General features: G+C 37.1%; 14 protein-coding genes across 26 annotated transcripts in view; 7 read left to right on the forward strand and 7 right to left on the reverse strand.

The window, feature by feature from the left end:
• The window catches only part of rab11al (RAB11a, member RAS oncogene family, like), an 18,830-nt gene extending 4,084 nt beyond the window's left edge, over nucleotides 1-14,746 (reverse strand). The window contains exons 1-4 of the mRNA XM_042490564.1: nucleotides 14,458-14,746; nucleotides 7,496-7,691; nucleotides 5,391-5,584; nucleotides 1,425-1,505 (exon numbers count right to left, since the gene is read on the reverse strand). Coding sequence (XP_042346498.1) covers nucleotides 1,425-1,505; nucleotides 5,391-5,584; nucleotides 7,496-7,691; nucleotides 14,458-14,497 — 511 coding nt within the window. The 5' untranslated portion in view covers nucleotides 14,498-14,746. The remainder of the gene's footprint in view (nucleotides 1-1,424; nucleotides 1,506-5,390; nucleotides 5,585-7,495; nucleotides 7,692-14,457) is intronic.
• Nucleotides 14,747-17,392: 2,646 nt separating this feature from the next.
• rab25b (RAB25, member RAS oncogene family b) lies at nucleotides 17,393-32,017 on the reverse strand. Its single transcript, XM_042490120.1, has 5 exons — nucleotides 31,750-32,017; nucleotides 23,077-23,272; nucleotides 19,669-19,862; nucleotides 18,875-18,955; nucleotides 17,393-17,993 (listed from the first exon to the last, which is right to left on the reverse strand). The coding sequence occupies exons 1-5, from the start codon at nucleotides 31,784-31,786 to the stop codon at nucleotides 17,875-17,877; spliced, it is 627 nt and encodes a 208-aa protein (XP_042346054.1). The 5' UTR covers nucleotides 31,787-32,017; the 3' UTR covers nucleotides 17,393-17,874.
• A 57-nt stretch (nucleotides 32,018-32,074) lies between these two features.
• On the reverse strand, nucleotides 32,075-36,976 carry lamtor2 (late endosomal/lysosomal adaptor, MAPK and MTOR activator 2). Of its 2 annotated transcripts, XR_006105973.1 has the most exons (5): nucleotides 36,779-36,976; nucleotides 35,410-35,572; nucleotides 35,196-35,288; nucleotides 34,057-34,174; nucleotides 32,075-32,259 (listed from the first exon to the last, which is right to left on the reverse strand). XR_006105973.1 is itself a non-coding variant. In XM_042490121.1 (4 exons), exons 1-4 carry the CDS (start codon nucleotides 36,844-36,846, stop codon nucleotides 34,118-34,120), a joined length of 381 nt encoding a protein of 126 aa, XP_042346055.1. In that variant the 5' UTR covers nucleotides 36,847-36,976; the 3' UTR covers nucleotides 33,606-34,117. The 2 variants fall into 2 exon arrangements, 1 of the variants encoding a protein (XP_042346055.1); XM_042490121.1 differs by lacking the exon at nucleotides 32,075-32,259 and having other exon boundaries at nucleotides 33,606-34,174.
• Nucleotides 36,977-38,775: 1,799 nt separating this feature from the next.
• Nucleotides 38,776-46,428, reverse strand: LOC121946303 (ubiquilin-1-like). Its single transcript, XM_042490814.1, has 7 exons — nucleotides 46,260-46,428; nucleotides 45,175-45,326; nucleotides 44,931-45,085; nucleotides 43,531-43,793; nucleotides 42,724-42,839; nucleotides 41,820-41,991; nucleotides 38,776-40,911 (listed from the first exon to the last, which is right to left on the reverse strand). The coding sequence occupies exons 1-7, from the start codon at nucleotides 46,404-46,406 to the stop codon at nucleotides 40,771-40,773; spliced, it is 1,146 nt and encodes a 381-aa protein (XP_042346748.1). The 5' UTR covers nucleotides 46,407-46,428; the 3' UTR covers nucleotides 38,776-40,770.
• A 1,945-nt stretch (nucleotides 46,429-48,373) lies between these two features.
• Nucleotides 48,374-49,964, forward strand: si:dkey-152b24.7 (1-phosphatidylinositol phosphodiesterase-like). Its single transcript, XM_042489275.1, has 2 exons — nucleotides 48,374-48,426; nucleotides 49,118-49,964. The coding sequence occupies exons 1-2, from the start codon at nucleotides 48,374-48,376 to the stop codon at nucleotides 49,962-49,964; spliced, it is 900 nt and encodes a 299-aa protein (XP_042345209.1).
• A 4,875-nt stretch (nucleotides 49,965-54,839) lies between these two features.
• LOC121946315 lies at nucleotides 54,840-63,830 on the forward strand. 3 transcript variants are annotated; one of them, XM_042490833.1, is made up of 7 exons: nucleotides 54,840-55,014; nucleotides 57,768-57,962; nucleotides 59,215-59,334; nucleotides 60,194-60,250; nucleotides 61,102-61,314; nucleotides 62,244-62,366; nucleotides 63,205-63,830. In XM_042490833.1, the coding sequence occupies exons 2-7, from the start codon at nucleotides 57,786-57,788 to the stop codon at nucleotides 63,265-63,267; spliced, it is 753 nt and encodes a 250-aa protein (XP_042346767.1). In that variant the 5' UTR covers nucleotides 54,840-55,014; nucleotides 57,768-57,785; the 3' UTR covers nucleotides 63,268-63,830. The 3 variants fall into 3 exon arrangements, with proteins under 3 accessions (XP_042346767.1, XP_042346764.1, XP_042346766.1); XM_042490830.1 differs by having other exon boundaries at nucleotides 54,844-55,014; nucleotides 63,202-63,830; XM_042490832.1 differs by lacking the exon at nucleotides 54,840-55,014 and adding an exon at nucleotides 55,606-55,694 and having other exon boundaries at nucleotides 63,202-63,830.
• Nucleotides 63,831-64,509: 679 nt separating this feature from the next.
• LOC121946237 lies at nucleotides 64,510-74,345 on the forward strand. Of its 4 annotated transcripts, none has more exons than XM_042490731.1 (7): nucleotides 64,510-64,895; nucleotides 68,135-68,322; nucleotides 69,688-69,807; nucleotides 71,280-71,336; nucleotides 72,006-72,209; nucleotides 72,758-72,880; nucleotides 73,515-74,345. In XM_042490731.1, exons 2-7 carry the CDS (start codon nucleotides 68,146-68,148, stop codon nucleotides 73,578-73,580), a joined length of 747 nt encoding a protein of 248 aa, XP_042346665.1. In that variant the 5' UTR covers nucleotides 64,510-64,895; nucleotides 68,135-68,145; the 3' UTR covers nucleotides 73,581-74,345. The 4 variants fall into 4 exon arrangements, with proteins under 4 accessions (XP_042346665.1, XP_042346664.1, XP_042346667.1 ...); XM_042490730.1 differs by lacking the exon at nucleotides 64,510-64,895 and adding an exon at nucleotides 65,491-66,320; XM_042490733.1 differs by lacking the exon at nucleotides 64,510-64,895 and adding an exon at nucleotides 65,492-66,320 and having other exon boundaries at nucleotides 73,518-74,345.
• Nucleotides 74,150-77,661, reverse strand: LOC121945673. The gene is made up of 6 exons (XM_042489973.1): nucleotides 77,533-77,661; nucleotides 76,365-76,475; nucleotides 76,088-76,144; nucleotides 75,816-75,986; nucleotides 75,549-75,668; nucleotides 74,150-75,324 (listed from the first exon to the last, which is right to left on the reverse strand). The coding sequence occupies exons 1-6, from the start codon at nucleotides 77,659-77,661 to the stop codon at nucleotides 75,286-75,288; spliced, it is 627 nt and encodes a 208-aa protein (XP_042345907.1). The 3' UTR covers nucleotides 74,150-75,285.
• Nucleotides 77,662-78,828: 1,167 nt separating this feature from the next.
• Nucleotides 78,829-84,371, forward strand: LOC121945940. The gene is made up of 7 exons (XM_042490320.1): nucleotides 78,829-78,850; nucleotides 81,594-81,773; nucleotides 81,883-81,993; nucleotides 82,946-83,002; nucleotides 83,483-83,653; nucleotides 83,763-83,879; nucleotides 84,144-84,371. The coding sequence occupies exons 2-7, from the start codon at nucleotides 81,603-81,605 to the stop codon at nucleotides 84,204-84,206; spliced, it is 690 nt and encodes a 229-aa protein (XP_042346254.1). The 5' UTR covers nucleotides 78,829-78,850; nucleotides 81,594-81,602; the 3' UTR covers nucleotides 84,207-84,371.
• Nucleotides 84,372-85,178: 807 nt separating this feature from the next.
• Nucleotides 85,179-91,617, forward strand: LOC121945939. Of its 3 annotated transcripts, XM_042490316.1 has the most exons (8): nucleotides 85,193-85,220; nucleotides 86,993-87,059; nucleotides 87,276-87,458; nucleotides 88,205-88,315; nucleotides 88,560-88,616; nucleotides 89,238-89,408; nucleotides 90,462-90,578; nucleotides 90,821-91,617. In XM_042490316.1, exons 3-8 carry the CDS (start codon nucleotides 87,285-87,287, stop codon nucleotides 90,881-90,883), a joined length of 693 nt encoding a protein of 230 aa, XP_042346250.1. In that variant the 5' UTR covers nucleotides 85,193-85,220; nucleotides 86,993-87,059; nucleotides 87,276-87,284; the 3' UTR covers nucleotides 90,884-91,617. The 3 variants fall into 3 exon arrangements, with proteins under 3 accessions (XP_042346251.1, XP_042346250.1, XP_042346252.1); XM_042490317.1 differs by lacking the exon at nucleotides 86,993-87,059 and having other exon boundaries at nucleotides 85,179-85,220; XM_042490318.1 differs by lacking the exon at nucleotides 85,193-85,220 and having other exon boundaries at nucleotides 86,807-87,059.
• Nucleotides 91,618-98,960: 7,343 nt separating this feature from the next.
• LOC121945118 lies at nucleotides 98,961-103,183 on the forward strand. 2 transcript variants are annotated; one of them, XM_042489142.1, is made up of 7 exons: nucleotides 98,961-99,043; nucleotides 100,547-100,726; nucleotides 100,835-100,945; nucleotides 102,064-102,120; nucleotides 102,304-102,474; nucleotides 102,664-102,780; nucleotides 102,859-103,183. In XM_042489142.1, exons 2-7 carry the CDS (start codon nucleotides 100,556-100,558, stop codon nucleotides 102,928-102,930), a joined length of 699 nt encoding a protein of 232 aa, XP_042345076.1. In that variant the 5' UTR covers nucleotides 98,961-99,043; nucleotides 100,547-100,555; the 3' UTR covers nucleotides 102,931-103,183. The 2 variants fall into 2 exon arrangements, with proteins under 2 accessions (XP_042345076.1, XP_042345077.1); XM_042489143.1 differs by having other exon boundaries at nucleotides 98,962-99,043; nucleotides 102,862-103,183.
• Nucleotides 103,184-105,568: 2,385 nt separating this feature from the next.
• On the forward strand, nucleotides 105,569-111,516 carry LOC121946056. Of its 3 annotated transcripts, none has more exons than XM_042490468.1 (7): nucleotides 105,569-105,636; nucleotides 106,675-106,854; nucleotides 107,050-107,160; nucleotides 107,860-107,916; nucleotides 109,187-109,363; nucleotides 110,338-110,454; nucleotides 111,002-111,516. In XM_042490468.1, exons 2-7 carry the CDS (start codon nucleotides 106,684-106,686, stop codon nucleotides 111,071-111,073), a joined length of 705 nt encoding a protein of 234 aa, XP_042346402.1. In that variant the 5' UTR covers nucleotides 105,569-105,636; nucleotides 106,675-106,683; the 3' UTR covers nucleotides 111,074-111,516. The 3 variants fall into 3 exon arrangements, with proteins under 3 accessions (XP_042346402.1, XP_042346403.1, XP_042346404.1); XM_042490469.1 differs by having other exon boundaries at nucleotides 111,005-111,516; XM_042490470.1 differs by lacking the exon at nucleotides 110,338-110,454.
• A 12,034-nt stretch (nucleotides 111,517-123,550) lies between these two features.
• rpz4 (rapunzel 4) lies at nucleotides 123,551-137,718 on the reverse strand. Of its 2 annotated transcripts, none has more exons than XM_042489704.1 (3): nucleotides 137,633-137,718; nucleotides 125,901-125,960; nucleotides 123,551-125,122 (listed from the first exon to the last, which is right to left on the reverse strand). In XM_042489704.1, exon 3 carries the CDS (start codon nucleotides 125,094-125,096, stop codon nucleotides 123,921-123,923), a length of 1,176 nt encoding a protein of 391 aa, XP_042345638.1. In that variant the 5' UTR covers nucleotides 125,097-125,122; nucleotides 125,901-125,960; nucleotides 137,633-137,718; the 3' UTR covers nucleotides 123,551-123,920. The 2 variants fall into 2 exon arrangements, with proteins under 2 accessions (XP_042345638.1, XP_042345637.1); XM_042489703.1 differs by lacking the exon at nucleotides 137,633-137,718 and adding an exon at nucleotides 131,823-132,091.
• rpz5 (rapunzel 5) lies at nucleotides 132,173-137,612 on the reverse strand. The gene is made up of 2 exons (XM_042489702.1): nucleotides 137,116-137,612; nucleotides 132,173-134,739 (listed from the first exon to the last, which is right to left on the reverse strand). The coding sequence occupies exon 2, from the start codon at nucleotides 134,670-134,672 to the stop codon at nucleotides 133,491-133,493; it is 1,182 nt and encodes a 393-aa protein (XP_042345636.1). The 5' UTR covers nucleotides 134,673-134,739; nucleotides 137,116-137,612; the 3' UTR covers nucleotides 132,173-133,490.
• Nucleotides 137,719-139,945: the final 2,227 nt, after the last annotated feature.

The following is a 139,945-nucleotide window of genomic DNA, read 5'->3' on the forward strand; positions in this document are numbered from 1 at the left end:
AATGCGTATGTTATGTCATACTAGAGGTCAACGCTGTTGTGTTGTGAACGTCACACATCGTTTGCTTCCACAATGACGGCATGAAGTCTAAAATCACACACTGGAGTGGTATGTTGCCACTGTTTGGTTCTGTGTAAAGATGCAAAGGCAGCATGAAGAGGGGACTTCATAGCAGCCTTATAGCGTGATCTCTGTGCAAAAAGGACTTATGGGTCAGATCCTCTCCTCGCTCCTCCATAGCTCCACCCTTCCATCCACATTTGTTCACTTCTCACTCCAAAAAACTAACATGGCAACAGCCATAATGCCAAAGTCAAGTCTTCAAATGAGGAGTTCACAAAACAATGTGTGACATCACAGTGGCGAGATCCATTGTTTTCATGCAGTCCATGCTACAGACCCTACACAGCACCAGCTGCCGCGTCTATATGACCCAGCACGATGACCCCCTCTGACCCCCGATCTGTCTGCTGCTGATATCTACACGCGACATCATCTCTGCTCCACTGGGTCTAAAGTTCAGCTCTTACTGGCCTGCTAATGCACGGCTAACTTCCTCTTTTCTCCTCCCTTAACGAGCTCATTAGCTACGTTAGCTCAATAAGGCCTGTTGGTTTGAAGTTTTTATGAATTAGAAATTACTGATAAAGCTGCGGTGTGGGCAGAGTGTCTCAAATGGCTCGAGCAGAGGCGTCTGGGAATTGAACACGGAGCAGAAGCGGAATACAAGCAGTAAGTGGCGCATACTTGCAGACTGATAGCCCCTGGAGCAATTGAAGTGGAAGCACCACTCACTGTTGGATTACCCCTTTAAGCACTCCAGGGGTTGACTCAGTTACAACAATTGCTTTTTTTCTCCATGTTACCAAATCTCCAACATCAAATACAATCGTTAGTGTGGCTATATGCCTCCTGGGGACGCTGCTCATGGACATTTACTTGAAAAATATCTGTGAACCAGTATCAGAATTTCTGTCTTGAACAGATGCATCTGATACAGTGGGTCAAAGTGGATTTGTGACCACCCGCAAAGACTGTCAGTGGTTTGCCGATGATTGGGGATCTTCATAGCTGCTCTCACCACGACTGATTGGCTGAGTGATCTTTCATTGTGCCAATTACTCGTATTTTTGAGCAGATTCAGGTGGTGTTCTCGCAACTGACTGCACGTCAGAGATGGCCATGGGAAACAGATAAGATGGATTTTGCTGCCATCTAGTGGCAGATGGTCAGAGTTATGTAAACCATCACAGTCTGGATGGAAATGTAACACTATCACACAAATCAATACACAGTATATATACAGCATTATCATTAGATGACTTAGGAGCTTTAGACATCAGTGCCCTTTAGGATCAAATGCACTTTCATTCTATAATTTGATATGAAGACTCAAAAATGGCGAGAGATGCACACAAACTCACCTGTGAGAATAGTCTGGAAAGCCTGCTCCACATTAGTTGAGTCTAACGCTGATGTCTCCAGGAAAGACAAGCCGTTCTTCTCTGTAAAACACACATGCACATAACAGGGTTCATACACAATACATACATTTCACCAATACATTTCCATGACTTTGAGGCAAATTTTCAAGACCATGCATTCTCTGACTTGACCATTGATACTTCTCATCAGCTTTTTTTTTAAAATTGCTATATTATAGCTTAAAAAAAACAAAATAAAAAAGACTTCAGAAAAGGATTAGAAATAACTATTTAAATATAACTTAGAGACTATTTGTTATTTATGAGAGGGGAGAGGGTGGTGCAAAAAGGGAGAATCATGTCAAATAATGTTTTAAGAACTAGAGGGGGATTCCATTTTGGCCTTAAGAAAAACTTTTAAAACTTTTGGTGTGTTTTTTAGTTAAAATTGTTGGAAGATTTTTTTAAAAAGAAGTTTGTTTTTTTTAAATAAACAAAGATTATGCCATTTATCACAGCAAAAAACTGTAAAAACTGAAACTATTGCTGGATTTTCACATTTCTGACAGTATTTGAACACCTCAGGTGTTATCATACATGTCTGTGAAACAAGATTTTGTCTGCAAAACGTTTAACATCTAACTAAACCTAATTTTCCAAAACTTCTCCAGGCCTGGAAATGGCTATTTCCAAATTTCACTACTTCCAGGCTGTTCATGACTGTACAAACCATGACATAGTGCCAAAATATAGTTATAGGCCTGCATTATATTTCGTTTTTCATAATGACAATGAGCTGCTGAACTGTACTGGCATTATAACTGACTCTGTGATTGATTTCTTGAGCATAATTTGCTCACTACAGGTTTTTCCTCAGAAATGTAGTCATTTCAACACCTTCCTGTTTGATTGCCGGCTGTGAACTGCTTCATAATTATAGAAAATCTAATGGGTTGTGTGACAGCCGAATTAACCGTTTACTCTATAAAACAGTTATTTTTCACAGCAGACTATTTGTCATAGTAGGAAAAGCTCAGGTGATTTCATTAAAGCTGAGTTTGTTCTTTTCATGAGTCCCAGTACAATTTACCGGGGTCCAGACCTTTAACCAAGAGAAGGCCAATGAGAAGTAATAACAATAATGGTGAGGGCTATAGACAAGACAGAGGCTGCTATCAAGGCTGTTCTAAATGGACATGTCGTCTCAATAGCATAGCTTGTTTTACTTTAATCCGCTCAACTCTTAAAACCTCGGAAAAACAGGTATTTTTGTATGGCTACACATCAGTATGGACTAAAAATGATGTTAGATTAGGGCAAATACGTTGGTTTCTAGTAATCGGTTAGGAAAAATAATGAAGTCAAACTGAAGGTTTGAAAGTTTATATTTCTGTCTGATATCAGGCAGCAGTGCATCATTGTGAGAGTGTAACAGTGAGCCAGGACCCTGAAACCAAAGCAGTTAAATGGAATTCAGCCATCATACTTTTTTTTTTATCAATTAACCTTGCTTTTTGCTACTGTGACATGTCAAAATGTCCACCCAAGACCTTAAACAAACTGCGAAGGACAAATTCCTTCGAAAGAAAATAAAAAAGAAACTTTTTTTATGCTTATTCAATCTGAGTAAAAACACCTAAAAATGTATGGCATGGAACTGAGAGAGCTTTCCTAATATGAAGATTATGGTTGGGTCTCACTCACGGTACCTTTTATCCAGGGCTTTACTTTCTCTGTTATAACAAAAATGTCAACTCTGAACAAGCTGCAGGGGTGACAAACTAAACAAAAAAAGCAATTCTGCTTCTCTGCTCTTTTCCAATCACAAATAGAGCTAATCTTCGGTCTGTCTGTTTGTGTGTGTCTACTCGTCCAGCAGTGTTACCAGGATAATAATGCTGAAACTATTGAGAAGATCAGTGTTGCAGCGATGGTTTTGGCCTGCTGAGAAGTCGATGGAGCGGCTGCGGAGGCTTCCTGGCTTCGGGGCACTTCTGCCTCCTGTCCAAAGTTGAACCGGGCAGCTCTGTGGAGCTCTGACGGCCACGGCGCTCCGTGGCTGGCTTCCAGGCTTCAGGGCGCTTTACGGCACTTTCATCTCTTGTCTTAACCCAGCATCCTCACCTTGATGCACTCACAGGTAGAGAAATTTGGCACACATGGATTTAATGTGAACTGGTACTTGGTAGTAGTGATGCGATGTGGTCTGTATCCTTAAAAGTATGAGCACGAATTTGATACCAAATTCTAGTGAAGAAGTAACCAGCAAATATTTGGTGCTTTTATTTAGTAAATGATTATAAGGCTGCAAAGATTGGTTGATTCGTTGATTATCTGATAGACAGAATATTAATCTTTTTTTTTTCCAGGCCATTTGGTGATTCCAGCTTGTTTAAGGTGAACATTTGATACTTTTTCTTATCTATTACAGATGATTAAGTAGGTTTGAGTTTTAGATTGTTGGTTGGACACAGGAAAAAGGACATTTAATGACATCATCAGATCCACTGTCGCTGTTGTGTTGTTTGAGGAGAACCCTCCATTTGTGGCATTATCATACAGTTTGCATGTACGTGTACACCACATGGTCTTCATTTAAATGAGGCATCATAAACTACAACTGTGGTTTAGAAAAACAAAACAGCACAAACGGAAGCACTGCAAGGTACCAACGACATTTATCCAGCAACAAAACATTTCTTTACTGTTGCTCCAATCATGTATTTGACGTTCTTACAGGCAGACCTACAAGAGTCATTTCCCAGTCAAAGCAGGTGCAACGAAAAATCCCACACAAGCCAGTAAACTCAAGGTCAAGAGTAAACACAAGGCCCAACTATTTTGAAATAATAGTGTGAGTGTCAAAAGGTTGACTGTAACAAAAAAACGTGCTCTGAGACAAAGCCTTGAAATCCTCAGAGGGACGAGATAAATGGAAGTCTAATTAATTCAAATCAAGTCCTTTTGACCTCGTGCTGTGCTTTCTTACATGTACTCACACACAAGCCAAGGACGTATGGTTGAGGTATTTATGTAAAATGCCTTACAGTATCACTGTGCAAACATTTCTAATATGGGTGTTCCCAGTGGGAGTGAGCCCACAAGACAAGACTGTTTAAAAGCCCAGCACAAACTAAACCGAAAGGCAACTTATGAGTACAAGCGTTAATTTAATTCACTGTTTGCATCAAATACAACACGTTAGGACCTAATTAAAGCAGCGAGGGGTCAGTAGGGTTGGGTATTAAACTCACCCTTTAAGGGTACCAACTAAATTACTTTGGTACCACAGAGTACTTAATCATGTTAAATCCATTGGTGCCCAATTTCAGTACATGAGAGCGCATCTTGGTGAGAACGCCGGGTCAAAACAAGAGAAGGAACTGCCATAAAGCACCCTGAAGCCAGCCAGAGCTCAGATGCTGGCAACAGAGCTCTGCAGAGCCAGCAGATTCAACTTCAGACAGGACAGAAGTGCCCCAAAGCAGAGATGGGCGATGCCAAGCTTCAAGGCTGCTTCATTGGCTTCCCAGGGAGCCAAAATGCCTGTTTTGCCACAGCAGGTTTGGCGGCTTTTCTACTCTATTTTCTATATTATTTTAGTAATAGCCTAGTATCACATCTAGACGAGAAGACACACTTACACATGTCTCCATCTGCTGCTGGACTATCATGGTAAGAGTATGTATAATATGATGTTAATTCCAAAACAGAAGGGGGTTGATCACTAAAATTAGGGTGGGGGATAAAAGTAGATATACGATATCAGTATCGGTTATCAGCCAAATGAGTTGGCATATATCGGCATATTGGATTCTGCAAAAAAAAAAAAAAAAAAAACCAATATTGCATCGGCACCGGTTCCTAAGTGGCAAAGCTTTAACCTGGCAATAACATGTTGAGGCAGAGTCCTATAACCTCACAGGCATCAACACACACAAACACACACACACACAGTAACAATACCTGCCATGGCCCTGGCCTCATCTGTTGGCACCGCTCTTAGGTGGCGTAGATCGCTTTTGTTGCCCACTAGCATGATGACTATGTTGCTGTCTGCGTGGTCCTGCAGCTCCTTCAGCCAGCGCTCCGCGTTCTCATACGTCAGGTGCTTGGCGATGTCATAAACCAGGAGAGCTCCGACTGCTCCGCGGTAGTACCTGGACAACATCACAGACATATTTTACATAAGAGAAGACAACTTTTTCTTGTCACAGCCTGTTAGATTTCTGGATTATTCATGGGTGTGTCATATGGGCTTGGCCGGCTTTTAAGCAAAGACAGAAGAAATAAAACAGTATAGCCACAGCAGACGAGGCTCATAACACAAGTGAACGCTGACTGACATCACTTATTTTAATTAGACTGGCTGCGCTTGCTTGTCTGCTTCCTCAGTGCCTGTGGGGGATTGATAAAGCACATGCCAATGCCTCAGGGCCGGTGGCCGCTTTCACGCAGACCATTTTTTTAAAAAAAAAAAAAGAGTGACAAATGTTGGGACAGGGACGTGATCAGGAGATAAGGAGGAATTCAAAAAAAACATCCTGCCCGAGGCAAAAAGCTGCGTTTTTGTTGTGTTTATCACTTCAGAATATCTCTTTTGAAAAATTTTAGGAATGTGATTCTAAAATGATTTCATTGTTGGAGGAGGGTTGGAAGTTTATAACCTTTAACCTACAAGCGCACCCACTCATAATGCAGCAAAACTTCATGTGACTGTGAATAATGGCACAATGCATGAGGAAGCAAAAGAGGCACTCTGGAGTTCCTGTGCTTAGCATGTATCGCTTTCAAGAACATGCTTATTTTAACCCCTGCATGCAAACATGTGTGTGTCTGCATGCATGCAAAACTATTCCAACATAATTTCAGTTAGCTGGCGTACATGAAGGGAAAGACAAAATGTAAGGAGAAAATGAACAAACGTACGTTAAGGTACAGAAAATAATTCTGTCGTGACGTTACATTTTATTTACTTTACCTACTTGATTCATGTTTTATTTATGTTATTTCCTTTATTTAAAGTTTTATCAGTTTTATTGCTTTTGCTGTTTTTGGTCTATTCTTTGTATTATTTCATATTGACATTTTGCGTCCTGCATTATTTGTCCTCTTATTTTAATTTTAACGCTACCCTAGTTTCGGCTTGCTTGTGTTCAGTTGGTCTGTTTGGTTTTCTGTTGCTGTATCGCTGTCTGTGTATCCCATTTATGCTTTGTTTGTCAAAGCACTTTGCAAACTCAGTTTTTAAAGGTGCTATACAAATAAAGTTTGCATTATTATGTGGAAGATTATCCCTGGAAGATAACTGTAACAATTTCATTACACACAACAAAATTCAGTGACTTTTCCCAAACTTTCAATTTTCTTTTTTTATTAATTCCTTTTTACTAATTGATGCCTGGAAAATGTGATTGTGAAATTACATGCACACATTTTCCTTGACAACATTTCAAAACTTTTTCATGACTTTTCAAGAGCCAAAAAATAAAATTCCCGTTTTGGAAAAAGCGTGCATGTCACTGTGTCTGTGGCATTTGCGGGCCTGGTTATGGTTCTACACGCAAACACTCAGGAGAGTCTTGATTTTCATAACGAACATGGCCACACTATGTCAAATAAAACACATAACCTGTCTTAAGGGGGAAGGCTTAGCTGGTATTAGTCATGAAATATGAGAAAAGTTTTCCTTTTGTCCCAGGTAGCAAATTAAGTTGTTTGAGTTCATTCACTTTACGTGGCATTGCACATCCCTCGATGCGACTGTTGCAAACCACAATGACGACACTGAAACAATATATCCTGTGGGCAACGCATATTACAGCTACATTATGTGAACAGCTGACTTACTGAAAATAAATTTGCAGATGTTTTACATTGTGTGGAAGGTTATCCATGGAACATTACTGTAAAAATTCATCACACACAGCAAAAGTCCACGACTTTTACAAAACTTTCAATGTTTTTTTTTCTAATTCCATGACCTGTAAAACAAGATTGTGAAATTCTATGACTTTTCCAGGTATTTCATGACCATGGAAAACCCTGCTTCGATGCTGGTGTATACTCACGCAGAAGTGATAGCTCGGTATCGCTCCTGTCCAGCTGTGTCCCAGATCTGAGCCTTGATGGTCTTTCCTTCTACCTGAATGCTGCGTGTGGCAAACTCCACCCCGATGGTACTCTTGCTCTCCAGGTTGAACTCATTTCGGGTGAAGCGGGACAGCAGGTTACTCTTCCCTACACCTGAATCACCGATCAGCACCACTACAGGAAAAGAGAAAGGGGATTTCAGACAGAGACAGAGGAACAATCATCATCTGCATCCACATGGTGGATTGTAGACGCAACCTGCAAACCAAAATGCATTTCACTTTTTTTCACATAACTGTGTTTCAGCAGCACAGCATACTTTATGTCAGCAGCTGTAAAGGTAAATTCCTGGTAGACCTTTAGTGTAACAGTTCATTAAACCACAAAGCAGTTACACTAAACAGTATGGGTTGCCTTTTTAAAATTAAATTTGATTCTCATTTTTATTAGACAGCCTGCCTCGCCAATGACGCACGTGAGTGGCTCCCAGCCGAAGTAGAACAGAAACTCAGGGGACTCCCGCTGAGTAGACAAAATATTATAACCACCTGCTCTTTTCCAGGAAATACCTGCAGACTGAGCTTAGGATAAACCAGCTATTCACTGCAATTTCAGCAGTGAAATATAGACATGACAGTATGTTAATGAACATATGTTTTGTTTTTTAAAAAATGTATATATTCTTGAAAGAGCTGAGACATATATTAAACCAGTGGTTTCCAACCCTTTTCTATCACTGAGTAAACTGACGAGCTCCGACTAAGTAACATAATTTAAGGGTATTTCCTATTATATTCAATGCATAAAAATAATAGTAGAGAACAGCTGATAAACTGTGCAATTAAGCCAAATAGTAAACATAACAACTGCAGGACATCTGTGCAAAGCAAGCAATTTGGGTGAATTTTGAGCTAATTAATTCCTTTGAATTTTACATCAGAGATGAGTTTTTCTGTTTTTGTAGGAACTTTTTATACAGTTCTCTTTCGATATTATGTATTTTAATATTTTAAACAATAAACATACTTACTAGGCCTCTTTTGTTTGACAATTTCAGTGTTTTCTTCTGCCTGACATTTGGCCATTGTTCTGTTTAGCTGTTAGGGTACTTTTCTAATGCAGGACAAGGCTGTTTATCAGAGAGTGAAGACTCTGTGCATACAGCTTATGTTCAGGTCTTCATCATCTCCTTATTCTGTGATTTATTTTAGTTTCTCAAACTTTAACCGACTGTTGCTCAGGAGGTAAAGCAGGTCATCCGGCAATAAAAAGATCAGCGGTCCAACTCCTGACTCCTGCAGTCTGCATGTTCAGTTTGATTTTAGTTATAAAGCCCAAAATCACAAATTAGAATTTGCCTCAGAGGACTTTACAGCATATGACATCCCTCTGTCCTCTGATCCTCACAGCAGATAAGGAAAAACTTCAACTTCAGGAAAAAAACCCTTTAACAGGGAATGTCGAAGTTTCCTCGGGCAACTGACTGAACCCCAGGTCGCTCCCAGGAACAATTTGAAGTGCATATGATCGTTTAAAACTAAGAAGCAGGTGCCAAACTCATACGGTTTTATGTGGACAGATCTAAGCTCATACTGTTTTACAAGACATTTATTCAGAGTATTATGATGCCCTGTATTCAGTGATGGTGAGGAGCACTGTTGTACAAAACAAGAACAGACTGGGAGGAAAGATAAGTGGAGAACCAATTTGCAGTATTAATTACATGACAGACCAGTACACAATTAATTCAGCTCATAAGATCATAGCAGATCCGTTGCATCCTTTATAGTCTGAATATGCCCCCCTACCTTCAGGCACAGGTATATATATATATATATATATATATATATATATATATATATATATATATATATATATATATATATATATATATATATATATATAGGTATAGGTATAGGTATAGGTATAGGTATAGGTATAGCATGCCCAGATGCGGACTAGAGGTATCACAAAATGTGTCCCACACAGCACTCAGCTGCTTCACAAGCGCTAATCGGAAGTCTGGAAGAGCACTTTTTTTAACTTCAATGAACTAAATTTTAACGTAAATGGACTTAAATTAACTTAATGTCATTATCAAATTTCTGGCGATTAAGCTTTTTCTGTTTCATGATGTTTTCTGTATGTTTTTGCGTTATATGTTGTCATTGTCAGTCTTAATGCTCATTTGTTTAAAGCAAATTCCTATTGGGGCAATAAAGGTTTTCATTCATTTATTTATTTTTATTCACCTTGTAATACCACCATGTGGTGTAAAAGCACTTTGAGTTAATGAAAGCCTGGAAAGGCGCTTTACAAGTGCAAGTCCATAAAAATAACAATTTCATTTAGGTTATCAGAGAAATGAATACAATGCTGATATACGCCTACTGTACATATATATTTTAAGTTTTCTTACACCCCCTAAAATACAGAAGGCCTCACAAATCCCCAGTGAAGCTTTGGTAAACCTTAGGACCCCACGAGGACGATACCTCACATATGCTCAAATCAGTTTGTATTGATAAAATGTATTGCTGTTTTAAAAGCTATATATAATTGAAAACAATGTAAATGTTTAGACACTTACCACTAAAACTGAGCGCCCACTCTATTCTCAGCCAAAAGATTCTGCTGAGGTTTGTCCAAATGCCAAGCACTTCCTCCAAATTGCTTTAATTAACGGGGGGCACCATTTTACACTTCTCAAACAAAGCATAAAAATCCATAAAATCAGCGGACAATAACTAGACTTGGAAAGAGGCTTGTTTTGCTTCACATACAAATTTCAGAGGAGTTGTTACTGACATGGAGTGAGAAGTAAATGACTACAACGTAGAAGTGAGCGATGGCTTTAATTTTCAGCACATAATCATAACGATTAAAACAGAGGCTTTAATGCTGTGTCTCGTCTACTCAATCCTCTCCTAAAATGCACTTAAACAGCGATTATGAGGGCAAGTATTTGCCAGAAAACTACTTCCACAATTGTCAGGTGAGTCAGTGTGTCAAAAGGAACCAGCCACACCAGCACACCACCCCCGCTCTTATGAAATAGGAACTTGTTAGGGAATGTTGAAACTGCACTAACGAACCAACCACTGTGTCTACACTTGCATTTGAGCAATGCTGCTCACTCTGAAGGAAAACTGTGTATTAAGTTTTTCAGTATGGTGCAACAGACACAAGTAAAAACCTGTCCACATTAAGGGCTAGACTTAAAAACTAATTATAATATGGGAAACCCACAGGGACCACACTATGGCTCTCCTACATGCCTAAAAATGTTACACTGTCATTCTCCATTTCGTCAGAGACAAAAGATCTTGGGTGGAGGACAAAAAATCATTATGCAACCATTTCTAGGTCCTCTGCCATCACACAGGTAATATCATGGCTGCATTACACACCCATTCTCCAACCTTTTGTTGGGTTTGCATTCTTCAGCTAAAATGATACGACACCTCTCTATTATATTGCACAACACTGCGCCCAGTGATGCAGGCGAGCCTGTGACTGTCTGGAGGTACGAACGAAAAAAAGAAACGAAATAATACTGAGAATCAGAGTCTGTCTGTTCAGATAGATTACGATTACGTCCTGTAAATGGAATAAAAGATCATCATGACATGTCCAATTTAATAATTTCCATTTCTGTAATATTAAAGCAGTGTATAATGCTGGCTGAGACTGGCAATCCTAAAAAAGATACCTTCTATTAACGCTTTAAAACCCATAGTGACAGTTTTCTTGTGCTGCATTCAGACGCCTCTTACACACATTTAAACCATTTAAACCTAACAAACTGGTTTGATTTCTTTTGCAAACATGGCTATAAAGTCACTAAGCAACTTAGTAAGAAATGTACCACAATTGCAGGAAAATAGGAAAAAGTGACAACAACATGGCCTGAAAATTTGTTTTAAAAAAGAGAGAGACTGCAGAAATCATTAGAAGCAGGGATGATAATCATTAATTGATGATTGATTAATCCATCATGAAGAATTTAATCAGACTTACAAAATGTAATTGATCAATCGATAGGCTATGCAATGCTGTCAAAGCAATATTTTGCTGTGAGCTTGAGGAAAAAACACATTTGGTATTGTTTTGTATAGACCAAGCTTTTGTGTTTTTTGAAATAATACTTGATTAACTGATTCGTAATTTTGACCAACAATCAATTAAGGAAAGTACTTGCAATTTGGAAACCTAAGTAAATGTTAATACTAATTCAAAAAATTGGGGAAAATATCCAGAATTTTTTTATTATTATTATAAATTATTATTATTATTATTATTAGTAGTAGTAGTAGTTATCTATATATTTATATAGTTTTTGTTTCTTCTTTTGTTACCCTTTTTTTCCCCTTTTCTTCTTTTCTTTTCTTTTTTTTATGTTGCAAAATTTCAGGTAATTTTTCTAACTTCCCATGTTTCTAAGAGATACTTAGCTAATTAAGTAAACTTAAAAGGGTTAAAATACATAATTATTAAGCAATTAATAAGTGATTTTACAGCAAGTAAATGCATCAACAAAATTTAAAACATATAAAATATATGTGTATATCCACTGAAAGATGCTATTGGCTTTAGGTTCTAAAACAAACACCCGGTAATGTGGCCAACACACGTCCCTAAAAATCAACACGAGCAGTACATGGAAAGAGGTATGCTCCAGCTGGATGACTTCCTGCGCTGATGTCTCCATCAGTAGGGAAAGGTTAAGGTGACTCACTAACAGCTCACCCAACTTGACTCATGCTATCTTACAGTGAGGAACAAAAGGGAGGTAGTAGGAACAAAGGAGAGCCATTACAATAACGTTAGCTCTTTCCTGGTTTAAGCAAAGGATTGAAAGGTGACCGATACCTTAATCAGTGTCCTTGCACTGCTGCACATGATTCAGATAAATTTGGTCACCAAGAGTCCTGTCATTTTATTCTGGAGTGAGTGAGTGAGTGAGTAAATCTCATCTTCTCTTTGCTAGGGGACAGAGCGTCTCTGTGGCCATACACACACACACACACACACAGCGTGCAGGTATTTCCAGTTTGACAACACATGCTTGTTTGGCGTTCTATATTTGAACAGACCATGAGCTCTTCCTTTCCCCTTTGCTTATGACAAGGTAGTGTGTGTACCAGCTAGCCATATGGGAACAATCACCACCATCTCCTCCAGTACACAGTTACTGTATATTTAATATGATATGGCACATTGTGGTGTTTTTCTGCATACTATGGAGACTTAAAAAAAAAAAAGTTGTCACCAGACAAGCTTGCTGATACCTATTAGGGACTGTTCATTGTTTATTAGAAGAGGGGGTGGCTTTTTTTTATTATCTTGACCCTCCACAGAGCTACAATAAAAGTTTGCCTGCTGTTATGTTGTTTATTTCCTTTTTTGTTGTTTTTTAAAATCTTATTTACTGCACTGTTTTTATGTAGTGTGCTATTGACATTTCTCTCTGTCCTTAATAAAGTCATAATTATTATTACAAATATTTTTTCGTGAACCTTTCTGAGTGACTGGGGGGAAATGCATTACCCTCCCTTTCATGATGCAAGATTTATATTTTAAATGAGACATAGAATTAAGTGATTTTGATGAATTTTGAGTATTATAAGCTTAGATTTGGTTATATTTCCTTATGCATTAAAGGGCTGTCAGAAATTTGGAAATGCAATGATAATTTCTGTGTTTACAGTTTCTTGCTATGATAAATTATGTATTTTTTAGAGATTTTTTAAAAAAAAAAATGCCTTTCAAGCCTGCCAGCTGATTTAGGGGGCTAATATGGTATTTAAAATGAATAATAACAATAAAAAAACTTTATCAAGTTTATATAGTCCCTCCCCTAAGCTAAAATAAAAACCACACACCCATAAAGATTATTTGACATGCATCCCCGTTTTTGTACCACCCCCTTCCCTCTCATAAATAGGGAACAATCCCTAAAAAAGACTTATAACTATTATTAGACTATATTGAAAACTCTTAATTATTAGAGTTGAGGTGGTGTAACAACTGGAGCAGGTGATGTTGTTATATCTGTGTGTATCATAACATTGCAAAATTTTAACCTTTTTTTGGGTGGAGACTACAAATAAGGCCTCTAGGTTTTTTTACCTCTCCCAGTACTGTCAGTTTTTGTATTTTAAAGTGTTCAAAAAAATAAAAAATAAAATAAAAAACTAAAACTGATGTTGATGTCGTATTTTGTCAACAACACTTTTGGGTTTTTAGTATTTGGGCTTTGTTTTTTTGCACAATTAAAATACAAAAATACACCTGTATATAGATTAAAACTATGAGTCTATAAGGAAGTCTTCAGGTACAAAATAAATGGGACCAAACTCTATTTATTTTCTAACCAAGTCTTGATGGAGGCTGTTAAAGATGTGTAGTCACCATGCATGCTTGTTTTTGAGGCTTAGCATATTTATTAGACCACATTAGAGTTTAAGTGGTGCAACAGTTGGAGCAGGTGAAACCTGTATGATTAGAGCTGCACCATAAAGTCCTCAGGTGCAAAACAAATGGACCCAAACTCCATTGATTTTCCGGGTAATTCTGGATGGAGGCTGTCTTGGTGTGTCGTCTTGCCTCAGATTATGACCCCTTTGTTGACCAGCACCGCATCCTAACATGATTGCATCATCGGCCTGCAAGATGATGCCTCCACTGCGGATGCTGCTTAATACAAAGTACTTAAAACGTGCCTGTATGTTGCAATCGTAAGGGTGAACGGCTGTAACACCGTGTTGTAATTTATGCGAAGTTACGGCAAACAGCAGGTGCCTTTGTCGCTCGGTGTAATGTCGTCTTGTTGTTAGGAGGTCAACACCTCCAACAACTCGGCATCAAATGACACTTGACTCTCAGGTGAACGCTGTCGAAGTTTAGCTAACTAGCTAAAAGGTAAACAGGCACTCACCTTTAAAAAGGTAGTCATACTCGTCTTCTCTGTTGGTCATAGCTCCTCTTCTTCGGCGTCTCTACGTATTTAACAAACTTCTGGTGTATTTAAGCTACTTCGCGAGCGACCGTTGACGACTTTGGTTAGCGTCGCGCGGAAGATGTTAAATTGTCACTCAACGCTAAATTAATGTCGCAGTGGACGAACGTGATGCCGCTGTTGTTATCACGGTTAATAAACAGCAACTTGTGGCTGGAAAAGTTTCGCCTCGTCTTCCTCACCCTCTGTCACTTGCCATTACCGGGGCTGCGACGTAACGTCAGTTTCCTTAATCCCGCCCCCCGCTCGCTCCTACTGGTCAATCGCTGATCGACACCTGTCACCAGCGACGATCTGATTGGTCCGCTGCGCTGTCGGTCATGATTTGTTTCTTGGTCGTTAACTAGGATGACGTATGTGGGGCCCAAGCCTCAACAGGTAATATCGAGCCTCAGGTAGATCAGCAGCAGCAGCAGCAGCAGCAGCAGAGCCCAGCTGGCAAACAAATATCACAAGTATGTTACTGCAACACGTGTCACTGCAGCCACACAGATACAGTGATAAAACACAGAGTGGAAGTTCACACGAGCTGAGGAGGCAATATTTTGTAATACGTTTTAGTATTTATGTGTTATATATATGTTTCTCTGTATACATGTACACCTGACATGTATATATTATGGACACATAAAAATATGCAGTCACCAAGCAAGCTTGTTTAAAATTTTCAGAGTAAGGGGCTGGCTGTGATGTTGTTGTTTTTTTTGTTTTTGTTTGTTTGTTTTTTTTTTTTTGACCCACCCCAGAGCTACAGTGTAAACTCCATAATGCCATATTGTGTATTTCCTGTTTTGTTTTTTTGTTTAAATTGTATTTATTGTAACTATTTTATTTTTGGACATGGTTCAGACTATTGTCTGTTTTTATGTGGTGCTCTTTTAAGCTTAAATTTGATTATGTCTCCTGATGGAAGTGTTCATCACACACTATGTGTTTAGGGCTGTAAATAAATCTTGAAATCCAACCATATAAATATATTTTTCTTTTATTTTGTTCCCTATGCATGTTCAATTTGTTGTATGCATGTTTGTTTGTTAATAAAAGGCTATCAAGATACTTGGTAACTGTGTGTGCATTTGTGTATTTGTTTGGGGATTTTTGGTTTATTTTCTGTTTTTTTTTTTTTTTTTAGCTTTTTTTTTTCGGTTTTTGTATTTGTCTGACACTTTGTCCCATCAGTAATCTATGGATGTACAAGATATTTGTGTCTTTGAAATCAACCTTTCCTACCTTCAACTGTACAAAAGGTTTTATCGCATGTTTTAAGAAAAACACACAAAATCCAGCATGGATAAAAAAAATATTTCAAATGCAACATCTATGTATCACTTTAAAATAAATTATAAGAATTTGATATTAGAATCTAAGATACGTATCCTAAGATGTGGAATATAAATGTATGAGATAATGAAGTGAATAATAATACACAGTCTAAACTGTAATAGTATACATTATATGGGAAAATTTGGGTATTTCCCAGAATACAATACTTGGCAGAGTAGGAAAGTCCCTGAAACAGCTGCAGTGTGTAAATGCATCAATAAAATCAGATTTTCACTGCTGGTTTCACACACTGTTTTCATGTTGCTCAGCCATTAGACATGGATAACACAGACCGGCTGATATCTCGTGTTTGCTATAAAGGCCATTATATTGATTCAGCTCATGTTTTCTCTTTCTTATCAGACAATCCACTAATTTCCCATAAAATTGACAGCTGGTTTGGTTTCACTGTGTTCTTACATTTGCAGCAGGAAGGAAAAACATTTGTAGCAGATCTCCCCAGCCCTTTAGAGAGGTCTGTGCGCTCGTCCACTAGATGCATCATCAGTCTGGCAGTTTCGCCAACATTAATTGGGCCAGTTAATTATTGCAGCTCAGTCAGAGGAAAAAGAGAGACATCATGTTTGAAAAGGTTACATCGCTCTGACCCCGTCTGTCGGACGGAGATGCTACTGTACATCTAAAAAAAGGAGAAATGTCTAAGAAGTTTCTTTGCATCTTTGCACCTTCAAATGTTTGAAGCCAGAATATTTAGAGCTCATTAGAGTTCCTATAATGTTATGAACCTCTGATGCAGCTAAGCATTTAATATGAAACAGTTTTGGTTTAATACTTGATTCTGACTCTCCTCAAACAGGAGCGCTTTCCAGAGAGTTGAGCTTACAGACATTATTTGTCAGTTTAATTGGTCTGTGTACAGCGGTGGAATGTAACTATGTACAGTTACTCACTTCATTTTGGAGGATATATTATGCTTTTTACATCAGACAGCTTTAGTTACTTAACTTAAGGTTTTCTAAAATAAGTTTCTTATGAATTAAATTACCAAACAATTTATACAAGCACAGCTATAACAATTAGTTGATGAATCAATCAGTCAATTCACAGAAAATTGCCAACCAACATCTAAGTATATATATATATACATTTATATATCTTCTATATATCTTTTTTTCAATTTTGTTTACAATTTTTAGTTTTTTAGATGTTGTTGGTTGGATTTTTTCTTCTTTTTTTACAATAATTCTGAGCTCGGGGGTTATTTTTCTTTTTTTTTAAATAATTGGTGGAATATTAACCTTCACTGGTCATTTAAACATCTTTCTAGTAATAGTCTTTATGAAATAAAGGTAAATAACCGGACTATTTTCTGTATGTAAGTGTAGTCAGTATGACTTTGAGTCAGCATGCACAATAACAGGACCCTAAAAATGGAGCAGCTAAATGGAATTCAGTCATTATTAACTCTATTATTCACACTTGTGCTTTTCCTATTGTCACATGTCAAAATGCCTCCTGTAAAAAAGTCCTGTCTTTTACTATAAGACACATATAACATGCATTTGGTTTCCATTATTAATTTATTTCTCAACAGAATCAGTCTCATCTTAGATCACCAGCCGCGGCACACACACGGCACTGACAGCAACACTCACAACGCCACAACCAGCAAACACAAAACAGTCATGTGTCATTACCTTTACGTCTTTCCAATTCTCTGCATGGATTATATACAGCATATGTCATGATACAAACAACATGCTTTACTTTTGACCTATGTTCAATAGTCGGCGGGGATTCTTAAAAGTTTGACGTTGGTCTCCAGCTACATTCATTCACATATATGACTCATCTTTCGAATACGTTATGCCATCATGCAGCTTTTTACAACTTGTAAATCAGTCATTTTTAAAGTGGCATCACTTAAACCAGGACTGTTGATATTGGCAGCCATGGTTGCAGTGTCGCCTGCCTCTCGTCGACCTCTAGCACAGGGTCACAGATCTCCTACCACCCATCCAGAGGCCCCTGGGCTCCTGAGGGACCTTGTGGTCAGATGTTTCTGCAGCAGGGCTTCTTCTCCTCGTTGTCTTCTGCACTGGGGTTGCTCAAGGACACAGAGCTGATGGGGCCCCGAGTCACCTGTTTACTGCTCACCTTCCTGTGAATCTCTGTGGCAGAAAATTAAAATATATTCACATTAAGGGAGAGCGGGGTGATCGGAGCCCTGCTAATTGTCTATATCTGTATTTCTTTACATTTATATTTTTAACACTTACATACTTAGCATATTATATATATTTTATTTTTTTAAATATTTACATATTGACATACTAATTGTTTGCTTGTACTTATTTCTACATGCTGTAATAAGTGACTGTAACAAACCAAAATTTCTGCTCAGGGATCAATTAAGTATTTCTGATTCTGAAAAAGAAGCTTTGGAGAAAAAAAAACACACACACATACACACACACAAGTGCAAATGCACAAAAGTTGATTAGACAAAGAGAGCAACACTTGAAATGCAAAAAAAAAAAAAAAAAAAAAAAATCAGTCAAGTTGCTCATTTTCAACCGAAAAACCAACTAGAGGTGTTTCCTCCCAAAGCAGTCAATCAAACGGCTGCCGCGGGACGACCAAAGGTCACGTAGAGCCCGACCTTTTCCAGCCCACGACTCTCCAAGCTCTGAAGACGGGTAGGTCTGCCTGTGAGAGGTTAAACTCAGGGTCACAGGGTGGAGCCTCATCCCCGCATGTTAATGGAAAAATGTGTGCGTCCACATCATTCAAATGTGTTTGGTGGAGGGAAGACAGTGAACAGAGAGACATTCAAGGGGGCAAACTGGAAGAAACCCACATGCATGCAGAAAGAACCGAGGCTGGAGGATGATGTGAGGCAGTCAAACACGCCACCCACTCAGTTCATACACAATGAAAACCTCACTGGTAAAAAAAGAATATGCTTCTCTTTGTATCTCTGAAGATTTGAACAACAGACATGTGTAACAGCTTTTTACAAAGAAGAAAAAAAGCGAAATGCTTTAATTACCTGCTAAGACGTTGTTGAAAGCTGCATCCACATTAGTTGACTCCAGAGCAGACGTCTCCAGAAACAGCAGACCGTGCTTCTCTAGATAATACAAATAAGCTGAGTGAGTTATTATATAAATTACTATTTAGTTCATATTTGTAGTCATTTCCGTCTAGTGTCCCTGCATTTTTCATTTTTCACAAATTTCACTGTTTTTCTCACATACTGTATAATTCTCTAAGGAGCAGTACTTGGTCCTTTAAAGGGACAGTTCACCCCAAAATAAAAAATGCAATTTATTTTACCTTTATTATCTTTAACTTTATGTCTAGATTGTTTTGGTGAGAGTTACCGAGTGTTGGAGATATTGGACGTAGAGATGTCTGCCTTCTCTCCAATGTAATGGAATATAATCAATCAATCAATCAATCAAACAACAATAAATAAATAAATAAATAAAACTAAACAGAATTTTTTCCAGAAATCATGACCTGGTTACTCAAGATAATCCACAGAGCTTGTTGTGCGCAGTTTAATGTAAGAAAATGTATTTTTGATTTGGAGGAAAGCTGTCCTTTTAACAACATTATGTAATGTTTATTTAAACACCAATAAAAATCAACAAAAAGGAATTTAAAATCACTTTTGTCACCATGAAGAATCAATGAGTAGGAATTTGACTTGATTTTGTGCAGAGACACATTGACAGTTTGGTGTCCAGACTAATTTTAAATTCTCTACATTCATCACTAATTCAGTTTCCATTAACAAATACATAAACATACAAATCCTATACAATAAAGACATTGTACCTGCATAGTCTTTAGCCTCTTCAGTGGGCACTGATCTCTCTGACTCCAGGTCAGTCTTGTTGCCCACCAGCATGACCACTATGTGTGCCTCAGCGTGGTCATACAGCTCCTTCAGCCAGCGCTCTACGCTCTCATAGGTGAGGTGTTTGGTGATGTCGTAGACGAGCAGGGCTCCAACAGCACCTCTGTAGTATCTGTTCAGAATAGATGGCAGAAGATGGTAATGTCCTGTTGTGTTTACTTAGGTATCTTTTTTAAACACGTTAGCACATAGTTGCTTATTTACACACTTGAAAGTTATGGAGCACCATTACACATCATTTGTTGTCATGTTTTTGGCCAACTAATAAATTCAAGACCAATATTTACTCTCCTTTAAGCTCTGTTTTTGGTCTCCACCAACTCCAGGGGGAAATATCTGACTCTTTAGCTAGTTAATACTGTGTCTGTGTGCCATTTAGTGCCGAGCAACTGGCAGAGAGTGAGGTTTTAGCTACTCAGCCGAAGACGACACTATTACACTTTACCACCAAAATGGAACCATAGCGCATTCTCAATCCCAGCTCGTCAAATTCCACCACTTGGTAAGTGATTTTAGCGTCAGACAGTGACGCAAAAGGGCACCATTTGCAGCAGTGTGATACAGCGCTGCAGTATGATTTTGTGACACAGTGGGTAAAATCATAGTAATATGAAGCTGGAAGGTCCCTAAAGAGTAGGTGGTGGGAGGTGATGGATGTGTCCAACAAACCCGAGACTTTCACCCCAAGAACCTGCTGTTGGCATCCTGTAATGTTGAGTCAAACCAAGATTTTTTTATGCAAAAGGAAATAATTCTAAGCAGGAGGTGTATTATTTTGAAAAAGACTGTATGGATCTAATGAGCAGAGACATCTTCCTATCCGTTATTTTGAATTGTTGACACAATGCATGTAACAGGTGTAAACTGACACGGTGTCCTGGAACGCTAAAAACAGATGCAGGAGCCTGCAAAGCCCACTGACCAAGCACCGATATTTGAAAAGTTGGGAAATTTGTTCGGAACCCAAAATGTTGGTTCTCAGCTGGAGCCCCCAAAAAAAGCAGGTTTTTCTGTTTTGACCTGAAGTGCAAACTGTGACAGCATCGGTTGGTGTGTCATATTCTACAGGTTAGAAAGAGAAGTAAAGTGAGAAACTTGGACAAAAAAGAGCGTGCGGTGGTCTCATTGGTCAATGCTTGGTTTTTAGATAACAACAAATATATATAATAACAGAAAAAGCTCACAAATGATCAGTGTGATTTACCACTTTGCCACATCCGTTTTCTTACATTGTAGATTGTGCAACACCCACCATTGATGACACATCCCTGATTACAATGGTTCTGCTCTAAAACGGTGGAAACGCCGGCCTTTTGCTTGATAGCACTGAGGTTGCAAGAATCCTCAATGAAACCGGTTCAATAACTAGAGCTAATTTGGTGGAAATGGATATCTGAGAGCAGTGACAGTGAACCAAAACAGTAAAGTTGAGGCTGGAAAAAAAAAACAACTCAAGCTGAAAGGTGCCATAAAGCTCTGCAGAGCTGATAGACCTGAAGGTGATAATTCTCTTTGGGTTCATCATTACGAGTAACTCCCTTACACAACTCACATGTGATCCATTGTTAATATAAAAGTAGCGATTAAGCATCGTCCTCAATGAGAAGAAGCAGTGTCTCCTGCTGTCAACTCAAAAAAAGACTAATGACTGACGATTGCTCTGAAGTCATGAACCAATCAACGCTTCCTTTCGCATTTACATCTCTGCTCCCCTCTTCCAGCAATATAATTAATTCCGCTTTAATTGGTTTTAGCTGCCTGTTAGAGCACAAATGGGAAATTCCATGGGAGTGAGATTTTACGTACTGGAATAAGTCGGCAAGTAATTACTCAGAAAGCCAAAGCTGTCAGAAAGGAGCTAATCCAGCGATGTAGCGTATCCTCCGATTTTTCCATGTCTTAAAAATAAAATTGACATGGTTCTATTGTTTTAAAACCAGTTTCCACACTGCTAATCCTTGTAGAGTAATTAAAAAAAAAAGAATGAATCAGGAACACCCTCAGATAGAATGGAGAGACCTGCGGAGGGCTGAGTGTTCAAAGGTCGCTGCTCTAACCAGGTGGATTTTAGGAACCAAGTGTGACAGTTGGGTTGAAATTGCAGCTGTCAGCTTCCTTCTGAAGGCCACATGGTGTTAAAACTCTTCCTTTTTCTGCATACGTGTGAATTTTTATGCACCATTTCATGCCTTTTCTGCAAACATTTCTGGTGGAAATGTCATAGTACTTCCTGCTTCAATCATGCAATGTCAAAATATGATGTGCATTGACATTAAGGGGTTGTGTACTTTTATTTTTTCTCTCTAATGATTTTGTGCTGATTTTTGTAATGTTTCACTTTAATTGTTGATTTCTTTTTTCTTTTTCTTTTTCTTCTTCTTTCCCTCAGAGTCCTTGTTTTGTTTCTTGTTATTCATTTCTGTTTGCATGTTTGTAGGTCCCCCTCGAAAAATGAGATGGTTCATCTCAAGTGGTTTCACCTAATGAATAAACTTGTACATCCAAATAAAGTCCATGATGCATGACTTGGTTCAGGGCCCGTTTAGGGCCCCCAAAAGTCTAGGCCAGGCACTGCAAAAGGCATTTTCATCTCTAGGTTGTGAGCTCTACCAGTTTGTCAAAATAAAAGTCCTCTGCTACTTTCATGTTTATGTTGGCAGGAAAAGATGCAACTGTTCTAATTATTGAACGTGTCCCCTGTGCCCCCTAAAATTTACGCCTATGTTTTTCCTTTATGTACTTTACTTACTGTGTTACGATCTGTTTACATCTTTGTGTATATATATTTATTACTTCTCATTATGCATTACATTCCTGTTTACATTCAGTTTATTAATTTCCAGTATTGTCTAAGTGTATTCAGTTTATTTTGTTTACTTTTTAGCCATACCTTTTAACTTGCAATATGTTACGTCTTGGATTCAGATTCTGCTTTTACTTGCATGATTTTCTTTTTTTTTATAGCTATTTAATGAGCATTTTTAGAGGCTGCCTTAGGCCTGAGATTTTCATTGCCAACAACTGCTTCTCTGTAATTGTTTTGCATGTGTAAAGAATAAAGAACTTGAACTTGGAGATGAGAATGTGCTGGTTGTTTTTCAGGTAATGTGGGAGGAAACTGTAGGATCACTGCCTGTCCTTGTGTGTGTTTTGGCTGCAAACAGCACCACCTCAATATGCCAACATACAGGTTGCTCAACAACTATGGAGCAAGAACTGGAAGTGCTGATTTAATAAATAAAAACTGCCTTTTTGACTGCTTAAAAAAGTGCAGTTTTCTAAACAATGCATTTGTTAGTGTAGCATATGTACATTTTGACACTCACGCAGAAGTGATGGCTCGGTATCGCTCCAGCCCGGCCGTGTCCCAGATTTGGGCCTTGATGGTGAAGCCGCTGAGTTGCACAGTCCGTGTGCTGAACTCCACCCCGATGGTTGTGCGACTGTCATGGTTGAACTCGTTTTTGGTGAAGCGGGACAGCAGATTGCTCTTTCCCACACCGGATTCTCCTATTAGAACCACTGCGGAGGACACAAAACGCAAATATTTTAATTAAAGTTTGAGGTTTTAATTAAGGTTTGTTGCAAAACTAAACCCAGTATTTATTGGATAACGGAGACAAATTCACAGAGTCTACTATGATCCAATTCTGTACATCCACTTCATCCTTTAGAGCTCTTCTTAACTGAAGCTTTTAGTCTAGGTGTGTCTGCCTTGGTTGACCCATAAATCCTCATTCTTAGCCGTCTAAGACTCAGGGTAATTACACCATTGGGGATATGATGTCCTATTTAAAAAACAGCTCCACACCCTCATGGTAAATTAGATAATTGTTTTAACCGAAGCGTGCAGAGCAAATAATGCAGAAAGAACATGTTGAGTAAAATACTCCGAAACAATGTGGGATGTTGTTGGCCTATAACCAGGGGCAGATGATGAAACAACGAGCCCCTGGGCACAGACATGCAAAAGGCCCCACCGCCTCTCCTACATAGGATTGAAACAAAAACACTTGTGGTTGTTTTGCCTCTTTTTGTGGTAATTTTTTAGTGTCCTTGAGGTTGTTTTCTGTTTTTTTTTTAAATTGTTTTATGTCTCTTTGAGATCATTTTGCATCTCTTATGGAGCATATTTGTCTCTTATTTTTGTTTGTTTTGTTTTTCTTCATTGTAATTTTTTGTCTCTGTTGCTCCTATATGTCTCTTTGTAGTCATTTTGTATCTCTCTGAGGTCATTTTGTGTCTCTGTGAGGTGTATATTTGTGTCTTTTCTATTCATTTAGTGTTTCTTCAAGGTCATTTCAGGTTTTCCAGAGTATATTTGTCTCTGATTGTTTTGTTTTTTCTTTGTAGTCATTTTGTGTCTCTGTGAAGTGTAAGTTTGTATATTTTTGTTCATTTTGTGTCTCTTTGTAATTCCTGTGCACCACTTTGTAGTAATTTTTTGTGTCTCTATAAAGTATTTTTGTGTCTCTTTGTGGTTACTTTCATGTCTTTGTTGATGTTTTGTGTCAGTTGTTTCTTTGAGCAAAATTTGTATCTCTTTGTGGTCACTTTTAGTGTCTTAGGGGTATAATTGTGTCTTCTTTATGGGGTTTTGTTTTTCTTTGTAGTCATTTTTTGGCCCTTAGTAGTCTTTTTGTTCTATTGCAGTTTATTTCATGTGTGTTGACTTTTTGTGTCTCTTTATAGGCCAGTTTGTGTCTCTTTGGGGTCATTTTGTGTCTCTTTGGGGTATTTTTTGTCTCTTTATGATTGTTTTTTTAGCCTTTGTAGTCTGTGTCTCTTTGTTGTTCTTTTATATCTATTTGGAGTTGTTTTGTAGTAATCTATCCATGCCTGTGACAGAATACAACAGATTTACTGAGGATCTTGAGGTGTTGCGGGCCAGCATGCCATATCTAAAAAACACTTATGGTTTTGTTTATTTTTATTTATTTAGACAGTGAAAGATGCTGTAAAACCAGTTAGGCAAAATGTGGCTGCAGAGGTAGATGGCTTTACAATTAACATTTTGAAAAGGTTCTTTTAGTTCCCATATTTTCCCCAAAATTTGCAATGCTGAGCACTGATTTAATTTATCATTGAAGCTGTGCAGAATAAAGATTCATGCATAACTCATGGTCTGACTTACTGATGTTTAAGAAACCTATTTTAGCAAAACAGAAGGACAAATTTGCTGTAATTTGTATTTTTTTTCCCTACATTTGTCAGCTTTCCTAAGGAGGGAGGATGCACTTCCCCCTCTGAAACATTTGGGGCAGAAACCTCTCACAAGTGAACCTTTGTTTCAGGATTAAAACAGCCTCTACGAGTGTAAGGTGATTCCAAATCAGGTGGAACAAGTCAAGCTGCCACCTTCTTTTATCTTGGTAAGGAGAACCTACCTACTGAGCAAACAGGACGAGGAACAACACAGACGCCCCCTCTGTACATTTCAATGACTAATGTTTGGGTTTCAGTCGTTAGCGGCTGACTCAGAGAGAAAAGAAGGCTTGGCTTAATTGGCGCAGAGAGGAAAATGTGACCACACTGTGAAAACACGGTGGCACTGGGATGTACAGCTGGATAACACACAGTCTTAATTCTGAGGAGTGTGAGCCTGTGAACTCTGATAATAATCAAAGTTCTTGTGACATCTCAACACCCATTAAATTTAGAATTGGGGTGTGATGGGAGTCAAAGGAATAGTTGGACATTTTGGGAAATATGTGTTGTGTCCTGACAAAACTTAGACGAGGATGTTGATACTATTGTGTTTGTAGGATAAATATGTAGCTTAACTGAGCATAAAGACTGTTAACAGGGAAAACAGTTAGCCGGGCTCTGTACAAAGGTACAAAAAAACATCTACCTATTAACAAAAGTTATTAATCGACACATTATACCTTCTTTTAACAAGGGACTTTATGCAAAATTTACAAGATATGAGTTACCTGCACACAGTTCTCAACATTAAGGCGGTTGTGCTGGCAGCTAGCAGCTAACGGTGCTAAACGATACTTCATAAGGAGCGCTAAACAACAACAACAATGCTGACCAGTGTTGCCAGATGTATGATAACTATCGTACTTGTACGATAATTTGACCACTGTGACACTTACAGTAAGCACTTGCAAAGTATCAAAAGGCTTTTAGCCGGCTGTCTTGTAATTTAATTTTACAGAAGTGGGCTACCACAAAAAAAGTCTGGACTAAATGGACTTTTTCACACACATGCCCTCTTCCACTCATTTACTTTAAATTCACTAAGTCAGCATGCTGGAAAAAAAACAACAAAAAACTGACGTCAGCTGTGAGCTGGGCCGTGTAGAAAGAGCTTCTCTCTAAGTCAATGGAGATGGCTAAACTCTAAAGTTATACATTTAACCTATTCATTCTGGTGATTGTGACTGGTGTAAGATAATTTTTCTCAAAATACGAGAATTTTGAGCCTCTGGTATGATTCCAATCTGGCAACGCCAGTGCTTTCGTAACGCCACTTTCCTAAAATTCTTCTGCGCACAGTGGCAGATGAACTAGCCAGTGCAATACATACATGCACTAACATGCAGCGCGGCCAAACCAGCTTACAACAAACCACAAAAAAACGAACATGATCTCATCCCAACTCGCCATATTTTACCGCCTAGGCAGAGGCCAATGGTGCTGCTAAAATTAGGGTGAGGGCAGCCTGTTGTGTATCTTAACATAGAAGGGGTTGAGGCAACAAAACTACTTGGTTATTGTGAGAAAAAAATACGGATAACCCCCAAAGACACCAGACTTTTAATTCCACAAATGCAGGAACTGATGTTGTTGTTTGTAGGTCTCACTCCTACAAACACTACAGGTCCACTGTCCTGGGTCCAAGTCCAGTGTTTGTTGGACCTATTTGTCTCCTCCCTTCCATCATGGGCAGAATTTAATGCTCTGAAACTACATCCTTTGCTCTGAGTGTCTAATAATGACGTGGATGGGTTTAAATTGGAGTTGATGTAAATCCCGATGCCTCACACAGACACTACAGGGTGTAGGATGTTGTGTTGTGTCCCGAAATGTCGGCCCTTTTCCGCTTTTTTTTTTTTTGGCCAATTGAGCGTTGTGAATCATGTCGGAGATAGCTACGACCACTGGTGAATAAAATCCCTCTGACTGGCTGTTCAGTTCAGTGCACAAGAAGAACAAGTGAACACTTTAAGTCAAGAGTTCATCACCCTAAAAAACTGTTTGAAATAAAGTGACGGGTCTCTAAAAAAACACCGATGTGTGGGAGCTGAAAAGCCACAGGAAACAGCAATGACTCACGAAATCACAGCAGGCTCCAACAGTGATGTGCAGTCTAAGGGGCTTTTTACACGGCAATGGTTCTTGCATGAAACATTAAACTTTTGTTGCGATATGGCCTTTTGTTCACACGACAATAACGTTTTGGGGACCTAAAAATGCCAACTTTTGGGTTCAGAGTGTAATCTTTTAAAAACGCAACTCCTTTTGTTGCTGTGTAAACTGTCAATGTGAGGATCCTGTGAAAACGGTGATGTCACTGCCACACTTTGTGCATGTGCGTGCTGTTTTTGTAATTGTCAAGGAAAGACTTTACCGTTTTTAGTAGGCCGTTTTCACCTAAACATGGCCTAAAACGTCTCATCTCGGTGAAATGCAATCCAGCATCCCCTCCACCTCCCGATGACCATGTCAGTTCATGTAATATGTCACTTTAAAAATAATATGATACATATGAAACACATAAATGTTACATATTCGTTGTTTGCAGAAATATACATTTTCTTCTAGCGACTGGACTGTTCTTTGTCAGCGCTGGTTTCTGAAAGCAAACTCACAACAAGATCCATCATAATTTTTAGGAGCTGTCAATCATATTTTGATTTTCATCAGTATATGGAGTTGGCCCTGTCATGGAGCTGTATATTTTTCCATCTCCATCTGCTGATGAAGATCATGAGGTAAAGTGCCAGAACAGTCTGTAAATTAATCATGTGGCGAGACTGTTTTCTTAACTCTTTTCAATTCCAAGGTCGAGAGATAACCTTTTTAAAATTTTAAGCCACTATGGACAAAAAAAGTCCATAAAATCAACAACTCTTAGACAGCATAGTGAACTCCTCTGCTGATGAAGAGTGTTTGATTAAAAGCACATGTGGTGTTTTCTCAACCTCTGAGTCCAAGGCCAAGAATGAACTTCAGCTTATAAACCATTTGCTTACTCTTCACCAACAACAGATCCACAGATTTAAAAGAAGCTGGCGCATTTTTCCTGAACACCTGCTGACTCCCATAAAGGTAAACTCTGACAGCACAGATGACCTGACCCCAGTTCTTGATTAACAGTATTTTTAACCTGAAGTCTAACGTCAGGGCCAAAGAACATTTTACAATTTGTTCTAGTTTTAGGTAATTGTTCACTCTGTAGCCGGATCGCTGTGCTGCTTTCTTTTCCAGTGGGTGAGGTGAGACGGCCCGTCCTCCCCCTCCTCTCCTCCACAACTCAGTAACTTCTTATGCAAACAATACCCCTGGTTTCTATGGCGATGCAGGACAAGAGGCCTTCAAGCCCGGTTTGTTGATTCTGAGAAAGAACTTGATGCGATGCAGCGAGGATTAAATTTTCCTTTTGTTTGTTTTCATGACCTCTAGGACTGGAAATGTAACTTCTGTGCTGTAAACAGAAATCCTGGTGGAAAATGACTTCTGAGAATATTCGACAGAGCAAAGTTTTATCTGACCAGCTACATATTTATTCATGTTTAATGTTCAATATTTTAAAAAAATTATAGTTTTTTAAGATGTGCACTATTGTACATGAGTATATGTTTCTTAATTTCAATTTTAACTTTAAAGGTTTAGTGTGTTTGATTTAGGATATATTGGCATAAATGGGATATAATATAATAATTATGTTTTATTTAGTGTATAATTTCCTGAAAATAAGAATCTTTAGAATAAGTCATTTATGTCTACATAGAGAGTGATCCCTCGTTTAAGGAGATCGCCATATTGCATCAATGTGTTTCTACAGTAGCCCTGAAAGGACAAACCAGACACTGGCTATAGATATTATCATTTTTATGTTTTTGTATTTTCGCATTAGACACTGAAGCTAGAAGCCCATACAAGACAAGAGCACTGGAAAAACATTAATTTATTTACGTGAAACTTTCTTTATTCAGTGTTTTTATCAGTTTTAATCACTGAGTCCATTTGTTTTAGAGAGGAAGAGACCTCTGCGAATAATTTGGCTCCTGGTAAAAACCTCCTAAAAAATCAACGCTAACCAGGACAAGTTTCAGCAGGTTGTGTTCTGCAATCCTCGTTGCTAGACGCCACTAAATCTTACACTCTGGACCTTAATTTTATGCAATCATACAAAGAGTTTTTGGCAAACTTAAAAATCCAGCAGAAATATTTCCTTCGCGTGAAATAAACTTATGACTGCAGTATTTCTGCCTACTATGACTCTGTTACTTTACCTTTATGTACTTTTACATAACTATCAAATAGTAGATAAAAATACAAAAATAGCTTACAGTAAGGCGCAAAACATTAAGACAAGCCGACATTAAGGTGCAAAAATATAACAAAAATAACAAACAAAAAATTAGAATTTATGACCAGCTTCTGCACCATTTTATGTCTCCGATTGCAGATATGACAATTAATGACTTTTCCCACAGTGGGCCCCAGCACAGTTTGTGTAAAGCTGAGAGCGTGCAGGCTTACATTCCAAGCAAACTCTATGGAATCAGATTTTACTGATCAGTTAGTCTCTGAATTATCTGTGAATCGCTGTGTGGAATGAAAACCTGCACATACCTTTGAGATACCGTAGCGCACACGGCTTACTGTAGGAGCACTGCAGCAGTTTATTCAGTGATAATCATCAGTTTGTATACCCATCCTCAATTCACCGGCTAGAGAAGAGATTTCTTGTCTGTTGCTTCTCCTGAGATTTGTTCCTTTGTATTCGCCCATTAAAGCTCCAGTGTGTAGGATTTGGAGGGACATATATTTTTTCGTATAGTCTGAAGAGAAAAAGAACTTTTTTTTTTTTGCATTTCTGCCAACGGTTCAGATAGTCGACAGTGTAGACAGGAAATGTGGGGCGAGTGTTATATGACATGCACCCAGATCTGACCCAGCAACTGGGGTCATGATTTTTGAAAAGAGACATTGCTGTTGAGTTTTTCAAATGTATTTTTTGGCACTTTGAGCTGAGGGCCATCTAGTTCCATTATATTAGAAAGAGGGCTGACATCTCTGCAGCTGATATCTCAAACACTCGACAAATCACACCATACAATCGAGATTGATAAACAGCACTACAGTATAAGAGGAAAAATATGTGTTTTTGATTTTGGGGTGAATTGTCCCTTTAGCCATTAAGTTCTTGACGCCAAACCCCTTCAAATAAAATCTATTTCTGCATGATTTTGTGGGAAATGAATAAATTGCCTCGTGAACTCGTTAACACAGTAAGCGATGCCATTTGATGATTTGGACCTACTTAAATTTGGCCTCACCATTCAAACCGCGCAGTGCCTTTTATCAACATGACACTTTATACCCAAATGTCACATCACATGCACCTGAACTAAATAACCTCTCTGAATGACTTTCACTTCTGGTGAACATCTGCTGAGAGCCATCTGGCACCTTAACCAGCTGCCGAGGAGAAATGATTACTATGAGTGCAGGATGGATATTGTGAGCGGCACAAGCTGCCACCTTTCAAAAAACTAGAGCATAAATCAAGTCCAGCGCAGATGCACTGACAATACTTGACGACATCTGGGAAAACGACGGTATGAATGATGCACTTTGTCTTTTGGCACAGATACAGGGCTTTAAACCTCTATGTAATGATGTTGATCTGCACTGCATGCTAGATAAGCAGGAATTAAAGTACACATCCTGGTTTCAACAATACTCTGAACTATGCATGCTAACCACTCACAGGTGCCATATGCTGAGCTGGTAATGTGACTGTAGTATCACTTAAAGGGTGATTTTTCACCTTTGACCCTATAATCCAACATTTTGTGTCTAAGTGACTAATGTGAACAATATTTTTTAAAATCGGTCCAGTATTAAAAGAAACCACTGCAGATGGCAACCGCAAAACGGCGTGCAGTGTAACCACTCGGGACATTTGTGCACCGTTAGTTTTACTAAAAGTGTTTGTTTTTTTGCCACTGACAGGCTCATATGGTTATTAGAAGTGTCTATCAACTCTATGGAAAGGATCCTTTTTGTTAAAAAGTAAAACCCTTTTGGTTTAATCAGAAATAGGCCCAATGCTGTCTTCACATGCTCCTCGGAAATATCCTATTTACGAGTGACGAGCAAATGAACGACCCTCCAAAGATGTAATTACAAGTGGGAAATTTCGATGGTACCTGAGTTTTCAAAATGCGAAGTTTGCATGACATTTCAGGGCAGCAGAAAAAGCATAAAGCATGGAGACATTGTTGTATTACCTTCTTCCTATGTTTTCAAATAAATGCAATTTGCCATGGTCTCCAAAGGGTTAAACAAACTATTTGAATGTATTGCCATCTTTTTGTGTGAAAGGAAATAAAAGCCCATGTCATAGACACCAGTCCCAAATAAAAGTCTGTCAAGTTCGGTGATTTAAGCAACTCAGAGCATGGGCCATTTATTGAGGTTTTATGCTATATAAAAAATCACAGGAAAATAGGGACTGGGTTAAAAAAAAAACATAGTTAACCTTTAACTTTGTAATAATACAACTCACCTGAAATGTTTTGAGACATGCAAAACATAAAATATTTACAGCAGACTGAATTGCACCCAGACACATGAGTCCAGGCTTTATAATGTTTGATTTGCTTTGAGTATACTGCTGCACAACACACTGCTACAAGTTAATAATAAACAAGGAAGTATAATTTGAAGGACAAAGGAACATTTCAGGCTAACACTAGAGATTTTAGGGGTGCACCGTGGGATCAAATCAGGAAAACGGAACATGCACTCACCCTTAAAGACAAAGTTGTAGGCCTCATCTGACCCCATGTTGTGTCCATTCGGTGTTGCCGCCCCTCGGTTTACTGCCGTCTCCAGCACTCACAGTCTGATTACAGGATGTAAGACGACACTGACTCACACCACAGAAACCAGCCTGCCCCTCAGATCCTCAAGACTTCAGGAAATAAAACAACTGCAAGAAATGTTTTGACACATGAGTGTGCAGCTCTCTGCCCTTCGCTACTCTTCCCTGTCTGAGTTAATGGAGAGCTGGCTTGTTTGAACAGGGCATGCTGACTGTATCCAGGCTGCTCCGCTGCAGCAGGCGGGGCTTTGGTGGCAGGGAGTGGTGGTGGGGCAGCTGCACGGGGAGGTGTGTCCTGGTAATGGAGTCAGTGCAGGGCAGGTTGGACAGGTGTGGCAACTCACAGGTAAAGCTGAGAGTCAGTCTGTCAGGCGCCTCCTGCTGGGCCAATCAAATTACTGCATGCAGGAAGCAGGAAGCGGGAGTTGCTTCAGCACTACAGGGGAAAAAAAGGGATGCGTAATAATCACCATATCAGAAGAAAACTTGATTTCAGATTACAGTTACTTTAAAAAAAAAATTATTTATGGAAATGACTCTTTGTGTGGCTGCTGCTGTTGGATGTTTTTTTTGTGTGTGTTTTTGTTGAGTTTGTCTGATTTTTCTTTTTTCTCTTTTTGTATCTATAAAATTTGTATATTTATCAAGTCTAAAAGTCGGTATATTTATTTATCAGTATATTATTTGATTTATCTTAAAAAATCACGAGCAACTTGGCAAGAAATGTTTCACATATTGGAAATTATTTTTAAAAAATCAAAGAAAAATATCCAGAGAATGGTATTTATATTTACTGTAATTTTATATTTCAAATTGTTACAAAATTATTATTTTTAAGCAGTTTTTTGCAATGTCCTTGTTTATTTTTCACTTTTCTTTTTTGGCTAATTTTCTTTCATTTTATCTTTTTACTAATTTCTTTATAGTTTTTGAGTCCTTTTTTCTGAAGTTGCTCATTGCCATCTTCCCATCTTTCTGAAAGAAATCAAGCCAATTTGCTCTGGTTTCAAGGAGTTAAAGAACATATTTCTCCAACTTGCTCTTTCTGTAAAACAGAAATAGAATCAATTTTGCATCTTTTCTATGAAAGTTCTTACCGTCAAGAATTTCTGGGTTGAAGTTTCTCTGTTTATTTATACATATTTTAATAGATCGACACCAGTATTGGAGGACATGGTCTTCTTTCGAAACTGTAATACAGGCTCTTAAACTTGTTTGTCTTATTAGCAAATATCACATCCATGAAGCCAGAGTGCTTCAGATGACGTGTTGAACTACATGTCTTTGACTGTGTTTATAAGATAACAATGAACAAGAAAGCTATTAAAACTGCTAATATCTAATAAAAACAAATAAAGTGTATAATGTCTGGGTTTACATCTCCTTCGTACAATTTAATGTTGCCTCTACCAGTTTTTGTTTTCTTTTTATGTCTGCTGCTGTTTCAAATATGGTGCTAAAATGATCATTTTTAATGTTATAGAGATGAAACATATGTCTGCACAATGTACTGTTACATTTGAAATATGTTTTTATGTTTTTTTTTTAAAGAAACAAACAAAAAACATATTCCAGAAAAAAGAAAAGACAAAAAAACACAATGTAAAAGACTTCACATGGTATTTCTTTACAGCGGAGCTTGATTTGTGATTTTTCATCAGTCTGCTCTTCAGCTGAGCAGGTCTGTTTGCTCTTAATGTTTAATGTGTTCTCTCCATCTTTGAGCCCACTCACACCGAGCACTCAATTCAGAGCACAAACACAAATAAAATTAAGTGAATATTAATCCAAAAATTATTTATTTGACAGCTTTGAAACAAAACATAGCAAATAGTTTTAACTGCATTTTATCAGACAGACATTCGTTTGAGTATTTTTAGTTCTCAGATAGGATTCAAAATGTTAAATTTTCTGCTTTACTACGATCAGCAGCATTGAACTAAAACTGCAAATGAAAGAATCGACTGTGGGACGAGTCGATTATGGAATTATTTCTTCAGCTGAACAGTCAGACTTCTTACTGACGGATTATGAGGACGTTCAGAGTGATCCAACAGATGAACACAAGCGTCACAAGGGAGCGCAAATAGTTATAAAAACCCACAGACGTTAGTTGTTTCAATACCATGATTATAAATACACACCCCTACCCAAGCACACACACACACACACACACACACACACACACAGATATATGCATGTACACAGAATGTTACAGTAGTCCATAAATGACCTGGATCACATGACGCTTGTTTTCCAGGCGGACAGAAGGCGGAGCTTCAGGCACATTTCCACTATGACGCTGCCACTTGAGTTAGTGGTTCCTCTAAGTACTGCACCAGCGCCTCTGCCTGTAAACATAACACACACACACACACACACACAGACAAAGACACACATAACAGCGTTAACCAAGGCTGCATTCAGCCTGATAAGTAATGCTGGATTAGTCTGAGCCTCATGTGTTGTGTTGAAGAAAACATGTTTTCTTATAAGAAAAAAAAAAAACAAACCACAAACATTTTATTCCAGGTGTAGGCATGATATGCTGCACAAAGTGCAAGGTGAAGTAACCGTTGTCATAGAGTGAATTAAATCCATTAAAACTAAAATCCCATAAAATAGAAATTACGGTGAAGAGTAAACAAATAAAAGATGCAGAGACATGTGAGTCAGAATTGTTAAAATTGTTAAAAAAAAAATTGTCAAAATTAAATAATACTAAAAGTATACCATTAAAAAAGGATAATACATATTAATTTAAATGAATAAAAGACTGGAAAAAGAATAAAATAAAACAGGCCGATAAATTATGTTAACACATGAGTAAAAAAAAAAAAAAAAACTCAGAAAACAAAGACCAAATAATGGATAAACCCATAAACCAGTAAAAGTAAAAAACACAACTAATAAAAAAAAATAAAATAAAAAAAAATAAATGATACTGTTGGGAAACACTAAAATAAAATAAAAATGTCATCAGGTGACTAAAAGCTAAAGGAATACATTTCACTCGTAAAATTAAAAATTGATACTGTTGGGGCACTCCTAATGTCATCAGGTGACATAAAAGCTGAAGGTACTTTCACCGTATTATTGGAGACCTTAGGGTTTAACCAGGCGACCTTTTCACAGATGACCTGGCTTATCGAGCTGGATTAGAGATTTTGAGGTGCTTGAATGTGTAAAGCCTTAAAAAACAAGCAATGAAGTTTTAAACTCATTTTTAAAATCTACTGGAAGACAGTGTAGTGACTGGCTCCTTTCAAAGTGGAAACAACATATTTAATAACCTTTTGTTGTGTCTGTTTTGTTTGTGACATGGTGTGGGTCATGGAAATGATGTCAGCACCAACAGCCAAACAAACTCACCTTGGCTTTAAGCATCCCAAAGCCCACTGTCTCTTTGGCGTACATGCACAGCAGCAGCAGGTTGGCGACACGAGTAATGGCCACTCGTCCCTCCTGAGACAGAAAACGAGAGCAGAAGTGACAAAGTGCTTCAGTTCAAACTGTCCAAATCACACACTCGTCATCATACACCTGAGAACAGCTGCAACGTTTCTGGGAGAGCTGCACTTCTTACCATACAGTCCATGAGTATGAATTTGAGCTTATCTTCGTTAACGGCTTGGTGGCCGTTCTTGTCGTAAGCAGCCCAGATGTTGCTGGCGATGGCGGCTGTTACTCGTGCGTCAGTGTCCCCGTACCCGGAGTAAGCCAGAAGTGAACCTTCATTGTTCAGTAACCTGGTGAAGATATAAAGTTGGATGAGTCTGGCAACGTCCTTGTAACGCTTATCAGTTCAATTTTTCCATATTAAAAATGAAAATCAGGAAACCTGAAAATTAATTTTTCAATTTGAAAGTCAAGAATATACAAAAATGAAAATACAATTGGAATCTTAATATTCCAACTTAATGATTTTCATTTTTTTAATGGAAAATTGAACGGATGGCAGATGGACCCAGTTACATCTATCAAGCTACTTAACATTCTTGGCAATATCTACAAACTGTATCATAGTATATACTGGTTATAAAGAAATATGACATTAACTGAATAACCAGCAAATATTTAAATTATCAGGAATTATGTTGCGTGTTTGCCATAAGTTAAAAGTTAAACTAAAGTAGACTTGAATCTTTGAACTTATAATAGCTATATTTAAAAACAAAAACAAATAAAAACGTATACAAAATGCAGTATGGGTTATTATGAACAAAATGACCTGTACATATTTTGGTAAATTTAGACATTATGACTCCAGTTGAACTGAAACTATTAGATAATAATAATAAAAATACATTATTATTATTATTATTGATAATACTAAAATAAAACAACAACAATAATAATAATTATTATAATAAATTAGATGATCTGATGCTTTTCTTTTGTCATATGTGATATTTAACTCAACATTTTTAGGATAGAGATAAATACAGCAAACTGAAGATGTACCTTTAAATTATTAAGAAAATTTTACATTTGTTGTTGTTGTTGTTGTTGTTTTCTGTTGTTTTTTTCTTTTCTTTTTTTTTTTTTTTTACATTTTTATTTACACAACCGCTGCAATATTTGGCAAATTAATGACCAATAAAAATAAAGTGGCGTTACTTAGTTAGCTAGTTAACGTTAGTAGCACTAATAGCCTTAAATTTCGGATAATTTAAGTCTTAATACTTGCAAACAACACGTAAGGTTTACACATTCAAATATACACGGTAGAAATACATCGTAAAATCTGTTAATTCTGCACTGACTAATGTTACTAACATTAGCCTGCTACACGCTTTGCCACAATACTCAGCTAACAGTCTTGTTCATGTACAGCGGTGTCAAAAATGTAATCGTTGTGCTGTTAAAATAAAAAAACTATGTAATACTTGAAATCCTTTTTTATCTTCTGTAACATGTAGCATGTTAGCATGTTGCTAGCTAAAGGTACTTACAGTGTGCTCTGAACTCCGTTTGTGTTCGCCTGACTGAGAACCTGCGTCAGCGCCTTTGGTCGTAACATTACTGCTTATTAACAGATAATACTGGCAAAAATGTAAATATATCTTAAAATGACTCAATAACTGTTTCTAAACTGTCAAAAACTGCTCATCAAAACACGAAGAGGAGTCAGCTGACTTCAGTTTTTTTCCCTTTCCGGTTCTGAATGCATTGTGGGAATTGTAGGCATTGAATTCAACCCTAAAAAAGGTGGCGTTTTTCATGCTGATTTACATATTTACTTTGTTTAACCCTTTGAAATCCGGGGGATTGCCCTGATTTCTTTCAAGATCATATGACGAAGGCAATGAGAAACTTTTCAAGAAATAGTCCCAAATATTGGTGACGAATCAGTGAAAGTTACACGAAAATGTCCCAAATATTAGCAAAAAAGAAAAGTAAAAAAACAAACAAACAAGGAAATGATCAAAAAGTGCTAAAATAATAAACAAATAAATTACTGGAATTTAAATATATTATTATGATAAAAATATGTATATATAGTTCTCATTACATTTTTCTATTTAGTCATTTATTTATCTATTTTTACAATTTTCATATAATTTATCTCCCTTTCTCTCTTCTATTTTCAGGTTATTGTTCTTGTCACTTTTTACCAATGTCTTGTATTTGCGGGACATTTCTTGCCATGCTGCTCTTTGCCCTTATACCTTGTTTTTGAAAGAAATCAAACCAATTTGCTAAGGCTTTCAAAGGTTTAAATCAAAGACTTCTTGAACACTGCACAAACTTAACTTAATGTTCAAAGCAATGCCCTAGAAACATAGTTTGTATTTCCAAGGCAATGTTTCAAAGTATATTTACACAAAACAAGTCATGCATTTTTCTTTCTTTTTGAGGTGTGGCACCTTTTCCCACTTCTTTTCTGTTTGCACACTACAGTATAAGTATATATATAGGCCTATAGTATAATATAGTATAGAATATATATTGCAAATTTGTTAAAATCAATGTCAATGAGCACTTCTCCTTTCCAACATAACCCATCCACCTGACAGCTGTGGCATATCAAGATGCTGATTAAACAGCATCATTAGTACATCAGTGGGATGGTCACACTCTAAAATGTGCGGTTTGATCACACAAAGTCCACCAGACAACTTTAATTTCAAGACTGGGGATTATATATTTAATGTGGGGTTTGTGGATTGTTACAGCTGTGTGTGTTCTGTGCTGTTGTGCAGTTTTCCCTTTACTGTAGATGTACCGAGGTGTGCTGCATTACCTAACGAGCTGCATTACACCTGGCTGGGGGAGGTGGTGCTTCACAGCAGAGGACAGAGGCCTCTGGTGAAAAGGAGAAGTGCTCACTAACATGACGTTCTGAGAGAAATATATCAATTGAGTGCATAAAAAGAGTCCCACATCTTCAACTTCAACAACAAAAGTGTTCATTTTTGTTCAGGATATATATTTACAACCTCTGTCTTAGATGTTTATCCATATAAACTATATTTATATGCACACCTGTCTATAATCTGGTTTTATTATATATATATAAATACTTACTATCAGTTTACATACATTTTACCATAACTCACCAGTCTATCAAAGTGTTATATTCCTGCTTTTGCTTTATTTCATGTCTTGCATTCTAATTAGATTTAGTTCCACTTATGTAACTTTTCTTTATGCATATTTTATAGATCAGTATCTGTATGAGCACAGTGGGAGGGAGCCTGAGATCTAAGAATTTCGACTACTTCCCTGTAGCTGTTGTGTACATGAGAATAGAAGAACTCGAACCTAATATTTAAGAAATAAACACTTAATTTGAACTGCACTATATTTTTCTAACATCTGTAGCTACTGCCATTTAAAACTTTATGAGCTGTTTGTTTGTTTTTTAATGTCATGCCCGTAATTATACTGTCAAACATCTCAGAATACAGTTAAGACTGTATGACAATAAAAAAAGAGGAACAAATAGGTCATTTTATTTTTTAATATTTAAGACAGACTCTTACAGAATAGTATTTGAGGTATTATTTCATCAGTTTAATTATTTTTGCAGCGCTGCACAGAACATTACAGACCTCTGTTACTCACAATGACAGTGCTTACTTTTTTTAGGAGGATTTATTTCAGATATCAGTGGAAGCAGCAAACAATTTGATGAGCTAAAGGCAAAAATGTAAAATTTCTATCAGAAGTTTATTACACAGCTTAAATTCTATTACCAAAATAAATCATTCACATATATTTAAAATAAACAAGACACATTACGGATAATCTATTGGACTGAAAAATATATTAACATGTTTTGGCTTCTTAGCGTCCATAGGGAGACACACGTAGATTTCACACAATCATTTTGCAACATGAAGAACACAACATTATATTTAGGCACTTCACTGCTTGTGTTGAAATTCGTTTTTTTAAATGCAGAAATCATTTCATTTACTTGTAAATGAAATTATTCCTTAGTGGCTTTTAGTGATTTCTATTGAGTAATCCACAACCACAGTTCATCGTAATATCATCATTTCTAACCAAAAATGCAAATGGGTGCAAGTTTATTCTCTCGGGGTGCATGATGTAAATAAAAACCTCCGTCTTATGTATATACAATTACTAAGGCTTTATTGTGATTCTGTAGACACATTTATAGATGAAAACTATTACATAGAAATTATTGTTTTCCCTAATTCTGCAAATAAAAACATGACAAAAGTACTCAAAGAAAATCCTGTAAATCCAATTTCACAGTCAGGCAACACAAACCATAGATATTAAAGGGACATGTGTCAACAAAAAATCTCTCCCACTCAAAATGTCACATTATCCAGCCCTTATCGACACACATTACACAAACTTGGTCCAACAATGTGAAAACGTTGTTTTTTAACCTCCTCCTAAAACATTTAGGCAGCCGTGCCGACCACACAACCAAAGATCAGTACTGACAAAAGTTTTTTTAAGAGGAAATAAAATGAGCTGTTTATATCTACATCGGGAACAGGTCCTCATCTACGGAGATCACCATGTTTCTACTGTAGCCCAGAATGGACAAACAAAACTCCAGCTCTAGATAGGGACATTCGGCTTTTTGCATTGGCCCTCATAATAAGACGCCTCTCTGTGATGACAGTATTGGAAAACACAATTTTTTTTAAAGTAAAACTGCTTTAATCTGTGTTTTTATCATTTAAATCACCTGGTCTGTTTGTTTTGGAGAGGATGAGACCTCTGTAGATATTTCAGCTTGCCGTGAAAACCTCCTTGTGTCTGGATCAGAAATAAGGTTCGTGCACATTCAATAATCACCACAGAAAAAGGTTAACATACATAGCAAGTGCTGGACGAGCGGCCAGTTTGCAGCGTGCCAAACAGTATAGAGGAAACAGTTTCAATCGGGAGAGGCTATAGCTGTTTGCAGTCTGCATTCCTCACCTCTAGACGCCACAAATTGTATTTAAAATGCACACACTGAACCTTTAAATAAAGAGACAACTTCAATGAATACCAGGCAGGAGGATGAAAACACGTAAAAACAAGCGATTGTACAGTAAACCACCATCAAACTCAACAACCAAATTACAACTCTTTATCAAAGCACCTTAATACAATCTGTTAAAATCCTTGGTGACCTCATGCAGACATCCAATGAACGACCACTTTTCATGTCAGAAATAATCTGCGTCTGGACTGACAGGAGTAAATCATTGGTGGAGCAGCAGTACAGGACCAAATCTGTTCGAAACCACCAGCATATTCCCTCAATTTCTCCCACTATGATTCCAAACGTCCCAGTTTATCCGTCCTGTGATTTACAGATCAGCTGCATGAACGCAGATGCGTTAATCTGGGTGTCAGGTCACACTTGCTTTTGATGCCGGAGTGTGTTTATGAATTAAAATCTTAAAAATCTACAACGCTGGTTCACACCTTTACAAGCCTTCAGCCCCAGGATGAGCTGGGCTAGTTAGGCCAGCAGTCTCTCGATGGCGGCGTTAACATCCCCTCCCGTGGCGATGAGTGCCCGCAGGTTGGCTTGGCGGTCGATGAAGCCCATGGCGTTGAGCTGGTCGAGCTGCTGCTGGAAGCGAACCTCCGGGGTCTGAAGCTGTGAGGGACGAGAGGACGCCATGAGGTCAGAAACTGTTCATTCACAGAGGCGGACCGCTTTTCTTCAGATTCTTATTTATCTGGTGAGTAAAGAGTTTCCACCGAATGCTTTTATAATCAGACATCAAGGGTTTTAATTCTACTTACTGAAAATGTATGCATAATTTATAGGGATGCATTATATAAGGAAAATATGTGATATGAGACAACAATGAACACTGTGATAACAGTACGTCTTGCAATGAATAAAAAAGATTTCTATATATTAGATTTTATATAGTATACTGCTGAAATACAACAAACTACTTGTTAAATTCAAAGTACAATTGAAAGGAAATTATCCTCAACATTTTTTCTTCTAACAAACTAAACTAAACTGAACTACCACTTCAACTTAATTTTCACATTATTTCAGCATTCAAACTTTTGTCATCTTAACTCTTAACTATCTTAACTAGCATTTGCACTTGTGTCAGTGCTGAAATCTTTTTTTTACTCAGCTTCTTTTGGTATTTTGTATTTCAACTACAAGCAAGCACGAGCACACTTCAGAAAATGTAGCCTTTTCTATTTCAACATCGCAAGTTTGGGACTTAATTTTCCAATTTCTGGCTTTGAGAAACAGTAGCTCATGTTCACAAATATTGATTAAACTTTCTTTGGCCATGGAAATAACATATTAGAAGTCTTAACTTTGGTGGCGTTTCCCTTGAATGCCGACCAAATTTACTGATATGATCGTGTGTTGGTCTCAATCAAAACACAAACAATCCTACCGAGTCATTATGACGTCGAATCAAAACTGATGGAAGTGCAACATACGTCTTATAACGATGAGTTAGAACCGTTGAAAAAGAGAACAAACCAAAACGCTGCTCTGATTTTAGAAAACAAGATGAAACATACTGATGGCCCTCCGCCTGCAAACATCTGTAACATCTGCTGCATGAGCTGCTGCTGGGAGGGATCGCCGGCTGCGGCGGGACTGGCTCCTGTTGCCGTGACAGTTGGCGGAGGGGTCTCTGGGGGGACGCCGCCTCTTGTGGCTGGAGGAACCATGAGACCTCCAGTAGACAATCTAGAGAGGGGAGAGAAATGTCACAAATGCAAAAAAATGTGGCATTTCCTGTGAGTTTTAGCTAAATATACTGTGACTTCAAACGACCACTTCCAGTACTTACTAACTGTTAAACAGCATTCACACAGTAATCATGAATCTCTAAAACTGTGGGGATTGCACATGATGTTTCTTTAAAATAAAGACATTTCCAAGCACTTGTTAGAAGCATTTGTGGTCTTCCTTTTACTGATGGGGGAAATGACGAGGGAAATCCATATTGATTACAAGTTGACCAGCAGAATTAGTTTGTTATACAGGGTTAACTCTTTAAATCCTGGGCAAATAAGCTTGAAGTCTTTAAAAAACATGGGAAGAAGGCAATGTGTAAGAAGAAATGATCTGAAAATTTGCATGAAATTTGTGAAAAGTACAATAAAATTACCTAAAAATTAGCAAAAAGCCAAAACAGAAAATAAGAAAAACAACTAATGGGAAAGTTGAAAAACAAAATAAGTTCTTAAAAATATTGATTAATTAAATAATAATTCTGTCAAATTATTTTAAATATATCATTCTGATAATTAGAACTATAGTTTTCTGGACATCACCACTTAGTTCAATTACTTTAAATACTTGTGACAGGCATCAGAATGCAGCAGAAGAAAAGTGAGGTCAATCGAGATTTAAAAGGGTTAAAATAAGACAGTTATACAGGGTTAAAGTATTAGTTTTAGAACAAACAGCTGATACCTGGACATGAATCCTGGGACTTCTGCCTGTAAGGTCTGCAGGCCCTGCTGGATCTGAATGAGGGCCTGCATGGCTCTGGGGTTGGTCAGCATTGACAGAGTTTCAGGATTCTGCATCTGCTCAGTGACAAACAGCACACAAGTTACCCATCAGCCCAACAGAGTCCACAAAGTCCCAGCAGATGATACTTTTCTTGTGTGCATGCTCTCTGTCGTGCATCATAAACCCTGGGGATGCTCTCGGGGTTACCGAGCGCCGTGGCCTGGTTACATACTGTCGCTTATATCATTTCTGGATTCCCTGCCAACTTTCTGGTCTGTCAAGGGACGAGAGGATTCACATAACGAAAACAAACACAGTGTGCTGAGGATTTTCAAGCTTGTTTTGAGCTCCCAGTTGAAGGAGTGAACACTGAAATCGACAGTGAAGTGTTGATTTTCTTTAATATTTGGGCAAATTTTATCAGATGAAAATACAACTGTGTTAATAATTATTGCAGAAAATCTAAAGTAAAACAGTAAGTCAGAGAGGATCTATATCAGCCTCAAGAAGTGGGTGAGAGTAAACGAAAGGGTAACTATGTTATAACAATCAAAATAACTTTATTTATATTGCATTCAGGGTTACAAGTGCATCACAAAGTGCATGAAAATAAAACAAACAAAAAAAAAGAACATAGCTAAAAACAACTAAAGACACATGGCTTGAAATAGTAAGAATGTACAAACCGGTCATTTGATTGGTGCACATTCATCACTGCTGGGTCTTTGAGGTTGACTTTCAGGACACTAACACGTCTGCACTGACCTGTCTCATGACGCTGGGGTTGCTCAACAGGCGGGAGACGTCCGGGTTCTGTCCCATGAGCTGCTGCGTCTGAGGACTGCCGGCTAACATCTGTCTCATCAGGTCTGGGTTGGACATCATGTTCTGGACCAGCGGGCTGCTCATGATCTGCGACATCATCTGTGGGTTGGACATCAGCTGGCTCTGCACCTGCTGCTGTATCTCCGTCAAGCTGGACGCGCGCACGCCCAGACCTAACAAGCCGGACAGGTCACCGAGTCCACCTGAAGAGGAGGAGCGAGGCTGGAGATTAGGTCCTGGCAGGGAACGTGGACTAGACTATGGCAGTGTTCACACTGATTCTGGTGTTTGTACCCTTTTTCTGTACTTAACTTCCTCTGTTAACAAAAATGTTAATTCTGAACAAGCTGCAGGGGTTACTCAGTAGATCCGTCAATCTGGATCGACATATCGATTCAATGAGCAACAATCACGTATCGTTAATGCAAAGTGTAAACAGTGATCCATATTAACCCTCTATCGGATGCGCCTTTATTTTGAAGTTGATGAGGAGAATTCTGTTAACTTGGGAATAAATTATCAGTGTGGAAATATTTTGTTTTCGGAGAAACTGTAAGTCAATGGAAAGAGCACATGTCATATATAAGCAAAAGTCGTACTCTACTCTAACATTTGTTTTCGTAATCGAACTCTTAGGGTAAATAAACTGAACCTCTGTGAAGCCCTGCATATGTCTATGGCTTTGCAGGGTTCTTACAGCTTAATGCAAGTAGGATTTAAGACTTTTTAAAACTTTAAAACTCAAAATGAAATTTATAATAAGCAAAATGAAAGACAAAAAACATGAACTGATACCAATTACTAAGTGTTTGCAAGAATTTTGCCCAAATATTTACTGTGACATAAAATGGGACCTTTGGTGATGTTAACACAAGAGGCATTCTGTGAATTTTCTTTTTCTTTTTTTAAGATGACAATTATTTTAAGATTTTACAGTGTAGTTTCAGGAGAAAGAATCCTACTTTCAATATCTTACAACTTTTAATCCCAACTAAGGCTTTATTTTTAGATGAAATATTTCCATGCCTTTTAAGCCTCCGCGGGAACCCTGCTTTGTGTACGTGGTGTTTTGAGTCATTAACGTTAAGTGCATACTGAACTTCAGATGTGAAGACTGATTTATTTCAAGGCTCACTGTGAAAAACAACTCACTACAGGAGCTTAATGATTTTCATTAGGGTTATTTTAAAGAAAGCCGGGGGTGCTGGGAAAACAATGTTAGCGTGAAGCATACGGATTCAGGTGCCATTTCACTATGAATGCACAATCTACGCGATAAGATCACAAGAATTAAACTCACTGCAGTGAAAAAAGCACGCAATTAAAAATACATTTCTTACTGGCTGCGTTAGCAGGTGCTGAGAGGCTGGCCGGTTGTGTCGGCGTCTGACTCGAGCTGCCTCCTGCTCTGTCCGTTACAGCTGCATTGGTGCTGCTGTTACTCTGAGCTGTTGCAGAACTGGAACTTGTCTGAGACGTACCGTCACCTGTCGATCTTAGTAAAGAAAGCAACCATCAAATTAAACCCTAACCGGAGTTAAACTTTGCCTCTAAACCTACACACACTTCATGACTTGTACTTACTTTGGTGCAGCCCTGATGATGAGATGAACAGTCAAACCGTCTTTGATACCATGCTGCTTTAAAGTCTCATCATCCTTCAGGATCTTTCCTGCAAATATCAACACCAGTTTGTCCAGCTGGACCTTGAACTTTTTGGAGACCTCCTGTCTGAACTGGACAAACGAGACAAAAGAGAAAAGTAAGATTACCGACTGGTCAAAAATATCAACTGGTTCCTGCAGTATTTTTTTATTTTGTTATTAGATACATGGCGGATGCAGGTAAATATTCAGCTGATGGTAATAAAGTTTTTAATAATCCACGTACTGCATGACATTTTTGGCTAACATGAATTTCTGATGTGGTATTTAGGCTGTAATCATTATTTGCTGTCCACACAGAGAAAAGTTATCAATTTATTGGCTTTAGTCTGGTAAAGCTGTATTTTACTAGTTTTAGGGGATGTACTAGTGCAGCAACAAGTGTGGGGCAAAATCACTTTGTAGTATTGATAATAATAAGTTATCAATGTGCTGTTTAGATGCTGTGAGCAAAATACGACTCTTTCTTTGCAGCGTCCATGTTGTTTCTACATAACGACTTAACTTGTGATGTCACAAATATACAATATAAAGGTTTATATACAAATATACAACATAAAAGTTTAAACCTTAGACTATATACACACACACAGACGTCTATCTATCTATCTATCTATCTATCTATCTATCTATCTATCTCTCTCTCTATATATATATATATAGATAGCTACAGTTTGAGCATTAGAAAGACGTCACTGTTAATTAACGTCAGTGTCAACACTGATTTATCTAGTAAGCTAACATTTCCGTAGTCACACAGAAGAGTACTGTCTGTACAAATATTAGATTTAAACGTTGTTCTCGCGCCAGGTAAACACTTAATCATTGCGGACAGGCAGTAAAAATCTGTGAAACAACAAAACTACTTTTAAAAAAGCAATCCGCAACTGGATAACAAGTAAAAATCAAAAAATGTGACATTTTCCCCAACTTTTGATCGTAAACGTTTCATGACCGTCCTGTGATTTCCGCTGCCGGATGTTGAAAAAGGTCAGTTTGACGGACCTGAGAGACAGGAGAATCCTCCGAAATCGCGATTTGCTCTTTTCCATTGGGGGTTTTAACGGTGACAATCATTAATGATAGTCCGGGAGCAGCGTTTTCATCTACATTTGCATCCTCCGTGTGATCCGTGCTGCTCTTCTCTGCCATCTTTACTCTCCGGTGTTTCTCCTCCGCCTGTTTCCGGCGGAGTTGACGCTGCGTCGGTGTGTTGCTGCCACCTGTCAGTCATTAGTTAAACAACAGATCATATTCTGGGATGCTGAACCAATGAGAATAGATACTTTCTTGTGAAGACTGGGATTGAAACGTTGTCTTCATATACCATGGAGTTAAGTGTGCTGGCGTTACTTTTTTTTTTCACCATAAATATCCATATCACAGTTTATGGCTGTGATAAAATGGTGAGATTTTTAAAATAAAATCCTGGTGTAGCGACTGCAGGAAACAAACTAAAAGTTGCTGAGAAGCTGAGGTTGGGCCTAGTCTATTGTGTGACATGCCAACAAGAAAGATTTGACAAGAACCAAAAATACATTAAATTTATTAATGAAGAGAAATCAGCTTATTGTAGCATGCACAAACTTGTAATAAAAACAAACTTTGTTAGTTGTGTAAAGTTTTTTCTTATCATAGGGAATTACTCGCTTGGAAATTAGCTTTTGCTGTGCTAACCTCAGCATTTGTCTATAGTGTTTCATATGAAAGGCCTACAATTATTGATCCTTTTTTAATAACTTATCAGATTTTGATCTTTTGTCAGCTTGCCTGTCGCCGTGTCCAGGCTTTTTCCTGTGTTTAAAAAGATCTAGGCTACTTCATTGTTCTATGTCATCATGGGAATGGATGAAGGGTCTAAACGGGTAAAAGAATTGCAGAACAGAGCATCAACAGATCTTCTTATAATGGACATTTAACACCAAGGATTAATTAAATGAAATTTAAGCTCCTCATATGTTCTGTTTGCAAAAACTGAGATTAGTGAAGAAGTATAAAGTAGAATGAACTAAAAAAAACTTAATTGAAGTATGTATACTTGAGTTAATGTAGTCTCCTAATACTACTTTATGCTTCTGCTAGCTGAGTTAAAGTAGATACATTCAGTTTGTTCCAGAGCAATTATAATGATAATAAAGTTTATTTATATAACACTTTTCAAAAACAACGTTACAAAGTGCTTTACACTTAATAATATTTTTTTGTTTTTTAAAAACACAAATGAAAAACAAATATATAAGAACAACTCATGAGAAGAAAATAGATTTAAAATTAAATAGCAAAAAAAACATGCATAAAAGAAAAAAAAATAAAAACAATGGTTGAATTTAAAAACAAAAACAGAGCAGTGCAAGACTTAAGTGCAATTTCAGGAGTAAAATATATTAATATAATAATCCTGTAAAGAGAAATTAAAGGAATGCTGTTCCAATAAAAAAAAAGTCTTTAAAAGTGATTTAAAAGGAGATATTGATGCAGCAAGCCAGAGGTGCTCAGGCAGATAATTCCTCAGTCCTGCCCTGTTTTCATTAGTTGATAAGCCTATGTTTAGTTTTTGCTGGCAAACTTTCAATGTCACCGATTTTATGGTCAAAATGATATCTAACATCGTTTAGTCATTGTTAATTTCTTGCACTGGTGTGGCCGCTTGCATTCCAGATAATTCCTGAAATCAAATCTAATCTGAACTCAATTCTTTATTTACGGACACGCCTTCTCAAACACTCTGGAAACAAACACCCAGATCTGTACAAGCATGTTTGATTTTCCAACATCAGGAGCAATCAATCTGAACTGCATAACTGATATTTGTGGTCCACACCTCGAATTTTGTTGATAACAAAGCAATATAAGTTCTGGATTTTTTACTGAGTCCACATTCTGACCATCACAGTGGCGTGCTGTGAAATCCTCCCGGCTATAAGGTAAAATATAAAAACTGGATTCATTTTAGTTAACACTGTTAAGATCTTCCAAGTGTATCCTTACAATGGATATTTATCTGTTTAAGTATTCATTTATTTATCCATGAATGTCTTTATACGAAAATGAAGGATTTTGATATATGCTGCATTTATATTTTAAAAATTATTTTCTAGATTACTCGTCTCTCTGCAAGAATGAAGGCTGGTCACAAGTGTCTCCTTTTCCACTGCATTTTGCTGTCGGTCATGTGCGTATAATATTGAAGTTTTCCAAAGTGAATTTAAGGATAGATTGTTTTAACCCTTTGAAACCTGGGAAAATTGGCTTGATTTCTTTGAAAAACATGGGATGAAGGCAAGGAGCAATTTAAGAAGAGATTACCTAAAAATGAGCAAGAAAAGAGTTTTTGAAAGTACAAAAACAAACCTCTGAAAATTAGCAAAAAAACAAACAAACAACAAAACTAGTGAACATACAATTCCACCAAAAAATGTATACCTTTTAAAAAAGAAAATGGCCCGAAAAAAGTGCTTAAAAATTATAGTTCTCTGAAATAATTTTAGATATATAGATATGATAACTGTAAATATAATTTAGGATTATAAATGTTTCCTACGCTTTTTAAAAATAATTTCTAAAATACTAATTTATTGCAAATTGCGAGACATTTCTTGCCTCATTGTCTTTTCTAAATGTTTTCGAAAGAAAACGATTTTGTGCAAGGTTCGAAGGTTTAAATACTCATGAAATGTGTCTGAACCTAGCACAAGATTCAGGTTTCAAAAGGTTAAGCAGCAACTTCATGACACTGGAGTCACTTAAACATGATAATAATAGTTATAATAATACATTTTATTTATGAAGCACTTCTCACAGTAAAACATAGCAAATAAAAATAAATAAAATGAATAAAAACATAATTTGTTTTAAATCCACAGTGTATCGAGCCATGGAAATGGTGTGTTCTTTAATGACAATGGAAACCTCATACTCCCGGGGTCCTACAATATTCCATGGATGGCGGGCATTGAGAATTTCCGCACCCTCTCCCTCATCACCTTCCCAGGCTCCCATGACAGCATGGCCCTGTACGGAGGTCCAGAGGCCGAATGCCAGGCCTTGTCTCTGAGGGATCAGCTCAGAGCCGGCATTCGTTTCCTGGATCTCAAAGTGTTTGGGCTGGGTGACACCCTCTATGTCATGCACGGGGTCATGTACCAGCACAGCACTTTCAAAGACGTCCTAGATACTGTCCGAGCCTTTCTGTCAGAGTTTAGGAGCGAGGCTGTGCTCATCAGAGTGCAACCAGAGTCTTTTGAGAAGAAAACCGTCAATGAAATGGTACAGAGTCTGATTGGGAACGACCAACATGTGTGGGTGAACTCGGGAATGCCGAACATTGGTCAGGTCAGGGGGAAGATTGTGTTTCTGCAGAAGAGCACTTTCACATTGGGTATTCCTCTCATAAATACCAACGGGAAAGGCAGCAACAAGGTTAGCAACGTTAAAGATAAAGACAACCGAATAATCAAGCAGCTAAACGCAGCCACTGAAGCCTGCGGAGGTGATAACGCTATTTTGACCTACACTAGCGGCACTGGCTTCGGTACTTTCTGGGGAATGTTTATGACTCCGAAGAGAGTGGCTGAAAAGGTGAATCCATGGCTCAATCAATACCTGAGGCAGTTTTACCCCAATCAGCCCAGACCATGCTTTGGTATCATCGCCATGGACTTCCCTGGTTTCGACCTCATTCAAACTGTTATCAGTTTAAACTGGTGGTAATCAATGAGCCCGACTGTGTGTTTGGGAGGTTGAAGGTTTGAATCTGAAGTATTGCTGTTGTAGAAACTCTGACGAAGCTGAAATACAAACTGTAATCTGAAAACTGATGAGCCTCCTTGTTTTTGTCAGTGGTATCCTGAATTGTCTCATTTGGGATGTAATTCCAGTGAGATTTTGTGACCATAATAACAAAAATAAATTTTGATTGATTGTCTCCTCATTGACCTTAATTGTTTCTCATTGATCTTCTATCTCAGTTACTCTTTATGAAGCTTAACCCTTTAATTTGCTTGATTTTTTAAAATAAAAAACATGTAAGGGTGACAAGCAGCTACAACAGAAGTTCTGTGCAGCAATGTGCAAAAATATTACACTAAGATTTATTAATGTACATAAAAATATAACTATATCTAGATAGATAACTACAATATCTATAAACAGAAAGATTTTAGTGTTTTTAATGAGGTTGACCTTATTACAGCTATTTTATATACTGGCATTTAATATCTAAAATCTATTTAACAAACTGAGAAATTTTCGATGCAAAAAGTATTAATTAGCCAGTGTGTGTTAAATAAATGTTATAAAGTAAAAATTACATTATTTTAAGTATGAAAATTGGCAAAAAATGGAAATTGCTAAGTATTACAAAACTGTATTCAAGTACAGTACTTGAATAAATGTCACACACATACTTAGTATTTTCCACCTCTGTGTAACTATACAATACAATAAAATGAAATAAAACAAGATAAAAGAAAAGAAAAGAAAAGAAAAAGATTTTTAAAAAATTGTGAGCAATAACTTAATTGAGACAATGTAAGTCATATCCTGTTCCAGCCCTTTAAGTTGTGTTCTTGTTAGTTTTTTTTCAGCTAATTTTTCCTTTTTTACATTGTCTTGTTTGATTCCCACATGTGTGATTCTCTTCCCGGCCCTGATTCGTTTCACCTGTCCCTCTTTAATCAGCCTCCCGTCTGTGTTTGGTCTGTTTGCTCTCTTTTGTCTGTGCCAGTTTGTGTTCCAGCATTTATTCTGTGTGTGTTAGTTGACCTTTCTTTAAATGTTGATTCAGCATTTTTTGGATACCTCTGCCATGTTTGTTTTGGACTGACGTCTGTGAACCGAATCCTGATATCTTCAGTTAAACCTTACCTTAATTGTGTCCTTGAGTTGTGCTTTTTGACTGCATCGCTGTTGTCACCACTTTATAGCAGCGATGTAGGGTTGGCCCTCGGTGCTTTCACGAAATATTTACACAATGTGTTTGTTTTGTTTTTTTTAATCACTTATCATCAGTAATGTGATACAAGTGGGAAAGGTAAATAACAGAACAGCTAAGAGTCTGGGAAGTTCAGAAATGACATCACTTTACTGCACTGACACCTTTTAAACCAGGAAAAGACAACACTTATAATACTGTATCCAAAAGATAAGACAATATCTAATCTTATATACAGGCTTAAATGATATTAACATAATATTGATATTACACAGCCCTAATGTTAAATAATAGTACAATACAACGATATTAGGCCTCAGTTGTTTCGCAGCTGAGCCATCTTACACCCATCTTCATATCTTGTGTTTAATGATTTATTGTTTCCTGATGCAATTAAATAATGTCTACAGCATCTGAAACCAGCATCTGAAACATTTTCAAGTAACGACACTTCAAAGTCCCCCAAAACCAAAAGGAATGTGTCGATTACCTTTCTTTGTTCTTAATTTAAATCAGTAATTGTTTATTTACTTAAAATAAACAATTTAAAACAAACTCATTTTAAAAAATTATATAGCACTATAACAACTATACATGATGTTTTGCAAGACAAGAAATTGCAACAATAACACCATTAACAGCATCAAAATAGAGCTTGTTTATGAAAAAAAGTTCCAGTGGAGGATCCACAACAACAACAAGAACAAGAACAAGAACAAGAACAAGAACAACAACAACAACAAGAACAAGAACAAGAACAAGAACAACAAGAACAAGAACAACAACAACAACAACAACAACAACAACAACAACAACAACAGAGGTCCTAGCTAAGCCCCTAATGTCTTAAAATCTTAGAAACATCCTAACAACATCTAGTGGTTATGTTTCTGTATGTGCCACTTACACCACTTCAGCCTCCAGTCTCTAAAGAGCACGTGGCCTCTTGGGATTGATCTGCTTACTGGCTTGCTCCTCCTCCTGGAGTGTGGAGCAGAATGACTTCACTTCATCTAAAATCCCAGGAATGTCCTGAAACCCTGAGACATCCAAAAATTCAAGAAACGTCCTAAAATTCTAGAAATGTCCCTAAAACCCCAAAACATCTTTTAATCCGAGAAACCTCTTAAAATCCTGTATCTTAAAATTCTTGAAACATCCTAAAGTCCTGGAAATGTCTTAAAATTCTCCAAATGTCCTAAAATCCTTAACATCCTAAAATCCTAAAACATGGATGGGGCTGCTGTGACTGGCCCCTGGCCCTTTGTCATTTTGATGAAGTGGCTCCCAAGCAAAGCAAGTCTAAAACCTCTGTCCTGCTTTCCTGGCACGTGGGTCTCAGTTCTGCAGTTTCATCACTAGATGCCACTAAATCTTCGACCTTTAATTAATAAAACATGCAAAAGTCCGACAGGGTGCTGAAGCCAGATAGATAAAGAAGGGAGAAGTTCAATATCAGGTTCATAACAACTAATTAAACGGTGTACCTGTTTGACTGATGAAGATGTTAAAGCTGTCGGTGGTTCTTCTTTTGTGCCCTCAGGATCTTTTTCACAGCATCAACACTGTGCAGCTCATCATGTCAGTCCTCGAGCTCTGCCTCCTCATCAGCTCCGCACTTTTGGGCATTAAGGCTCTGGTGAGGGATCAGAAGGAAAAAAACAAGGTAGAGGATATACGTCTTATTTTCCCGTAAACTTCATTTTGCAGGAGGAGGGGTACTAACTGCACGTGCTCTTTCAGCCACATGTTGCTTATTCATTTATCTATTTATCATTTTTAACTCCATTATTCATTTGCTTGGTCTCTGAAAAACTGAAATAAATATATTTCACTTCATTTCACTCAAAAAATGTATTTATTTATTTTTACATTTGGAATAACAGAACTAACATTAAGGCAGCAGTTGAAAATGTGACAATCCACACTAAGATTTGACAGAGAACCTATTTTGTATATAATTTATGTTTATCCATATTTACAGTGTTTGTTATTTCTGTGTTTTTTTCGTGATGAGGGTGTGCCTCATCTCTGTTTCCTTTGTCTTGAGTCGCTCCTTCCATGACACCTGAGTATTGATATTTTTGTGAAGGCTTTATTATTTGTGACTATATTTGTTTTTTTCTTTCAGGGCACTGATGAACCAAATTTCCACAAACTTCCCCTGCTGAAGGAGGTCTCCACTATCACAGTTTAGTGACAGTGCTTTGTTCACTGCTATCATGAGCTGATGTTTTATGCATTTGTTTAAAAGTCTGACAGACAAAATAGAATAAAAGTTTATGTTGCATCTTATTTAATGATTAGAAGTTTGTTAGTAATAATGTTGCCTTCAGGAGGCACTTTTAAATAACTTGTTGTGCTATTGTGTTGATCTATTACAGCTTCTTTAACATTATGGGGCTTGCAGGATATGATTACACAAAATAACATGTTTAAAGTTAAAATACATCTTAAGAAGGAAAAAAAAGACTTAGGCAGGACTTACATCAATCGTGCAATTAAAATCATGTCTGTTGCCAACCTTGAACCACTTGAAGCTAGCATAACATTTAAAATGCCACATCAGCAGACTTGCAGTTATTTGATTTTTAAGACTGATTTCAATATATCTGATACAATATCTTTAAATTTTTACTTTTTTAAAGGTAGAAATTATGCATTTTTTTTTTAAATGGAAACTGCATTTAGCTAATAATGACAACCCCTTTATTAAATATATAGCCTATATTTGAAAGTTAAATGACCAACATTAAGAATTAAATAATAATGATGATAATAATAATAATAATAATAATAATAATAATAATAATAATAATAATAATAATAATAATAATAATAACAATACTACTACTACTACTACTAATAATAATAATAGTAATAATACTACTACTAATAATAATAATTTTATATAGCTCTTTTCATGGCATTCAATGACAAAAACAGAATACACTAAAAAATAGCCTATATAACACATTAAATTAATTTTTTAAATGGCTTGTTAGTGATGAATTTATATGTACAGTATATAACTTGATGTTGCCGTTGAAGGTGGGACAATTTTAATTACTCTATACTGCTAGGTAGCTTAACTTATACATCATAATTTATAATTATTATTTTGTATTGTAGATTGTACATGTAGCCTATTAAAATAAGCAATTACACCATAAAGTGAAATATTTGTTTCCAAACTGTAGTGGAATAGAAATATAAAGCAGTAAAATTAAAGTATTAAGATGGAAATACTCAACAAGTACGATACCTAAAAAATGACAGCCTGTACTTTATTTATGAGAGTAAGGGGTTGCTTGGAATATGACTGTTTTTGTTTTGTTTTTTGTTTGTTTTTTTAAACCATGATCCTCCCAGGAACTATATATTTTTCACTGAGCCTCCCTGACTGGGGAGAAGGGCCTCCTCTGTTTTGCAGCACCCCCTCCTCTCTCATAAATAACGAACAGTCCCCAAGTGCTTGAGCAGCATGTCAACACTGGTGCTGGTCGCTTTGGACCTCCCAACTTCTGGCTATAGCTTTGCAGGTCGCTGGCACATATTCTCATTTTATGCTGTAAAAGCAGCATTTATGCCTGTATAAAAAAAATATTGCGAGTATTGTTTTTCTTTGTGTTTAGCTGAATAAACAGCGAAGGGTTAAGTTTATTTGTTGCTCCAGTATCAGGGGAGGTACTTCTGGTAAAAGGTTGGCACTCTTCCCGATAACCACTCCTTCTGCTCATCCAAACAATAACTGCGCAACAGCCGGAAAATCAAAGCAGACTGACTGTGTCCGGGGGATTTTTCCTCTACTTCATCAGACACTAACAAGTAAGTCTCTCTCTCATGTTTTGATCCGTTTCTAAGGGAATCTGAATCAATTTAAACTACTCCTTGTTGTGTGGCTATATGGTCCTGTACTGCTGTGTAGGCAAACTCACCAATTGAAGCCTGTCAGTGCTCTTTAAGTATGTTAATGTGTAAATATTTTAATTCCGAACCCCATAGAGGATAGATGAACGTCTAAGAAACATATCAGGAGTAGAAACGTCTATGTCAGGTAGGTTTTAAATGATAAAAATCAAACTTAATCGGTTGCAGTGCGGGAGATTAGCGTTAACAACAATACGACCGACGTAAAATCCAAGATGGCGCACAGCTAACTGACGGCAGGGCTGGTTGGTGCTGCTAGTGGTGGTTGGGAGATAGATAACTACAAGAAAGTTGTTATATCTGACCAAAAAGTACTTGTAAAGATTTTTTAAAAATATTTCGTTTCTGATGAATTGATTTAAAAGGTAATAATATGAACGTCGCCGCTCAGCTAATGCAATATAGCTTCCGACCACCGGTGGCAGCACTGAGTTTAAAGCTGCGGTCAGCACCAGTGTACGTGGGCGAGGAAGATGCCCGCAGGCGTTTTGTTGATGTGGTTTATTTACTGTAAAAATTTCACTTTGTCGGAATAATTCGTGTTTCTGTGACTTCACACACCATCTGTTATCGCCCTGGTAGGTCCTGAAGAAGTTGACCTTCAACACTCTCGTGTGCGTTTCACCAGTTAAACGTTAATGTTACTTATGTCGAAGTGCATTTAAAGTCGACTTAGGTTGTGATTAGCAAAGATACTGCAACGATGACAGCTTTTTTTGCCCCAAATGTAGCGTGAAACATGTTTGCAGTTTAAAAACTTGTTAGCTTGACTCCAGTATCGATTGACTGCTTGTTTACCAAACGGCTGTAGCGTAAAGTTGACATAAACTTATATATTTAAGCCGCGAAACATCTCACATGACCTACATAACACTTGTAAATGTCGTTATACGGAAAGCAGTTGCACCTGTCCACAAAGACTTCACTCATCCTCCTCACAATTAACATCCTGCACTTTGCATTCACTGTGTTGCCAATTTATTAAATACTCAAAGTTAAAACTAACACAGGGTAATGAAACACTTGTGCAAAAGGTGTTCAGTTTTTAAAGCGTTTTAAAGGTGAAACTTTTTGGAGGATGTACTGTGTTGTTGTTGAACTGTATTGCATTAAACAGAGTGGTGTTTCTGTAATTTAGTTTAACCTCATTATTTTAAATGCGATAGACAAAATAATGGAAACACCCGTACATACAGTACCAAAAAAAGCCTAATCAGCCAGTGTCTGACGCAATTTAGATACTCTAGCTATTAAATGCTGTGCTTTCATAAAGTACATTTTAAAAGACATTTAAAAAGCAAACAAAGCAGAAAAGCTTGTCACATCCTGATTTTTCGTTCCTCTTTTTTCCTCAAAATGCTGAGTCTTACAATTCCTAAAAACTTGAGCATATTTCATTAGATACTTCCTGTCTGGTAAATATCAATGTCTCTCTAGTTCCACGTCCCCAATTTATAATGAGGACGATATGTTTTCTCAGATATCCAATATGCTGATATATATGTAACGACTCATTTGGCCAATAAGTAATCTGTAATAAAATAATAAGTATAGTGATCATCTAGTCCCCTCAGAGGTTAAATTAATATTTTGTTATGCATACTCTTATTGTGATGGCCCATTAGCAGATGGTGACTTAAATTGCAATGCTTTTAGATGTCTGTAATATCCATTTAATGTGAAAAATAAGAAAAATACTTCTGATATTGGCAGAAATCAGCATGTTGTCCGATACTGATATTTCATGTAAAGCCAATATCCGCCAATATTGATGGTGTGCTGATAATGTTGTACATCCCTACTTTTTGAATATATCATACATTGTTTTCAGTGTATGTAATATTTGTTTAATGTACAAAATAAATGAAGTACTTTATCTTACACACACATGCATCGTGGCAGTGGATCTGTTCTGACAGGACAGCAAGTTTCTCCTGAATGTGCCAGTTTTGTAAAGAAAAACACATGCTTCATTTTGAATTTCCTGCACAGGGCTCTTTTTTTTAAAAGTGCTGTTTCTGCTGCTCAGCTGCTGTTTTATTGCCCTGTTGTTGTTTTTTTAGTCTAAAAACATGCCGTGTCTTTGCTGCCTTTTTATTTCACTGATGTTGAAGTAAAAATATGCACTCTTTTGGTTGCAATGCTATTTATTAACTAAGTTTTGGAGTAATAGCACTTCTTTCCATTCTTGCAATATGTTTTATTTAATTGTGTTCTAAGCCTATGCGTCATGTACATTTTGTGAAACAAAACTGAATATGGTAATTTATTTTATGTGCGGACCTTGAACTAATGACTAAAAGCAAAGTCTGGACCATGTGGCTGGACTGGTTGGGAACCAGTGCATTAGAACAAAGACAACATATGGTGCTCTATCAATGCTTCACTCATATGCTGTGGAAACTGTTTAGTGCATCAAGTTTAACAGCTCTAGTTGCAGGGTTGTAATCAGGGTGTGGAAACTTGGCACTGAGTGTCCCAGAAAATCACTTCCAGATCACCTACCAGATCGGCCATTTCACAGCGCCGTGGCTGCGGAGCAGACAGAGTGTCTGTGTCTCTGGGCGAATCGGAGACACAACAACCATAATTCAGGTGTAAGAAACAGAAACCTTAACCTGATTCATTTCCTGTACTCTCTTGTCTTTCAGTCTAAAGAAGCAGGCAGGATGGCTGTGTCCATGACGAAGGCGGACGGGGTCGCCGTGTTCACTGTGACCTCTGACCCCCAGAGCGTTTGTCCTCCAATGTGCCAAATCCTTAAAGCCCTTTGCTACAACCCTGTGTGCTGCTCTGTGTCTCAGCAGCTGGGGAGGGTCCAGAGATCTTCCCAGTCAATACTGGGGGTGAGTTACAACCACGGACAGTATAAATAATGGACGTAGCTATTCAGACGTTACAAGGAGCGGGCGATAAGGCTGTAAAACAATATAACGATATTTCGGGGTATTTTTGTGATTACGGGTTTCTTGATTATGTGACAAAAATACTGAGAAAATTTGATTATTAACCCTGAGGGCCCGTTTTAATGTTGTACCCACTCACACAAAATTTGCTCTTCAAAATCAAGCTTTAAGAAATATTGTACATTAATATTACTTTCTATTTTCACTGAGTTCATTTTGCCCTAATCACAAATATCAAATATTCAGTAATGTAAATGCATACCTTTAAATGTCAGGTTTTTGTTGTGATACCACTATGTTTTGTGATGGGAAAAAAACACAAGAAATGATTTATTTTCAGTATACTACATGCTAAGTAGATATTTTTTTGTCATCACAACCTAGGATAAGTCAATAATTAGCAGCAACATTTATTTGTATACATTATTATTTTTTGTGTGTGTTTCTGTGTATTTTAGACTTATTGTAGGAGCGGAGCTGGAAATTCACAAGATTAAACAAAAATACATACAGTAGTCTTGCTGAAATATATGCCATATGCATGAACACAGCCAAAATTATCAATGAAAAGTGCATATAATGCGCCAAACAATCCTTAAGGGTTAATTTCAAGAACATAAATAAATGTTGATCGACTTCAAATATTCAGTCAAAACAACAAAAATGATCTGTCAGTTCTTTAGTTTGTAGCCAACAGCAGTTACTCATAGAGAGATCCAAATCATGTATAAAATCTAGGTGTTTGTTGTTCAGCCAGTGTTGAATTTACTGTAAAGATTGTGGTATTGTAGTTATTGTCATTGTAGTTTTTTATTTGTTGCTGTAGCCATATGGCGCATAGCCAGGGGTGGCATGGCTAAGTTTGTACATTGCATAATTGCACATCCTTAATAGTATTTAATTTACTTTACTTTACTTCAATTAAATTTTTTTTCTTTGTTATTTATTTATTTAGCATTTTCTTTTTTCTTTCATTTTTGGAGGCCGTTGTGTGAATACCTCTTAGCATTGTACTATTTTTGTTGTGTTGGACTATTGTGCTCCTTCAGTGCCTGTAATTATTGTTGTGCGTTGTGCTGTACTGGTCTTACGTCTTGTTGTTGTATGTTGACCATGGTGGCAAATGAGTTTTCCCTTTGGTGTTCAATAAAGTTAATCCTATCCTATGCTGTTTTTTTTTTTACCCACGCAGGCTCTGCACATCATGGTTGGGTTGCTCAACATCGGCCTCGGAGTGATCCTCCTGTGCAGTCACAGCGGCTCCTGGTACCAGATGGATGAAACCGTGTTTCCTCTTTGGCTTGGAGCTATAGTGAGCAAGCTTATATTATTTCATAACCAAAGTCACACAGAATTTTCTTTATAAAATTTCAGTTTACTCTCAACATTCACTGGAGAGCAACGCAGCCGTCTGGATTCAGTGTCATTTTAAGTCCACATTAATGCGTAGCTTTGCCATCAGAGTGGTTTTCCCAGAATTGTGAGAGTGGAGCGGAGCAAAGTAATACAAACTCTGATGTTTGGCAATATTGAAAAGACATTTTGATTTAAATCAGCCTCCATAGCAGCATCTCTCTTGCCCAGAGCGGTCGCCATTGTTGTCACTCCTCATTGGTCGCAGTGCACCCCTTGACAACTGTGCTTATTGTAATTTGTTCATAAAAAACTGTGTCCCTTGCTGTTCCTTGAATTTGCCTCATGATTTCGTCTTTGGCCTTTATCAACAGAAGTCCCTGAATCTCGTCTTCGGTCGGACATTTCTGTTGTCGGCTTTGTGAAAATTACCCTTCGTCTTCTCCAAAGTTTATTTTCTTCCAAATTAATGTTGTGTGAGTCTTGTGATAGAAACATTAACACGGCCACATGTTCACTGTGAATTTTCTGGAACATTCCCTCCTCTATTCACACATTAATCAGACATTACACAGAGTTTGTAGCACGGAGCTGGCAGAGTCAAATCTGTCTAATTCTTCAGACATTTGCATTCTCACATGCAGCTCCTCCTGGAAATTTCTAGATAGTTTCAGGTTTGCAATGTGTGTGAAGGTTCCCTCCAGGTCCTCAAAATGCTGTTCACTCAGTCAAAGACACAAGAAATGACATGTATGGATTTTTAGTGTTTGTGTGGAGAAATGAAAGTTGAAATATTCTGTTTTTTGTATTTTCTTCAGTTTGTGTTGTTTGGCATCATTGGCATTGTGTCTGAGAAATGCCCCAGCCCGTGCTTGGTGAGTATCTTAGTTTATTTTATCCTCATCTATTAAGTTTCAGTTTATTTTTTTGCACATTTTAGATATAAGGAGAAAAAAATAGATTTGATTTGGAAATTTGTTTTTGAACATGTAAAAAAGAAAAGAAAAAGAGAAATTATCATACAAGAGAGAAAAAAAAACAATGTTTACAGACAATAATGAAGCAAAAGAAATTGTCAAACACTTGATGACTCAGTTTGAATTTTCAAAAAAGGAGTGAGAAGAAGTAGAAACATTTTTAATGCCACCCCTTCTCCATAAATCATTGATTTATAATTAGCCAGCTTCCTTATTGATCTTAACCTGTACTCTAATTTTCCTTAACTTAAAATACACCGCCCTGCAAATATTTCAAAATAAAATGCCTTGTGTCGACAACTGAGGGGACTCGGTCGACAGAGGCGTCAGAGGAATCCTTTTTGTTTGTTTTAGAAACGGAAGCAGGGAAGTTTGAGTAAAACAGAAATGTTTGCATTCCCTCGTCTCTGTGACAGATATACACGATGATATTGCAAGAAAAGGTGGTATAGAGTCAGTATAATAATCAAGACTAAGATGGCTAAGACTAATTACAGCTAAGACGCGCCTGACAAGCACCGCTTACACAGGCAGTCTGCTGCTCTAACTTTTTAAAAGGGTGCCAAAAAAAACCCAAAAGCTTTCACAACGCTCACACACTGCACGCACAGGCAGTGTGTTCCCGGCCTTGGAACAGTTGCAGGGAGTACTTTCAATAAATACGAGCCACCGAGCTGTAGAGGGCCAGATACTCTGTGACCGTGTGTGAGTATTTAACTCATGATGTGATCTTGGTTCCTGTATTTTAGGTCATCATCAATGCGATCCTGAATCTAGCGGGAATTGGTTTTGCCATCGCTGCCATCGTACTCTACAGCATCAATATAGCAAACGTGGGCCTGTGGTGGATGTGCCACAGGGACGAATATGATTACTATTCGTACAGCAGATCCACTACAACTCCATCTCCTGGAGAGGAGGTCATGAAGGAGCGCTGCTTGGAGGCCAAAGAAAACATTTTGGTAAGTGTGGAAAGTGTCATCTTAGCAGTAAAAATACAAGTTTTGTAACTGATGAGAGGAGGATAGAGATCTTTGATTATTTTACAGATACTGTCTTAAAAGTTACCATCTGTGTCATTATGGTATTATGTTATTATGAAGAAATGGCTCCACAGAGAATAAACTTACAAAATAAAAACTAGTCTCGATCCCATCTTAGAGTTTGGTATCAGGGTTGATCGAGGCATTTTTTTAACCTATGGGGGTCAGTTTTTTTTTTGTTTACTTATTTATTCTTATATTTTATTGTGTTTAGTTTTTGTTTATTTGCTCACCTTCATGAATCCCAGTTTAAAACATATAAAGTTGAATAAAAATAATGTTAAAAAAATAAAACAGAAGTCTTGGATCAGGATTTGGCATCGGAAAATATTCACTTTTAAATGACTCGGATCAGGGGGAGAAAAGAATTGATCACATTATCCCGAATAAAAACCAGTGAAAAATGATTAGTTGATTAATAGTTAGTCCATCAACAAAAAACAACAATTTTGATTATGGGTTTTTCGTAGTAATTTATAAAAATAAAAAAGAGAGAGTACAAAAGAAGCAACGTGGGCTCAGGGATGTTGTGATTGTCGTGTTTTGTTTCTCAGTTTCTACCATCTTAGAGACAAAATGATTTATTGATTTGACTGAAAAAAAACATTTTTAAGGCCTTATCCTGTAATTATGCATTATGAGATTTTTTTCTTTCTTTGGTGAGAACGATAAGATTCAGCAATAGTTAATAGCAGCCTGAAATACCATGTAGAAAAAAAAAAACATGCACATTTGATGGATTTGGGTTAGGTAAGAGCAAAAAGGGCGGCGTGGTTGGACTTGGATTTAAACAGGTAAATGCGTTTGTTGTAATTTTTGCGTTCGCACTGCTCTGTGTGTCTCACCAGATGCTCTTGAGAAGCATGAACGCTGTGCTGATTGTCCTGTCGGCCCTGGAGCTCTGCCTCGTCATCAGCTCCGCCGTCATGAGCATCAAGGCTCTGAGGAGCCGCGGGAAAGAAGGAAACAAGGTAGAGGTTTCTCTAAAATCACATCCTTCTGTAAAACCTGTTCTTTATCTATGAGAGATTGACTGAGCACTAATACTTTTACAAATGTGTTTGAATGGTTTCATACTGTAATACTTCCAATTTTGAAGATGCCGCCTTTGAAATTGTCCTTAAAGAAATAGTTTTACATTCTGGGAAAGATGTGCTGGCCTGTGGACTGTTTTGCTCTGTCTTTATGCTAAGCTAATTGCCTGTTTCCTGTAGCTTCATATACAAAATACAAGGAAGATTTATTTGTCATTTTTAAGAAGGAAAAAAATAAAGTGTTTTATATATTTATTAAGCTCCAGGGCCGACAGGACAATCAGCACAGCGTTCATGCTTCTCAAGAGCATCTGGTGTTTTAATCCTCTCATCTAATTCTTCCCCTTTAAGAATTAGTGGCTCTGGCAAAAAAAAACTCTTTAACGCTAATAAATATGTCAGTATGAATATAAACACTTTTTTTTTGTTTTACAGAAATGATATTTTATGCAGTGTGCTGTTAAATTAAATTGTCTTTAGGCACATCATAAATGTCACAATGTTAAGAAAAGTGGCTACAAAATTGTACACTAAAATATTGATTTTACCTTTGATCCCTGTAGAAAACAACACAGCAGTGCAGCTCTTTTTTTAAATAATTTTTTATTTTATTTTTTTTATTTATTTTTTGAGCGGTGCAGCTCTTGAATGTGTGATGTGTAAATATGTGCTGTTCTTAGAGATTTGAGTGTGAATATGTATTATTGTTAAAGATTTTGGAATATCTGCACCTCTTTATTGGCTTTAAATATATTATTTTTCTCTTTTTTAGCAGATTGGTGAGCCGGAGCTCTATAAACCACTGCTGGAGGAAGTCACCAGTAACCCTGTTGCCTAAACCAAAATCTCTGCTTTGTGCTTTCAGTCAGCAGGTACAATAATCCTGCTCATTTATACCACTGACTCTCTGTAACCTCCATGATACAAACTTCTGGGTCTTTTCTTACAAGAGTTGCTTAAAAATACTTGCACTTAAATTTTAGAGTACTTTTGTTAATATTCTACACTATTTTATGCTGCTGTCCTTTTTTTAGTTATTTTTTCTTAAACTGTTTTCATTAATTATTTCTATCGATTATTGTGCCTTATAGTCAATAGGTTTGTCGGTTAAAGGGAGGTTCATATGTGAGTGTGATGGACACACATCGATGGACTGGTGAGAGTTTTTGTTGCTATTTTACAATAGTAAGCCATGTCAGAACTGACTATTACATATATTTTGTTTTTTTGTGTTTCTTCTCTATGCTGTATATTAAATCTTTAAGTGAAATGAGAAATTGAGAAATTAAATCAGTTTAATAACTAGTTTTGCTCTTCGTGTGCAAAATAGGAACAGTTTGTATAAAAGGAGTTTCTGGCCAATTAAAGTTAAATAAAATAAAGTCTGCTCAGCACTGTCGATTCAGCTGGTGTAAATGTCTGTTTCTGGATGACTGAAACATCATGATAACTGGTCGTATTGTTGTTATGCCTCTGCACCAGTGATAGCCGTGGCCAAAGGTCTGTTTTCAAGTTGTCCATTCCGTTAATTTCGTTCTTGTGAAAGTGATATCTTGGACTCCTTTGAGGGACTTTTTTGTTAAATTTGGCCCATATGTTGATGATTATAACACAATTTGACATAAATGTTGATAGACTTTTATAAATTTACCTTGTAAAGAGACGTCTGTAAATCAACCACAAGGCCCCCCACAAAATGATCAGTTTTTTAGAAGCTGATCCATTGGATACACCAATTTTTCCACTTCAACCAAGCATAGCTAGTATAGCTATATAAAAAAGACTATCTAGTATAGCTAGATAGTCTTTTTTTTTTCTCTCTCTGAAATTTTTGGTGTTTTTGTTTTTGCGCGGCCAGTAGCTCAACTAGTAGAGCAGACGTCCAGATGTACAAGAAGGCTGCGTCCTGCCACAGCAGCTACAGTTTCAAGTCCAAACTCCAGCTCTTTGCTGCATGTCATCCCCTCTCTTCTCCTTTCATTCTCAAAGCTGCCCTGCAAAATAAAGGGACCCCCCCCCCCCCTTGAATAAATAATAATAATTAAAAAAATTCATATAAGTGGACGGAAACAAACCATCATTCCCAAGCAGTAGCTGTGTAAATGTGCCTGTTACCTTCTTGGGGAAAATTTAAACTCATGATCTATAATATGATTTTTTTAGCTCCGGCCCTGCATGTCAATGCCACTTTTTCTCTGTTTTATTTGTAAAACTGCTTGTAGGCCTAAATTTAAAGAAGAAAATCAATGCAGAATATTAACTTTTTTGTTTGTGTTGAGCTGAATGATCAGCAAAGGGTTAAGTTTCTTTATAGAGTCCAATGATGGGAATTGCCTCTGGTATTAGGCTGTTGGGACTCGCCCATCTCGCTCCCCTTTTCCAAACAATGAGTGCACAACAAATGTTCAGCTCGGTGGCGTACAGTTACTCAGGTTTTCCTTTTTGTACTCAAACAGACACGAACAGGTGAGTTATTTTATTCTGTTTTATCCGGATTGTAAATGAACCTCAGTTTAGCCAGTAATAATGTATTTTGGTCTGTTAAGTGTGCTAATGGATGAATTCATTTCAAGTTTGGACTCGTTATGACAACTTATTAGAGAGAAAATGCATTTTGCCACATCCCCAGTTTTTAATGAGGGCTTTCTGTTAGAAACTTGACATTTTTAGCCTGAACTGAAATAACCTGATGTTTTTTTTGTCAGACTCCCTCCAGAGATTTAAAGTTTAGCAGCAGGTAGGATGTCTGTGACCGTGATGAAGGCTAAAGGGGTCACTGTGTTCACTGCGACCTCTGACCCAAAAAGTTTTTGTCCTCCACTGTGTCAAGTCTTCACAAAAGCGTTTGCTGCAGCGCCGAGTGCTGCTCTGCGTCTGAGCATCTGAGGAGCGTCCAGACATATATATATATATATATTATATATATATATATATATATATATATATATATATATATATATATATATATATATATATATATATATATACTGTGTGTATATATATGTATATGCTAAGGTTGGGCAGCGTCTACGGATGGTGATATCGTCAAAACCGCTTAGCTGCAGACAGAAAAGATCTCAGCACTTAATAGGAAATCAAGTTTGATCTTCAAATGGAGAGGAAAAAAAATCATTATTTTGGTAAAATACTTAATTCACAATGTCATTTTCTTGTGAACTCTTCCGTATTTATTGTTTTTTCTAAATGAGATAAAACCGGAAAAAGATTATTGAAATACTGCAAAATGGAAAAAGCCCTGCATCTATATAAATATCTATTTGTCCTAATTCCTGAATGACCACTTGTGTTTTCCAATGTTTGTTTTTTCTATGTCGTGTCATTTTTTATTTTACTTATATTACTGAGGTTAACTACATATTTGAATTTGTTTGATCACCGCTCACTTCAGTTTAAGTGAATGAATATAACCATGATGTGGCCTTTTTGACTGTTTGATATTAATATTCAATTAAGTTAATTGACGAAGAAAAAAAAATCCCGCCAACCGTGACCCTCACGCACGATCCTGCAGAGATGCCTGTTGTGCTTGTGGACCTCTGCTGTGAATATGCAAAGTTTTTCAAAGTTTTCTAACCACAAATTAAACTTTCTTTAAATGCACTTTCCAGCACTGGTGCTGGGGGAATGTGGGCCCCTAAACTTCATGGCTACGGCCCTGCATGTAACTGCCACCTCTGTTAAAAAAAAAAAGCGTCAGTTGTGTTTACCGGACTGACCAATAAAGGGTGGGAGGTACTTCTGGTATTGTGATGAGTCTGTACTTCCTCTTATCCAAACAAAAAATTGCAGCTGCAGGCAACAATCAGCCAGACTTTAACCCCGTAATAAGTCGTTTAGGTTTTTCTTCAGTACTCTAACAGACAAAATCAGGTGAGTCATTTCTTTAGGTTTGATTCAGACTGTAAAGAAATCTGATACGATCAGTCATCAGGCATGAAAACAGTCAGGCGGCGTGGGAAGCCAGATTTTTGTTTGATTTAATTTAATAGTCTGTAAGCACTTTGTTGCATTTATTTAAAAAAAAAGTTACACAGTTTGTTGGAATAAATCGTGTTTCTGATGTGTCACGCATCGCCAGACTGTTTTGAGCTGTTTTCAACACTTTTCATTTTACAGATGTTTCATTACACTCAAAGTCGCGATGCATTGAGGTTAGTTAAGTTAATACCACGAGAACAGCCCTGTTTTAGGCAGAAAGTGGTCAGTCAGTCATTTTCTGTTTTCGCGTAAGGGTCGCGGGGGGGGCTGGGGCCAATCCCAGCTGTCATGGGGCGGAAGGCGGGGTCCACCCGGGACAGGTCGCCAGACCATCGCAGGGTCACCACATATAGACGAACAACCATACACACTCACATTCACACCTAAGGGCAATTTAGAGTCACCAAATAACCCGAGCCGCATGTCTTTGGACTGTGGGAGGAAGCCGGAGACCCACGCAGACACGGGGACAACACGCAAACGCCGCACAGAGGGGCCCGGACTGAACCCCGTCTCCAAGTGGTGTGAAACTTTATTAACCCATCTGAAACCCAAATCAACATCAATGCTTTTGTGCTGCCTTCCTACAAGCTGTTTAACCCTTTGAACCCTGAGCAGATTGGTTTGGTTTCTTTTGAAATTATGGGGAAGTAATTAGTTTCTCATATTTTTTTCCAATTCTCAGGTAATTATTATTATTATTATTATTATTTTCTACAACTAAGGTCTCTTTTTTTTTTTTTTTTTTTTTTTTTTTTTTTTTTTTTTAATTTTGAGTCATATCCGGTTGAGCTGCTCATTGCCCTTCTCCCCATGTTTTTACTTTTTAAATACCAAACCAGTTTTTAAACCAGCTGGTTTTTAAACAGCTAAAAACTTAGCTGAATCTAAGTTTTTGTTAATATTTTGTTATCCTGTTAACAAAACGGTTGTGGCTGAAGGTCAAATGTAAGGCAGGCGTACAATTTCATTGCTAAGTTACAAAAAACATATATTTCGCAGTTTTCACAATGCAGAAGAGAGCAATAAGAATTGTAAATTATGAACCAACAAATGTTATTAACTCAAATGCTTCTAATTTTTGTGATATAGTTGATTTCAAAACTACTCAAATGTACAACATTAGTTAGTTAGGTCTGTATTTTGAACATATCGAACAAAATGAGAAAACAAAATAAGATATGAGCAAGGAAAACAACCCCAGAATGCCTCTTGGACATATTCAGTTAACAAATGTAAATATTTCATGTCTGAAAATAAGTAGGAGCAAGAATTTTTGTTTTTAAACAAAATTACAACATTTCTATTATTTAGACAAAATTAGGACAATTACATTAAGACATTACAAGAATTAAGACAAAAACAAGAACAAGAAAACACACACACACACACACACACACACACACACACATCACAGAACAAAAAAAAAAATAGTTTACAGTTAAGTTCCTCGTTTGGTCATGCTCTAAAACTGCTGAGTCTATAATTCCTGAAAGGCAAATAGACCATATTTCATTACTTCCAATGTGGTAAGAAGTCAGTGTTTTTCCATTTCTGTGTCTCCAGTTTATGATGAGGACTATCTGTTAGAAACTTTACATTTTTGGCCTGATCTGAGTTCACCGAGTCCATTTAGGTTGAAGAATCAGCAGCCTGATTTCAGAGATGTAAAGTTTCTGTGCTCTCTCGTCTCTTTCACTCTACAGCAGCTGACAGGATGTCTGTGACCATGTCGAAGGCTGACGGGGTCACCGTGTTCACTGTGACCTCTGACTCCAAAAGTGTTTGTCCTCCAATGTGTGGAATCCTCAGAGATCTTTGCTACAGTCCCGCGTGCTGCTCTGTGTCTCAGCGCCTGAGGAGGGTCCAGAGATCTTCTCAGTCAATACTGGGGGTGAGTTTAAAACCTTAAAGGCCTGGACGCAACAAACCGACATCAGAGAACTATCAGCAACTAAAACTGCCTGCTGCGTCGCCTCACTTTACCCGCCACGATCAAAAAGTTTCATATGAACACGCAATAAAGACCTGAGAGTAAGTGCCTCTTCATACCAGCGGATGGCGCTGATTGGATGTGTCGGGAAGGACTCTGAGTTTGCATCTCTTGTCTTCACTTTATTGTTAATTTTTCTTTTTCATTTTTAAATCATTTAGTCGATAATTTTACCTTCTATATGCTGTTTCTTTACTCTTATTGTAAATCTGTATCCTTAAATATGTTTTTGTATGTCATCGCTCTTTGGAGCACTTTGATTTGCCCTGTTGTATGAAGTGTGCTTTACAAATAAAGCTGGCCTGCCTTGCCTTAACAAATAATAATAATAAAAAGCGAGTAATCTGTCCTTAACTCAACATATATTATAGAAATTATTTATTCACTGATTGAGTGATGAACAAGGTTTCCGTGAATCCTTAAAAAGTCTTAAAAGGCATTTAATTCATTCATCTAAAAATATGGACTTAATTGGCATTAATATGCCTTAAATAAACCTTTCAAAATCTTCATCTGACATCAGAAAGAAGATATTATGATTCATTTCTTCTGACATTGCATCGTGAAATCTCAAAAATTGGTAATATCTATTTTTTAAATAATTTGTCGAGTATAGCGTCAAGCAGATCAGGTTAGAGGAATTGGGAGCACTCACATACATTTACCGATCAAATGACTAATAAACAAGCTCTGTGTGTCACAAAAATGTGTTTTGATATTTTCAGCATTTGAACTGACCTTAACTCTAGATAACTGATGTCAGTTCATTTTTTTCAGTTTTGGTTAAAAATTGGTCTTAAATTTCACTTTCAGTGGCATTAAAAGGGTCTTAAAGAGTCTTAAATCTAACTTGCTTTAAACTTTCAGCCACAGTAACTTCTCTGGCAGGAAAACACAGTGTGGAGAGTCGGTGATCTGCCCAGGTTGTCAATTTTCCTCTGGAGACGCACGAGGCTTGTGCTGCCACACAGCGAGTGTGTCCCGGGCGCTAGAAGCCAACTGTTTTTTGGGAAGGTCTGGTATGGTCAAGGTTGCGTTCAGTATTTTATATGACGATCTCAGATGGGCAGGGTTGGGGCTTCAACTTGCACAGGTCTCCTTTGTTTAAATAAGAAAGTTGTTTTAGAAAACACCATAAAACTGTTCGGTGAAGTGGTCCGACGTACGTTCTGCACCACAGGGTCTAACTTTGTGTCGCTGGCTGTGTGTAGGTATCCTGTACATATATGCTCTGTGTTTGTTGCTCATGCTGTGTTTCTTCCTCAGGCTCTGCACTTTATGGTTGGGCTGCTCAACATCGGCCTCGGAGTGATCCTCTGTTGCAATTACGGTACCGCTTGGTGGCACATGACAAGAACCTTGTTTCCTTTATGGTTTGGAGGAGTGGTAAGGAAGCTTATCCTGTGTTTGATCTTTTGGTCTCACAACCACAGACTGTAAAGATGGACGATGTGACCCCACTTAACCCCGCTATGCTTAAGTGCGGCTGAAATATCCTGGATACGGGCACTGCAGTGTTTTGCTAGTGATGTAACTTGAAATTGGAGTCTGCACATCAGCGTTATCCATGGTGGGAAATTTCCCGTTAAAACACCCATCTGACCAATTGCAAGCAGCGCCACTGAATGCGAGCACATGGATTGGCTTTTGCAGCTGTCAGTCATGGCATAAAGTCCTCTTTTTGGATAATTTCATGACTCATTTAAACCAAGCGTAATAAAAATGATCACTTGAACAAACATCAGGGGGATGAGAACTACCTTCAGTGACAGAAACCAGCTTCAGGAAAAATTTACTTGCCGTGTACTTTGAGTTTTAAGTTTGGCTTATGTCCTTTCACAAACATGGAGGGGCGGGCTTTATGACCTATACTGCTGACAGACACCAGGGGGCGATCAAGATAGAAAAGTTAAACTGTGGGGGAGCTGTCATGTCGTCCATTTTTACATACAGTCCATACATAAGTCCAACACAAACTTTCTTAAAAAATGTACATTTATATGCTCCCAAAGTTACAGTGAAGAGAAAAAAGCTTTACAACTTAAGATCTGCCTCACAGATACACACTCTGAGCTCACTTTGAAATGTCAAATGACACAAAATCATCATCATTAATCACAATAAAAAGGTTTTGAATTCATTTTTACCACTGTTGCATGCATGTTTTCAACATTTGGCAAATTTTCTTTTCTTTTTTTTAATCTTACAGAAAATTTAAACTTTTTTTTCATTCAAAATCTTTTTTGAAATAAATATAAAAATAATGAATTTTTAAAAATTATTTTTGGGGCATTTGTTTTATGATAAAAACATTTACACATTAGAGGTGGTTTTTTTTTTTCTTTTTTTAAAGCATAATTTCTACATATATTATCAAAATATTACCATTTAAAAATGGAAATTATCATTGCATTTTCACATTTCTAATGGTCCTTGTCCTATGTTTGATACCATATCAGTCTTATATATTTGAAAAAGCTGGGGCAAGTGGGGCAAGAAAAAAAATATTTTTGGTCCTTGAAAAGACATAGACAAGAAATTTTGTCCATATCAGTGTGTGGGAACCCTGAATAAAGCTGTTCGATGCTGTACTTTGCTGTGTTTTGACTCAGTGTCACAGAATCCTGCCTGAATTAAAGTGTATTTTAACAGATATCTTAATCTCTTAGTTCTCAGATGACGTTGATTAGTTCTGGTTTCTTGTCCCTTGTCTGCCAATGTAACTGCATGATTTCCCTCTTGGTGATCAAAATGCTGTTCACTCAAGTCAGTGGTTCTGTTAATGACATGTATGAATTTTATTGTTTGTATTGAATAATGAAAGCTTAATATTCAATTTTTTTTTGTCTCTTCTCCAGTTTATGTTGTTTGGCGTCGTTGGCATTTTGTCTGACAAGTTCCCGAGTGTATGTCTGGTGAGTGGTTCAGCTTCATAACATCCTCAAGTTCACTTCATCAGCTTTCATTTTATTCTTCTCTTCTCAACAAATCACACAAATTTAACCAATCTCTGTGAATTCTGCACGCCTTACAATTGTGTCCAGTCACAAAAACTTTACCGCAAATTTGAATTGAAACTATGGTAAAACCTTGAATAATATTAAAACCTGCTGTATTTAAGATGTGCTGAACCATCACAAATATTTGTACCAACTATAGATACACAATCATGTTGCTCTTAAATGTTGTATGTCCTGATATTGATTGCATATTGATGTTCTGGAAGGCAATAGCAATATTTCTTTTCATGTTTGTTTATCAACACCCATACACAAACGAATAAATGTCACTTAAGCAAATTTAGAAAATGTTTTAGAGTAATTCTAATGCCTGGATTATTAGATTATTATTAGAGCAGATATGGGCAGTTACAAACATTTAGAGCATCTGGAGTTGAATTAAGAAATTTAAGAGAATGTCGCTTCATGAGGTCCATTGTCTCACATGTTCACAGTATGCAGTTTCATTGGACATAAAAAATAGGCTCAGTGGAGTTGCAGAGGTTTCTTAAATAAATACAAGTCATTCAGCTGTCAGGAATGATATGTTTTACTCATGGTGTGTTTTTGTGTCTTGTGTTTTAGGTCATCCTCAATGTGATCCTGAATCTAATAGGAGTTGCTGTTGCCATTGCAGCGATTGTGCTCTACAGCTGCAATTTGTCAAACACGCGAGTGTGGTTGAGCTGTTTCAATGATTACTATTATGGCCGCAGATACATTACAACTCCATCTACTAGGAAGTGGAGCATGTTGGAGAAATGCTTGGAGGGAAGAAAGCTGATCATGGTAAGTGTGGAAAATGTCATTTGTGTGTGGGAAATGGACAATGTCATAATGACATTTTTACATGATGGTGCTGCCAGCAAGGCAAGGCAAGGCAAGTTTATTTGTATAGCACGTTTCAGCAACAAGGCAATTCAAGGTGCTTCACACATAACATTGAAATACAACAACAGGGGGAAAGGAAACACATTTAAAACATTATAAAAGAAGCATGTAAAAGGTGATTGAAAAAAAAGCAAGTGGGAAAACAACAAATAAAACCCAAAAATATAAAAACACATATATTGAAATAAGAGTTGCAGTGCATAGTTTCGAAGTAAAATATAAAATTTAAAAAGTAAAAACCCTTTTAGTCAAAGGCAGCAGTGAACAGGTGAGTCTTTAACCTTGACAGACTCTCAGCAGACCTGATATTTTCTGGTAGTTTGTTCAGCATCAAATCTTGCTTATGTCATTTAAAAATTCTGTTTTATTACATTGAAATATCTATTTGAATTTGATCATTTGTTCAGCTCTAACTCAAATGTTCTTCTACTTCATGTCCCACTCAGATGCTCTTGACCGGCATGAATGCTGTGCTGATTTTCCTGTCATTCCTGGAGCTCTGCCTCGTCATCAGCTCCGCCGTCATGAGCATCAAGGCTCTGAGAAGCCGTGAGAAGGAAGAAAACAAGGTAGAGTTTTCTAAAAGTACATGTTACTTCTAAACTTGTTATTTATGCAGGAAAGGTTGACTGAGCACAAATCTTCTCTTTTTTATTCCTCTTCAACAACTGTTATGTTTTCGGGTCATTTATTCATCTGTCAGTCCGTCCCATTCTCATGAACGCAATTTCAAGAATGCCTTCAGAGAATTTCTTCAGATTTGGCACAAACGTTCAGTTTGAGTCAAGGATAAACTGATTTGATTTTGGTGGTCAAAGGTCAAGGTCACCGTGACTTTGCATCCATCTCATTCTCATGAACGTGATATATCAGAAACAGCTTGAAGGATTTTTTTTTTTGTAATTTGGCGCGAATGTACTGATTTGAACTTTGTGGTTAAAATGTCAAGGTCACTGTGACCCCTTCTGATGCAGTCTCATGAACAAAATATCTTAAGGCGGCCTTGATGGAATTGTCTTCATTTCTTTAAAATTCACTTAAATGTTCATTAAAATAATTATGTGTCTGTGTATCCCTGCAGAAAAAAAGTACAGCGGCACAGTTATTGAATGTATGTCATACGTGAATATGTGCTATTTGTAAAGGTTTTATTGTGTCTGCACCTTTTTATTGGCATTACTGATGTTATTTTTCTCTTTTTAGCAGATTGGTGAGCCAGAAAATTTGCCTGAACCACTGCCTGAAGTCACCAGTCACCCTGTTTCCTAAATGAAAATCTCTGCTTTGTGCTGTCAGTCACAGGTACTGTGTTCCTGTGTATTTATACCACTGACTGTCTGTATTGAAGCATGAGTGATTTATTCAGCTGGTTCAGTGTCTGTCAAATGTCTGTGTCTTTTCCTACAAGGGTTGCTTAAAAATATTTGCACTTATATTTTAGAGTATTTTTGATACAAATCTGCACTTAAATGTAAATGCCGCTGTCCATTTCACTCTGTGTTGACGTTTAAAAAATCAGCAAAAGCAAACTGTTCCCATTGATAATAATTTTCTGCTGATTATTGTGCTGTACGTATGTTTTAGTATAAATGAGGTTCATGTACATTTGTGTAATTAATACACATTGACGGAATTTGATTGTTGATGGTATTTATATTAAATTGATGGCTCTTTTGCTATTTTGCAATATTAAGCCATGTTAAAAAAAGAAACAAAGTCATCAAAATGACTGTTTCATATATTTTGGTGTTTTGTATTTGTTTGTAGTGACCTTGACATAAACCATTAAGCCATGCTAAAAGTAGCAAAGCCATCAAAATGCCTAATACTGCTATATATTTTGGTATTTGTATTTCTGCTCTGTACTTTTAAACCGTTGGGTGTAACTGAATGACTCAGTTTAAAAAACTTTTTTATGTAGCAACAGAAACGGTACGTATAAAGGGAAGTGTGAAATGATGATTATATTCCTGTTTTTTGAAATGGGTTTTCCAGCCAAGTGAAAATTAAATAAAGTGATTAATTTAGTGTCAATTCACCTTCTGTGAACATCCTGTCAGTTTACCTGTAATAGCATTAATCTACTATATGTGTGTTTGTACTTAAAGTTATTTGGTCCTATCAAGCTTTAAACAACGCTGCTTAAGGCTGCAGCGATAGTCCAATACTTATATGTGTTATGTGCAATGTATGTGCAATATGTTGCATGTGCAGTTTGGATTATGTGCAATTTATTGTTTTGTTTTAGTTTTTTGTTTTGTTGTGACTTTGAAGGCTTTTATGGGTGGTTTTATGGTTTGTTTGCTATTTTACTATATGAAGTCATGTTAAAATAACATTCATCAAAACTCTTCAAGTACTCTTTTGTATGCTACTTTCAATACCTTTCTAAAGTCAACAGCACAAAATATTATTGCACAAACTCTTGTGGTACAGCCAAACAGTGCAAGAAAAATGTTTCTAAAGATATTTCAAGTGAGAAATGGGCAATGCAATAACAAATCTTGGTTTATTTTTGATCATTACTGCCTAGTTTTACAGTTTAATTGCACCGTGGCTTAATTTTGTCACAAATTATATCTTGTTGCTTTTTGTTTTTGCTCAGCAAAAATTACAAAATACTCAGAAGTTAAACATGTAGCAGTGTATGTACTCCAGACTGCTTCTCCAAACTGAGGACGTGCCCACTGTCATCTACTGTGTGTAAAACACTGACTACGGATAAGTGCCTTATGTAACCACACTCCAAAACCCCCCCAAACTATTTCTTTGAGTTAAAAACAGTGACAAACTCAATGTCTTTTTGGGCAGTTTCACCATTTTACATGTTTTTATTTAAGCAAGTTTACTTAAAAAATAGAAAGTGAAAAGAAACAAGACATGAATGTTTTGATTACTTTCATTGAGTGTGTGTAAAAGCAAAAATATAACAGTGACTCATAGTCATGGCTCCATGTGTTTTGTTGAATTGATTTTAAGCGTCAGGACTGGGCGGGATGACTTCAACATCAACCTGTTTGCACAGAAAAAAAAAAAGCAAAAACAGGATTACGTAGCGAATTCTACAATGTGACTTCTACCGAATTTAACACTGCAAATATTAAGTACTGCACCAAAACGTTATATGCAGTTATATGTATCCATATACAACTACAACTGTTTTGTCCAGAATTTTACCAGCTGTTCTCTAATCATGTGGACTGTGCACATTTTTTACATTGTCTTTTAAATTCATACCTCTTCCTTCGTCATCTCACTGGTCAAGAACCTGATGCCCAGAATGGTGTACCTAATACAGACACCGAGCTGAAGAACCGCCATGGCGATCATCGTGACGTCCATGGATGTCAACAGTCTCTGATGGATGAGAAACATGCTTAAAACCCATTTTATATTACAAATATATTCAAACTAATAACTGAACAAGCTGTCACACTTGCAATTTAATGCATGCTTTTTACTGTACGAGCGTGTTTTTGAGTTTAATTTTAAAAGTTCATCTACCTGGGCAAAGAGTGCCACATTTATGCAGCCGTCACCGTAATGATCAGCATTTTTAGTGCTGCGCTCACACATCCACAGGAGAGAGGAATTTGCCACGTTGATGGCATACAGCACGATGGCCGTAATGGCAAAGATAGCTCCGGAAATGTTCATGAATACGGTGAAGCCCATCTGAGAGGAAAGAGTCATTTAATTAAATGCCATATTTGATAATACAGAGGGAAAATATTCTATTTTGTGCATATTTTATTTAGTCAGTGGAGTTTAATCACCAAGCAGGGAGACGGGGACTGTCCGGCTGAAATGGACATGATTCCAACTAGTATGAACTGGTGAGAGGTCAACAGACAGCTCATATCAGTGACAATTGTATTTCTTTGCCAGTAATAACTGGGAATTATTATCACAAAGCAGTCTTGCTCCCTTTTGAACTTGTACAAATATGTGTGAAGCTTCTGTTGTGTTTTGTTGACACAACACTGCTAACACAGATACCAAACAAGAGTCACCAAAGTAGTGTGCTCTAATATTGACAGGATTATTTTTTACCACAGAGCCCAGCCAATAAGCAGCTCCCAAACTGGTCAGATCTCCGGGATTTGTGCTTGTTCGTCCAGGGCCGAGTCCGATGTTGAACAGGCCAACCATGATCTGCAAAGTCTGTAAAAGATTCACACTTAAATCTCTTTCTATTACACTTGCAGTCCAGTCACCAGAATACAATGGTGGCATAATACTTCATATTTCATATGTATGACGTAGATCAGAAGGAGGACAGGATGGTGAATGCCTGGACACATACTGCAGGTGAGACGGCTGCCAAGCAGGAGAGACCGTTAGGGACCAACAAAAGCTGGATTTTTTACCGACATTTCCAGTCATACTGGTAGCAACAAAAGCAAATATATTTTTTAACAAGAGTTTGGGACACTTCTGTGTGTGTAGCAACAATAGTGAGTATTTTATTAAAGAGAGGTTGGGACATTTCCAGCTGTGTTTTCAGAAGCAAAAACAAGTATTTTTTTATCAAGAGGTCAGATTATTTCCAGCCTTGTTTGTGGTGACAAAAGTGGGTATTGTTTAACAAGAGTTTGGGACGTGTTATGCCACATTTGTAGTGACAAAAACAAGAATTTTTTAACAAGGCATTTGGTCATTCCCAGCCTTGTTTGTAACAACAAACCTGGTATTTTTCAAGGAGAGTTTGGGATGTTTTATGCTGCCTTTGCAGTGACAAAAGTGAGTATTTTTTAACAAGAGCTCTGAACATTCCCAGATGTGTTTTTAGCAACAATCACCGGTATTTTTAAGATATTTTAGAGGGCTTTTTGCTTATTTGGCAGAACAGTGATTGCATGAAAGAGGGGATGCTTTTTTAACGAGAGATGGGGCCATTTCAGAGAGTAAGACATTTTCAGATGTCTTTGTATCGATCAAACAGGGTATTTGAAGCCAAAACATGTTTTCTTAACACTTACAAGATGGTTTCTGTGCCTAAACCAAGCCATGTGTTAACCACAGCATTGTCACAACATAAAATTAAAATGTAAAGAAACGTTAAGTTTCAACATAAACATAAAAACAACCATAAAACTGATGTAACTGATGAGCAATGTTAGCATTTACATTTACTGGTGATTGCATTAATATTTTAACAACCAAAAAACACCAATTAATAATAGCTGTGTGTGAATACACTGATTTTAATTCCTCTCACCCCAAATGCTGTAGTGACAGTAGTCTGTATCGGCCCCCGGCACACCGAGCTGCAGCAAAGAGCCTTCAGGATTTGGCAGAGTGATGGAAACACGCTTTTGCGGTCAGCTGCCACAGAGATGACGGTCATCGTCACGGTCCTGCACACACACCTGAAACACAAAATGTAAAAAGAAAAATAGATTGGTTCAGCGATGGGAATGTGTCTCCTCTTGAGTTATGGTAATTTTAACATGTGCTTGAAGCTCTTAAGTCATTCATTTTGTTTTGTCTCTGTGTGTGTGTGTGTGTGTGTGTGTGTGTGTGTGTGTGTGTGTGTGAGGAGGGGGTGTTTGTATAGGACAATGGCTCAGTGCATGAATGTGATGAATTCTCAGTACCTGCCAAAGTAAACGGAGAGTCAGTGGTATCGATCAACAACCCTATCAAATCCAAATATGCAGGTGTATTACAGCTGTGGTTCTGCAAAAATGCAGCAAGATTACACTTATTGTCCCTTGCTTTAAGTTCTTTATTTAGTAACTGTAAAATATGCTGCAGAGGCTTCAGCTGGTAAAATTAAAAACAACCTTACAAAAAAAAAAAGAAAATGAAAAAGTCAAGTATCATCATCAGGATGCTGAGTTAATAAAGTTTTCTTTTGGGGAAAATTTCTCCACTTAAAAGCAAATTTTAATCATTTTGAAATATGCCCTCTCCTTCACACAGACAAAAAATTATATAACATAATTTTTGTCAAACTTTATCATTAAAAAATATCCATTTCTTCCAGCTCATTGCTCACTGAACATGTTGTCTCCTTATAAAATTCACATTATTGTTAGTTTTTTAACTCACCTGTTGATGACGTGATGCTGCACCTGTGACAGTCTGACTGTCCTCTCAACAGCTTCTGGTCATTTCACAGCGACAAAATTATTACTTCCCATCTAGTAGTAGGTTTCTTCAAAATAAAAGCCTTATTCCACAAAAAGCAAGCATTAGCAGTACCACAGGAAGCTTGAATTAGGTAAAAGTAGCAATACCACAATGAAATATTAAAGATCTGCAATCAAAAATTCACTTCTTTACCTCAATCTGATATTTAACGTCTCCAAGTAGAAATTATAGAGGCTGTACTACTTTAATTTACCCTCACCAATCAGCATGTTAACCCTAATTTAATGTAAAGTGGGAAAGGGCAAGTCATTATGGAAATCATTTTGGAAATTTAAACGCTTTTATTTTGAATAAACCAACGAGCGGCAGGAAGTAGTTTTATTGCTGCTACCTGAACCTTCAGTAACTCAGTCTCAGTTTAGGAGTGAGACAACAAACAGGTGAGTACTCTGCACACAAAAACACATACACTGTTTGACTGCGACAGTCTGTTTTTTTTTTTTTTTTTAGCTCTGAACTCAGTGATGTGTCTGGGTGTTTTTTTTGTGGTAGTCATGTTTTTTTCTTTTCCACTTTTAATGTTTTGCGTGCATGTGTTTGGTCGACGGTGGACGCCCCTATTCCTCATTTTTGTGAAGGCGTTTATCCCAGGTAGCAATTTTTGGTTCTGAAATCGTTCTGAGAACTGTAGACTACAATGCAACCAGTGCAATGTTTCAATAACGTTTTCTTTTAGTTCCCGGAATGTTTTTCTTAAAGTTAGGCTAACGTTCTCTATAAACATGAAAAAAAAGCTGGAAATGATTTTTTCCCCTCAATATTACATTACAATACATTGTAATTTAAAAAAAAAGTTGAATAATCTCAGTCCTCAACAATATGTTCTGAATGTTGTTTGTTTAACATCACCAAAACATCCTCAAAATGTTGCAGTTAAAACGTTACATTTTAGTCAGCATTTAATCTCATGGGGACATTATTTGAAATGGTAAACATCCTGACAACATTCTTTAAACATTGGATGAAAATGTTTTCTTTAAAACTTTATTGCAACTTGTAGGTAACATTGGCCAGTGTTGTGGGAATGTTCCCTGCTAGCTACATATTGTATCTGTATCTGTGTGTGTGTGTGTGTGTGTGTGTGTGTGTGTGTGTTTGCTGTAGGTTAAGAGTTTGAGGTGGCAAACACAAGTGCAGTGCGCTCTGGGAAACTGAACTTCTCTCCATCCAAATAACAGAACCTGTTTGTGAACCTTAACCTGCAGGCTGTAATGAACTTTTTAACAAAATGCCACACTTGCTGTGAATTCAATAATCATACGACTCAAATATGTGCTGTTCGATCATTAGCTGTGAATGTTATTCAGTCAGTCCTCAAGTTTTACTTGTTGTCATTTATAGTAGTTAGCAATCTCCTTTCTCTCCTTTTTTTGACCTATTGTAAGTTTTGTGTTTTTTTTGTAGTCATTTGATTGACTTTCGAATAATAAACGTTGCTCTGTATATAGTTTAAACTTGAAAAAAATGTGTTCATGCTGCCTTGAAATGTTATATTTGACTGAAATGAGAAGACAAGTTGAACCTTTACAAACCCAGCTCTCAGATTTAACTTAAAAATATAAGGCAGTCTCGACACTAACTTTTTTTTAAAAGTTAAAACAAATATTTTCTTTTTACTGCGTAGGTGCCACCACAATCACATTCCCCGGACGTACCACCCTGAAGGCCCCGCCCCTCGTGAACATTAATCAAAATGTAGAGGAAATTGTAACGTCCGATAGTTTTATTGGGTATGAGTGCTGAAAGCAAAACAAAATATTTCCCCCACAGATATGAGTGCCTTTTTGTGGACTTTTGCAAGTTTTGAGTCCAATAAACGGACCCTTTGTTCAGCAAATACACACATCTGTTGCTGCACCAGTACAAGGTAAAATACAGCATACTGGATTTTTATAATGTTTTTATTTATATTAAGACTGTCCTAGTTTTAGTTGAAGTTATATTTATTTCAGTAATGTTCTTTATGTGTCACTTGACGCTGTAACAAAAGTACTCAATTGGATTAATAACACTTCAGTCACCAGAGGAAGATGCTGGCACTGTACGTTTCTGCAAACCACAAATACTCTACATCTGCATGTTTCATACTAATCATATGAATGTTTTCAAAATAACATAATACGGGAGCTGACTTTGTTACGCAGAAGAGGAGGGGATGATGGATGGTTTGTCCCGAGGCCAAACTTCTGACCACTGTTCAACAAACAACAAATTCAGTCTTATCATATCTTAAAAAAATGTACTGCTGCGTTCCCTGCGGCTTTTTAGGCACAAAATGTTGGTGTTTTTTTTTTTTTTAAACCCACAACTGTTTTTTTTTTTAGTGGGGACAGTGGTATGAAAAATTGTGTATTTTTTATTTCTTATTGAGACATCAGTGCTTTTCCAGCAGGGATTGTTCCCCCTAAAAGTGGGTATTTTAAACCAAAACATAAGTGGTTTTGTGCCTAATACTGTGCATATGTAACATATCTTTAGTTTGCAGAAACGTCTGCAGTCAGACTTAACTTTTGCTCGCTTAACTCACATTAAAGATTTAATTTCATTTCATTCATTTCATTTCGTATACTTTAATGTCCCCGTAGGGAAATTTGTTGTGGACTCTGCTAGTCCTGCAGTACACACCAGCAACTGACAGTACACAGCAAAATATGCCCATTTAAAAATCATCCCACAACACCATAAAGACAGTTGCACCAGCAACCAATTTGCACTTCTGGCTGAGGCGACGCATTGCACAACCTTCAATTATAAAATGCTCAATAATAAATAATAATATCATCTTAATCTTAACCTTAGCTTAACCTGCAATACCTGTTGCATCCAATACACACTACATCACATTACATGACATCACTGCGTTGAGAGTCTTGACAGACATAGGGATAAACGAGTGTTTGTAGAGGTTCAGCCTGCTCCGAGGAACTCTAAATCTCCCACCAGAGGGTAGCAGCTGGAACTCAGAGTAATTTGGATTTGAATAGCTTTACTTTCTGTAATTCAGACACCAGAACCACAGAGCATCTCTTCTGTATACTGCCACTGGGTGGAGAAAGTAGGCTTCTCCATAGCGCCACCTGTGTTTCTATCCAAATATCTCAAAATCTCCATGTCACGTTGCAGGTGTGAGAGATGTCCTTCACTGTTGTCAAAGACAATAAGGTGACTGTGGTCACTGTGGTGGCTGACCAGAAGAGCATATTGCCTCCGCTGTGCCAAATCTTGAAGACTCTTTGCTACAGTCCGACGTGCTGCTCAGTGGATAAGGGGCTGATGCAGACCAGTGTGACTGCAGGTCTCGGGGTGAACGAGATTAAAATGCATTTATTTACATGCAGTTTTGAGTAGTGGTCTTTACATTTAAGGTTCTTCGAGCGTAAGATCATGAGATTTAATCATTTAAATCCAACAGACTGTACAGATCATGGTGGGGCTGTTCAACATCGGACTTGGGCCTGGACGAACATACATACAACCTCAGGATCTGCCTCATTTGGCTGCTGCATACTGGCTGGGTGCTGCGGTAAAGTGATACAAATATTGTTGTATTAATATTTCCATGAGAGCATATTTATTGATTTTGTTTTAGCACAATGGCAAAAGCAGGGAGTTTCCTGATGCAATGTATTGGAATTTCTGCAGATATGCAATATGACGATGTATCACAACTCATTTGGCAGATGAAGTACAGATATCGATATATACACTTTTTCCCACCTAATTTTAGTGATCATCAGGTGTCTGATGTGTATACTCTTTTTGTGATGGCCAACCAGCAGATGGAGACATAAAATACAATGCTTTCATGTGTATGTAATATTCATTCATTGTGTAAAATTAGAAAAATATTTCAACTTAGCCTTGATGTTTTCTAAGTGATCACTTTGTCAGTAACGAAAAAAAACTGTTTTTTGGACAATACTGATATTTAGTTTTAAAGCCAGTATCGGCCCATACTAATAACGTGCCGATATTAGTGTGCATCCCTAGATTTTATCATTTTTCCTAAAACGAAACAATTTTCAGAACTCTATCAGATGTTTTTAAATGATCTAATTGCCAAAATATTTCTTAACCCTTGTGTTGTCTTTGGGGTCATTCTGACTCCAAATGAAATCTTTTTCTGTCAAAATATGTTTTTTTTTACTTATGTAAACAAGGTCTATTGGCCCTAAATTCCAAAACAATGGGAAAATGTGTGGTAATGGGTTGGGCTGAAGTAAGGATAAAGGTGTAACACAGAATTGATTGACAGTTCATACAACATGCTTCAAATAACAGTCAAACCAGACGGGGTCATTTTGACCCCAGAGGACAAAAGCATAATGACGTCTACCGATTCTAGAGAATAACATTTCTTTATGAGAAGTAATTCTATTACTAATTTTAGTTTTTTTCCTTTTCCATGAGAAAAAAAAAACAAGTGAAAAACACAGTTATTTATATCACTGACCTGTCTGCTGTCCTCTCTTCAGTTCATCATCGCTGGAATCACGACCCTTGTTGCCGGGCAGTTTCCCTCTCTTTGTTTGGTAAGTAAAAAAAATGTAAATAAGTACCTTTACCATCACATTTATTGAAGTCATGTTGATGAATATTACTCGATCAAACTTGATAATATGTTTGTATAACTTTAAAACCCAAGAAAAAAAAGAATACTTAAAAATATATATTTTCAGCACTTTTAAGGCCTTTTTTGTTCACTTATTTTCAGGTAATTTTCTTGTAACTTTTTCCTAATTTCTTGCTAATTTTTGTTTCATGTCTTGGGAAATCGCTCTTTGCCCTTTCACCATGTTTTTGAAAGAAATTTAACCAATTTCAGGTTTGAAAGGGTTAGTAGAAGACACCTATATGTCTAGATTATAAAAATAAACATCACTTTTTCAGAAAGATAAAGTTAATAATATTTGGTACTCTGTATCTGAAAAAGGCTAAAATTGAAGGACATGTATAAACACATAAACTGTGGTGAAATACTGTCAAAAGAATAATGGAGTCTTTCCTCTCAGGTAGTCTTTGCCGTATTGATGAACATCATCGGAGCCATTTTCGCCATTATTGGCATTGTGCTGTACGGCAAAGACATAGCAGAAACCTCTGTCTACAGCATGTGTCTCGCTTGGTTTATAAAACTGTATCATGTTCGTGACAACTGTGGAGATGTGGCGGCCATTGCTCAAGTAAGTATACTTTAAAGGCTAAAACTGTTTTAATGCTATATTGAAAATTCAGAAAAACATGTTGTAAATTAAATTCCTTTTATTTTTTTACATATATCTCACCTATCAGTACCTGCTGGGAGCTGTGGACATTGCTCTGATCGTCATGGCTGTTCTCCAGCTGTGTGTCTGCATCAGTTTTGCTGCTCTGGGCATCAAAGCTCTGATCAACAGGAAGAAGGAAGAGGTACGAACCACGAAAACAGTGCACAAATGTACACAGTCACACACAGGTGATAGAGACAGAGAAATACAAGTAAAACCTGAGACAGTATAAACAGCTGCACCATGAAGAATGGCAGCAATAGTTGTAGTGGGGATATACCTAGCTGCATTTCTGCTGCAATATTTAATATATGCAGTTTTAAATTCAGTAAAATGTCACATTATAGGATTTTCAATTTTATCCTGTTTTTGTCTGATAAAGGTTCACTTTTTTCTGTACAAACAGGGTGATGTTGAAGGTCAGCAGACACAGCTGAAGGACGTCCTCCTGACCAGTCCTGGTGCTTAAAATCAATTCAGCTAAAAACATAAAAGCACGACTATGAGTCGTTGTTAGACTTGTGATTTTAAACACACTTGCTGAAAGTAATCAAAACTGCTACTTATCCGGGACACTTTTTGTTCAGTTTGTGTCCAGTTTTTTATTTGCTTGTCAGTTATATTTTAAAGTAAACTTGCTTAAATGAAAACAAACTGAGAGAAAGAGATACTTTATTTGTATTTGGGGATAATCAAACCACCACCACTACTACTACTACTACTACTACTACAACAACTAATAATAATAATAATGATAATAATACATTTTATCACAATTAACAAGCTTTAGAGGTTAAAAGATTTTCTGATAAAAAAATTAAAATAAAAAACAGAAACCCATTTACAGGTAGATGCTTAATATCTCAAAATCTCAGCAGATAAAACCTGTGTGGGTGTGGGTGTGTGCGTGTGTGTGTGTGTGTGTGTGTGTGTGTGTGTGTGTGTGTGTGTGTGAGATAGCTAACCCCTCTGTTTTGTTTTGTTTTATTCAAAGATGTTTTCTTGTAAACTTGCCAGTTTTAAACTAAACATAACTATGTTAAAGGGTTTTTTTTAAATACTACTAATAATGTTGCATAGAATGAAGTTCTATGAACTGTTTGTAGACATGAAGTATTTATGTGTACTTACAAGTACAGTTTTGAGTGTTTTGTACTCTTTTTGAGGGTTCCCAAATTTTGCTTGTACCACGGTATCTGAGGGAAGCATATACATACTTTTTTGTTTTTGATACTAAACACTGAGGTGAGTAAAATTTAATGCAATTTTAATTGCAGGTCCTTTACAACACATACTTACTTTGTTGTGTTGCTACTTTTACTCAAATATAGGAAAACTCCTTTACCAGTGCTTATTATTTGGCGCTTTTATTTTGAAGTCAAACAAGCAACAGGAAGTATCTGTTTTGTTGCTGAACCTGCTCACCTGAACTCACCTGTAAGTCAGACTGTCACAGTTTCAGGAGTCAGTGGACACGAACCAGGTGAGTTCTCTGCACAAAAACTTATAATTCATAATAATTTGAACTTCATACTGAAACCCTATTTATTTAGTTCTGCACTGGGTGATATGTATATTTTGTTAATGGTTGTCGTGTTTTAAGGTCAGAGTGAGTCACTGAAAGAAAGATGTTGAACATGATTTATTTTATATATTTATATTTTTTAGATTTTTCATATTTTTATTCATTTGTCAAGATTAAAAACTGTAATTCCTTATTTTACTTAAGATACTTTTAAGAAAAAAATGACATGAATATACCTTCGATGTTCTTCTGCCCCAACGTGTGAATGGATGATTCACTTCCAGATCCTGCTCCTCATAAGCACCAGCTCCATCATTAGTTCTGATAAAGGCTGTGTGTGTGTGTGTGTGTGTATTAGCTTTAGGATACAAGGTTGACACAAGGAAGTACAGCAGCATTTTCTGGGAAACTGAATTTCTCTCCGCCCTAATGACAAAATGACAATAGTCAGTCGAAACCTGGATACTTTGTTTTAACGTAATACCAGAGCCCATAGTGACTTTGCATTTAATCACGTGCGTTTGATACCTCAAAGACGCGCTGATTAAAGTGGCAGTGAATGTTATTCTGTGAGTCCTCAGAATCTCAGTCTCTCTCTCTTTTTTGGTCTTTTTTCATAATAACAGAAATTAAATTAACCCTGAAATGCAGTGCCGTGCACAGACATATTAAAGGGCAGGTGCTCAAGTACAAAAAAAGGGCACCCGTATCATAATTATATTTAAGATAAAGTTTCATGCTGTAGCACATCCTTCACTTTCTTACATGTGTTTATTTCAGATTCAGAGAACTTTATTAATCCCACCCGGGGCAATTTGAACATAACATACAGTGACATGTAGACAAGAATATATCAGTAATAAATAAAAATAGAAATATGCTAAATAAATTTCTTTTACATAATTTAAAAGATTAATTAAAAAAAATCAATAAAAAATATAAAAAATCAATAAAAAAAATAAAAAAAAACATTTACAGAGAATTTCAAAGATGTCAAATGGCCGTCAGTAATGAAGGCAGGTCAGAGACGTGGGTCTGTTATTATGACTCAATGCAGTTTTTGAGCATTACAAGACCCTTTTAACTGAGAGTTGATTCCAAGGGAAAAACAAAAAACAAAATATAAAAATAGGAAATAAATTTTAAACATGTAAAGGTTTGCCAAAAGGGCACTTTAATAGACCAAGTCCAAAATAAGGGCAAGTGCTCGAGCAACACCTGGGGTCTGTCTGTGCACATGCCTGCTGAAATTCATTTCAGTTCAATTATATTTGTTAAAAAAAACAAAACTTTGATGGGGAATATAAAATGGCAGAAAAGCAACTGAGGACGGATCCCTCTTCCAGGACAGACAGACATCTAATAGATGTTTTGTGTGCTGAACAGATCAACGCTAAAATTACTGTAACCCATCTGACTGTATGATACATAAAGGTAGAAAAAGAGGTTTGTTTTTTTAAGAAAATATTAGCCTTTTTAATCCTCTCGCCTTTTGGTCACTGGTGCATAAAATCACTGCTGTTGGGATGCAGAGCAGAAATGTGAAATTATCACCAGTGTGTTTTTGTGTGTGTGCCGGTGCTTTGCCCATCATAATAATCTGTTGTTGTTTTTTTTCCTATAACTTCAGTACAGTTGCCTTTCTTTAATTTAAAAAGTGTTTTTTTCTTTAAAAAATAAATAGATTTTACTTCCACAGATACCAGCGATTTACTGTTAACTTTTTGCAGATTTTGAGACAGATACACTCTCTGCTTTTTTTCAACAAACGCACCTGAATTGGCGCAAGAATACAAGGTAATATACAGTATATGCTAGACTTTCACTAATTTGATTATTACCGGGAACTATCATTTTGTATATTGAGAGTACTGCCTTAGTTTTAATTTTAGCTCAGTTTCTGGTTCAGACTTCTGATATTTACCATGTCTGCTGTAACTCTGCAGGTTCCCTCTGGGATAAATACTCTTTCCATCCAATGATTCATCTCTAAATCTCCGTGTCATGTTGCAGGTGTGAAAAATGTCCGTCACTGTTGTCAAAGACGAAACTGGAGTGACTGTGATCACTGTGGAGGCTGACAAAAAAAGCATGTTGTCACCGCTGTGTCAAATCCTCAAGACTCTTTGCTACAGTCCGACATGCTGCTCAGTGCATAAGGGGCTGATGAGGACCAGTGTGACTGCAGCTCTCGGGGTGAGCGAGATTAAAATGCATTCGATAAGATAAGATAAAAATTAATTAATTTATTATGAGGGAAATTCTTGTACCAGATTGTTTCAAAAATACAGTATCAAAAAAGAACACAATAACAGAGCATCAAATAAGTGAAAATAAAATATAAAGTGTCTAGTAATAGTCATTAAAGGCAGAAAGTAAATAATGTTTTATTAATGAGCATTTTTTAATTTGCTGTCTTGTGTTGTTTAGTTGTTAAAGTAATGAGATTCAATAGTTTTAGTTAGTTAGTATTTTACAAAACATTTTTCTACCTAAAATGTCACCTATGGTCATCACATCAAATGTCTCATTTAAATATGTGTTTATATAAATAAATCACTAACTAACATCAGCAATGTGCTCCAAGTAGTATTTCTGCTTTACCGCATATTTCTCATCCCTGACCATGCAGCTGACAGAAATTTGTTCATACGATGCAACTTTTGCCAACTCCGTGATCCGCTCCTTAAAAGAGTGCTCACCTGGTTTCCTCCAGTTTCTCATTATAATTTGCGTCCTCACCATGGTACTGGTGGGACTCATTTTTGAGTTGCTGAGAACATAAAGCCTCAGGCAAAGTTTCTTATGAGCTGCAGCGTTTTCAACAGTTCCTAAATTTAAGCTGAAAGAGTCTGGAGGGGGTCCAATAAATGAGATTAAGAATCTTTTATTGCATTAATCTAATTTTGATGTTTAGATCTAATAACTTCTGTCTTTTACAGACTATACAGATCATGGGGGGCCTGTTCAACATCGCAGTGGGGCCAGGACGATCATACATGTATTCTCCGGACGAGAGGGGGGTTATTGCTGCTCACTGGCTGGGAGCTATGGTAAAATAACATTTTTACCAAACAGACACAATTACCTGAACTTTCCCAAATATAAGAGGTGTTTAATGGCTGGAGGGATAACAACCTCTTATTCTAAAGAATAAGACTTCTTAGAAATAAATTATGAACAAATAACTGTTTTTCTTCTTTTTTCTTCCACACACAAAAATAATTATCAGTATGCACAATATGATACACCGTATTATTAATTTTAATTGATTTCACTTTGTTATTGTCTTTGTAGTTCATCGCAACAGGAATCATGTCCCTTCTAGCTGGCGGGTTCCCCTCTCTTTTCTTGGTAAGTAAAGACTAAAAATCCTTTTTAGATGTGTACCCTTTTATTTTGTGGTTTATGGGACTTTAATATGCTTTTCTCATATGTGAATTAACACTCAGGTCACTGTGGCTTACTGCGTTCTGAGATCATTGTAAAGAATTTGATATTAATATCATTTGAAGCATGAAACAATGTGAAACAGCTGCTTATGTTGTTGAGATTCTTCAGATATCAGATCAATCAGTAAAGCCACATTTCACCCTCGAAGTCTGTTCAAAAACGGCGTACAACTACAAATCTGACCAACCATTCTTCTTATATTTTCACCATTTAATGTGCTGCGGTTTTCGGCACTTCCGCATTGGCTGCATTTTTCAGCTTTGCAGGTTGCTGCTTGGTGCCAATGACTGTGCGAGCATTGTGGCTTTTGCCTTAAATGTCCTCTCATGTTGGAATAAAACTGTAAAGAACATTAAACCGATTCCTGAATGACAGAAAACCATCACTTCAACAGATAGATAAGGTTACCTATGTTTTGTGTTACACGTCTGAAAAGGACATGTGATTAAAAATGAAATAAAATGTGTAAAAATATGCTCTGTGAAGTCAAAAGAATAGTAAAGTTATTTTTTTCTCTCTCAGATGGTCTTTGCTGTGATTTTGAACATAGTCGGATCTATCCTGGCATTTGCTGGCTGTGTGCTGTATGCCATAGGTGTCACAACTGCGCATGTCATACCGATATGTGAAATGCACCGGGTCATCAATCAAAGTTATGCTCAAGCTTGCAGAGCTGTGGCATTTCATTTCTTGGTAAGCATGCTTTTAAAGGATGAATCTGTTTTTCTGCTATATTCTTCTTACTGTAAAAAAAAAAATCCCATGAAAAACACGAAACCATCCCAGTTTTTATTTTATTTTATTTTATTTTTTATTTTATTTTATGTATACTCATTTATAGAGGTATATACAGATCATCAGTACTAAGTGATGCTGACTATTGTTAGTTGTGTTGAACTATCATATTTTCCAAATGTACAGTCTTTTTTGAATATGCTCTTGGCATGTGAAAACTGATGGACATTGACAAATAATATAGTGGTCCATTAGAGACAGTTGAAATGGAAGATTATGCAGTATTATTGTGACCCAATGTATAGTATATCTAAATGTGTAGAGGGGCCTGCTGTCCATCTTTTTCTCACTTTCTTTTATTATCTTGTGCAGTTTTACAGACTTTAGATATGTATCCGTGTGTAGGTGTAGATGTTTGTCAGAGTTGATTGTAATGTTTTACTTTATTTGTTTAAAAAGACAATAAATACAGTAGTAAAAAGTAAAAAAAAAAGTAGTAAAACACAAAAGCAACAATGTATTAGACAGTCTCTTCCAAAATACTGTGTGTGGATTAGCACACATTTAAGTATCTAGTAGTAGAGTTTTAACTCCAGGAGGACACCATATGTGGTATTGAATTTAGGAAAAAAAAGTCAGTGTGTGTGTCTTTATGGTGAAGAAAGAACATCAGCATGTTCAACAATGTGGCTCATTAATGTGTTTTTTTATAATTTATTGACAACAATGGAGCTCTTTGGCAAAGAAAACAATGAGGTGTATCAGGGAATGGATACATAAATCATTATAGTTTTGAATCTTTGAATGGGATCTATTGGCAATGACAAAGATATTTTTGTTTGTTTTTCCAGCCTGGTTCCATAATATTAAATTCTAAAAAATCTAATTTTTATTTAGCATTCAGTAGAGTCTTTACAGTTTAATTTAAAACTCATGAATACTTAAATTGTTAAGCAAAGTTTAAATCATCTTTGAATTAATTGAATTCTCTTTTTCTTTTGTCTATTTCAGGGTTTGGTGACAATCATAGACTTGACGATGGTCGTCCTGGCAGTTCTCCTGCTGTGCGTCTGCATCAGCTTTGCTGTTCTGGGCATCAAGGCGGTGGTCAACAGGAAGAAGGAAGAGGTATGAAGCAAAAAGACAATGCACAAAATGTGCACAGTCCACATATAAGAAAGGGTCAGTTTGGCGGTATATTTAGAGAGGTGCTAATACATTGTATTAGCAGTATGAGCAGTAATTACAGCTCCAACAGTAGGAATAGCAGTAAGAGGAATATACATAAATTCAGTTAAAAAAATCCCATAGTGAAATTCCAAACTTTATCCTGTTTTTGCTTGATAAAAGTTCATTTTTTGTGCAAACAGGTTGGCAAAGAAGATCAGCCGCAACAGTTGAAGGAAGTTCTTCTGACCAGTCCTGATGCTTAAAAATCAATACTTCTACACACATTAAATTATGAGTCGTTATTATATTTGTGCCTTTAAACACACTTGAAGAAAGTAATCAAAACTGCTCCATAGGACACAACCCCACCCCCAAGTGTATTTATTTGGATTTTTTCCCTATTTTTTAGCATAAACTTTCCCAAATAAATGTAGAATAGTGAAAACAGCCCAAAGAGACACCTCACTTGTATTGGGGGCTAATATTTGTAATAATAATAATACAGTTTTTCAAAATAGCCCATTTCAAGGTTAAGCTTAAAATACTTCCCAGATTGAAGATTTATTGAATTATTTAATTTTTTTTTATTATTTTAGTTTCAAGATGTTTACAGGAAAGAGTAGATATTCACACGTATATTTGAAATGACAGGAAACAATTTTACAAATATAAAAAATAGAAAAACAAAGTTTGGTCTTTGACCCCTTTATCTTCTAACATGGGCAAAGTACAAAATTAAAGTCAATAATGTTGCAAAAAATTAATGGTAGAATTAATGCAGTCAATATGAGGTATTTCTGTGTATCTCTAAGTACAGTTCTGAGTGTTTCGTACTCTGACAAGTTTATACCCAGTATCTAAGGAAGGTATTGTACTTCTTTTATGTTTTTTGTAAGACAAATGTGAGTAAAATTAAGTAAAATTTTGATTGCAGATCTGTTGCTTACATGTGGAGTTGTTACTTTGACTCAAATAAATAACCTACGTAGTCTACTTATATGTAGTGTACATAATGGCGCTTTTATTTTGAACAAATCAAACAAGCAGCAGGAAGTGTCAGTTTTGTTGCTGCTACCTGAACTCACCTGTAAATCAGGCTGTCTCAGTGTCAGGAGTCTGTGGACGCGACCCAGGTGAGTCTCTGCACCAAAAACACATAATTTATCATAATTTGAACTTCACATTGAGAAAACCTGTTTACTGAGCTCTGAACTCACTCTATGTTTGTCATGTTTTACGGTTATGAAAAGAAAGATGTTATCGACTTGATTGTCAATTTAATCTATTTTAACATTTTCACAACACTTTTTATGTATTTTTCTTGTTGTCTTGTTGGTCCACATTTAAAGCTCATCCGGCTCATTTTTTTAAAGCTTTTACTGCATCATATTTGTTGTCAGCTTCAGGACGAGGTTGAGATGAACAGAAAAACGTGCACCACTCTCTGGGAAACTAAACTTCTCTCTGTGTCAGAATGACAAAACCGGTTTGCCAACCTAAAACTGTAGGCTATATATTTTTTTCTTTTTTTCCCCAACACAGTATAGACGCCACACTGTGCACCTTAGCACAAGTGTTCAATAACTCCAACTGGTTGATGCACCTCTGACTATTCTCCACAATTTATACATTCATTAATTAATTAGAATTTATTTGCAGCATGCATTTTAACTTCTCTTAAATTTTTTCACAAAGAGCAATAATCAACACAAGGTTTTCAAGGAAGTTCATTTATAAATGCCAAGAAATAAATAATAAATAATAAAAATTAAGAATCGGTCTAATTCATTTCTTTTTATTTCCCCAAATTGGTTATTGTTCAGGTAGTTAACTACACAAAAAGGGTGAAACAAAGTAATTTAGCTAACTGTATCACTATTTAAATATGAATCTAACTGAATACACTATTATTCAAGTTTTCAGTTAAATTTAAACTTATGAAATTTATTTCAACTTCCCCAACTAATCCCAGCATTTTATCGTATTCGTATACATTTAAGTCAGCAATTCATAGCATCAGCTTTTCAATAACCCGTATTCACACCACAATTTCATCATAAATTGTCCTCTCTATTTTATAAACAACAACAAAAACAAAAACAACCCTAACCCCAAACTCGATATTCTTTTTGAATGTTATAATAATTAAATAATTATGTGACAATTTATAGCACAATAGGACAGTTTAACATTTTAAAACAGAAATTATGTGAGAGCAAACCCATAAATCATAAAACTCATGCAACAGTAAAACCATAGATCATAAAATCAATGATGATGCAGCATTTCAAAGAATTTTGAATTGTTTTTCCATCTTTGCGCAAAAAGAAAGAAACCGCTATGTCGACACAAGCCTTGATATTGTTTTTCAGACCTGTGTGGTGAGATGTTGTGACGGAGACACACCTTAATTATCGTGGGAACTCAACTTGTTCCAGATCCTCTTCCGTTATGGTCTTTTGTCAATATAAAAGCAACTTAAATAACACTAAAATGTAATTTGTTCTATTCAGGAAAGCTAATTCAGTTCACTTTTAATAATAATCTTACCTTTTGGTCACCTTTTAGACAATGTGTATAAAATCACTGCTGTTAACTCCACTTGTGCTGCTTTCAGAGAGCTTTTACAAGTATTTAAAGCTTTGAAACCTGAGCAAATTGGTGTCATTTCTTAGCGACTTGGTGAGAAATGTTTTGCAAATAGCAAGAAATTAGCAGATTAAAACATTTTTTAAAAGCTGTGAAAAATGTCTAGGAAAAATGTATTTATAGTTATCATAATTACATATTTAAGATTATGTTACAGAATTACACAGTTTATATGTCTTTACCTTGTTTTTTTTTTTTTTTAACATTTTCCTTTTTAAACAACTTTCAGATAATTTTTAATTTTTTTTAATTTTTTTTTTTTTTTTTTTACTAATTTCATGCTAATTTTTGGGTCACTTCTTCATGTTTTTGAAAGAAGTAAAGACACTTTACTCAAGTTTCAGAGGATTTAAGACGCAGAGCAGAAATGTGCAGTTATCATCTGTGTGCTAAGTGTTCAAACTCAATCATCTGTTTTCTTCCCAAAGTTAAGTTTTCCTTAATAAAATATTTCTTCCACAGATGCAAACAAATGACTTATTGCTTTTGCAGGTTTTAAGATACTTTCTGTTTCTTCAACAAACACGTGTGTTGCCGTACCAGCGCAAGGTAATATACAGTATATGCTAGATTTTTAACAGGCATTTTCATTCTGTATATTTAGAATACTTCCCCTTTTTTAAGTTCAGTTTCTAGTTAAGACTGTTGTTTATGTTTTTATCTATGTGTCACTTGGCTCCTGTAACTCTTCAGGTTCCCATTGGGATTTATAAAGTATCTCTCCAACCTTTCATCCCAAAGTCTCCATGTTTTGTTGCAGGTGTGAGAGATGTCTGTCACTGTCGTCAAAGAAAACGGAGTGACTGTGATCACTGTGGCCGCTGACGGTAAAAGCACGTTATCACCACTGTGTCAAATCTTGAGGACTCTTTGCTACAGTCCAACGTGCTGCTCAGTGCACACAAAGCTGATGCAGACCAGTGTGACTGCAGCTCTCGGAGTGAGTAAAAGCCAAAATGTATTTATTCATGTGCATTTTTAAGTGATGGTCTTAAGTTTCTCAAGTATAAAACAATGAGATTTTACAGTTTTGAATCTTTTTTAGACTATGCAGATCATGGCAGGCCTCTTCAACATTGGACTGGGGCCAGCACAAACATACATGCATCCTGAGGATCTGACTGGTTTGGGAGCTGCTTACTGGCTGGGTGTTGTGGTAAAGAAATATTGTTGTGTATTAACATAACAACTAGAACTGTCAAAAGACAGATTTTTTTAAAAAAATGTGATCAATCACATTTTCCTCTCACTTTATTTATATAAAAAATAAAAACAAAAAAACATCACAAAATAATACCAGCAATAGAAGTAATCTAAGCCAGTGAAATTTACAAATTCTGGTTGTTAACATACGTATTCAGTTATAATTCTTAACCATTTTTCTTTCAGGTATATTGCTACTGGGGACCAGTCCCTTTCAAAATCTTTAACAATATGGGCATAAGTTTTATGATTAAATTAAAAACACTTATTTATACAAATAAAAAATCTAAAAAATTATTATAAAATCTAAAAATAATAATAAACATATATAATATAAAAATATTTTTAAAAAATGTAAGCAGAATATTAAAACTCAAAGTGCGGTCAAGTGTAAGTCTGAGCTGAGTACAAAATTACGTTGATTTGCTGGTATTTTAATTCCAAAGAATTTCTTAATTTCAACCAGAGATTTACAATTTTGCATTTCTTTCTTCACAATGCTGTTTTTCCATCACCAAAATATTGTCTAACATTGGAGCACTATTTAGCCTTCTTCCTGAGAAGCTAACATGACTCTAAAACTCAGCCCGCTGCAGCTTTTCAAAGACAGGAATGTCGGCCAGTGATTAGCACAATTAAAAAAAAACAACAAAAAAAAAACCCCGCTAAAGTTAATTACAGACCTTAATCGCATTACAACTACCGCACTAATGTTGAAAGTCCTAATAACATCTAGTAATTAAAAAGAATAACTTTTCCTTGTGAGAAATAATTTGTGGAAATATCACATGCATTCCAAAAAACAGGTGAAATACAGTATTATTAATTTTACTGAGCTGTCGTCTGTCCTCTTCAGTTCATCATAGCTGGAATCACGACTCTTGTTGCCGGCGGTATTCATCTTTTTGTTTGGTAAGTAAACATGTTTGAATAAGCATCCTGGTCACCTGTATATAAAAGTCATGATGGACATCTTACTAGATCAGATGAAATAATAATTTAGAGAGGGAATTATGATACATTATATATATAGTAAAAAGGCTTTTCAAGCAGTTGGTTTTCTAAAATGTTTTTCATGCAAAAGGTTATATTTAAGGTTATCTATATGTGTTTTTCACTGAATCTGTGCTCATTCAGAGGTTGTGTAATCAAGGTCTTGATTATTTAAAAACAGGCCAGTTACGTTTTTTCCGTTGGGCTCCAAATGTGTTAGAACCGCCACTGGATACCAGTACCAATACCAGTACACTCAAAGCAATACTTACTGAATGCAGTGGCGGTTAGTATAACCACCGGCAACATTCAGATATTTTTGTAGCATCTCTGTCTAACACACTCAGCATCAAAACACCAGAGATTGTATGTTTAGCTGCTGCTGAGGGATTGTGAGCTCCACGACAGGGACAGCTGGTGGGAGTGCACCTGCACACACATTGTGACAGGGCTAACTGTCAGCATCACATGGTTAACATTAATACTACGTGATACAGTGTTGTGTCAGTGAAGTCAGTAAGACGTATAGAGTAGCAATATCCAGCCTTCTGGACCCTGTTTCTGCCCTGACAGCAGTTTCACTGCAATTCAAGTAATTATGTAAAAAATTTCAATGTGGTGGAGCACTTAAAAAAAAGATAATAATGGAGACTTTCCTCCCAGGTGGGCTTTGCTGTGATGATGAACATCGTCGGAGCTATCTTCGCCCTCGCTGGCATTGGGCTGTATGCCAGAGACTTGACGGATGCCTCTTTCTACAACATGTGTCCTGATAATCGTTACTACATCTGCAGCTACAACGGGCCGATTGCACGGGTAAGCATATTTTTTAAAAGATAAAGCAGGTTTTATTCTTTTTTTTTTTAGTAAGGAATAGATGTTTCTAGAATTTTTGGACATTTTTTTTTGATTATTGTATGTTTCTAGGATTTTGGGGATGTTTTAAAATTTAGGGACATTTCCAGGATTTTAGGAAGTTTTTACTGATTTCAGGACGAGTTTCTCAGATTATAGGACATTTCTAGGGTTCCAGGAAGTGTCTTTGATTTTATGATGTTTTAAGGATTTTAGGAAGTTATTGTGGATTTTAGGACATTTCTCAGATTTTAGGGTGTTTCTAGGATTTTAGGGCATTTTTTAAATATTTTCCAGGATTTTGGGAAAATTTTAAGGATTTTCAAATGTTTCTCAGATTTTAGGACATTTCTAGGATTTTCAGGGACGTTTCTAGGATTTTAGGACGTTTCTAGGATTTTAGGATGTTTCAAGAATTTCAGAACATTACTAGGATTTTAGACCATTTTTTTAAGTTTTTAGGACACTTATATAATTTGATTTTTGGACATTAGGGGCTTGGTGGTAGAGTATTTGCTGTAGCACCCTCTATGTGGGAACGATTTAAAAAATAAACTAAGATTCCTGTGTTTGTAGTAATGAAGAAACATTAGGTTTGGAATACACATCAATAATTTAATCCTTAACTTGGATTTCTTGACATTGACATAAATCATGAATACTGGTGTTTTAAAGGGAAGTTTAAATCCTCATGGGATCAAATTTAATACATTTCTTCCTGTTTTATTACTGTCAGAATCTGGTGAGAGTCAAGGATGCAACCATGATCGTCGTGGCTGTTCTCCAGCTGTTCGTCTGCATCAGCTTTGCTGGTATGGGCATCAAGGCTGTGGACGACAAGAAGAGGGAAGAGGTACGAACCATGAAAACAATACACAAAATGTGCACAGTCATCATGAATTAGAGGACAGCTGGGTGGTATATTCAGAGACGTGAAGCAAAGTTAGAGGTACGAGCAGTAATAACATAGCAGTAGGAGTAACAGCAGTACAGCAGTAGATAAAAGTAGCGTTTCTACAATATTAAATATTTGTGTTAATTTCAGTAAAAAGTCAAATAGTAGAATTGTCAACTTTGTCCTGTTTTTGCTTGATGAACAGGCTGGCAAAGATGTTGAAGATCAGCTGCCTCAGTTGAAGGAAGTCCTTCTGACCAGTCCTGGTGCTTAAAATTGATTCAACTAAACACCTGGAAGCACGACTCCCGTTGTTACACATTTGTTTTTACACAAACTGCTAAAAGTAATTAAAACTGCTTCATATCACAGGGACACTTTTCATCTTATGTTATTCATGTTGTGCATTCAATTTTTGTCCTTATTTTTTATCTTATTTTTTATCATGAGGGTTTTATGTAGTCTATTCCAATCTTATTTTATTTTTACATGCAGGTTTTATTATGTCTTTATGTTTCTTATGTCTTTTCATATGAAGCATTTGATGCATGTAATTTTATTGTTGTGAAGCATGTTAGACTTTCTTGTATGAAGGGTGCTATACAAAATAAAGTTTTATGAAAATAATAATAATTTATATTATTATATTTTGAAAAGATCAGACATCCCACAGGAAGTCCCAGTTTTATTACTACTGCCTTAAATTAACTATACATCAAATTTTGTGGGCACGAACCATGTGAGTTCTCTACATTATGGTCTGAAAGAAAACAGAAAGTTATGGAAAGCAATGTCATCTGTTTGCATGTTTATGTTGTTGTAACATTTATTGCTCTGCTTTTCCCGTTAGGTTTGAACAAGAACAAAGAAGGAAGTGCAGCAGCGCATCCAGGGGAACTGAACTTCCTCCAAACAGGAAAACCTGTTAGAGAACCAGCATGAGTCTTAATTCACTAAAAAGACAGATGCCATACTCGCTGTGCACCTTTTCTCAGGTGTCAAATACCTCAAATAAGAAGTGTAAAATATGGTTGATGTCGCTGTGAATGCTCTTCAGTGAGTTTCACTTGTTTTATTTCCACTAATCATGCTTATCAGGGAGGGACTTCTCCATAAAAGGTTAAAAGTCCAAGTCATCTCTTTCTAAACGTAGTTTTGAAAAAATGAAATGAAAATAAGTCGTTAAATACTTCTGTATCTTTTCCCAGATGGCAGCAGGGTGTTTATTATTATTATTTTATTTTATTATTATTAATTTATTTATTATATATGTATGTCTTTCTACTTGTTTATCATAAGGATTCCTATTAGCTGACCCCTAAGCGACAAGCTAGTCTTCCTGTGGTCCAACAAAAGCAAACAGTAACAATGATAATATAGTACTCATAAATAAAATAAGTAAACCAGCAAATAACAATACAAATATTAATGATCATACAAAACTATGACTACTTTAATAATGATATTAATAATGAAAAGATAGTAATTAACTCACCATCAAACAACCAATTTAAATTAAAAAAAAAAAAACATTAGAAAAAATTAAAGTGAAAAAAGTTTTTTATTTATTTTATAACTATCATACTCAAATAAATATAAAGCAACCAATTAAAGAAATAACTGGCGAACAAACCAAATAAACACCTCAGCTGCTCGAAAAGAATAATACACCTTCCCAGAAACTTGAAGTTACTACTTTTACTCAAGAAGCTCAAAGGACTGAAAAAGCTTTTTATTTTGAAAGAGCGAGCAACAGGAAGCATTTTCTGATTTTTTTTCTGTTCCTCTTCGCTGAAACAGACTGTTGCAGTTTCAGGACACGCACCAGGTGAGCTCTTTGCACTCAAAACACATACTTAATTATAATTTGAGCTCTATATTGAATCAGCCTGTTTATTGATCTGTGAACTGGAAGATATGGACACGCTGCTGATGGTTTCCATGGTTTTATGATCTGAAAGCGCGAGGAAAGTGATGGACAGAAATATAGCTATTTCTCTTCTTTCTTTTCTTTTTCTGTTTAATTTAAGTCATTTTATATAGTTGTTATGCACGTGTCTGTGGTTGGTCGACATTCAACACCATTATTTATATATTTTTTATCAACGTTTATAACATCCTTTCTCGTAACAGTTTTGCATAAACAAGGAAATGCATTTCTGGAAAACTGAACACTTCCAGTAATCAGGAGGAGGAGGACAAAACTGAACATTTCCAGTAATCATGCACCTCAGGGAGGGATGGAACTGAAACTTGAGAGTTCCTCTTTGGCAATGTTGGAAGTTTTTTTCAGTATAAAGTTCACTGACATTTTTGAGTAATAATACGTACAGTACAAACTGGAGCTGCACCAGACAATTATTTTCAATACTGATTAATCTGCGAATTATATTCTTGATAAATGGATCTGTCGATAAGGCTTAAAAGTAACTTTTATTGATTATTATTGGTTTACGAAAATGTTTATCATTTGGTTTCTCTTAGTCATCTAATAGATTAATTGCTGCAGCTGTAGAGTAATCCTAATGCTTTAAATCACATTTATCGGGCCCCTTTTACTTCTAACATGCGGTCTAAAATCACACACTGGAGCGGCATGAGGCTGCTGCTTTTTTGTTTTGCGTAAAAAGCCAAAAGCGGTATAAAGAACAGACTTTGTGGCCGCCCCATAGTGCAATCTCTGTCTAAAAAGAGCTCATTGTTGCAGAGCAATAAGCTGGGTTATAGTTTAAAAGATGTAGGGCATGTTTGTGAAAAAAGTGAAACTGTGTTTCTGCTCACCCGAGACAATACCTTGTACCGTGCACTACTATTAAGCATGTCTCTGTAAGTGTTTCTTTGTCTCTTTGTAGTTGTTTGTTTCACTCCATTAGTCCCTGTAGCTTTGTGCAGAGGCTGTACCCATCAGGCCAGTTCAGTCCTCCACCCCCCCCAAAAAAACAAACTACGTACCGATCACCTTCTGTTTTAACATCGAAGGGGGGCACCGGGTGCCGGGCACCAGGCATCCCCTCTGGCTGTGCCCCTTTTTGCAGGTTTTAAGATTTTAAGACTGATAAATTTTCCCTTTATTCAGCACACAAACACACACAAAAAGCCATAGACTCAAGAGCTTCATCCTCAGTTTTACCAAATGTTCTTCTTAGTATCTAGTTCTTTATACTTTTATTACTTTAAGTCTTTAAACTACCTCCTTGAGCGTCCATATGTTTGTTTTGTGATTCGTCTATGTGACCTTGCTGCTGTAACTGGAATCTCTCCAGTAATGGGATTGATAAACAGCCTGTATCTCTCAAACCTCCTGTCTCAAGACCTTCATGTCTTGTTGCAGGTGTGAGAGATGTCGATCACTGTTGTCAAAGACAAGAGCGCGACTGTGATCACGCTGGCGAGTGACGAGAAGAGCATGTTGCCTCCGCTGTGTCAAGTCCTCAAGACTCTTTGCTACAGTCCGATGTGCTGCTCAGTGAACAAGACGCTGATGAGGACCAATACAGTTTTGGTTCTTGGGGTGAGAGAGATGTATATGTATTTATTGATGTGCATTATCAGGTGGTGGTCTTAAGATGTTGTTAAAGATTAAAACAAACAAGATCTTAAAGTTTTGAATCTTTTGCAGACCATACAGATCATGGTGGGACTGTTCAGCATTGCTCTCGGGCCAGGGCGAACAAGCCTACATCCTGAGGATTTTGCCCATTTGGGAGTTGCTTACTGGCTGGGTGGTGTGGTAAGATATTATTTTCATGTTAATATAAGGCACAAGGTAGATTTATTAGTGATTTTTTAAACTAAAATTTGTACCTGGTCCTGCTGCATCTTTTGAGTTGAAGGATGAGTTGATTAAAATCATCAGCAGCTGTGAAAATTCCTTCTGGTTCCTGTTTATGGGATCACATAATTCCTGCAGTGCATTTTTAAATTTGCATCACAGTCTTGCGTCCCTATGGCTCCCAACAAGATATGTTAGGGTTTAACTCTGTCTCTGTGAAGATGTGTACAGAGCAGTCTCTAATCTCCCCGTTGATGAGTTAGCCTCAATCGCATCTCATACACTTTATTCTCCTATTAGCAGACATTAGCCAGAAAATGGCTCGGTCAGCCTCGCCCTGATGCAGGCTCTCCTCCCTCTCTTCGTCCGGCTTCAATTCTCCCCTCTCCCCTTTGACTCCATGGCCCCTCTTCTCAAAAGGGGCCATAGAGTAAAAAAAAAAAAATATAGCAAAAAAGTAGCGAGGATTTGAGGAGCTAATGGCAGCTGCATCTACATGCGCTACCGTTGTCATAGCAATCCGTTATTACCATGAAAACGTATATTTTTTTAAACATCACTACAAAGCACTATTGCAAAAGCAGTATCTTCTATTTTTCTTTTTCTTTTTTTTACAAGACAAAACAAGTGAATTATCGTAGATTTAACATAGATTTTTTTCTGTCTTAAAAAAATTAAAAGAAAAAAACAGGTTAAATCTACGATAATTCACTTGTTTTGTCTTGTAAAAAAGAAGAAAAAGAGAAATAGTAGGGTAGTAGTATAGTAGGTTATACACAGATTTTTTTCTTCTTTTTTTAAAACACCATCACCCCCACTGAAAAAAATACAGTGAATTTATTGCTTTTTTTTTCTTTTTCTTTCTTATAACAAACAAAACAAAAACGTAAAAAAAGTAATATACAGTACATTTTTTTTATTTTTATTTTTTTTATTCTTTCTTAAAAAAAAAAACAAAAAAAAACAAGTGAAACACTGTAGATTTAACAGTTTTTTCTCTTTCTAAAAAAAAAGATCTAGTGAAATATAGCATTATTGATTTGAATTAATTTCACTGTGTTGTGCTCTTTTTTCAGTTGATCTTTGCTGGAATCTTGTCCGTTTTTGTCGCGCTGTTCCCCAGCGCCTGCCTGGTGAGTAAACATCAATTAAACATGCAGATCTCATGAGTTTATGTGCTGCCTTCTGTAATGAATTTGATACCTCAGTTAGTTGAACAAACCATGAAATAATGTGAAAAAGCTCATTTTGATTTGTTGGGGAAATTCCTCACGTTTTACACTGATTGTTTTAACATTGCAGTCTCTTCCTCGCAGGTGGTCTTTGCTGTGTTGACAAACATAATCGCAGCTGTCGTCATCATTGTTGGCATCGTGCTGTGCGCCATAGACGTGAAAGAGGTCTCTGCACGCAGTATGTGTGACTGGGGCAGGTACAATACTCGAAATGATGATGACAACTGCAAAGGTGTGGAGTTCGTTTTCAAGGTAAGCATGCTTTTACAGGGTGACACTGATTTTTATGCTTAATTTTCTTTTTATGTTAACCAAATCCATGAAAAAAAATCGGACAATGTATCAGTCCATCTCATAATGTTTTCCAATGTCTCTACCTCATCTGTGGCTGCTCTTTGAATCAATTTGAATTCCTTCTTTTTCATTACTTGTCTGTGTCAGCGCTTGTTGGTAGCCATGGACATTTCCATGATCGTCCTGACTGTTCTCCAGCTGTTTGTCTGCATCGGCGTCGTTGTTATTGGCATCAGCGCTTTGGGCAGCCTCAGGAAGAAAGAGGTATGAGCCAACACAAAGACACAATCCAGTAATACTTTGTCTTGTTGCTGTACAGGTGTTTACTTTGTTGTGTGTCAGCAGGGCGTCAAAGCTGATAAGGCTGACGAGCAGCTGTTGAAGGACGTCTTCGTGACCAGTCCCGGTGCTTAAAATCAATACATCGTTCATCCAAACACAGAGATGCTGATGAGCAACGCACCATTGCAGTCCTTTCATATATCATCTTAACATAATCCTACATGCTTTTAATCACAAATGCACTACAATTATTTTGCCAAAGACAAATATTTGTCTGTAGTCTGGTACAATGTAATTGGAATTATTTTAAATATGTTTCTTTTGATCAACGTCTGAATTATGATTAAAGCAAACTTCCTTTAATAAATAATAATGGAAAAATTGATGACAGTGTTTTGAGGTTTTTAAAATGTCGATACTGAAATTCCACTCAGCGGGGATCATGGATGGATTATTGAACAGGTCTGCTGGGCAGAGGCTCTGGGGCCCAAGTGTCACGGGCCTCCCCTGGCCTCAATCTGCAAAATGTAAAACGTCAAATTAAAACGTGCCGACCAGGAAGAGACTCAAAGAAAACACAAAGAGACAAAAAACAACTACAAAGGGACACAAAACTGACCAAAAACAAAACACACAAAGTTACCTCAAAGAGACATTAAACAAAGGTGCAGAAACACCTGTAGCGTTTAGAACAACTTTATTAAAAGACGAACATGTTTCGGGTTGTGGCCTTCTTCGGGATCATCATGAAGTATTACAATCAGAATTTAAATAAGGTAGAAATGAAAAGTAAAAACAACTAATAACATACATTCAAACACATATCAGCCAATGGCGTAGCGTATGAATAAGGTAGGAATGAAAAAATATCTATAATTTTGTTTAGCAAATATGAAGGCTCTTAAATATTATTAAAAGGTCTTAAATGTGGATCATAGTTTTACATAAGGAATACAAAGAAACACAAAAGCACAGAGTGTGCCCTTATGTTGGAGAAATGGTGGGGCCCTTTGCAAATCTGGGCCCTTTGTCTCCTAATCTCCTAATCTATCTCTCTATCTCTATCTATACCTGTCTGCAGACCAATACAATGTTTTACTTGCCTTTTTCAATCCGTCCACTAGATGCACCCCCCCCCCACCCCCCTCACCTGGTGGCCCCGCCCATCTCCACACCTGTTCCCTCTCTCCTCGTCAGCTCTACAGATATTTATCCAGCCTCTTTCAACTCAAATCAGCTGCGCAAAGTTTCTGTGTGTTTCTGGATTTTGAAATTTGTTTGGACTTTGGATCCACTCTCCTGCCCCTCCTGTCTAATTTTTTGGGCTTGTTGTTGTTGGATTACCTTTTGAGTTTTGAGCCTGACCCACTTAAATGGCTTTGGTACCTGCCAGTAAGAACATCCATACCCTCATTACATCAGTGAACTGAACCTGTCTGCCTGCTTTGTCTGGACTGTCGTCATCCCAGATAAACTTCCAAAGAAATAAATGGTCTAAATCTGACACTTCTGACCGCAGTTTCAGTGCTGTGTCAGTTTGACCTGATTAGTACTTCTGTAATATAAGCCATTTTCATTTTAACAGTTGATTACACTAATTCAGTCCAGTAGATGAGGCTTCATACAGAAAAAAAAAAAAGCTTTCTAGTCATTTCTAGAGATTTTTCTAATTTTTTTTAATTGGTTTAAGGTTAAAGAATCAGTGTGTAAGATTTGGGATATGATATAAATTAATATTTATATAAATAATATTTGTCAAGTAACTGGTAACTAAGTTAATTAAATAAATGTAGTGAAGTAAAGGTATATATATTTTACTCTAAAATGTAGTGGAGCACAAGTATAAAGTAACATAAGTACTCGAGTACAAATGCATCTCAAATTTCACTTGAGTACAGTACAGTACTTGGGAAAATGTTGGTTTTCTTTTCACTGGTGACTGTACAAGAAACCTCAGAGCAGCATGTAGTATGAAATTGGTACACAGCTGGTTACTGTCCATGTTTTGACAGCCTTTTTCAGAACCAAATAGTATCACATGACATACTAACATGACAAACAGTGACAAAAATACATTGATTTTTTAATTTCCAGTCAAACCTTTCATAGTGACCTGTTATAAAGTCTTTGGAATGTTTATTTTGCTGATTTTACTGTTTTCTAATGCTGCTTTGTAGACAAATGTGCATACAAACTGTTGTATTTTTCAGTAAATCCATAAAACAGTATGTACACTATATATAGTAGCTAGATTATGACGACACATAAACAGAGATGAAATGAAAAGAAATGTCTTTAAAATTTGGGTTTGTATGTTAAAAAAAAAAAATTTAAAGGACATTTCTTCTTCTATTTAAGTCAAATATGTTTGATGGCAACAGTAGAAATGCAGTTTTGATATGCTATGCTCAAACTAAAAGTAGCATTTAAAAAAAAAAAAAAATCTAATCCTCTATGTTTTTCCTAAACTGACAATTTAAAAGTACAAAATTCAATAATTTTGCACAAAATGAATGACAGAATATGTCTGTCTATTTAGAGAGACATTAATTATTCATATAATAAAAACAATTTAAGAGCTTTTTCTTTTATTTTTAGTTTTAAGGATTCCAAGCGTGCATTTGCATCACAATGTCTGAGCTTTAAGCACTTTATGTCCTTCAGTTTTTTGACGCTTGCAGGTCTGTTACTTGTAACGCTCATATTTTGATTTTTGTGTTGTTACTTTTACTCATGTAACTCAAATAGAAGAGTAAAGGAGCTTTTATTTTGAAAGAACGAGTGACAGGAAGTCTGACAGTGACTGTCAGACTGTCGCAGTTTCAGGACACGAACCAGGTGAGCTCTCTGCACACAAAACACACACTTTTTTAAAAAATGTAAACCTAATATTGAATCAACCTGTTTATTAAACTTTGACTTTGAAGATATTGATGTTTTGTCGATGGTTTTAAGGTCTGAAAGAGGAAAGTTATGGACGTTTCTGTTGTTGGTCGACATTCAAGATTATTATTTTGATCTTTTTAAGTTTATTACTTCCTTTTTCATGTTAGTTTTGAATAAACAAGGAAGTGCAGCAGCATTTACTGAGAAGGCGAACTTGACCTCCCTCCAAACACAAAAACCTGTTTGTGATCCTGTAAGAGTGTCTGCTTGCATATATTCAGAAATCCCCTACATTTCCAGTCATCATGAAACCAAAAACTTACTGTTTGGTAATGTTGGACCAAATTTTGATTTACTTTAGTATGAAGCTCTCTGACATTTTTAAGTAACTACACACAATATAATCTGCAGCTGCAAATATTCATGATTAATGGATCTATCAGCTGGTTTATTAATGTTGCAAATTAGTGAAAAATGCCGTCAAACTTCTGCAGAGCCCAAGGCATGTTGTCACGTGTTGTTTTTTGTCTGATCAACAAAACCAAAACCCCAAATAGTTTCAGTTTGCAATCATATGAAACAGAGAGAGCCCCAAAACATCACAATTTAGAAGTTAAATGAGAATATTTTTGGCAAAAAAATGAGGTTGAAATATCACCTTCTGTTCTGACGTTGGTTGTAGGGGTGGTTGCGCCCCTTTTTGAGATTTAAAAACCGACACATTTGCCCTTTATTCAGCACACAAACACACAAAAAGCCTGGCTGAAGGGCTTCATCCTCAATTTTACCAAATCTTCTTAGTTTCTTGTTAATCTTTAATAAAAATTACTTTAATTCTTTACTCTGTGTCTCTGAGCATCCTTAAGTTTGTTTTGTGATAATTATGTGTGATTTGGCTGCTGTAACACTGCACATATCCCAATAATGGGATTGATAAACAGCCTGTATCTCTCAAACCTCCTGTCTCAAGATCTTCATGTCTTGTTGCAGGTGTGAGAGATGTTGATCACTGCTGTCAAAGACAAAAGTGTGACTGTGATCACTGTGGCTGCTGACGAGAAGAGCATGTTGCCTCCGCTGTGTCAAGTCCCCAAGACTCTTGGCTGCAGTCCGATGTGCCGCTCAGTCAACAAGACGGTGATACGGTCCAGTACAGTTTCAGTTCTTGGGGTGAGAGAGATGTATATGTATTTATTGATGTGCATTATCAGGTGGTGGTCTTAAGATGTTGTTAAAGATTAAAACAAACAGTGAGAGAAACCAAAATGTATTAATTTTTATGCAGTATTGGGTGTTGAGATATGATCCATATAAAGGGCAAGATTTAGGCTAACTATTTTTATTATTTTTTTTAATTTTTTCCAGACCATCCAGATCATGGTGGGCCTGTTCAACATCGGACTCGGGCCAGGACGAACAAGTCTACGCCCTGATGATTTTGCCAGTTTGGGTGCTGCTTACTGGCTGGGTGGTGTGGTGAGATTAAATATTGTTGCCTTAATATCACCATGAAAGTATATGTATAACTTTTGCTGATATTACCATAGAGTACAATAGCAAAAGCAATAATTTCCTTTTTGTTTTTGTAATTTCAAACAGATTATCAGAACTTTCTGTCAAATAAGAATTTTAGTATTTCTTAAAGACGTCTCCCATTTAGAGATCAACAGATTATCAGCTGATTTTTGGGGCCAGTATTTGGCATTTTGCCGATTATCTGTATTGGCATTTTATTTTAACAATTGCCATTAAAATTAATGAATAAAAAAGTGCAAATAAAGTGTCAGCATGGGAGGAACTTTTACTTTGTTAAACCTCACTTGACTTTATTAAAAAAAAAGTTGCAAGGGACTTGTTGTACTTAATGTTGAAAGTTTTAGTTTTGATTAAATGTTTGCTAAAGGCATTTAAACAAAAAAATGTGTTGCAGTTTGTTATATTCCAATTTTTTAATTTTGACAAAAAGTAATTAGTAATTCGAAAAACCAATATTGGTTGACCCCCTACTCCCAATTGTAGAGAAAATATTGATATTAAAATAAATAAGTGAATGTTTTTACATAGGTTAATTTACTTTCTTTTAAATAAAACATTGATTCATATAAAAAAACAAAAAAAAAAAGTAAAAACAAATTTTGATTAATTTCACTGAGCTGTCTGCTCTCCTCTCTTCAGTTCATTGCAGTTGGACTCGTGTCCCTCATTGCCGACCAGTTTCCCACCTTTTTCTTGGTAAGTTAAGACTAAAGGCCCTCGCAGCTGAATGTCTTTATGTTTTTGGTGATGAGAATTTAAAATGTCTTTATGTAAATCCTTGTAACTGGTAGCATCGCTCTCTGAGGCTGTTAAGTGAACTGCAGTCAGTGTTTGTCTGTCGCTCACACTCACTCTGCAGGTGTGAGCAGGCACCTGCGTGTCTGTGATAACAGTAACGTGACCTCCACGCATGATCTGATATCACAAAGTGTTGTCCGCTGGATCAATGACCGACCTGTTTGTCCAGGATTCACATTACAGCCAACCAAAGACGTGCTGATAGCTTAGCAGGTCGAGATAATGTTATGACAAGTCCTTTAACACAGGGCTGCCAACTTTTGGGCTCTTGGCTGGAGTGAGACTTTGATGCCCCGGGCTTATTATCACCCATTTCACCCCACCTCTGTGGAGGGGGTCTGGGGAAATCCTCAAACTGTGTTTGGTTATTTGTTTTTATAAACAAGCTCTATTTTAATGCTTTTAATGCACTCTGTTGAGAGTTCTCACTCTTCACTCAAATGTGTAGGTTACCTAAAAAACTGTTTGTTTTTCTTCTCTCTTTTTTTTCTGTTGGACAGAATAATTACGATTTATTTTCTTATTTTATTATATTATATGTTAAGGGTAGCTGGTAAAGGTGGAGCTATTTTTTGCATTCACTCTAGCACATTATTCTTAATTCAAAGTTCACATTCTTATCATTGAAAAATTAAAATGTGTAGGTTACCTCAAAAACTGTTTTTTCGTTGTTTATTTTTACTGGCCAGAATAACTATGAATTTTTTCATACTGGCAGTTGTTCATAATTACTATTAAGTGAAAACCCATTCTATGTTGTAAAGCCGTGTTCGGCGTCAATCTTCTGTAGTCTCATTAAGCCACTTGTTAACTACCGTCTTTTTTAAGACATATAAAATCTTCGAAGTTCATGCATGTGGTATTTATTGATGTTTTTTATGTTGTTGAACAAAACATCAAAGTCTCTTCAGCTTCTGTTAACCGCAGACCTTATTTAAGACAAAAAATCATTCAGAAAATCCATCGACTTTGGGACAAGGGAACCGGGAGTGCTGGGATGCGAACTCATTTCCAGGTTTTAGGACTCATCCCTGCAGCTTGCTGTTTGCCAATTACTTTATCAACTGGAAGCAACCACCAGCATGAATCTGCAATCGGCTGCATTTTAACATAAATAAAAACACACTGTGGAGCAAAGTCAAAACAATAATGGAGTCTTTCCTCGCAGGTTTTCCTCGCTGCGTTGGTGAATATTATCGGATCTGCCTTTGCCATTTTTGCCATAGTGATGTATGTCCAGGACATGGCCAGTACCACGGTCGCCAGGCTGTGCAGCGATAACTGGTACAATGCTGGCAGCATGCCTAGAGATGACAGATGCATATATGTGGCGCAAGGTTACCTGGTAAGCATGCTCTTAATGGATAAAGCCTGTTTTATGCTATATTTTTCTTCACAGTCAGATGACGGCTGGAATTCTCCCAGTTCGGACATGCAGACACCATTGACCTATCCGGGCACGATAGACAAACAATGGCGCCTTCTGCTGTGGACGCCACGTTAGTTTGAATGTCACATAGGAACATAAACTAGCGAAGCAATTTGAGGCAGCAGTAGACCAGCTTCTCCTTGTGTTCTGCGAGGTAAAATTACTGTATTTAACAAGGAATCTAGAGGCTGTGGACGGGGCAGCAGCAAAATGTATTTTAGCATTCCAAAAAAGGACCACCTAAAAAAAACAAAAACAACATCATCCATATAAAAATCTGACATATGGCCATACATACACATTTTTATTCAATATTGGGATATATAAATTTACATACATGTACATATTTTATATTTATATATTTGTTTTTACATATTTACTCTCATGTGCAAACATGCAGCAAAAATATTTGAAGTTTCTCATGTAAGGTGACACATTTTCACATTTATTGACTACAAGGGTAAATATGTGGCAGACATTTTTGTTTTGCAGGTATATAATGTAATGTATATAAACAATTTAAAAATTTACATCCAGGATTAAAACAAGCTTTGCAATATATAGTTATTTTAACTAATAAATGCAGTTTACATGATGTTGCAATATATTGAAATTAAATAAAATAATGATCAATATGAGTAATGAAATAAAAGAAAAAAAATGTATTATTATTTATACAAATAAATATAAATCCAGCCCTGTTCTTTAATGTTAAACTTAAACACAATCATACAGTATTTAGCATTCAATGGAGTCTAAATGTAAAAGTGACTTTGGCAGTTTTGTAGTGCAGGAATCTAATTTGTTTATATATCTTGTAAATCGTTTGAATTCTAACTTTTCTTTCTTTTCTTTTCTTTTCTTTTTTTAAAATTTCTGGTCTACATCAGCGTTTGTTGGTAGCCATGGACATCACTATGATCATTCTGGCTGTCCAGCAGCTGTTTGTCTGCATCACCATCACTGTTTTGGCCGTCAGGGCTCTGATTCACTGGTGGAAGGACGAGGTACGACAAACACACGGAGTCACAATACAGCAGTATTAGTCAGTAGTACTTGTAGTGGTTTTCTTAATGGCTGCTGGACTTCCAACATCATTAGTGATGTTAATGGTAATTTTTTTAGTAAGTGTACAGTTTAAATGGTAACAGCGCAGCATGAAATAATGTAAGGTTGTCTTCTTCCAGCCTGTACTTAAAAAGTTGAGCACAGAAAGCACAACATGCAGCAAAGGGCTTAGACTGGAATCGAACCCACGGCCGCTGCTGCAAGGACACAGCCTCTATACATGGGGCATCTGCTCCATCCACTGATCCACTGATGCCCCAGTGGTTCCTTATTTTAACCTTAAGTAGAAGCAACTTAAAACACTATTATGTATGAATTTAGCATTAATGAAATAAACTTAATTATGTAACTAAATCAGAGAACAGAATAAAACTATCTACCAAATAAAATAAATCTCATGTCCAAATAATTTAGAAGAAGGTATATAAAGTTGACTTAAATTTGTCCTTTTGTTGCTTTTCAAACGTTTACTTTGTTGTGTGTCAGCAGAGCAGCAGAGCTGATGAAGATGACGAGCCGCTGTTGAAGGACGTCCTCATGACCGGTCCTGGTGCCTAAAATCAATTCATCTTTCAAAGATGTTGGAGTATGATGAGCGGCACACCATTGCAATCTTTTTTATCTATTAGCCTAAAAAAAATCAAACCGTTTTAATCACAAATACACTACAATTTTAATAATTTAGAGAAAAATCTGTTCTGAATTTAGTACAGTTGTAACTGGATATATTTTTAAAATATTTTATCATCTTTTGATTTATTCTTTAATGTGAACTTTCTTAAATAAATTTGAATAAAATTGTGACCATATTTTGAGTTTCTTAGATGTAAAGAATCAATAGTCATTCACTGGGGAGCATGGATGGGTTATTGAACGGGGCCCAGGGGCCCAGAGTGTCAGGGGTCTCCCTGGCCCTCATCTGCCAAATGTTAAATGTCAAATTAAAACATACCGACCAGAAAGAGACTCAAAATGACCACAAAGAGACTCACAAAACCCACAGTGGCAACGATTCACAATTAAAAATGAAAGCAAAAGAAAGAATTTTTCTGCTTATATGTTTATAAAGAACATTTATTTAAATTTTTGCTATTTTTTTTTTTTACTAGGCCATTTCCTCATTTGTTTTCATTTTATATATATTTTTTTCTATTTAGCTTTTTTTTCAGGTAACCTTTTTATTGTTTTTTGTTTTGGTCATTTTTTGTTTAGTTGCTTATTGTTTTTTTCCCACCTTTTCCCAAAACTATAGTTCTAATAATTACAATTATATGTTTTAAAAAAAGTATTATTAGTAATAATATTATTTTAATGTTGGCAGTTGTTTTTTACAAGGCCATTTCTTTGTTTTTGTTTTATTTTTTTTTTATTTTTCTTTTGCTTTTCGAGGGTAATTTTTTGTAACCTTTTTGTAATTCATTGTTATTTTTTATTTCATTTTTTTAATGTCATGTCTTGTTTAGATGCTCATTGTATTTTTTATTTATTATTTATTTTTTATTTTTTTTATTTTTCTTGAATGGAACTAAGCTAATTTGCTCAGGTTTCAAAGGGTTAACATGCTATCAAACTGAGCCAACACCTTTTTAAAACAGTGTCAACACTAACTGAATATTACAATATCCATGAAGGATTTAACTTCATGAGGACCGTTGAATCAAACTGCATAAGTTTGGGCTGCGTGTCGTCTCCCTCAGTGAGAGCTGCATGTGGTTTCATTTTCTGTCATTTCCTCAACCTGTGATGACTCAATTTGCCAGCAGGTGGAGCTAATGCTCTTAAATTCACACTCATACCTGAACTTTACCTGCTGGGATTTCCTTATATGAGCATGTGCACGGTTTCATTTTCATGAGAAGGGAACATTGAACAGACACCGTTCTCATGCTCGACTTTATGCGATATTGTATAAAAATACTGATGATAGGTTTTAATCCCTGAAAAGGAATATTGAGTAGTAGTCAAGGATACAATAAATATTGATATGGCATGTGTGATATTTAACTACAAAAAATCTTGATTTATTTTTTTAATTTCTTACAGTTGTCTTTATGTATTTTTGGCCTTTACACTTGAGTGAAATGAGACCTTAAGAAGAAAAGGCATGAAATTAAAGACAAATATTTGTATAGGATTTGTACATTTTCAAAAAGTGTAAGAAAATACAGAAAACTGAGTCATTGTAGAAAATAAAAACAGATTTAATGTAATTAAAGTTAAGTATAATTCTATATCTATTCTAATGTTAATTTTAATTATCACTTATTATGTAGTTATCAGTTGATGTTCAGCTGTGGCTGTTAAAAGAATTAGCTCATGACGGCTTTGCATATGATCTTTAAAAATGTCAAATTTCTGTGCACTTATTTGTATTTCTAACAATTTTTAAAGGGCTGAAAATGCCATGAAATACTAAATAATTTTATTTTTTTTGAGCTTCAGATTGTGATTTATTCCTAGAATGTTATTTTACAGATTTGTTGCAAGACCAGTTTTCATAAAATTATTTGAAACTTATCCAGATTTTCACTGATTATGTAAATAGATCTGAGGCTATATGTTATATATTGTATTAGTTTTTGTTAGTATTTAGACACCGTATCTACCTGAAAAGTACTCTTTAATAACCTATTGTGTCCACTAACACATCTAAGTAATGTGACATAATTGGATTTGATGTTTTGTTTCGGTTTGGTCAGTCCAGCTGTATTTTTAAATATGCAATACTTGATTTCTTTTTAAAGTGCTCATACTTTAAAAAATATGTTGTTTCATAGTAGCACCACTTAACTAAGAAAAAAAATTGTATTATTCTAGGAAGCTATTGAGAAATAAATGAAAAAACAATATTAAACCTCCTCTCGCGTGACAATGATCAATTTATGCAGTCAGTTTCCTCAGAACAGGAGTTTTATTCCAGCGAGCTCCAATCTGAACACGACGGAGACACCTGTCCTACATTAATGCAGCCTACAGTATTCTGTTCTCATTAAAAATACAGCAGGTGCCTCAAATGTACTTGCTGATTAATGCTGAATCCCTGTTGCACAACAGAATTACAATCACACAGAGTGGCTTACGGCAGAGCCACAGGAATGTCTGTGTTTTTCATGTATAATCAATCCTGAATGATGAGGTGTTAGACGTCTACGTAACCGGCGTGTAAAGGTAAACAGCTCTCAGGGCCAAAATCAAAAACAATGGACTGAAAGGCGATTTCACTCACAAATTAGCGAGACATTCTTTGAGTGCACCCGTAACTCCAGGGCCGATAATCAGACTGTGGCCTCCTGGGCGCAGATTTGTAAAAGGCCCCCTCCCCCACCTCTCCTACACAGGAGCAAGACGCACACACATTTTCTAGTTGTTTTAGCCTCTTTATGTCTCCTTATTTTGCATCTCTTAGTAATGCTGTAATGCATCTTCCTTGCTGCTTTGTGTATCTTCATATACATTTTGTCTTTTTTTTGGTCATTTTGTGTCTTTGTAGTAGTTCTGTGGCTCTTGGAGGTAATTTTGCATCTCTTGGGGTAATTGATTTCTTTTTTTGGTCATTTTCTGTCTCCTTGTAGTTTTTTTGTCGGCTTTTTGGGATGATTTTGTCTTTTTTTAGCCATTTTGTGTCTCATTATGGTAATTTTGTGTCTTTATTTTTAGTCATTTTATATGTGTAGTTATTTTGTGTCTTTTTTTTTTGTCCTTTTTAGGGATAGTTTTTGTCTTTTTTTGGTCATTATGTATCTCTTTGTAGTCGTTAAGTGTCTCTTGGGAGTATTTTTTTTCTCTTTGCAGTGATTTTCTGTTTCTTTGTGCTAGTTTTTTGTCTCTTGGTGGTAATTTAGTATATTTTTTGTGGTGATTTTTGTCTTCATTGGTCATTATGTGTCTCTTTGAAGTAATTTTCTTTCTCTTGGGGGGTTATTTTGCAAATATTTGAAGTCATTTCATGTATTTTTGGCCGTTTTGAGTCTCTTCCTGGTCAAAATGTGTTAATTTCAGTAATATTTTAAAGGTGACTTTGGGCCCCTGAACCGGAGCACAGTAGACCCTGTTCAGAAATTCTACCATCCTTAACTCCCACCTCCCTTATTAAAAAGAACTTGTGAAATTCATTGTTTAATACATGAAATGTGATACTAACACGTGAAATACCACACAGTATTTTCATATTTATAAACGTCCAAATTCCTCACATGCATATGAATAAATTGAGCAATTCTGTTTCATATTATATATTACTAAATAGCTGTTTTCACATTAGATTTTTTTACATTTTACTTGTGAAATACCCAGAAAACACAAGTGCAAACATGATGTGAATTTGTCCTGCTTGAAATGTACTAAAATCATGTGTCTGTATGTATATTTTTCATAATTCACTTAACAAGAAAACCTTACTCTAAGCAAAATTTCTCTGGTTACATGAAAACAGTTTAAAAACTCTGATTAACTGACCAGAACAAATTTTTTTAACAGATATATTGTATCAGAATATTTGGGCGTTGTTACTCTGCTGATGTCTCTTGTCTAATCTTTTGGTTTGCTGCGTAATGGGAGAGAAACCAGTCAGGAGTTATTTTAAAGCTGAAGAGGTGGAGATGATGTCTGAAGGCTTTGCATAGTTTGTGCTGGTGTCATTGTTTGTTGTTATATTGCAAAACAGACATTAGAGTCACTGCTCGTACAATGTTGAAAAGACAAGAGGATCTAAAAGACGCCTCAGGTTACATTTTGGAAACAATACCAGAGCTAACTGTGATACCACCTCTAACTCTGTGATAGAGGGTTTTCTTTACCGCAGTGCCACATGAGCTTGTTGGGTCTTGTTCAGACGTTGGTATGTGAGGAGGGAGGACAGAAAATCACAGTAACAAGGATGAGGAGGGGACCAAGAGGTGCCAAGTGAAAACGCAAAGTTTGAGGACAGACAGGAGAAGTCAAGAAGTTTGTGCTTTTGGTGTTTTTTTGCCACAAATTCTCAATGACTCAAATTAATGACTCAACTTATGGGCTTCGAGTCAAATCCTTGTACGGATCAATATGGAGTGTGGACTCATAGCTGGAGAGGAGCCAGTTCATGCTCAGGGCACTGCTGATGTGCCCTTGAGCAAGGCATCGAACCGCATACTGACATCTCTGCATTAATTCATGTGTACAATATAGTCCAGTTTGTGTATATCTGTATTTCGGGCCGGTGTGTGTGTTATGCAGAAAGTAACAGAGTGAAAAACTTTAATTTCCTCATGAGGCAGGGGCAGATTATCAGGAAATAACGGCTCTGGGCGCAGATATGAAAAAGGTCCCCCAGTGTCTCCTACACAGCAGTAATACCCACTGATTCTTGTCTTTGTTGTTTTCTATTTGGAGTCGAAATGCATCTTTTTGTGGTTTTGTGTATCACTGAAGTCATTTTGGTCTCTTTGTGATCATTTTAAGTCTCTCCCTGGTCAGTGGATTGTATTAGTTTGTGGATCGCTGTTTTGAGGCCTCAAGTTCTTTTAGTTCATGTTTTTGATCCATGCCTATCCTTTTTTACTTGATGCAGAAGCAACACTGTTTTGACTTTCTTTTAACCTTAATCAATTGATTTTTTGGCCACATGGGGGCAGCACAGCAAACTAAAGGAAAACAGTGACATATCAATTAAAAATTCTGGGAAATGCCAAAATGTTCAGTAGAGCTCAGAGTAGGATGATAAAATATGAGTGATCCCTTTTCACATTAGTCGTTTGATCCTCTGTTAATATGAAAATATCGAGTGGAGCAGCTTTATGTTTAGCCAGTTTGAAAGATCTATGCGAAACAAAACAAAGTATTAGCAGTGTGTGATCCATGGGCTGTATATCAAAAATAGCTTTGGTTCCTGAGCAGTTTTCTACTGTTTTGGGTCTGCTTAGGGCAAAAACACACCAGGACAAAAACTTGCCACCACAAGGTGGGGAAGTTTTTGTTGACCAATCGGTGGAGTGAGCTATAGAGCTGCTTTTCACAGTTAAAAGCAATTATTCTTACTACTGCTAGAATACTTAACAGAGAGCTGTTAAACATGATTAAGTTTGGATGTTGGCTGAGTCTCAGATATGTCCTTCAAAGAAGAAACACTGATTCAAGCACTGGTTCTGCGTTTGAGCATATTAGAAACAGACTAACTTCATTGGGTTTTCTTTGAAGTCTCCTTCGCTTCGTTCAGCTTCAACAGACTATTTCAGGGTTGTCATGATAGAAACTTGACATATTTGTTACCAAATGTTACAGTGAGCTGCATTCAGAGCCCTGAGAAACAGGCACTACCTCTCAGAAAACAAGCCCCTCCCACGCACCACCTGACCTGCACCACCTGATTTAAATATGTGACCGCTTTTTTTTTTTTTTTTTTAAATGACTGCTCCTTCCATTGAAACTGAATTAAGGCAGAGATGAGGGTTACGCTGACGTGGCGGGTGGCAGCACAATGTAGTCCTGCAAAGCGGACGAATCGTTTCGTTGCCACGTGATGTTTTTCTGCGTTCCTGAGGTCACCTGATGGGCCGGACTCAATGCAGGGCTGTGTGGCCAAATCATATCCATGAAAAAGTAATTCTGGACTGATTAAAAGCATCACTTCCCCCATTCAAATGTTTTGTGTCAGCAGCCCCTTTAACCCACCTGGACGTAGACATGAACCGGCCTGAGGCGGCCTCCTATAGGGAGAACAGAGCTGAAGAAAAACGCCAAAAAACGTAAACATATTTACTTTTCTGATTCTATTCTGTAATTTTACTCCACTAGAAAGGTCTTATTTAGACTCATGGTTTTAGTAGCATAAATTTAGAAAGAAATGGGTTCAAATGGGCTCATGAAATCTTTTTTTTTTGTCATTTTGTTGTGTTTTTATGTTAGTTTTTGCGATTTGTTGTTTCTTTTTCTCAAGTCGAAGTTTTGGGGTGTGCATTATTCTTCATATGGATCCCATTGACTCTAATATTTAATACTCCTTCAAGGTCAAGGTCAAGGTCAAGGTCAGTGTGTAAAATCAAAACCCGTTCTCCCTTTCAACTTGTAAAATACCATCGCTTTGTCAGTAAAACTCAGGGCACAGAGTCAGGCACAGAGGCACCCTTCATCGCTGTATGATACATACCGGCAACTACCGCAGCGTAAAGAGCAAGACAGTCCGTTTTGGGTGGGCAGGAGGGGTGGGGGGTGATTCAAACAAACTCCAGACTTTCATTTCTTGCGTAAAACCAAAAGTAATTTGCATGTAGCATGATACACATAATAGCACTCCACGTCACTCCATGTTGTTATTAAAATAAAACAACAAAAGTGCTAGTATGTGTAGCATGCTATGCTAGTGTGATAGTCACACAATGTATGTCAAGTAATGTGGCATTTTTTTGTAGCCGTACTTATTTTGAGCCAAAACATGTTTTTGCCAAACCTACCACAGAGGTTTGTTGCCTAAGCTTTAGGAAACCTAAAAACGAAGTATTTGACCGTCATTGTTAGTTTATTTAGAAAAACAACATTTGCATTTCACAAGCAGAAGCTGTACATGTCTCTCAAAATCGCTAAATCCCGCGCTTTGATGTAGACCGGCCAATCATAGCATAGCATCAGCCAGCTTTGACAAATTTCAGACAGCTACACGGCTTTGCTCTATAGACCCTTGTGCAGTCGTAACAGACTTTTTTCATGTGGATTTGGAGAAAAACATTGTGTCTCAGGCTCATGTGATAATGAATCTTGTTACCTGATGACCGGCAGAGGACCGGGTGCTGGTGGCAAAGGGGGGAAGTCAAATCTGCACTCAACATGATGACACAAAGCTAGTTGAAAATTGGCAAAGCTTGACCATCACAGTGGGGCAGGGTTTTGCAAAGGGTTAACTGACATGCAGTCACTCAAACTGATGCAGAGTACCAAGCGCTTCCTATTTTGACTCACAAAGCAGCAATATCCGGCAAGTTGGATGAAAGCGTGTTGAAAATCATACAAATTTTAAACTTTGCTGCTTACTGTCAACACTCTCAGCATAATTTTTACATCTGTTTCCTGCACAAAAGCTCTAAAAATCCACTGAATGTTATCTGCTCAGCACCAAACAGATACAGTTAGCAGCTAAAGAGACAAAGATTTCCCTCAGGAGTAGGTAGAGACCAAAACCAGAGCTACAAGAGAGTTAATGTGGGACTGACATTCAACAGTTGAACAGAAACACAATTCCAATTGATTTATAATATTGCTCCATATCTGATGGATGTGTAAATAAGCAACTGTTTGCTAAAAAGTTTTTAATCGTCTTAAAAGTTGATAATGTCAGTGTTTTTACAGCTCATTTCCACTTCCCTTTGGCAAAAAGAATCACCATTTAGGTTTAAGATATTCCCAGAAAGTTCAAAAAAGGCTCTCACGTTGCGAAATATTTGTCAGTGTTGATCATTTTCAGGCTCATTTTCTGTAAGCCTTTTCCTCAAAGTTGCTGATGAAGCAGTTTACAGGCCTCAGCTCACTGAGCATTGATGTAACTGGGTCTCTCGCCAGTGGAAATCTGGAAAGCACTTGTGAGAGATTTACTTCGTTAAGAAGTAAAAGGAAAATTTTAAATTCCCTCTGTCTCGGTCTTGTTCCATTGGCAAACAGGTATCCAGACAACAAGGTCTGTCTCCTCTGCAGGCCAAGTTTGGTAATCTGAGTATTTTTCCCCAAAATCAAAAGACTGTCTCGGCCCCCCTCGAATTTATGAAAAGTTCCTGCTGTTATGACAGAATTTCTTATTTCTTCTGCTGACACTAGCAAAAATCCTGTCTCTCCTTTTATATAAGCTTTAACTTTATGTAACTCATCATTTTTTGTTCTGCACATATTGAATTTCTTTCAGGGCAGCACCAGTCTGACTCTCGTTCCCAAGTCATCACAGTTTGCCTTTTTGCAGTGGACTTCTGCGTATTACGCTCCAGGTATCCTTCTGCGTCTGCTGTTTACGCTCTGGGATGCCACGACCATGATGTCAACAAATGCTCATGGCAGGATGACGCAGCATGGTCCTTATGTTTACACAACAGCACATGGCAACCAAAGCGGACCATCAGGACGATTAGGATTAGGAAACCAAGTCGCAGACAGTTCGGATTAGTCAAAAGAGACACATGGTAATGCGTATACAAAAAGAAACAACTCACATCCACACGGGAAGCAAACTCCGGGATCCTGTATGAAAGTCTGTTGTTTGTAGGACCCCCTACACCACCCCAGATGCCCGCCCACACTATCAGTGCGCTCCTTCAATAAACTCGCCATCAGCAGCATTATTACGTGACGCCGTCCTTCCACATTACATATGCATGTGACCAGTGCGACCATATTTTTTGGCTTATTTCTGTGAACAGCGAGCATTTCGAACAAAGAGTTTCTCCCTCTCAGATCATTTGAATGTTTGAGGCTTGAAGAAGTAGAACTAACCAATATTTTACAAAATAAAAAAAAAGACCACATAAACCTGTTTGTTTTTCTTGTTTCCGCACTAGTGACATGTGATGTGGCCTCTCTGATCTCTGGAGCTGCTGAGGGATTCAGACCTGCAGGCTGAGGGTGAGTTTTAAACCAGTACTAACAATCTTAACCAACCAAAACAGTTTGACAGTTTATCTGTAGTGAACAGGAGAGATAATCATCTTGAAATACAACACTAGTTTCCTCTCTGTCATTTTTTGAGCTGTATACATACCACTAATGTTATAAATTTGATTTTTTTGGCTTTTTATTTTCAACAGTCAGAGGTCACTTTGAAAATCTGGAAATTTATTTTGAACATGTAAAAAAAGAAAAAAAAGAGAAATGACCACACAAACAAGCAGACAGATAAAAAAGAAAAGTAATATTTACAATGAAAAACATAAAGCAAAAGAAACTGTTTAACACTTGATGATTTGGTTTTAATTTGAAAAGAATTGAGAAGACGTACACACTTATTTAATCCACCACCTCTCCTTAAATCATTGATTTTAAGTTAAACAGCTTGCTTTTTTATCTAATTAATTTTCCTAAACTTGTCTAATTGTAATATTTATCACATTTTATCTTTGTCAGACAAAAAAAATATAAAGTCATTACTGATATAATATCCTTATCCAAGATGTAATTTCATTATTTACATCAAGTGTATTAAAATTACATGCTGGCAACACAAAAATAATTCAAAGTCTATTATGAATAGTTGCAGTTTGGTGAGAGTTAGAGAACAAAAAATTACTAGGTTAGGTTAAGTGAAAAATAGTAGTTTAAGTTAAAATAACTAAGTATATGTTATGCAAGTGGTTCAAACTTGAATACTTTACATAATTATATAAAGTACTTAACTTAGGCTCAGACACTTTCAGTCACCTAACCTGATAAAAAGGCGCAAATTGCTCCATAAAAATGAACTACAATGCAAGAAATAATTGTTTTGATCAGCAAAATTTTCTTGGCCCAAAACCCATTTAAAATGAGTGCTATATTATGTTACTTAGTAACTCAGAAATTCTTTCTCTTTAAATGCCCAAAACAAGACATCGCAGTAAAAATACAGCTTTGACCCACTTGTTTCCGTTTGCACTTGTTCCGCATTTCTGTCGAGGCACTTGACCCGCCAGTGTGATGTACTGCAGAACCACGAGTTTTTCTACGCTGAAGATAGAAAAGCCACAACCACATAATAATAGAGCACTATGGGTGTTTCCAAACTAGCAAACCATAATATCCTTTTCTCTTCTTTTTTTAAAGTAAGCTGTAGATTTCTCCACAGGACAGTTGGGTGTTAAACCCCTCTCTCTAGAATTTGATGCGACACTTAAAAAAAATATATATATATTTTATTTTTTATTTAGCCTTTAAGAGTCAATACAGTATGAAAGTAGAAGTCCAGACTTTGTTAGTGTAATGCGTGCAAGAGTAACCACAAACATTAACCATATCTGCTGACTTGTTCATGTTTTGAACAATAAATTCATGAGACACACTGCGGTTTAGCAGTTTTTGAATTATTTTGCACAGTTAAGGTCACATGTCTTACTTTTAAGTCAACATGTTATATCTACCACAAAACCACGGCCATCGTTTTTTCAGACAGTCAGAAGTTTGGGTCTTTTAACATCCAGCAAAACTGCAAGTCCTTCACAAGAAAAACAAACAAACAAATGACATATGACTGAGTTTATTTGGAAGATTTGTTTTTACATTCACTGCTTTGGCATACCAAAAGGATTTTAAATCTGAGAAACTAATAACCCAAATATACTGCATGAAAATAGAAATAATATAAAACAGTGCATTTTTAAGCAGTAATTCTACAGCAAATATGGGGCGTTTTGGTCAAATAAGAAAATGTTCAAAGAAAATTATTAAACTAAGATGAAAACATAAAAACAACACAAACACACAAAGAGGAAACAAACAGATTACAGCGGTTTGTAATATAAAACAAATGGTCAAAAAAAGTCAGTGGTTTCTTTCTGCAGTGACACACTGTAGTTCTTACAACGTAGTGTTGATGTCGCGGTCAGATTATAAAAATCTTGATCAAAATCTCTCAAAAAAAACATCCCAAATCCCAAACACTCTGTACAAAATTCATCTTACAGTTTTTTCCCATATAAAAGTAAATCCTCCACCTTTGAGCAACTTCCCAGTGTGTGTTACACAACCACACAGGTAAAGACACAGGAATAGCTATGCTAGGCATCTGTATGTAAACAAAGTGTTGCCGTGACTACGCCTTGGCATGTTCATGGCAGGGTGTGTGAATAAAGTTTCGATGGTGTAGTTTTAGGCCTTGCCTCTTCTTCGTGCTTTGTTCGTGCTGTACAGCAGACAGTAACAATTATTTTTGTCAGATGAAATTAAAACGAAGGCCCTACAGTTTCTGTCACAGTGTGTTTAAATGTCTGGGGAGGTTTTTATCCCACAGCTTTGGCGTGCACGTCCTCGTCGAGACGAGGTCACCGCTTATCACTGCCAGCAACACATAATCTCTGTGTGACAGCCACAGTCTAAGTCAACAACTTTCCCAAAACGAGACGTCCCCCTGAAATTTATAGCAACAGCAGAAAACAGTCGTAAATCTTATGAAAGAACTGTCAGCTTGTTGATTGATACGTTTCCTGATTGATCAATTTTATAACACAAAGACGCAGCTGAGATGATGCAGCTTACACAAAGGGGATAAACTCTTCTGTCTGCTTTGAGAAATAAACAAAGCGTTGGATCAAAGAAGTCACTGTTATCAGTTAAAGAACAGAAAAGAATGTAACTTTCTTACTAAAGTCTGTACACACAAAATCTAGTATTGCATGTCTGTCCTTCCTGAAAGAGGGATCCCTCGTGCGTTTTTTGCCTTATCCATAGCCATGTCAAAGTGGCGTCTCATGCTGCTCAGATTGTAAATTGTCTCTTCAGGCAAATTTGTGATATTGGGCTATATAGATACAACTGACTTGCTTTGACTAACAATAAACATTCTTAGAAAAGTTGGATAATTCTGTAAAAAGAGGCTGTAAGAGAGGTTTAATTAAAGCTACAGTTTGTAACTTTTAATAAAATAGCTCATATTTGCTGAGACTGAAAAAGTGAATCAGACAGAAAAAACTCATGTCCCTCCTTGTCGTCCTACTGCCTCCAATGGCAGTTGCTAGAATCAGACCGCAACACAAAAAACATCGAATCAAAGCAGAGAAGTCTCTTAACGCAGCTGTCAATCATGTCAATCACTGTCAAACTAAGCAGCACTGATCTAATATGAATCAAGATCGTGTTACTGCATTGCCTGTTTCTCACCTCAAATGTTTTCAGAAACATGTGGTATGTGCACTCTTTAGTTGTAAAATGAGAAAGTTTGTGACTTTGCTGCCATGTTTGGAACAGTTAAATGAAGCACTGCACACACGCTGGACCTTCTTTCTCATTATACAGCTAAACAGTGCACTAAAATATGTTTCTGAAAACATCTGAAGCAAGACATAGGCGATGCAGTAACATAATCTTGTTTCATATTTGATCAGCATAGCTTAGTTTGACAGTTTGACTGCAGGTCACAAGCAGTGATTGACGGCTGCTTCAGAGACTCCTCGGCTCTGATTGGTTGTTTTTGGTCAGTAAGACTTTTAGAAGTGCTACAAGGCGACAGAGTGGGCAGAAGAGTATGATTATTTTCCAGCCTGTTTTGAATAATCAGAGAAGTTTTGTTTTTTTTACGACTATACATCTCATGTATTTCTGTGTGAATACAGTGACAGTTATAGAAAATATGACAAAATTATTTTTTTTACAGTTACAAACTACAGCTTTAAGGCACATACTGCACATAAGCAGAGGCAGCAGACTCTATGATTAAATATGAAGTAACCTCCAAACATAGACTGACTTTTGAGTTTTTTCTGCGTCTGAAACTTCAAGCGGAGTGAACGCAGACGTAGAAATTTTTGTGCTCCTCCCAGTAGTGCAGCTCATCTTTGAAGCTCCAGGAGCAGGCCAGGTCCTTGCTGGTTTTGACCGTGTGGACCACGCAGGCACCGGGCAGCCTCTCAAACAGGAACTCTGCGACACCCACCACCGTGAGCTTCTTCTGACTCTGGATCAGCTGCTGGATGTGGTTTTTGTCCACGGGCTCAGGCGAGGCGCTGTAGGACACCCACACGTTGAGTTTCTCGTCCGACGTAGGGACCTGGAAGCGACTCTTTCCTGTCGGGCAGTGGAAATCCTTCTTGTTGGCGAACAGGCCTGAAGGGGACCTGAATATACGCACGGACCAGCCCACCCAGTCATACTTCTTCTGTAGTTTCTCTATGATAGCGTCGGCTAGCTGCTGGTGGGTTAAGTTTGACTCGTCTCTCACCAGTCGACGGATGTCCGTCTCGGCCTGTTTGGGGAAGCTGACGATGCAGTCTTCAATGACGGCGTTCATTTTCTCTTGGACAGTCTTCATCCTCTCAGACCAGTCTTTCAGAAGAGCGTCCTCTTCGTCATATCCCTTCAGAGCCGCGTGGCCCAACAACGCGATGAGCCCGATGCAGAAGAGCTTCTTCAGCCTGGCGCAGAAATCCTCCACCGGCCGGCGACTTTTCTCCTCGTAGTTCAGAGTGATCTCCAGCACAGACTCCCCACAGAAGTTATCTCCAGTCACAGAGTTGTAGAGCGTGATGAGGTTCTTGTCACCGTCGGTTTTGGCAAAATGGTCCAAGAAAAGCTTCTTCTTGACCTCCCTGAACTTTGGTTTGGCGTTGAGGATGTCCATGTACTTCCTGAACTGGTTGGTGATGTTCTCCTCCACAGGGAAATACACGGCGTTCAATCCGCTCTTCTTGATCTCGTCGTTGATGCGCTGAATCTCCTCCGAGGCCACCTCCAGACGCTCCCGCACCTTCTGGAACTGGTCCTTCATGAACGCCGCCTCCTTGCTCTCCACATTGTCCAGAGCCAGTTTGACAATCGGAGCAGCGATGGAGAAAACGGGGAAAAGGTCGCCGGCGATACTGGCCACCACTTCAGCTCCCTGTTCGAACACCTCCATCACGGTCTCCACCATGTCCTTCTTCTCCGCTACCAGCTTCTGTAGCGGGTTTTCCATCTTTGCTGTCGTCTCTCAGACTGATTCTGACAAGAGAGAAATATTGACATGTTTAGAAAAAAGTGTGTGGATTGCAACTTCTCCCTCCCAAAAGTTTAGAGCAGTAAAAACACAGAATTAAGCAGTTTCTTGTTAAAATCAATGTTTCTCCTGCACTGTTTGGCATGTCGTAGCTGTGCCGCCAGCTCAGCGTCTGCTAATGTGTGCTCACCTTTTTACTCTGATAACATTCAGGGTTTTTATCTCAATCAGTTTGTGTTACTGTGTGACTCATGCGTTCAAAAGACTTCATTTAGATTCACCAATGTTACACAATAACAAAAAATAACTAACTGATTGAAGCAGTGGTAGATCAGCTGCTCTTGTGTTCAGCGAAAATTACTATTTTTGTTAGCGGAGTCGGCTGAACTACCACTGCTTCAATCAGCTAAAACCATTAATGGCTTCGCTGACAAAACAGGCTTTCTGACAGAAATGTAAATTGGTGAAATAACTTTTAATTTAGTGATGAATAAACTGATTTTAGGTGAGAGTTTTTTTTTTAGGTGGCTTAAATATGTGTAATTGCTGACCCTGTACTTCAGTCTGTTTCTCCAAACTGTATGTAACACACTGACTATGGATAAGTACAACAACAACCCCTCTTCAGAAAACTTGAATTCTCCCTTTAAAGTATAAAACCTTTAGGAACAAAGGTTTAAAATACAGACAAACTAAAAAAATAATTAAAAAATAAAGACAAATGAGGCAGAAAGTATCAGACATTTGAGTTTTCTGACAGAAAATTGTGTTTTCTTTACTTACAGTTCTGTGTGCTGTTGGACTGCAGCCTGCTCCCTCGCTCTTCTTACGACACAGCAAAAACTGATAAGGAAAGAGAGAAACAGCGCAGTGAGCCTCGGCGCTGGCTGTCAGCCACACCCGGTGAGCAATGAGTCAACAACGCAAGAGGGAATTCAGCTGTGACGAAAGGCCAGTTTGGGTTGAAGTGCTTGTGTGTTATTTGTGTTTGTGTTTAAAGTTGAGAAATCAGCAGTTTAGTTAAAAGACTTAATGACATTGTTTAATTTACATTGAGGGAATTATGAAAAAAGCAAAAGGGAAGTTATTTGGCTTAAACAATCAAAGTAACAAGCAAAGCATCATTTCTCTTAGTTCAGTTAGTGACAGAAGACAACATGGAGGAGTCCAGACTAACCAGCTAGTAAACACTCTTCTCCACATGTTTAATGCAATGACATAAATTGAAAAAAATAAGTGGAAAAATATAATTATTTGCTTGAAATGATAAATTCCATCATCTTTCTAAGCCAGTCTGTCTATACTATTCTCAAGCTCACTAAATGGACTTTTCTAGAAATACACTTATTTGTTTTCTTGTCAAGAGTATGGTTGTACAATTAATCAAATTAAAATCAAAATCACCACATGGCCAAATCACAGGAGCTGCAAGTTTTGGATAACGCTAAAATGTGTCAAAACACATTATAAATGAAGCATTGTGGTGCTACAGAGATGCCAAATACAAATCATATTCCAGATTTGAGGGAACATGCTTGTCCAACAAAAATCACATCATCTTTTTTTTTTCTGTGAAAATGTAATACAAAAATTACCATTCTCACAAAAAGTGTAATTCATATCACAGTTGCATTATCTTTCAAAATAATCACAATATGAATTTTGTTTTTACACATCATGGCGCCCTAATTCCAAGTTACACACTTCTGCTTTAAAACAAATGAAATCTAAATGTGCTACAGGTGGCAGCTACTGAGCTTGCGTCAATTAATTTTCATGATAACTGAACGAACTCTGTCCACAGACGAAAACAGTGTCATACTGTTGAAAAGTCTGAGAGAAGATATTAAAGAGTTCCCAAAGCGTAGAGTAAGTTGGATTTTAGATGTTCTTAATGCCACTTGGAATAAATTTAAACCCAATTTTACAATCACCAAATCTGAAGGAATTGGAAACTTAAACCGACATAATTAATTTTTTTTTAAATTAGGGTTGCGGGTAATTTTGCCAAAATTTCTCTTGTATCAAAACAGCGAGTTTTCTTGCAGATTTTTATGTTTCTTACGCAGCATTTGGGCTTCCACTGCCTCAATTCCCATCGTGCCGAGTTTAAAAAACTTTTGGCATTAAATACCCAGAGCCCTCTATGCAGAGAGGCATTTGGTAGGTTATTTAAAAAAGAGATGTTATCAGTTATTTTCTTCAGACACAGACAAGTTCTTCCACAAAAAGCAACCTTTCCTGTCACAATTCACAGACTTACAGGTCCTGCCAGACTGAAGAGCTGTTTTAAAAAATGTTGTTGTGTATGTGTACTTTTCTTTCTAAATGTACCAGGATGCGGTGGGTGTTTGTGTTTGGATTCCTGATTTTTTTTTTTAATGTCTTTGTGGTGATGTTTCATTCTGTTCTTTCTTCTCTCACTTTTTAACATTACCTTTAGGTGTACAATTGTACTGTCTCTTTACGAATTTTCCTCTTTTCCTAGCAAATGTCTATACATCAGTGCACTCACTGTTATGTTATCCTACATTACTCCCATTATGCATTTTTTTTTAAGAAAAAGGATTCAGAAAATATCCATATCTTAGCATTTTAAGATATGTATAATATTGATTCAAGACATGTTAATACAAACTAGGGCCTTATTTAGAGGTTAAATGCCATTTAAAATGTTTTAATCTTGTATTAAGTGAACCTTGAGTTATTGTTTCTCAGTCTGTTGTTATTCTGCCTGTGAATACGTCTGTTACATTTTCACTTAAAACGTAAATCATTGTTTTTCAAATGGCAGAGCATAATAATACAAAAGGTTAAAATGCAACTGTTCAGTGGTGGTTATGATATGAAGGACATCACTTTCTGTCTTGCACTTTGCACTGAAAAAACAAGACATCCAGTGGATTTGGAAAATCTTATTTAACACAAACAGTTCCTCCCAAAGGCCAGAAAAGGGCTGACTGTAAGAGAAACAAACCCAGATTGATTCTCTGGACATGTTCAGACAAGTCCTCTTGTAAAACTGGAAATGTGTGATTTGGCTGGAAATCTTTTTTTTTTTTCACAAAATGATTGTGCAGTCATCCTCTGGCTTCAGATTCTCTTATTTATTCATTCTCTGTGCAGCAGCTCAGACTAATGAAGCTGTCGTCACACGTTTCAGCTCAGGATTCTGGATTACAGAGAGCTGCTGTTGTTGCACGTTCAGTGTTTTTACATTTTGGCTGAAGGAGAAGCAGCAGCGTTGTTTCTCCCTCAACCAGCCCGGTCAATAATGGAGCAGCAGGCGTGGGAAGTGATTAAGTGTAAGAGGTTAAACTTGCTGGGCAAGGGTGCGTTTTGCAGTCAAACTCAGCAAGTTACCACGGCAACAAGACAATGGAAAAAAAATTGTCAGCTTGTTCGTGTCTCTGCTGAGGTCTGCTCTGTGGGGTTTATCTATCTAGACTGCAGAAGATTGCAGTGAGAAGATAATGCTCATTTCTCAGACTCATGCATCAAACACCTCTGCAGCAGTCAGACATCTGCAGGCATCCACAGACAGCAGGGTTATCTATACCGACTGGATTTTAACACTGAAATACCTCTGAACAAAGATGGCTCCAAAATTAAAGAAATAGTTAGACGTTTTGGAAAATATAAGAGGATAGATACCTCTGACCATTAAATGATGAGTTACAGCCGACAGCTGGTTGTCTTATTTTAGCATAAAGAGAGGAAATGGAGGAAGGCAGCAACAAGCGCCTCTAAAGCATTTAATTCATACAAAAGCTGAAGTGGAAAAATGACACTGTGGCTTTTCCTAAACCGGGAGTCAAGAGACTTCCTGGAGACTTTTCATACATCTACCCCCCAAAAAAATACAAGCTGATGACTCTTCAGTTCTATACATTAAAAAACATGATATGACATGTTGATCAGTGAGGTCAGTTTTTGTGATAGCAGCTGGAATCAGTCAGGGTTTTTGGCCTGATTCTGGGACGTAGTTAATGCCGAGACTGAGCTGAGTTCGGAAACTGGTTACGACACGATTTTACACATTTCCAGGGGGCTGAGTTTGGGCTGATGCTGCGTCAGGTTATTTCTGGCAATGGCCCAGTAATGCCGTGTCTCAGTCGAGTCAGGACCAGTTTCTTTGATCCGATTCTTTTCGTGCCTAGTCTCAGTCAATTTAGGAAACCTGACGCTAACCTACTTATTTGATTTGTTTGAGTTAAGGACGATGCTGGGCCAGGGAACGACCCGGCATCAACAGTCCAGTATTGGCAGTTCTGGCAGCCAGTATCAGCCGGTTTATTTGGCCCGATTCTGGGGCCTCATTCATGCTGAGTCTCAGCCAACTTGGGGCAACCAGACAGGGCCTGACTTATTTCTTCCAGCGTGCCGAATTTGGGCCTAAACTAGCTCAGGTCATTTTGGCTACATGGGAAGCTCTCTGTTTCCATGTTTTCAGTCTTTATGCTAAAGTAAGCTAACAAACAGCTTCATATTTAATGGACAAACATGGAAGTGGTATCAATCATCTCATTTACTCCTGAGACAAAAGCAAATAAGTGTTTTTCCCGACATGTCAAACTATTCGATTTAAGCGTCTTTAGAGTTGTCTACCATGAAGCTAAAACTGTTGTAACTGTGATATAAATATCTAATATCTGCAGAATTTCCTTGTCAGGCTTAAGAAAAAAACAACAACAGAGTACAGTAAAATCCAGCAGGGTATTAGACCATCCACTGCTGTATCTTATTTGATTTGACTGTGCTAAAACTGTGATTCCTGCTTTCCACTGATGTTCTCTGTCTCTCTCTCAGGGTCTCGGGGGTTTTGTAACTGCAGTCTGAGAGCATGTGAAGCACCTTCACGCAATTTAAACACAAAAGTGCTTGAAGAAATCACATTTTCAAGACACAGAGCTGGAAGTGCATCTCACCAGAGGTATGATCGCCAACCTACATGAATAAAAAAAAACCTAATTTAACTAATACCCCCACTAATACCCACACATGCAGTGTTGGAAAGTCAGTACTATCACTATTAATATCACTATTAACTATCTAATAATGCAACATATGATAATATAGCAGTCATTTTTCTGCAGAACAACTTCTGATATTTTAAGTATATTTTTCTAAAAGTACTTTTCTACTTTTACTTAAGTGACATGTTAAATACAGGACTTTAAAAGGACAAAGGCTTATGTTTAAACATTGGGAAGGATAAGAAACCCTCACCATAAAATTGTGAGTTTCAAACACCTAATTTCCTGCATTCTGATGATTTTTAATGCATCAGTTTCCTCCTTTTCTGCATGTTTATATTGTTAATCATGGATTGTGGAGTCATTGAGATGCATCTTTTTGAGGTGTTGTATCTGTATGGTAGTTTTGCATCTCTTTGTACAGTAGACGTTGTGCCTCTTTGACGTCATTTTGTGGGTTTTTTGGGATCATTTTGTGTCTCTTTGAGGTTGTTTGGTATCTCTTTAAGATTGTTTTGCACCTTTTAAGTCATTTTGTGTCTCTTTGCAGTTCTTTTACATCTGTTTGTGGCCTTTCGTGTGTACTTGTGGTAGTTTTGCATCTCTTTGTAGACATTTGCGTCTCTGAGGTAATTTTGCGGGGGTTATTAGGTCGATTTGTCTCTCTTTAAGGTTGTTTTGCTCATTTTTGTGGTTGTTGGTTGTTGGTTGGTAGTGTATTTGCAGTTGTTTAGCATACTTTCTGTGGTCATTTTGAGTGTCTTTTTGGTCGATAGGCCCGTTTAATAATGCATAGACTATGTAAATATCAATAATCTTGTCAAAACAAAATTCCTCTGCTACATTTCTGTTTTTATTGGGGGGTGGGCAAAGGAAAGTTTGCTCTGCATCCCCCTAAAAACATGCCAGTGGGTATTTGCACTTACTCCATCATTAGAACAGTAAGTTACATTGGGAAAATGTAAATATATGTTATTTTTCATTACAACAGCATTCATGATTATGATCAAAACAAACAAAACTCATGCATGAAACATCATGGCCATGCTGCCACATCTACTACAAACAGAAAACACAGAATGACTCTACAAGAGCTCAAATAGTTCATATTTCATTTATGCTGTATGCCAGAGCTTCATCCTGAACACAAAGATGACCAAACCCTCTGACAGCTGACCACTCAGTCCGGCCACCCAGAGAGGAGCTAAACGCTCCGTTAATGCGCCCTCCTAATGGAAAATGTATTGATCAGTCCGTGTACAAGGCCTCTAATTGTATCATTTTACAGCCGAAGCACAGAGAGCCAAACAAACATCGCAGGTTAACACCACAGATTAGTTATTAAAGCGCAGCACAAGTATATAGCACCTTTAAAAAGAAAAAAAAGTTTGACACTTCCTGGAAAAAGTGAAGCGGTGGCACCAGATCTGGCAACCAACGCCCATAAAAGTTTTTACTTCAAACAGCGTTTAAATTGTGCAGATTCATCTAATGATCCACTTCCCTTTATTAAACGAAAGCAGCATTTAATAAAAAGACGCGTATTTGGCATTTTTAACAGCACTCCGGTGCGTAAAGGAGAAAAAAATGCTCGATTATGTAACGAGACACTGAAATGGAGTCGATGAAGTTGCATCGATCTTTTTCTATTAAAGCGTCCCATCAGCATCACCACAGTTATCAATATGAGCCTGTCCACTATGAAACATTTAATCATAAATGGACTCACCTTAAAAAGTTTGCGGAAGAAATACACTAACTTCCCGACTGTTTGTCTTCCTATTGGTCATGTGGCTCTCATGTTACAGAGCAGAGGCACACCCAGTCACACAGACTGAAAAGAAAAAACAAAAAGTTGGGTGGTGGAGGAAAAAAAAGTTGCATGCATAATAGGTTGTCGCTGTGGCGAAATTGTTCCATATCAGCCTCCACCCACTTGATAAACAATGACATGTTATTAAAGTGTTATTACTGTTAAAGAGTTGTCCTGAATAGAAATACAACCAACAGAACATTACAAACTATGATTTAAAAAGTGTTTTTCTACTCAAGTAATGATGACCAACGATGACAAAACCATTCAGATTTTTTTTTTTATTACAAATTAAAGTAAAATATACATAAATGTCGTAATGAAGTGATTGTTGAATAAAGATTTTTTTGAAGTTTGCCCTGCAGCTATAGGCTATATTGCACCAAAAGCAGCAAAAATATTTTAATTGATTTTATTTTATACACATTTATTCATAGGACTGGGCGATATCGATAAAATCCGCTACTATAGTGTATGCCATTTATTTCTTTTGTGGTACATATGTTGTGTAGATTGCAAATCCATTGGAAAACTGGAACTAAATGACAAAATAATCCAAGGTCAAGGTTCACTTATTTAGTCTATATATGATACTACTGTATATATACTGTCTATATTCTGAACATGAGGCTACAGCCAGGAGACTGTTAGCTTAGCCAAGCATGAAGTCTGAAAAAAGAGGGGGGGAAATCACAAATTAACACATTATATCTTGTTTAATAAATCCATACTAAAAAAATGTTTGTTGCAGTTTAACAGGAGGTTGAGTTAAGATCCAGCAATTTATTGTTCTCCGGCAAGAAAGAACTTAAAGTTTTACATCATGGCATTAAAAAAAAAAAGACAGACATGAAAGTGGCCCCAACTTGTGGCTAAAAAAACAAACAAGTGTTTTTTCCTAAAATGTCAAACGATTCTTTTAAATGTTCAGTTTGACAGGTGATGTTTGATCAAAAGTCAGAAACCGTAGACAAAATTATCCCAACTCAAAGTCCACTTACATTCTTGATCGATTTTAAAGTCCAATAATAACTTGTGAATCAAAAAATAAATACATCTGAGTGCTGCGTCAAATAAAGCAAAAAGAGAGAAAAAAACAAAAAAGTCAGTCAATAACACCAGTCAACAGTCTCGCTTATTGATTTACAGCATTACCCACAATGATATGAGATGTTACAGGGATCATTGGGATTAAAGGGTTAGAGAGCCTTTGTATGGTTAAGTCTTTGACAGCTAGTGGACTAATATCGCCATATCGCCCAACCCTAGTAATATCCAATGAGGACAGAATCATTATAAGTTTCTATAACACTAAGTCGAAGCTGGCATGGAGACGTACAGCTCTGATAAAAAACACCCTGAAGCTGCTGTATCATCAACAGATGAATATACGTCAAAGAATAAAAACCATTATGAGCAAGACAATGAATCACATACCAGACCCTTTACAGATTATGCATCGACACAGACAATATTTATGAATACATTTCTATATTTAATGGAAACATTTCCAGGTCTCTGGTAAAGACATTCATGGATTCACGTGCAGCTCACGTCTTCTGGCTGCACTTTTTTTTTCTGAGCCTACTCAGAGTGGATACACAGGAAGGCTTTTTTGTGTTTTGCATAGTAATAACAATCCTCATGGAAGTTGTTGGTCTCCACCACCTCCTTGTAATGGCTGATAGCGTGGACCAGGCAGTTGGGGAAGCTCTTGTTAAGAGCCAGAGCCACTGCCATCATGTCCGACTTCATCTTCTGACCCTCAACCTGCTCCTGAATCTGACTCTTGTTGATGGGCTTGGGGTTGACGCTGAAAGAAACCACCACTTTGATCTTGTTCTTGGTTAAAATGTCAAACCAGTTGGCTCCCCCGCTTCCATGGCACTTCTTGCCTGCCAGCCAGTTGAAAAAGAAATTGCGCTCCCTATCATTGAAGGCCCTGATGGACCAGTTCACCCAGTCGAATTTCTTAGTGAGTGAATCCAGAAGGGTTTTGGTGAACTCTTGGTCAACGGTGCCGGGATTCTCCTGAAGCAGGTGCTCCATGTCCTGCTTGGCTTGGTCCACGAAGTTTTCTGTGCAGTCATCCACAGCCGCTTTCATCCGTTTCTCCACGTCCTCCATCCGGTCCTGCCACTTCTTCACCATCTCCTCCCCCACCACGCCTTCCTTGAGGGCGGAGTGGCCCATGACGGCGATAATGCCAACCACGAAAAGCTTCTTCAGCCGGGCGCAGAAATCCTCAACTGCCCTTCTGTTTCTCTTCTCTGTGGTGACGACCGTCTCAAGCATCGAGTCTCCTGAGATGTTCTCCCCGGTGACGGCGTTGTAGAGGGCGTCCAAGTTCAAGTCGCCATCCGTGTTCTCATAATGGCTGATGAACTTTTCCATCTTCTTCTCCTTGAACTTTGGCTTGGCGTTGACAAAGTCCTGGAACTTTTCATACTGGCTGATCATCTGCGCCTCTCGATCAAAGTTCTGCTTGTTCAGCGAGGTTCTCTGCAGCTCCAGGGCGATTTTATCTATCTCATCCTGGATCCCCTCCAGTTGCTGGTTGACCAGTTCAAACTGCTGAGTCAGGTAGCGAGCCTCCTTACTCTCCGGGTTGCTGAGTATCTCGGCTGAAGCCATGAACACAGCCTCCAGGACGGGGTGAAGCTGGCCCACAGTCGCAGCAAGCACCTCGGAGGCTTGCCCCATGATCTCCACACCTTTCTCGATCTTGTCCCTGTTCCGCACAACCCACTCTTCCACTGCATTCATCTTTGTATTATGTATTTCACACTATCTAATCTAATCTGTTTTCCACTGCCAGAGGCTTTGCTGGTGCCTGAAAGAAGAAGAAACATGAAACCCTTGTAAAGTTCATTATAGTGTGATTTTAATAAGACAATTCAGAAGAAATATGGCACCCCTTTTTTCTTTTTCTTTTTTTTGGTAACATTTGGCAAAGAAACATTTAAGGAGCAGTGTGTAAGATTTAGGTGGATTTAGTAACCTCTAGTGGTAAGGACTGCAGATTGCAACCAGCTGAAACGCCCCATATATGAAGAAAGTGTCCTTGCCGCAGTGGCCGCGGCTCAGATCCAGCTCACAGCTCTTTGCTGCATGTCAGTCTTTATGTCCTATCTAATACAGCAAAAATGCCAAATAATCTTAAAAAAACCCTCAAAAATAACAAACTTCTCCGTGGTTAGAATTACTTTAGTATTCATCATACAGGAGGGTTTTACCGCGAGCTGAATCATCCGCAGAAGTCTCTTCCTCTTCAAACGGACCAGATGTTTAAAACCGGTAGAAACTCTAGAGCAGTTTCAGGTAACAAGTCAGTGTTTCTCAGATGTTGTTCAGCACGTCAGAGACAGGATGCTAGCACAGTCAGCTGCTGATGCAGACTGTTCTCACAAACTGTTAATATGTTTGCTAAAAAAAGAATGCACCCAAATTCATACATATATATAATATATTTTGAAAAGCTACAATCATGTAACCAATGCTGTGATCGGCATAAACAAGGAAGTAGGTTTAGGTGGTGGATCGGCCACAAAAATGCAAACTTTCCCTGGGAAATGTATGGGTATGTTGTTGGCATGTATTGTTTTTCTGATAAGTTTAGTTATAATGAGTCATTGAATTCAACAAAAAGGGAATTTTCCGCTGTGATTGACGGTTGTGACAGCCAATCCATGTGATCGCATTCAATAGCACTGCTCACAACTGGTCCGATGGACCTGCACAAGATATGCAGTCTATGGCCTAAACCTAAAGACACCCAACCACGTTTCTTATCCTAAACCTAACCACAATAACTTTACTTGCCTATCTGTGACCTCCATAAGTTTACGTTAGTCACATAACTGTATGTTAAGGATGTAACTTCATTTGTGTGACTCTAATTCATAAGGATATCATATAAACTTTTCTGTGAGGATATATCGGCCGACCCAGACAGTCAGGAGTCTTATTGGTTTTGTTTCGTTTTGGTTTTTCAAAAGTCAAATTCTCGGCTCAGAGGGGCTGCTCACAGTGGCCAACACAAAAACGTGCAAACACAAAAATGCAAATGGCGCTATCTAAAGTCAGTGTTTGGTTTGTCTATTCTGGGCAACTGTAGAAACATGGCAGTGCAACATGGCAGGCTCGACGAGGACCCGCTCCCTACGGAGACATAATCAGCTCATTCTAAGGCAATGAAAACACAATGATTCTGATTTTCAGGTGATTATACACTAAAGAAAACATACTTATTATGTAATATTCCATTTCTGTCACCATACCCCCCTAAATCCTACACACTGGACCTTTAAGTCACTTTTTCTCACAGGACATTTTCCTGACAAACAACCCTACAATAAAGCAAACGGCAGGTCATGTCAGCACATGTAGGCATCCAGTTTCATGCCGCACCCTCAGAGCCTCAGTTAATGACAGGGACTCGTTTTTTAAGCCTTGGTGGCATTGACACAAATAAAAAAAGGCTCATGAAAGTACACAAACGAGGCACACATGGATGGCAATTCAGAACAAATATCAAACATGGTGTGTGTACTCATGAATTATGACGTGACGTATATTGTGCAACATTGCACCAGTGGCCCTTTGGGATGTCAGTTTTAACTGCTCTAACAATAGCCAAGACCCAAAGCAAACACAGATGTTCACAACATGGCCAAAGAGGGGGATTTACTTTGGTAACGATAGTATGGTTTTCTATGTAAAATCCACAGGAGAGATGACCTAACTCGTTTCTCATTCCCTGGAGCCCATTTCCAGTTCAGAAAAAGGCACACCCAGGTCTGAGAGGAGAAAATCCCCACCACTGCACTTGTTCAATAAAGCAATCACACTTTCCTAATCACTACAGCCTCAATGTAATTAAAACCAAACACACACAAATGCAGTTTTTGAGGTTTTGACACTTAAAAAAAAAGAGACAGATTTATATATGTAACCACAGAAAATAGGCTCACCAGTAATTGCTGCAGAGATGAGATCAGTGGTGTCATTTTACAGCCTTTCCTATCACTGCACTAATTAGATGTACTTTATTCAACCACATGCCATCAGTGATTTTACCATTTCTACACACCTCTATGTGATAAAAATATAACAAAAAAGTGCACCATTCAAAATTTAAACTGTGGTTAGAAGTAAATTCCATTCCAATTTAAAGTGAAAAAATAACAATAAAAGAAAAAATACTTACTGATATTTTATCTTGTGTTGGAAAAATATCTTCTGTTGTAAAAGGAAAATAAAAAGTTTGTCTTCTTTTTAGCAACAAAAAGTGAAATATATTTTTGTGAAAGGAAAAAAGGCGAGTCCCTTGATCAAACACTGGTCTCCCCTTTCAGTGTGATATGCTTCGCGCCAGAGCTACAGGGCTTTGATAGGAACCACATACGTAAGTCCTTTGCAAGACCACATCCCCCAAAAGACTCATCTCTACCTCTGGGCACGTCACTGAAATCTAGTTCCTCAAAGCTTCTAATGTAGGCCAGTTTTATTAATGGTGAGAAGAGGTGAACAAACAAAACAGAATATTGAGTTTTTCTTCTTTCTTTCTTCTCTCTGTCTGTCTGTCTGTCTTTCTTTCTTTCTTTCTTTCTTTCTTTCTTTCTTTCTTTCTTTCTTTAACATCTTATGTGAAACTTCTGGTAAAGTGGTGAAGTAGAAGATGATGGAGATGATGAATTAGAGCATAAAAACAGCCAGGAACTCACCTTTCTAGTTAAATATCCAGTGGGCCACAGTCCAGTTATCCAGTAGTCCAGCTGTGCCTGTGAGCACCAGCCTCCTTGGGATGTATATATAGACTCTCTCCCTCTCTCTCTCTCTCTCTCTCTCTCCCAGTCTCTGTCCGTCTCTCTCTCGTCACTCCCCCTTTGGAACTCCTCCATCCCGTTCCAGCATTCCTCAGAAACCCACTCGGAGGGATGAGGGGCCGGCACTGACACAGATAACATCCTGTAAACACTCCCCATGCAGGGACACCATGCACCCTGGGAAAATTTTGAAAAGAAAAAAAAAGACTGGTTTTTCTTCTGTGTGTGTGTGTGTGTGTGTGTGTGTGTGTGTGTGTGTGTGTGTGTGTGTGCATGACAGACACAGAGAGTGAGAAAGAGATATAAAAAGGGAGAGCAGTCACAGTAGAGTTCAACAAAGCGACCCACGAGGACAAAACCCCTCTTGTTGTGGCTCCAACGAGGTTGCCATGGCCACTGCACTGGTTCCTCTAACTTTTGTGAGACTGTGCATGCTCGAAAGCCGATTTCAGCTACCTCTTTTTGCACAAAGTTGGGATTTACAAAGAGATAGTATAATTAATAATGAGATAAAATATAATTTAGACAGGCTGAGTTTTCTGAAAAACACTTTAAACACTTTTAGTAAATAGTAAATCTTCAAAAAACATTAAATGAAAATTGGCAAAAAATAAATAAATAAAAATAAATAAATAAATAAACGTTAAAGAATTTTAAAATTAAATAAATAAATTAAAAAACAAGGCAATGACCCCCCCAAAAGTAAAAGAAAATATAATAATTATGCAAAAAATAATTTTATTTAAAAAATATATAATTATGATAGAAAATATAGCTCTTTTGACATTAAAAAAATTGAATATACTCATGAAAGGCATCTTAATGCTGCACAAGAAAAATGATGTTAATCCAGGTTTCAGAGGGTTAGAGAAAAGCTTTTTTTTTAAGTTCATTTCATGAATATTGACCTACTTCACTCTGGAGCTGATAATTAGTGATGGAAAGCTATTGGTTGCTGGATTCAAGCATTGCAAAGGAGGGTGACATTTGCCCTGCAGAGGCAGCGCTCAGTCCGTCACAGTGCCGCCCAGTGAAAGACAGTCTGTGTTTCCGAATACACACCATGACAGTCAGAGCTCAGCCGTGGTCTTTGTGCTTTATAAAGCAGGCCGTGACACACGCAGTCATCAACTGTCCTCTTTAATGGATCATAAAGAGGCGGGAACAGGAAGAGGAGGGGAGGATGTCTGCTGCAAATTGATATTGAGGAGGGTTAGGCGAGCACGTCCGCCACCACCTCGTTCCTGTGTCGTCCCACTGTCAGATCTCACACTTGTAACCATCAGAAAGTGGAAAGCAGCTTTCGCAGGGACTCAACAGTATGTGGCGTGATGGGTGGTACAGGCTGACGCTGGTAAACACACTGCAGAGGCCTGAGCGTGACGTCGCTCAGCTGGAGGACCTCACTTGCTCTTTATGGGTGTTGTGTGTGTTTTCATGGATGCCTTTTTTTTTTTTTTTTTTTTTTTTTAAAAAAGGCTGATTTTTCTTTTTTTTTAAATTTTGACAAAGAAAATGATCTGCACAACACATGCACAGTAATTTGGAGCAAAACAAGGAACAGGGCCTATTAGAGAAGCTCTGGCTCCAGCATCAATGAGAAAGTGCTGAATTTGTAGAGAAGTTTTGCCTTTGTTGTGTGTGGTTTCAGGTGGAAACATGGGTGAAATATTTGAGATAATGGCAGCCAGCTGAGGAGAGAGTCTGTGTGTGCATCAAGCTGTTTTGTCTGGCTTAACTCAGCATGCTTCCACTCAGCATGCTGGATAAGTTGAACTAATCTCCTTTATGATTTTGAGTAGTACAGAGTTGCTTGAAAGCATTGGTGTATTACTGAACGGCGTATCGGGTCCTGTGGCCAAGGGCTCACAGAGCCCCTAACAACCAACATGGGGCACAAACACAACATGTCACATAGGTGGAACAGAGTTTTTAACCTGCAACACACAGACTCCATCTTTGCAGCGTGTGGTGCTGCCAGCATTGTGTGTGTATTGAGTTTTGCTGAGTGATGATGTTGGTTATGCAGGTTTGGAAGCATATTGGCTATAGTGACTGGTACTGAATTTATTAACTGGATCGTTTTAGCAACAGAATGCATCTATTTTATTTTCTAATTTTAATATGAAGAAACACACAAAAGGTTGCTCTGCTGCTGCTTTACACTTCCTCCGGTACAATTAGGTATTTATTTTTATCATTTTTAAACAC

The sequence above is a fragment of the Plectropomus leopardus genome, chromosome 7 (assembly GCF_008729295.1).
Source record: "Plectropomus leopardus isolate mb chromosome 7, YSFRI_Pleo_2.0, whole genome shotgun sequence".
Lineage (NCBI taxonomy): Eukaryota > Metazoa > Chordata > Actinopteri > Perciformes > Serranidae > Plectropomus > Plectropomus leopardus.

Excerpts from the sequence above, each read along its gene's own strand:
- LOC121946303 (XM_042490814.1), bottom strand. The coding sequence starts at position 46,406 with ATGGCAGAGAAGAGCAGCACGGATCACACGGAGGATGCAAATGTAGAT. Across the intron at positions 45,086-45,174 it reads ATCATCAGGGCTGCACCAAA|ATCGACAGGTGACGGTACGT; the intron begins GTAAGTACAAGT and ends TTCTTTACTAAG. Across the intron at positions 41,992-42,723 it reads GTCCCAGGATTCATGTCCAG|ATTGTCTACTGGAGGTCTCA; the intron begins GTATCAGCTGTT and ends TCCCCTCTCTAG.
- rab25b (XM_042490120.1), bottom strand. The coding sequence starts at position 31,786 with ATGGGGTCAGATGAGGCCTACAACTTTGTCTTTAAGG. Across the intron at positions 23,273-31,749 it reads CTACAACTTTGTCTTTAAGG|TGGTTCTAATAGGAGAATCC; the intron begins GTGAGTGCATGT and ends TGTCCTCCGCAG. Across the intron at positions 19,863-23,076 it reads TACCGAGCCATCACTTCTGC|ATACTACAGAGGTGCTGTTG; the intron begins GTGAGTGTCAAA and ends TATTCTGAACAG.
- lamtor2 (XM_042490121.1), bottom strand. The coding sequence starts at position 36,846 with ATGTTACGACCAAAGGCGCTGACGCAGGTTCTCAGTCAGGCGAACACA. Across the intron at positions 35,573-36,778 it reads AACGGAGTTCAGAGCACACT|GTTACTGAACAATGAAGGTT; the intron begins GTAAGTACCTTT and ends TATCTTCACCAG. Across the intron at positions 34,175-35,195 it reads TTGGGATGCTTAAAGCCAAG|GCAGAGGCGCTGGTGCAGTA; the intron begins GTGAGTTTGTTT and ends TTATGTTTACAG.
- LOC121945940 (XM_042490320.1), top strand. The coding sequence starts at position 81,603 with ATGTCCTTCACTGTTGTCAAAGACAATAAGGTGACTGTGGTCACTGTG. Across the intron at positions 81,994-82,945 it reads CATACTGGCTGGGTGCTGCG|TTCATCATCGCTGGAATCAC; the intron begins GTAAAGTGATAC and ends TCCTCTCTTCAG. Across the intron at positions 83,003-83,482 it reads AGTTTCCCTCTCTTTGTTTG|GTAGTCTTTGCCGTATTGAT; the intron begins GTAAGTAAAAAA and ends CTTTCCTCTCAG.
- LOC121946315 (XM_042490830.1), top strand. The coding sequence starts at position 57,786 with ATGGCTGTGTCCATGACGAAGGCGGACGGGGTCGCCGTGTTCACTGTG. Across the intron at positions 59,335-60,193 it reads CTCTTTGGCTTGGAGCTATA|TTTGTGTTGTTTGGCATCAT; the intron begins GTGAGCAAGCTT and ends TATTTTCTTCAG. Across the intron at positions 60,251-61,101 it reads AATGCCCCAGCCCGTGCTTG|GTCATCATCAATGCGATCCT; the intron begins GTGAGTATCTTA and ends CCTGTATTTTAG.
- LOC121945118 (XM_042489142.1), top strand. The coding sequence starts at position 100,556 with ATGTCGATCACTGTTGTCAAAGACAAGAGCGCGACTGTGATCACGCTG. Across the intron at positions 100,727-100,834 it reads ATACAGTTTTGGTTCTTGGG|ACCATACAGATCATGGTGGG; the intron begins GTGAGAGAGATG and ends AATCTTTTGCAG. Across the intron at positions 100,946-102,063 it reads CTTACTGGCTGGGTGGTGTG|TTGATCTTTGCTGGAATCTT; the intron begins GTAAGATATTAT and ends CTCTTTTTTCAG.
- LOC121946237 (XM_042490731.1), top strand. The coding sequence starts at position 68,146 with ATGTCTGTGACCATGTCGAAGGCTGACGGGGTCACCGTGTTCACTGTG. Across the intron at positions 68,323-69,687 it reads CTTCTCAGTCAATACTGGGG|GCTCTGCACTTTATGGTTGG; the intron begins GTGAGTTTAAAA and ends TTTCTTCCTCAG. Across the intron at positions 69,808-71,279 it reads CTTTATGGTTTGGAGGAGTG|TTTATGTTGTTTGGCGTCGT; the intron begins GTAAGGAAGCTT and ends TCTCTTCTCCAG.
- LOC121945673 (XM_042489973.1), bottom strand. The coding sequence starts at position 77,661 with ATGACCGTCATCTCTGTGGCAGCTGACCGCAAAAGCGTGTTTCCATCA. Across the intron at positions 76,145-76,364 it reads CTTATTGGCTGGGCTCTGTG|TTCATACTAGTTGGAATCAT; the intron begins GTAAAAAATAAT and ends ACCTCTCACCAG. Across the intron at positions 75,987-76,087 it reads AGTCCCCGTCTCCCTGCTTG|ATGGGCTTCACCGTATTCAT; the intron begins GTGATTAAACTC and ends CTTTCCTCTCAG.
- rpz5 (XM_042489702.1), bottom strand. The coding sequence starts at position 134,672 with ATGAATGCAGTGGAAGAGTGGGTTGTGCGGAACAGGGACAAGATCGAG.
- LOC121946056 (XM_042490468.1), top strand. The coding sequence starts at position 106,684 with ATGTTGATCACTGCTGTCAAAGACAAAAGTGTGACTGTGATCACTGTG. Across the intron at positions 107,161-107,859 it reads CTTACTGGCTGGGTGGTGTG|TTCATTGCAGTTGGACTCGT; the intron begins GTGAGATTAAAT and ends TCCTCTCTTCAG. Across the intron at positions 110,455-111,001 it reads TTCACTGGTGGAAGGACGAG|CAGAGCAGCAGAGCTGATGA; the intron begins GTACGACAAACA and ends GTTGTGTGTCAG.
- rpz4 (XM_042489704.1), bottom strand. The coding sequence starts at position 125,096 with ATGGAAAACCCGCTACAGAAGCTGGTAGCGGAGAAGAAGGACATGGTG.
- si:dkey-152b24.7 (XM_042489275.1), top strand. The coding sequence starts at position 48,374 with ATGAAGGCTGGTCACAAGTGTCTCCTTTTCCACTGCATTTTGCTGTCG. Across the intron at positions 48,427-49,117 it reads TGCATTTTGCTGTCGGTCAT|TGTATCGAGCCATGGAAATG; the intron begins GTGCGTATAATA and ends TTAAATCCACAG.
- LOC121945939 (XM_042490317.1), top strand. The coding sequence starts at position 87,285 with ATGTCCGTCACTGTTGTCAAAGACGAAACTGGAGTGACTGTGATCACT. Across the intron at positions 89,409-90,461 it reads CTGTGGCATTTCATTTCTTG|GGTTTGGTGACAATCATAGA; the intron begins GTAAGCATGCTT and ends TGTCTATTTCAG. Across the intron at positions 90,579-90,820 it reads TCAACAGGAAGAAGGAAGAG|GTTGGCAAAGAAGATCAGCC; the intron begins GTATGAAGCAAA and ends TTGTGCAAACAG.